Source organism: Dama dama, chromosome 4 (assembly GCF_033118175.1).
Source record: "Dama dama isolate Ldn47 chromosome 4, ASM3311817v1, whole genome shotgun sequence".
Classification (NCBI taxonomy): domain Eukaryota; kingdom Metazoa; phylum Chordata; class Mammalia; order Artiodactyla; family Cervidae; genus Dama; species Dama dama.
Genome location: NC_083684.1, coordinates 56,443,643 through 56,575,187, shown reverse-complemented (window position 1 = coordinate 56,575,187; position 131,545 = coordinate 56,443,643). Strand labels below are relative to the sequence as shown.

Here is a 131,545-nt window from a genome sequence, read left to right as displayed (position 1 = left end):
TCCTCTCCTGCCCACTGCGGAGTCCACATTTTCTTTGGAAGCCTGTAAGAGGGGTTTGGGGGTACCTTATGGTAAGTGTCAGAAACTTTTGTGAGGAGTATGGACCTTTTCGGAAGAGGCAGAACTTTCTCTGCGGGGGGTGAGGGGGGGTCGGGTCAAGACCTGAGAGTATGATCCAGACCACAACATTTCCCAGGCTGACCTTACCATGCGCCTCCACCCCCAACCCTGGGCCTGACTGGGGGCAGCTGTCCAGGGGTGGGGTGGAATGGGTGGGAAGCATTTCCCAGCGTCGGAAATGGGGAGGCGGCTGCCTCCTCCGCTCCTCTAGGGGTAGGGTCTTGGCCTTCCAGATAGCCCCAGTCCCATCTGGGGAGGAAGTGACCAGAGAGAAAGCACGCAAGAGCCGCCCCCCATCCCCAGACTGCAGCTGTCTTGGGAACACGGCTGGCGCCGGAGGTACCCCCACTTCCACCTTCAGGGCAGGGGGGTTCCGGGGGTGGAGCCAGGATGCGAGGGGGTGACCAAAGTCTGAACAAATGTGTTCCCAAGGGACACTAGGGGGTCACCAGGAGACAGGAAGGCAGGGCTTAAGGATGAAGGCCAGTGCGTAGGGATGTGTTAAGTCTGTTCTCTGCAGCTGGGAGGAATGGATGGAGCCTGAGGCTTCGGGAAACAGGAAATCAGCAATGATCAGATGGCCAACAGCAGAGGACAAATAGCAGTTATATTCACAGGCTGATCCTGGAAACAATCTCAGAGAAGACTCTGAGGTACCAAAGGAGAGGAAGGGGGGTGGGGAGGAGATGCTCAAAGAGAGTGAAACCAAGAAGATAGGGAGCAGTGAACAGGCTACAGAGGGGGAAGGCCTGAAGGGTTAGGCTCTGGGTGCTTAGGGCTTTAAGCCCACCCTCTGTTGGTGGGTTCCTAGAGGCCTTAGGGCCGTCCTTAAGTAGTGCCTCAGAGGTCTCAGGCCTCTTCCTTGGGGAGACCAAGGCCTCCCAGGAAGCATCACCCCCTTGGGGAATTATGTAACCTTGCCTACGGACAGTGCAGCTCCCCCACGGATATTGTAACCCTCTGGGAGCAGTGTGGTCCAGCAATAATAACCATCATCGTTGTTATCATAACAGCTCCTGAATTGCTAGTTCTCATGATGTGCCAGGCGCTGGGCCAAGCGTTGTCAGGACATCTTCTCATTGAAGCCTCACAAATCCCCAAAGAAGGGAATTCCTATTGTTAGCCCCATTTACAGATTAATAAAGCAAGGCTCAGAAATGGTCAGAAACAGGGTTCAAATCCAATCTATCCAATTCAAAATCACCACCCTTAACCAGTATAGTTTATTATGTCTTTTACTGCCCCACCCCTCAGAAAAAGATAATGCCAAGTTTAAAAGACAATAGATCCATACTACAACCTCAGTGACCTCTATACTCCCACCAGAAGACAGAGACCAGGGTGGCAACCCAAACTGCAATTTCCTGTATGTGAGTGAGATTGTATAGAGCAAATGAATTGATCATTTTAAGCCTCAGCTTCATCATCTGTAAAATGGGGATATTAATGATTAGGTTGTTATGAGAAATCAGAGATTTGAGATTAGTAGGCAATAAATACTGGTGATTATTAGCAGAAGTGAGCAGCATAACCTGTGGACAATGTAAGCCTAGAGATTCCAACTGTAGGCAGCAAACACGCAAGCATGGATGGTGAAAAATTGCCTGTTAATGGCAGAATTCTACCCTGACTCAGCTGGATAATTCAATCCCACAGTTTCTGTGAAACACAGTCATGGATGGTGGGCGTGCCTCAGGGGAGACTTTCAACCATCCACAGAGAATGGGAACCGCTGGTGAAAATGATGTGTCCACAGATATTATAACATGACTGCACCATGGAAGTGTGGACCGTGTTGGATAGTTCTGTTGCCTTGTGAACACTGGAAACCACCCCCAGGAATGGTGAATCCCACAATGACTGTGTAAAACACCCAGAGGTTGTGAACTTGTGATGAGAACTCTCAGCACTGGTCAATCCTTGAAGATACCCTATGCAACCAAGACCATGTGAACTCCAGTGGGCAAGAATCTAACCCGCCCCCACTCTCCCCAGAAAGCCTTCACAAATGCTCCTGAGGCTGGTAAAAAGCACAGCCTCTCCCAAACCTCAGAGGTGCCTGGGATGAACAGTGTAATACTCCGTGGAGAAAACACCTCTGTCTGGACAGTGAGGAGAGCCCCCCCTCGTTGCCATGGACTTAGTTGTTCCAGTTTACTGTCCTGACACAGATAAAACAGTTATCCTATTGTTGTCAGGCAAAGGCATGGACAGAACCTACCCCTATAGAAGTCACAACTCGTCACAGAGTCATGCCTAGAAAGGAAACCATGTGGATGGTAAAAATCATAATCATCACCCGCCCATCACCTATATGAACAGCGATGAACCACTACTACTCTATGAACACTGTCGTTCCCTTAGAAATAGTGGGATTTAGAGCAGCGGTCCCCAACCTTTTTGGCACCAGGGACGGGTTTCATGGAAGACAATTTTTTTCCATGGATGGGGGAGAAGGGGGTGGTTTCAGAATGATTCAAGCGCATTACATGGAGAAGGAAATGGCAACCCACTGCAGTATTCTTGCCTGGAAAAGTCCATGGACAGAGGAGCCTGGCGGGCTGCAGACCATGGGGGTACATGACTGAGCATGTGTGCATGAGGGTGGAGGGAGACGGGTTGATAGCAATAAACTGGTAGAACTAAAAAAATAAAAAGCACATTACATTTATTGGGCACTTTATTTCTGTGATTATTACATCAGCTTCTAGATCATCAGGCATTAGACAGATCCCAGAGGTAGGAGACCCCTGATTTAGACAGTGAAGCCACCTAAACTGTATAACCATTGCCAAACAGAAAATGTAACCCCGTTAGATTATCACCCTTGCTGGTCTCTCTGATTTGAAATGCTGAAGGACTCAAGGACTCAGTCCTAGGTCCTCTTCTCTTCTCCATCTACACACATTCCTTTGACAATCTCCACCAGGCCCATAGTTTTATACACCATATACTATGCTGATTACACCCAAATTTCTGTCTCCATCTCAGGACTCTACCCCAAACTCCAATCTCACACATTGAACCACCTCACCGGTGTCTCCATTTAGATTTCTCAAGTTTTCGAAGTCTCTTAGAGCTCCCCCAAAGTGATCCCACCCCAAGTCTTCCCCATCTCTGGAAATTGCAGCTCCATTCTGCTGGTTGCACAAGTAGAATACCTCAGAGTCATCCTTGACTCCTTTCTCTTCTCTGACATCCAGTCTGAAGGGAACTCCTCCCATCAGGTCTTCCTTCAGCTTTTTCAGACTCAGTCACCCTCCCCACACACTATCTCCTCACTGGTCTCCCTGCTGCCTCATCCCCATAGTCTGTGCTCCACTGGCGTAGAAGTGCTCCAGTCAACCAAATGACATCCCTTCACTGCCCCAAACCCTCCATCAGCCCTCCGCTCCCTGGGAGGCTTTAACAACTCCTTGCCTGCGATGCCCTTTTTCCCTCCTGACCTCACTTCCCACCTTCCCCCCTTAATTTTTCCTCCAAGTGCACTCCAGCCTCTTTGCTATTTCTTGAATTTGCCAGACATATTCCTCCCTCAGGGATTTTGCCCATGCTGTTCTATCTGCCTTGAAGGCTTTTCCACCAGAAGTCTGCATAGCTCTGTCCCTCATTCCCTTCAAGTTTCTATGCCAAAACCACCTTCTCAAGAGTTCCCTGGTGGTCCAGTGTTTAGGACTCTGAGCTTTCAATGCTGAGGGCAAGTCAGAGAACTAAGATCCTGCAAGTCACACAGCATGGCCAAAAATTTTAAAATAAAACTAAAAATATTAAAAAACAAACACCATCTTCCCAGTACTATGCCTGACCACTATGTAGATATAGATATATAATTACCTGTGTGTACTCAGTTGTGTCCCACTTTGTGACCCCAGGGACTGTGGCCCACCGGGCTTCTCTGTCCATGGGATTTTTCCAGGCAAGAATACTGAAGTGGGTTGCTACTTCCTACTCCAGAGGATCTTCCTGACCCACGGATTGAATCTGCGCCTCTTGCATCTCCTGCATTGGCAGACAGATTCTTTACCACTAGCGCCACCTGGGAAGCCCAGATATATACCTATATGTATGTCTATATACTTTGGCCACACTGTGTGGCATGCAAGATCCCAGTTCTCCCACAAGGGATTGAACCCACTCCCCCTGCAGTGGAAGCATGGATTCTCAACCACTAGACTGCCAGGGAAGTCCCTGACCACTATTATATTGGAAGCCCCTTTCTAGATCCCGTGGATTCCTTTTATTTTTTTGCTGTGCCATCCGGCATGTGAGATCTTATTTCCCCCACCAGGGATCAACGCGCACACCCCCCTGCATGGGAAGCGCGAAATCTTAACCCAGTGCTTAGACCAGAGTCTGTCATAGAGCTGTTATTAAGTTGCCAAGTCATGTCTAACTCTTTGCGACCTCGTAGACTATAGCAGGTCAGGCTCCTCTGTACTCCACCGTGTCCTGGAGTTTGCTCAAATTCATGTCCATTGAGTTGGTGATGCTGTCTAATCATCTCATCCTCTGCTGTCCCCTTCTCCTCCTGCCTTCAATCTTTCCCAGCATCAGGGTCTTTTCCAATGAGTCAGCTCTTTGCATCAGCTGGCCAAAGTGTTAGAGCCCCAGCTTCAGCATCAGTCCTTCCAATGAATATTCAGAGTTGATTTCCTTTAGAAAGGATTGGTTTGATCTAGCTGTCCAAGGGACTCTCAGGAGTCTTCTCCAACACCGAAATTCAAAAGCATCAAATCTTCGGCACTCAGCCTTCTTTATGATCCAACGCTCACATCTGTACATGACTACTGGAAAAACCATAGCTTTAACTATACAGACCTTTGTCGGCAAAGTGATGTCTCTGCTTTTTAACACCCTGTCTCGGCTTGTCATAGCTCTCCTTCCAAGGAGCGAGCGTCTGTTAATTTCATGGCTGTGGTCACTGTTAAAGAGTAGGCTGTAGCCATAGATGGCGTAGGCTGTAGTCATAGAGTAGGCTGGTAATATGTACTTGCTGAAGTGAATTGAGTTTGAAAACAGCTGGGATAAGGTGACAGTCAGAACCCATACAGAGTGTCTGTGACGGATGTAAAACCCACATACAATATGACTCTTGCGTGGACAGTGTAGAGCCCCAATAAACATTGTAATGCTCAAACACAGTATGATTTCCAGTTTAAACAGCATGGCCCTTATTAGCCTTGTCCAGATATGCTCACCGTCATAAAGTGATCTGAGCACCATTCAAACTTTGTAAACCGGGTGGACCCATATAGCAGAGCAACCCACATAAATGGTATAAACCCCACAGAGACAGTGTAACCCTCATAAACAGTATGAACCCCATACAGATGGTGAGAAAGCAAATAAACCAGGTGCACTCCATACAAATTACTTGTTCCCTCTTCAGTGTGCGCTGCCACAGAGGCAGCATAACTTGCTTAACATTGTGTGAATTCCTCTAGCAGTAGGGTCAGTTCCCAGCCCGGGGTAAACCTCACATCTGTGGTGCAGGTAAGCATGTAAACAGGGTCACCTCAAGCAGCAGTGGGAGTCTTCACGTGAACAGCGCGGCCCCATAATATGTGTAACCCACCATACTACATAGCAGTGTAACCTACCACGTGTCCCCACGTAGACAATGCCATGGCTCAGGCGAACCACTCCGTGGACAGTGTAGCCTCAACCCTGGTGGCTCAGATGGTAAAGAATGTGCCTGCAATGCAGGAGACCCGGGTTCAATCCCTGGGTCGGGAAGACCCCCTGGAGAGGGGAATGGCTGCCCATTCTAGTATTCTTGCCTGAAAAATCCCAAGGACAGAGGAGCCTGGTGGGCTACAGTCCATGGGGTGGGCTACAGTCCATGGGGTGGCAAAGAGTCAGACATGACTGAGTGACTGACACACACAACCAATAGGTGCAGTGAACACCAATGTCACTATCAGGTTTTTAAAACATATTTATGTAAAAAAATAAATAAATGACATATTTATGTATTTGGCTCTGCGGGGTCTTAGTTGTAGCATGTGGAATCTTTGATTTTCATTGAGGTATGTGAGATTTTTAGTTGCAGCATGCAGGATCTAGTGCCCTGGCCAGGGATTGAATATGGTCCCCTGCATTGGGAGCACCAAATCTTAGCCACTGAACCATCAGGGAAGTCCCATCACTGTTGGTCTTACCAAGTCATGGATAATGTAACCCTTTCCCACAGACAGATAGAAACTCCCTATTCCATTCAAACCCTCTGGGCTCAAATAGAAGTGGCCGAATACATCTGGCAAATAAGATATAAGACATATGGATAGAGTGGGGCTTCCACAAAAGCTGTTAAAAGACTCCATGTCAACCCCCTACATCCCATATCCCTGCTTGGAACTCGGAGCCAATGGCAAGAGCTTCAGCAGCCACTGAGGTAAAAGAACTAAGTGTGACTGAAAAGACAACAAGGTGATTCAATCTCTTCAGAGGGAAGAGAAAAACACGTCTCTATTTTGTGTAAGTCACTGTTGTTTGGATTTCTATTGCTTGTGTCTGAACTTAAATCTAGCTGATAATAGTTCTTTAAAAAAATTCGATAAAGTTGAAAGACTATTAACATTTAAAAACCCTCTGAAAAAAAAATAAAAAAAATAAAAACCCCTTTGGGCTTTTGTAATTTTCATGCATGTGCACGTGTGTTCAGTTGCTCGGTTGTGTCTGACTCTTTGCGACTCCAGTGGACTATAGCCACCAGGTTCCTCTGAATGGGATTCTCCAGGCAAGGATATTGGAGTTGCCATTTCCTCTTCCAGGGGATCTTCCCAATCTAGGGATCAAACCCATGTCTCTTGCATCTCCTGCATTAGCAGGTGGAGTCTTTACACCTGTGCCCCCTTGGAAGCTCTTATAATTTTCATACAATTTCACATATCCTCCCAAGCCTGAAAGTCTTAACTCTACAATAAAATTTACCCAACTCCCCTTCAACACAAGGTGTTATGACTTGTGTTGACAGTATGACTCCCTAAGGTGTGGTGTAACTCATCACCGAGAAAAGGCCCCAAATAAAGGCCAAGAAATGATGAATTCTTTTTAAAAAAATTTATTTGGCTGCACCAGTCTTAGCTGCAGCATGTGGGATCTTTTTTTTCGTAACAACCCTATGCCATAGGAATGGAAAAAAAAAAATCCCGTTACAGTTGTAGACAGTGAGGCACAAAGGGATTCATGACTTGTCCAAGGTCATACAGCTGGGAAGAAGCCCAGCTCGGTTCCACCCTGAGCAACCTGGCTAAGCCTGTGTTATCCCACTTCCTGTAGCACCACTCCCCCCAGCTCCACATGACAGTGGAATTTTGATGAACTGTGTAACTAAGTTAACTACATTTTATGTAATTCTTCCGGGGACATTTGAAATAGGCCTTGGACTGTGTGAACTGCCACAGACAGGTCTCCTCTATGCGTGGTGTAACTAGAATAAGCAGTGGGGGTTCCTCTGTGGACATTAAAAACACACCACATTCAGAGACCATCTTGCACAGACAGTTGATGTTGTTATGTAGATGCTGAGTCCTTTCCAACACTTTGTGGCCCCATGGACTGTAGACCACCAGGCTCCTCCGTCCATGGAATTTTCCCAGCAAGAATACTGGAGTGGATTGTCATTTCCTTCTTCTTTCCAGGGGATCTTCCTGACCCAGGGATGGAACATACATCTCCTGCAAGTGGATTCTTCACCACTGAGCCACGTGGGAAGCCTGGGCAGGAGAGAACCTCTGTCACTGTAGCATTGTGCTCCCTAGGCAGGGTGAATTTCTGCATATCTCATTGAGTCTAATTCTCCCTTACACCTGATGCAAACTGACTGTGGAGCATGAAACACCGTCCCAATCAATGAAAATCCTCTCCTCCCCAACACCACATAAGCTCCCATGGGCTATGTGAACTTTGGCCCAATATGCACCTCCCCATGGACAGTATACTTAATCTCTTTCATATCTGTGACAAAGTTAACACAGACAGTGAACATCAGTAAGCATGGGGAACTTTCTGTGGCTGCTGTGAACCCCTGTGGGACAGCATGAACCATTTTCCAAAGGTCTACCTAAATGGGCTGTGGGAACTCTCTGATGAATATAAACTTTGTTCAGACCCACCCATACTCAGATATGTAGATGACACCACCCTTATGGCAGAAAGTGAAGAAAAACTAAAGAGGCTCTTAATGAAAGTGAAAGAGGAGAATGAAAGAGTTGGCTTAAAGCTCAACATTCAGAAAACTAAGATCATGGCATCTGGTCCCATCACTTCATGGCAAATAGATGGGGAAACAGTGGAAACAGTGGCTGACTTTATTTTTTTGGCTCCACAATCACTGCAGATGGTGATTGCAGCCATGAAATTAAAAGATATTTACTCCTTGGACAAAAGTTATGACCAACCTAGACAGCATATTAAAAAACAGAGACATTACTTTGTCAACAAAGGTCCACCTAATCAAGGCTATGGTTTTTCCAGTGGTCATGTATGGATGTGAGAGTTAGACTATAAACAAAGCTGAGCACCAAAGAATTGATGCTTTTGAACTGTGGTGTTGGAGAAGATTCTTGAGAGTCCCTTGGACTGCAAGGAGATCCAACTAGTCCATCCTAAAGGAGATCAGTCCTGGGTGTTCATTGGAAGGACTGATGTTGAAGCTGAAACTCCAATACTTTGGCCACCTCATGCAAAGAGCTGACTCATTTGAAAAGACCCTGATGCTGGGAAAGATTGAGGGCAGGAGAAGGGGATGACAGAGGATGAGAAGGTTGGATGGCCTCATCAACTCAATGGACATGAGTTTGGGTGGACTCCGGGAGTTGGTGATGAACAGGGAGGCCTGGTATGCTGTGGTTCATGGGGTCGCAAAGAGTCGGACACAACTGAGCTATTGAACTGAACTAATGTCTACCCTATGGGCACAGTATAAACAGCTCTGTAAAATTTCCCTCAACTCAGGGCCCACTCAATATGGGCCCACTCAATATGGAAGTGCAAACTCCATTTTATTTTTTCTTCTTAATGTTTTTATTCATTTTTTTCATTTATTTTTATTAGTTGGAGGCTAATTACTTCACAACATTGCAGTGGGTTTTGTCATACATTGACATGAATCAGCTATGGAACAAACTCTCTTTTAGAATTATATTAAAATTGCAGTAATAATATGACGGTATAAAGTAGTATAAGTCATAATATAGTGTGCTCAGTTGCTAAGCTGCCTCTGACTCTTTGCCACCCCATGGACTGTAGCCCACCAGGCTCCTATGTTCATGGGATATTCCAAGAATACTGGAGTGGGTTGCCATTCCCTTCTCCAGGGGATCTTCCTGACCCAGGGACTGAACTCGTATCTCCTGCACTGGCAGGCGGATCCTTTACCACTGAGCTACCTGGGAAGCCCTGTAATATAATAGCATAAGAAATAGTATAAGATTCTTTCCCAGTGTGAACTTCTTGCAGACAGTGAAAATTCTGCCACTCTCAAGGCAAATCTGTGGACAGTTGATAATGTGAACCTCAAGGATAATGTCAATCCCCTTCATACTCAGTGAATCCCACTGGACAACTGATATTTCCTTATAGCTCAAAGTGAACTGACCATGTCACAATATACTCTCTCACTTGTAGTGTGAATGTTAAAGGCATATGGCCCTGCAATAGTCTGGGTGTATTATCTTCACACCTGGTGTGAACTCCGTATCTGGGCAGCAGGAATCTACCACCAACAGGGCATATCCCTCTCCTCCCAACCCCAGTGTGATCCGCTCCCCGCCACCAGGTGTGAACACCTACAAAGTGTAAGCTCTTCACGGAATACAGTGTGATGCTCCATGAAGTGCTGTATTTCCCCATCTCAAGCCTTCCTCTCACCCCACGCCCAGGGGGGCTATCAGAAAACTGAGCCCTAAATGTCAAAGTCTTGGGGAAGGTGGCCTGTCCCCAGGGTCACCAAGCCCCAGGCCACGCGCGGAGACAACTCCGCAGCGCGCGCTACCACACAAGTGCTAGTTCTCTACCCTCCCGATGGCAACAGGGCTTTCCGCGGGGCCGCGCCAGACTTTCTGAGACTGTTGATTGGTTGTAGTTGCGGCCACCCGGCAGCCAATCAAACGGGGGAAAGGTGACATCACTTATTCTCCTCCCCTCCCCCTCCAAACTTCCCTACTCCCAGCTACCGGCAGCAACAACCACGTGGGGGAGGGGTAAGAGAGTAGAACCCGGTGAGGTCATTGCACCGCCCCGACTGCTGCTGATTGGTTACGGGGCTCGAGGGTGGCGGTTGGCTGCTCCTCGCACCTCCCCCTTGTGCCGCTACCGCCGCCACTGAGAGGAGCCAGCAGCGACGCCAGAGCCGGGAATCCGGGTGAGTCGGGGCCCTGGGTCTAACATGCTCCTGGCGTCCAGTGAGACTCACGAGGAACTGCCCTTTCGACTTTTTCTCCTCGCACGGGTTCTTCAGAGCTCCAGGCACTCTGTCACATGGGAGTTGTAGTCTGCCATGTACTGTCGACTATGGGCCAGAGACGTAAGAAGACTACCATTCCCAGCAGGAATTGCGACAAGCCGGTCAACAAACGCTCAGGCCACGCCTTCTAAGCCTGCTCATTGGGGAGCCTGTCCCTTAGCCCCGCCTTCTTTCACTTCACTGGCTACTGTCCTTCATAGAGGCTGGGTTCCGGCATAGAGTGCAAGACGACTGGGTACTGTATTCGTCATTCTAAACTAAGACGGGCTACGATTGGTCGACGTTGATGTCCATCACTTGTTGTAGGGCAGGACCCTAGGCTGGTCGGGCGGTCGTAGGCTCAGGTTGGTGTCGGTCCCAGAGGGAGGCCGATCTTGGACTTTGGCCCCTCCCCCTCGCGCTGCCGGGTGGGCACGATTGGCTGTGGCAAGCGTCGCTCGTCATTGAGAGGCGGAGCCGACCAGGCTCTGAGTATCTATTGGCCTAGGACGGCGCCGGTCAGCGGGGTTGTGGCCGCTGATTGGCTGACTGCTCCAGCTGTTGCAGGTCCATTCACCATTTTGTGTGTTGGAGTAAAAAAAAAAGGGAGAATCGAGAGGGAGAGCCGGAGGGGGGGCGGGGAGGGACCGGACCGGACCGAGCCGGGGCCACGGCCCCCCGCCCCGAAACCCCGCTGAGCCCGAGGTGAGGGGCGGGGCCAGGGCTGACACAGGCAGGGGGGTTTTGGGGTGCTGGGGGCCGAGAGGGGACAGGTGGCAGGGACGGGGAAGGGGTACCGGGGAAAAGGGGTGAGTGGGATGGTGGGAAGGTGGGACAGAGTAGAGGAAGTGGTGGGGAGAAGGAGTGACAGAAAAAGGATGACAAGGAGCGGGTGGTGGGCAGAGAATTGGTAACAGGAATGGAGGGGTGACAGGACTAGATCAGGGTGACAGGGAGAGAGAGGGGACAGAGTTGGAGGGGGTGACAAGGAGAGGTGATGGGGAGAGAAGGTGACAGGGCCAGAGATGGCTGACATGAGAGTGACTGGGAGGAGGGGGTGACAGAGAGAGATGAGGGTGACAAGGAGGGAGTGACAGAGGAGGGGGCCTAGGGCCTGCGAAGAGAGAGGTGGAGATAGAGATGGTGACAGGATGGGAAAGAGAGTGGCAGAGACGCTGGTGTCAGGAGGCCTGATGGGAGCAGAGGACATGAGACCCTGAGAAGCCTGGGCCAGCCTGGGCTTCAGGAGTTACTGCTTAGATTCTGAGGGAGGTGAGGGCCCAAGAGGGCCTTGGGTGGGAGTTATCCTGAGAGGGTGGACAGGAAGAGAGTAGGCCCCAGGGGAAGGAAAGAAGCTTGGTTTTTGGTGTGAAGAACCTGGACCAGGCAGTAGGGTCCAGGGGTGCCAGGCAGTGTGGTTGTAGGCCCTGGGTGGGGTATGCAAAGGTTTGTGTTGGGCCCGGTCTCAGTGCCCAGGATGGTGGTCTAGCAGGTCAGTGGAAGAAGGTGGTGGTGGCTGTCCAACTCCTGGGTACTTGGGTGCCTGCCCCAGTGTGAGAAGCCCCGGGCCCCCCAGCCTCTGCCCGAGAGGACCCCAGGATGGGCTCAGAGAAGGGGCGGCCTGGGACTGCAGGCTCCTAAGCAGCAGCAGGCCCCAAGTGGGAGAGCATGAGGTCGGGGTCCCGTGGGAGCCTGAAGGCTGAGTCAGGGGTGCCTCGGATCTTCTTTGGCTTATGGTCCTGGGTCCCCTAACCCTCCTGGGGGCCCCCTTTTTGGCCTCTCAGGTTCTTTTAGTCACTTCAGAGTAAAGTTTTTTCCCTTCTCTTTTCTCAGGGCAGCCTGAAAGGGGCGGGCAGTAATGACTGTTCAGGAAGTGGGTGAGGTTGGCCTGCTGGGCTTGTCCTGCTGTCTTTGACCTTCTCCCACTTACCCCCACCTGGAGTCCGAGGGCATATTTGGGGACCAGGGGGGCCTAGTCGGCTCAGCCACCCTGCCAGAGCCAGCCCAGGCAGGGCGGGGATGCAAGCAGGCCAGAAGGGGGGTGGCTGGGCTTTCGGGTATCACGCTGGGTGCTGTTGGGGGAGGGGCAGGCTCCCATCCAGAGGGACCGTGAAACCCTGGGGTGTAGCCCTGTGTCCCACTGTGTGGTGTGTGTGTGTGTGTGTGTGTGTGTGTGTGTGTGTGTGTGTGCGTGCGTGCACGCTTAACGTTCAGCCCTGTGGTAGCACTGGGTATGAGCTCTTGCCCCAGACGTGCCCCTGCCTGTTCTCCACCAGGATCTGAGGAGATGGTTGTACCTGGCAGGCCTAGCGTGCAGAACAGAGTGGGCAGCTGTCCCTTGGGACTCGCAGCTGCCCACTCCTTCCCACAATGCCCGGCCATGCCAGGCTGCCCAGGGCCGGGGTGGGGGTGGTAGAGAGAGGCTCACATCGCAGCCCAGTCACCTCCCTTTCTGTGACTGTGTGCTTGTACATTTGTGTGTGTGAGTGTGTGTGTTCTCTGGGCAGTGACAGTGCAAGGTAGCGTGCCCTCTGGATCATGTGACAGGTAGCACACTGAAATGGTTAGGAGCACAGACTCGGGGGCCAGATTACCTGGGTCCAGATCTCAGCTCTGCCATTTCCCAGCCGGATGGATGTGGACGAGTGGCTTGATCTCTCTGTGCCCCAATTTCCTCCCGTGTAAATGCGGCTGATGGTAGCATCCACCTCTTAGGGCTGTGGTGAGGATGCAATGGGTTAATAAAGGCAAGTTTAGCCCAGCGCTCGGCAAGTGCTCCATAGGTGTGAACTGTTACTTTTAGTCATGGTTCCCTTGGGGCAGTCAGAGTGTGTGCCTGCACCTACTGTCCTCTGCAGAGAAAGCAGAGTATGTGAGGGTTCCCAAGGAACCAGAGTGTATAGCTCAGGGCATATGGTGCCAGTCTGTGTCTGGGTGCCGGCCAGGGGCCCAAAGGAGTTGAACATAGCCAGGCAGGAGACCTTGAGGATCATGGAGTTGAGGCAGTAGCCCCAGCAAGTGGGAAGTCTTGGGGGACACTGGGTCTGGGGGGGGGGGTTCCTGAGGTTGCTCCCAATGATCCCTGTCTGTCCTCTCATCCGGCAGGTGGACAAAAGATGAAGTCCATGAAAAAGGCATGCACCAGCCTTCCAGGTTCTGGCAGCGGTGGCAAGTCCCCACCAGCCACCAGGGCCAAGGCCCTGAGGCGGCGAGGGGCTGGGGAGGGGGACAAGCCAGAGGAGGAAGACGATGAGGCGCAGCAGCAACAGCCGGGGCCTGAAGAGGCTGAGGAGGGCGAGGAGGAGGAAGCCGAGCGGGGCCTGGGGGCCGAGGGGCTGCCCCCGGAGCTGCACTCCGACGACCCGGCCCCAGGCCCTGCCGAAGAACCCAAGGTGGAGGGGGAGGCGGGCCGCTGGGAGCCTTCACTCAGCCGAAAGACGGCCACGTTCAAGTCACGCGCGCCCAAGAAGAAGTATGTGGAGGAGCACGGCGCCGGCAGTGGCAGCACTGGGGCGGCGGGTGCCCCTGAAGAGCGGGCTCGGACCCCCGAAGAAGGCGGCGCTCTGGGGGTGCCTCCACGGCCACCCACCTCCACGCGCTCCTCCTCCACTGACACAGCCAGCGAGCACTCAGCCGACCTGGAGGATGAGCCAGCTGAAGCCTGTGGTCTGGGCCCCTGGGCCCCCGGCAGCACCAGCGGGGGCTATGACTTGCGGCAGCTGCGGTCCCAGCGAGTCTTGGCTCGGCGTGGGGATGGCCTCTTCCTGCCGGCTGTGGTGCGCCAGGTGCGCCGAAGCCAGGACCTGGGTGTGCAGTTCCACGGGGACCGGGCCCTGACTTTCTATGAGGGGGTGCCTGGCGGGGGTGTGGATGTGGTTCTGGATGCCACGCCCCCGCCGGGGGCGCTGGTGGTGGGCACAGCGGTCTGTACCTGCGTGGAGCCCGGCGTGGCGGCCTACCGGGAGGGTGTGGTGGTGGAGGTGGCCACCAAGCCTGCCGCCTACAAGGTCCGCTTCGGCCCTGGCCCCAGCTCCCAGCTGGGCCCAGCTGCCCTGCCGCAGCCACCTCAGCCACCACACCGGGAGCCCGAGGAGGCGGTGTGGGTGGCCCGCTCCAGCCTCCGCCTGCTGCGGCCCCCCTGGGAGCCCGAAGCCCTGCCAAGGAAGCCCCCAGCGGGCCCTGAGGAGGAGCAGGCTGAGCCCGGGGCCACGCTTCCCCCCTGCCCTGCTGCCCTGGACCCCAAGCAGCCTGAGGACGCCGAGGTCTCCAAGATCAGCTTCGGTGGCAACCTTGGGGCTTGTGAGGAGGGTGAGGAGAAGCACCCGCCCGCCCTGGGCACCCCGGCTCTGCTCCCACTGCCGCCCCAGCTCCTGTCACCACCGCCCAAGTCCCCGGCCTTCGCAGGCCCAGGCCGCCCGGGTGAGCAGCCCTCCCCGTGCCAGGAAGGGAGCCAGGGTGGCAGCCGGAGCAGCAGCGTGGCCTCGCTGGAGAAGGGGGCTCCGCCGGCCGCCCGGGCCCGCACGCCCCTGACGGCGGCCCAGCAGAAGTACAAGAAGGGCGATGTGGTCTGCACGCCCAACGGAATCCGAAAGAAGTTCAACGGCAAGCAGTGGCGACGGCTGTGCTCGAGAGACGGCTGCATGAAGGAGTCCCAGCGGCGGGGCTACTGCTCCCGTCACCTGTCCATGCGAACCAAGGAGATGGAGGGCCTGGCGGATAGCGGTCCGGGTGGGGCTGGGCGGCCGGCGGGTGTGGCGGCCCGTGAGGGCAGCACCGAGTTCGACTGGGGGGACGAGACGTCGCGGGACAGCGAGGCCAGCAGTGTGGCGGCCCGCGGAGACTCCCGTCCACGCCTGGTGGCCCCCGCCGACCTGTCTCGCTTTGAGTTTGACGAGTGTGAAGCGGCGGTGATGCTGGTGTCCCTGGGCAGCTCTCGCTCGGGCACACCCTCCTTCTCCCCCGTGTCTACACAGTCACCCTTCTCGCCAGCCCCGTCGCCCTCGCCCTCACCGCTCTTCGGCTTCCGCCCTGCCAACTTCAGCCCCATCAACGCCTCGCCCGTCATCCAGCGCACTGCTGTCCGCAGCCGCCACCTGAGCGCCAGCACGCCTAAGGCGGGTGTGCTGACACCACCAGACTTGGGCCCCCACCCGCCGCCACCTGCCCCCCGAGAGCGCCATTCCTCTGGCATCCTCCCCACCTTCCAGACCAACCTGACCTTTACTGTGCCCATCAGTCCTGGGCGACGGAAGACAGAGCTGCTGCCCCACCCGGGGGCGTTGGGGGCCCCCGGCGCAGCGGGCGGAGGAGCCGCCCCGGACTTCCCCAAGAGCGACAGCTTAGACTCTGGCGTGGACTCGGTGTCCCACACACCTACACCCTCCACGCCGGCCGGCTTCCGAGCTGTGTCACCCGCCGTGCCCTTCTCCCGCTCCCGCCAGCCCTCACCGTTGCTGCTGTTGCCCCCACCTGCCGGCCTGACCTCGGACCCTGGGCCCTCCGTGCGCCGGGTGCCTGCCGTGCAGCGGGACTCGCCCGTCATCGTCCGCAACCCGGACGTGCCGTTGCCCTCCAAGTTCCCCGGGGAGGTGGGCACTGGCAGTGAGGCCCGGGCCGGGGGACCCGGGCGGGGCTGCCGAGAGACCCCAGTGCCCCCCGGGGTGGCCAGCGGGAAGCCTGGCCTGCCCCCACCTCTGCCGGCCCCCGTACCCATCACTGTGCCTCCAGCTGCGCCGACTGCCGTGGCCCAGCCAATGCCCACCTTTGGCCTGGCCTCCTCACCCTTTCAGCCGGTGGCCTTCCACCCCTCACCCGCTGCCCTGTTGCCTGTCCTGGTGCCCAGCAGCTATACCAGCCATCCTGCCCCCAAAAAGGAAGTCATCATGGGCCGGCCTGGGACAGGTAAGAGGTTCTGCTGGAGGGGCTGGGTGAGGGCTCATTTTGTACTGGGCGACTGGCAAAGTGGCTCTCGAGAGAGGTGAGCTCCCCTCCCCGGGGGGCATTCAAGGGGGAAGGCTGGCCTCCCCTCTGCACAGAAGTTCCCATGGGAATTCCTGTGTCAGGCTGAGCATGTGGACTTTGAAGGCTCAGTGCTGTTTCCAGAGGCCTCCTGGTTGGGGTCCACCAATCAGCAGACTTTTTCTGAGAGTGCAGGCTCAAAGCCAGCCCCACCCCACCCCCCCAGAGCTGATGGGGTAACAGAGATGGTAATCATGATGACAACTCCCATGGCCTGAGGACTGACAGGGGCATCACTGTGATAAGCACTGTGAGTGGGTTATCTCTCCTAACCTCACACCCACCCCTTAACGTAGCACTCACAGCATACTGATCCTTGCTGTGAGTAGGCTCCTATAGAGGAAACTGGGAATTTCTTGATGATCCAGTAGTTGGGAATCCACGCTTCCACTGCAGGGGCCCCCGGTCTGATCTCCGATCAGGGAGCTAAGATCCTGTAAGCTGCTGCATGGTGCAGCCAAAAAAAAAAAAAAGAGGAAACTGAGGTCGGGTTAGTTACTTGCCCAGGGTCACGTGGCTAGTAAATCCTGGAGCCAGCCTTCAAACCCAGGCTGGCTGGCTCGTGACCATTTGGCCACAGTCCTGGGTTACAGATGGAAAGACTGAGGCTCCAGTGGGTGCTTCTGCCAGGTGGTGGCAGGCCCAGGCCTGGAGACCTCATCTTCGCTGCTGTACCTGGTAAATAGCACAGGTGTGGTCAGTGCCCTGGCAGGGAGCCGGGGGCGTGCCGGGCATGCCTCCAGAGGTGAACCTAGTCTGGCTGCCCTCGGGACAGGGCGTGTAAGCCAGGGGTTGGAGGAGAAGTTGGAACCTGCAACCCTGGGACAGAAGAACCTCCTGGGAGGCTCAAGGGAAGGCTCCGAGGTCAGAAAGAGCACAGCTGAGGACAGCTGGTGTGACTAGAGGGCTGAGGCCAGGGGTGGGGGCAAGGCATTTCTGAGATGGGGCTGCAGAGCCATCTGGCTTGGGCCTTGTCAGAGCAACTTTCATGGAGGGTGACAAACCCATCACTCACCCCTTCCCGAGCATCTTTTTCTTATTTACCTATTCATTCACTGTTGACTGACGGCACCCTCTGTGCCTGGCCCTGTGCTGGTTGATGCTAAGGACACAGCCCCGTCCTCACAGGGCTCATGGTTCCTAGAGTAGACAGACCTGTCCCCAACTAGTGGCTGTCCAGTGTGGTTAGGGCTGGGGTGGTCAGGGAGGACTTCTTGGAGAAGGGGCCGTGAATGCATGCTCAGTCGCTTAGTTGTGTCTGACTCTTAGCGACCCCGTGGACTGTAGCCCGCCAGGCTCCTCTCTGTCCATGGGAATCTCCAGGCAAGAATACTGGAGTGGGTAGCCATTCTCTTCTCCAGGGGATCTTCCCAACCCAGGGATCGAACCCCCAGATCTCCTGCATTGCAGGTGGATTCTTAACCGTCTGAGCCATCAGGGAAGCCCTCTAAAGTGAGGCCTGAAGGGTGTGCAGAAGGGAGCCTGGCAAGGCCGGCAGGAGGGCCGTCAGGCAGAGGGAAGAGTTTGTGTAAAGGCCTTGAGGCAAGAGCCAAAGTTTAAAGGAAGTTGAATCTGCAAAGTCAAGGGCTCTAGACGGTGGGTGAGTGTTGGGATGTGTGGCTGCATAGGTGAGCAGCACATCAAAGTCAGATCATAGAAGGTCCTTCTAAGACTTGGGAACTTTATCCTGAGGGCATTAGGGAACTAGTTGTACTATGGGTTGTACTATGTACTAGTAGTTGTACTATGGTACAACTAGGGTTGTACCATATAGGGTGAGTTCCAGCCCCTGAGACCAGGGAAGGAGGTGTACGTGTGGATCTTGGTAGGAGCCGCTGGTGTCTTGGGCTGGAACAAAGACTAGTGTAGGAAGGAGTCCAGGCCTTGCCCTCACTCAGCTCCAGCCCAGACCCAGGGCAGAGGACACAGAGATGGCACTTGCCTGTTATGCTCAAATACTGAGGTGTTTTTTGCTCCACCCCTAACATTTGTTACATTTGTTATTTTGTAGCTGATATGAGCAAAATTCTACAAAGTGGGCACAGCAGGGATTCCTGTCCTTAGGCAGGTGAAGACACTGAAGCAGAAGGACTCTAAAACCATCCCCTTGAGCCTCCCACCCCCCACATGCCTGCAGCCCCCTGACACTGCCCTCATATATAGCCCCGCTGGGTCCTGACCCTCACTGCTACTGCGTGGGGAGGTGACCTGAGGCCCGCCAGGGTGGTCTGGTAGGGTTCCTGCCACCTTTTTCCAGATGAGGAAAGTGAGGCCCTGACGGAAGCATGAGTCCTGATGGAGGTCACCCAGCCAGGGAGGGGCAGGACTGTGTCTTGAATCGGATCTCTCGATCTAGATCACAGGACCCTTCCCACCAGAAGTAAGAGTAATAATAATTTATTGAGTACCACCCATGCATGTGCCTGGCACACTGCTCAGTAAGTGCTCAGGGCACCTTTACTCACTGAATCGTGATCACACCCCAGGAGCTCCGCAGGACCATTAGTTCCACTGGACAGAGGAGGAAACTGCAGTCCTAGAGGCAGAGTGACTTGCCTGTGGTCACCCAGCTAGGAACAGGGAGAGCGAGGATTTGAACCCAGACTGTTTGGCACCAGAGCCCAGGCTCTTGGGCACTCGCAGTAATGATAACAATAACAGTAATAGTAGCCCGCTTTATTGAGCATATACCACATGCCCAGCCTCAGGGATGGGGCTGTCTCATTGAAACTTCCTGACGCTATGAAACAGGGATTACCAGTGACCAGCCCTGTCGTTGGTTGCGGGAGGGGGACTGAGGTTCAGGGAGGGGAGGCCCCTTGCTGGAAGCCACCGGGTCGTCAGAACTTGTCCAGTGCCTGTCCCGGCGGTTCTGAGCCGCGCCTCCCTGACTACACCCATGCTGAGGTATCCAGGCTGCCCTCAGGTTCCCAGCCAGTGGGCCCTTTTGTTCTTCTCTGAGAGGCCTCCTAAAGCCTTGGGAAGTAGGCACCTTGGGGCCTTCTCTGTCTTGAAGCCCAGACAGGGCAGACCGTGCCCAGGGGCACAGTGAAGCTATCACCCTGGCCCCTTTGGACCGCCCATGCCAGGGCCTGACCCTCCGTCAGGGCAGCAGGTGTGAGGGGGTGGCCCAGGGCAGCCTGCCTGCTTCTGCCCCCCGCCAGGCATTTGCTTCCGCTGGGGGACTTGCTGGAGCAGGCGGGCCGGCATTCTCCGCATTCTGTGCATGGCCGGGCCAGCCAGCTGCCATCGCCACCTCCCTCTGACTCTTCCCGCCTGCTCCCCCGGAGAGGAAGCTGCCCCAGGGCCTACAGCCCTGGCCTAGGAGGCCAGATGTCTCAGCCTCGTGCTTGGCATGGCCTGCCTTCCAACTCCCGGCTTCTGCCTCGGTTCCCCGTATTGACAGGCAGTGCCCCTTCTCCTGGGCCTGTCTGCCCATCTGCCTGTTTGAGCCATTGCGTATCTGTCTCTCCCTTGGGTGCCTATGTCTGTCTCTGCCGAGGTCTCTATTTCTGCGCCTGAGTCTCCCTCTCTGGACTTCTTCTCTCTGGCTTTCCCTGAGTCTGGCTCTCAATGGCTTTCCTGGTTTGTACCTCCTTAGATACCAGTCCTTGTTGGAGCTTTCATTCCACCCTCTTTCTATTTTGTCCCCTCTTTCCCACCCCCCGCCCCGATCTGGGATTCTGTCTCTGGTCCAGCCTTGGCCTACCCTCTGGTCCTCCTCCTTCCATTCTTTAGACAGACCTGCTTCCCCTGTCCTAGCCCTCATTCCCACTCTGTGCACATCAGGAACTCTGTTCCTCTAAGTCACTGGAGAGTTGCTAAGCACCAGGTCTCTTGCTCCCTCTTAGGGGAGTGTTGGGGTAATGTCTAGGCCTGAAGGCCCCTTCTTGGTCCTTGACAAATTAAATGTCCGCTACTGTCCTGAAAGCTGCTGAGAGTTGTCGGGAGCTATCCTACAGACCCATCAACACCCAAGCACCTGTTCCCAAGACAGGCAGGAAGGCGGGGGCTTTGGGGGCCAAGCTAGGAGATCCGGCTGTGGGGGAGCAGCAGGAAAGCTGTTCCTCTGCCCACCCACCTGCTCGAGGGCATGACCCGGATCACCTCTACCACCCCCAACCCCATCACCTTTCAGAAGACACTTTGGTGCCAGCTCCATTTAACTGAGTCCCATGAGTAGTCCATCCCAACAGGCAGGATCTCAGAGACCAAGCAGTATCCACGCACTGTGCTTGGGTGTGTTGGGAAAATGAGGCCCCAAGAGGAGCCAGGGGGGTGGCGGGGGGGGGGGGGGGAGAGAAATCCTCCTAACTCGCAGATCCAGACTCTGCCCAACCAGAATTTCTGTTTTGTCTCAAACAATAACCCCTGCCTCTCCCACCAGAAGTCCCTCCTCACCCCTCTCCCTGGCCCAGGCTGGGGTAAAGTGGGTGGGAAAGGCATATGTGGACACAGGCACAGGCAAGGATGAGCAGAGAGACAGGGGAGGGCAGAGGAGAGAGGCAACTCTGGCTGAATGAATGAGGTGATGAGGGAGGTTCAGGTAGGCTTCTCACTGGAGGTGACATTGGAGCTGAAGCAGGAAGAGAGTGGATTTCAGGGTAGTAGAAGAGAAGGGCCATCCAGGCATAGGCAGCCACAGGAGCAAAGGCCAGGAGGGGTGAAAGTGCATGGCCTTGGAGTGGCCAGTTGAGGCTGGAGCCGATACGGGGCCTAGGCTTGGCAGAAGGGTGCCAAGGAAGACAGTTACAGCAGGGCCACGCTTGAGTGTCAGTCCCGTGAAGAGCCTAGAAACGGTTCAGAGCAGAGGAAAAGGGTTGGATCAGGCTGTCAAAGACCCCTGGATAGGAAGGAGACCTAGCCTAGGAAGAAGAGGGTGAATTACAGGAGAGAGGAGCGAATAGGCTCTTTTGAGGTAGCAGGAGTGAGTCTTGGAGATTTCTTGGAAGAGCCCCGAGCGCCAGGCACTGCAAGGGGTCAGGCTGCCTCCTGGTGGCGGCGGGTGGCTGGTGTGGGGGGGTTGTGGGGGGGAGTTGGTTGCCGGCCTGCGCATGCGCAACGCCGCGGTGGTGTGTGTGGCCCGCAGCCCCCGGCGCCCGGGCATTAATGGCTCCATTAGTGGCAGGGAGGGAGGCGCATTAGCGGCGACGACGGCGTCTGGCTCCCATTACCACCGGCGGCAGCGGCTGCACCGCAGGCGGCTGGACCCTAGCCTGTCGCGCCGCCGCCTCCGCCCGCACCCGGTTCCCTGTTCCTGCTCCGCTTGGGGGCCTGGGCCAGGGAACCCCCGTCTCCCCACTTCGGTGGAAAAGCTAATCGTGAAGCCAGGCAAACCGGGACTCAAATCTTGATCATGCCACCTCCTGACTGCAAGATCCTACCCCCTTCTGAGCCTGTTTCATGCGAAGCAGCCAGGGAAAGAGGGTGCATCGGGGGCTTTGTGGATCCAGACCTGCACCCAGTAAGGGCCGCGCCCATTCCCGCGCCCTAGAGGGTAGGCCCGGGGCGGCTGGCCTCGGGTCTTCCCATTGGCTGCTGTCACTCCCGCCGACGCCAATTGGTCGAGACCTTCTTCCCCCCCCGCCCCCGCCCTTGCGCCATTAACCCTTGCGCGGCCGCGTTCTCGGGCTGGGTGGGGGAACCTGCCCCCCCCAGCAGACAGTTCGGGTGCCAGCTGGCCCGCGCCCCGCCGCGGCCCGCGTGGGTGTCAGGCCGGCCGGGCGCCCGCCCGCCCTCCCAGCACAAAGCGGCTTTGTGGGGCCCGCCAAGGGCTGGCTGGGGGCCAGGCGGCGAGTGGAAAATCTCGTGAGCGCGGGGTTGGGGAGGAGAACGCAGGGCGGCGCCCCCTCCTCCGCCCAGGCAGTGGCGCCTCCCTCAGCCCGCGCGGACCAGCCCTTTCAGCCCCGGCGCTTGTACACTCCCCCTCGACTCCCTTTTCTACCCCCAAATCCACATCCCTCCCTCCATCCTATCCCGCCCATCTCCCAATCCCTGGGGAGCCTCCCCCACACCTCTCGCTTGCCTCTCTTTCCCTTCTGGTCCCCCTGCCTACCCCAGCCCCACTCACACTGACTCACCCCGGCGCTATTTTTAGGCCCCCATCCCTCCGAGCAGCACCAGCCCAATCCTGGGCTCGTTCCCCAGGCAACCCTGGCCGTCGCCGACTCCGCCCGGGGTGGGTGGGTGGGTGTGTATGTGGAGAGCGGGTGAGGGGAGCTGGGGACACCGGGGTGGTGAGCCGAGGCGGGGACCCGGGCCTGGAGAGCAGGGTGGGGAGCCGCAGGCGGCAGGGCGCGGTGCCTTTCGGGCTCAGTAAACGGGGGCCCGCGAGTTCAGGGCATGTCTGCCTGTCCCTCAGTCTGTCAGCATCCCTGGCTGTGCGCCCCAAGGCTCTGGGCAGGCCTCAGCCTGTGCCACCCTGGGTGGCAGTTGCTGTCTCTGTCTGGGCTCCCTGTCCCCAGGCTGGGGTGGGGTGGGGCCCTGGGGATTGTTTGGGGCCGAACCTTTTGTGGAGTTGGTTATGGGGTAGTGCAGGGGTGAGCTGCACTGTAGTTCTGCCTAGTACCTGCTCTGCGTGAAGGGTGGTGGAGCACTCCCTCTTAGATGGGGCTGAGGCCCTGGTTTGGGGAACCTCCTCAGCATTTTCCAACCAGGGAGGCCCCAATTAGAGTTGGGGATGGCTGAAGACATGGAACTGCTCCCTCTTCTCTACTCCTAATCACCCCCACCCAGGGTTCCTCCATTCCAAACAATGGAAACTAAGTATAGGGCTGGCCCAGTGCCCAGGGCAGGGGGGCCCTTCCCGCCCGGATTCCGGCCCCTCCCTGCTAGGCTGGGCCCCCACTTGGCTGTCCCCTACCCTGTAAGGGGCCTCTTCCCATCCCTCCTCTGTGGGCACTGCCTTCTACCAGATGTGCAACCCTCCCAGATGTCTGGGGCCCTCTTTCCCTCCTGTGCCAGGCTTAGCTCCTTTTCTCACGCAGCAGAAGTGGGGGTACTGGGGGCAGGGTTCCTCTGAGCTCAGTCCCTGAGCTGCATTGCAGTGGGGAAGGGGTTAACTTGCCAGGAGGTGACTCACCGGTGGGGAGAGGAGGGGGCAGCCATGGGGAGATAGAGCAGGCCACATTGATTTCAGTCTTGATTTCTGCTTCACATTGCAGTCCCTGGGGCAGTGAGGTAATGGAGGGTCTGAGTCTGGGGCTGCATAGGGAGGAGGGGGTGGTCACCTAATAGTCCCTCAGTTGATCTCTCCAGGCTCACAGCCAAGAGTCTGGCCCTGCAGTCGCTGGAGGTCAGAGGGCTACAGACCTTCCCTTTCCCTCTGGGCTCAGGTTACCTGGTTTTTGCCCCTTCTCCATGCCTTCATCTCTGTAGGTGCAGAAGGCTGGGAAAAGTGTTTGTGCCTGTCACTGACCCTACCTGTGTAGGAGCTCAGTCTTGGTCCATCTGAGCCTGTGCAGTCTTGACCTGCTCAGCTGTGACCCCAGGCCTCTGCCTTCACAGGATGTGACCTCAGGGCCCCTCTTGCGTGATCCAGGGCCACTGCCTCTCTGCCTGGTGGGCCCCAGACCTTGTCTGTGACTCTTTGTGTGCCCTCTGACTTTTCTATAGTTCATCAGTCTCTCTGAATCTTTGAACATATTCCCACACCTTTGGGTTGGGAGTTTCTGCCTATGTCCACCCTGAGGGTGAGTTTTCATAAGCGGAAAGAGCACTTGAGTTGGAGTGCTGGGCTGTTATGTCCCAGCTGCATGATTTTGCACCGTTTATTCAGTTTCTCTGAGCCTCACTTTCTCATCTGAACAATGGGCATAATAAAGTGTACTTTCCTAGTGGTTGTGAGGATTCAACGCACAGGGTCATAGATACAAACTCCCCAAACGAAGCAGCCCCAGTGTTAGTGTCCCTTCTTCCTTCTTCTGAAAAAAGTGACTCCCAATAGAGTGGTGGCCTCCTGCCTTACACTGTGAGGTGGAGGGTCCCAGGTGGCTGCTAAGTGTCAGGTGGGGTTGCTCAATGATGGTGAACAGCCATGGCACTTTGTATACCTGATGAGCCAGGGTACTGAAGTAGTGCTCACTGGGGTAAGTTTATATAGTGTGTGGGGTCAGTATGATGGCACTTGTGAGAGTTACCTGTTGGGAGTGCCAGGAAGGCCACGAATGTTGGTTGTGTTAGAGGGACATAGGGTGTGTGCAGTGGACAAACAGTGGCTGTGATGAGGTGTAGGAGATGATTCTGTCTGTTTAATATATCGTGTGTTTGTATGATGATGCACAGGGATGTGTGAGGAGGATATGCTTTGATGAAGCATGTATGACAGGGCATGTATGAAATGGGTGATGTGAAGAGGATGGGTGAGAACGAGTGTGTGTGACTGTGGGCGGGGCGTGATGGATGGTTAGTGTGGGAGGTAGTACATTTATGTGAGGAAGTGTTCTAGGTGTGTGACTTCGTGTGAGAGTGTAAGAGGGAGGGTCCATGTGACCCTGGGTGTGGATAAGGTAATGGGTGTGGTAGGAAAGTCTGTCTAGGAGTGTGTGTCTGTGTGTGTGAGTTTGTGGCTGCTGTTGTGAGTTGGTGAGGGCTCTGGGGTGGCTGGCCCAACCCTACACGCAGTTCGTCTGCCCTGTGGGGCCGGGCGCGCCCCAGGTGGGCGTGAGGGAAGTGGGCCGAGCCGCGCGTGAGCGTGTTCCTCGCGCGGACTGGACACACACTAGTACCACCCACAGCCCCGGGCCTCTGCAGCACGGCGCCCCGAACCGCCCCCCTGGCTCGGTGCCTTTACTGCAGTGCGCCCTCCCTGCCGCCCTCCTCCCGCGGTCCCGCCCCGGGCCGGCTTGGGTCCAACCGGAGCCCGCCCCGCCCTGCCCTTATTTGCATATGACTGACGTTCCCCCGGGGCGGCCAATGGGGGCGGGCGCGGCGGGGCCTGACCCGCGCGCGGCGGCGGCAGCCAATGGATTTGCGCGCGGTGGGCCGGGCTTGCGCGGAAGGCCGCGGGGGAAGCGGGGAAGGGGCGGGGGGAGGTACGGCGGGGGGAGGGGAGCGCGTAGTAGTGGCGGGGCGGGGAGGCGGCGGTGGTTCGGCGCGGGGCTCGCTCGGAGCGCACGGACGCACGCACGCTCGTCCGTCTGCCCGCCCGGGGCCGGAGGCCGACCCCGCGCTGAGCCGCGGGCCCCAGGCCCGGAAAGGCGGGGCGCGGTGCCGGCAGCCGGGGCGCGCGGGGCCAGAGCCGTTACCCGCCGGAGCTGCGAGGGAGGGAGGGAGCGAGCCAGCGAACGGGGAAGGGAGGGGGCCGCCCCCGCGCACGCGCGCCGCGCCCCGCCCCACCTGCCCCGCCCGCCCGGCTCCGCGCGGGAGGAGGGAGAAGGAGGGGGCGGCGCCGATGGCCCCCGTGCCGCGCGCCCCGTGACGGCCCCCGCGCGCGCCGGGGGGCGGGGCGGGGCCGGCGCGCTCTGACCTCCCCCCGCCCCCCGGGCGGCGGGAGGCAGGCGGCGTTGTGCGCAGGCGCGCCCGGCAGGGACCCCCCCGCGTGGGGCGGCCGGAGGGGGGCGGCGTGCGGGGGGGGGGGGGCATGTGGCAACGGCCTCCAGCTCCCCCCGGGCCCGAGCGGCGGCGGCCGAGGAGCCGGCGGCGGGCGGAACGGCGGCGGCCGCTGAGGAGGCGCGAGCCCCGGCCGGGCCCCCCCGCGCCGGACCATGTACTCAGCCCACAGGCCCTTGGTGCCCGCGTCCGGCGCGGCCTCCCGTGGCCTCGGCATGTTCGGTCAGTAGCGCCTGGGCCCTGGGACTGCAGGGGTCAAGATGTCGGGGTGCTGAGTGCAGAGTAATGGTGATGGGGTTACAGTAAGAGAACGGTGGCGGCAGAGTAGAGGGGAAAGTTACAGAGCTCGGCTGGGCCAAGTGGTTAGTGACGGCAGGTGGGAGTGTAGCAGAGTGATAAGAGTGCAGAGTGGGGCGTAGCTGGGGACAGCTGTGGGGTTTAGGTGCGGGATGGAACAGGTATGTTGTCATAGGAGGTGAAGGGTGCAGAGTACCTGGTTCCGGAGCATGGGTTAGAGTCGTAGCAGCGTGAGACCTGGTCCCAGGTGTGAAATAGTGGGGAGGCGCTGGGGGCTGTGATTGAGAAGGACAGGTCTTGGGACTGTGAGTGAGGCACTGTCTGCTCAAGAGTAGTGTGTTTGTGGTGTGCTCTTAAGGGGAGAGAGAGGGCGAGACCCAGGAACCTGGAGGGTAGTGTGCTGGGGAGGAGTTCAGGAGGGACAGGACCAGAGGACGGTCCTCCCATTGTCTGCTGGGCCCCTTCTTTCTCACCCAGCAGAAGATCAGGAGGCAAGATCTTTCTGAAGAGAGGGACCTGTCCAGGTCTCTAAAGGCTTTTGTGGGTTTGAGGGCCCAGCAGGCTTGTGGGGCTCCAGTGCCCCAGTGGTAGGGATGGGATTTTCATAGTATCTAGAGTCCTCTCCAGTGTTGGCTTCTTTGTCCCTCTCCTGTTGCCTTGATGTCTACTTCTTGATTTGGCAGCATCTCACAGAAGCAGGTCTTGAGGCCAGTGCCTCCCACAGGGGCTCCACCAGGCCAGCCTTCCGAAGGCATTGCTGAGGGGCGGGGTCAGATGAGGTCAAATTGATCTAGATCAGGGGGAGCCTGGAGTGATGGGGACCGGGGCTAGGGCGTTTTCCTCCTGTCTTCATGGTCTTCCCCTAGCAGGGGCCTTTTCTGTGGGTTCCACTTCCCCCAGGGAGCTGGCAGTGAGAAGGAGACCCACTCCCAGCCTGGGCCAGCCCCAGGAGTCCAGCCAGGGGTGGGCCGCAGCCTCAGGCTGGCTCTCTTACCACCCAGCTCCTGGAACAGAAGGTTGGCCCCTGGTGCGGGAGGTACCTTCCTGTGCATATTCTCAAGGAAACACCTGGCGCTGTTGCCTTGCCTGGACAGGGTCTCGTAACAATTCTCTTGTCTGCTCTATTGTCCTTGCCTTTTCTTCTGAGGAGCTTACCACACCCTCCCATCTTTCTGGGCAAGAGGGCTGGCCACTATACTGGAGGGAAGTGCAGGAGTGTCAAGTGAGGGAAGGCAGAGAGGCCCCTTCACAATTAGTAGACTTCTCTCTGAGGAGAAAAGAGAAGGATGCTGGAGCCACCAGTGCCCAGCCCGGGAAGGGCAGGTCTGGGTCCCTGCGGTCTGTGGTAGGGGGAGGGAGGCAAGGAGAAAGGCCTGAGATCCCGTGCCCTGTGGGTAGTGGGGAGAGGAGGGAAGGAGAAGAGTGGGAGTGGAGGTTGGGCCATCTGCCTCAAGAAAAGAGAAAGGGAATGTGAGGCCAAGGTGAGGGGCTCTGTCAGATGAGGCGTGGTGATGGGAATGGGGCACGCCTGGGGGAGGGTCTCCAGCCCCGCCAAGGTCTTCCAAGAGTGAGATGGCAAGCAGTCATGGCCTGGTTTGCGACAGGAGCCAGTCGTTCCTCTGGCCTGGTCCCTGGTGGCAAGGCTGGTGGAGGTGGAGGTGGGGGAAGGCGTGGGGTGTGAGGACTCCTTCCCTGCTTCTGTTTTTGTTCTTATAAATCTAAAAATCTGTCATCGAGGAGTTCTTCCTGAGTGATGTCGCACGCCTGAGCCCAGGGCGCTCTGGGATGGGGGAAGAGGGTGTAAAGAAGAGGGGGCGGCGCCTTGTCCAGGGTGGAAGAGAGCGTGTGTTGGGGTGGGGGGCCCCAGCCCGGCTCTCCTGCCGCCCCGCTCAGCTGACTCCCTCCCACAGTGTGGACAAATGTGGAGCCTCGCTCTGTGGCCGTGTTCCCCTGGCACTCCTTAGTCCCCTTCCTGGCCCCCAGCCAGCCTGACCCCTCTGTCCAGCCAAGTGAGGCCCAGCAACCTGCCAGCCACCCCGTGGCCTCCAACCAGAGCAAAGGTGAGGGGCGGGGGGCCGTGGGGAGGCCCGGGGATGGGGTCGGGATGGCCCCAGAGCCCTCTGACCTGCCTGCTGCTCTGCCCCCAGAACCTGCTGAGTCGGCGGCCATTGCTCACGAGCAGCCATCGGGCGGGACAGGGAATGCTGACCCGGGGCGGCCCCCTGGAGCCACATGCCCTGAGAGCCCAGGGCCCGGACCCCCCCACACTTTGGGGGTGGTGGAACCTGGGAAAGGCCCCCCTCCCACCACGGAGGAGGAGGCCCCTGGACCGCCAGGAGAGCCGCGGCTGGACAGCGAGACAGAGAGTGACCACGACGATGCGTGTGTACCCTGATGCCTGGGACCAGGGAGGAGGGGGCGTGGCCGGAGACTCAGCTCTCCCTGTCCCTGCTGCTCTGTCTCCATCACATCTCATTCCCCACAGCTTCCTCTCCATCATGTCTCCTGAGATCCAGTTGCCCCTGCCGCCTGGGAAACGCCGGACCCAGTCCCTCAGCGCCCTGCCCAAGGAACGAGACTCGTCTTCAGAGAAGGATGGACGCAGCCCCAACAAGGTGCCTCATCTCCACCCATCCCTAGCTCACCCCGAGGACACCCAACCCATCCCCCGGGTTCTAACAATCCCACGCGGGCCGCTGTCTTCTGCAGCGGGAGAAGGACCATATCCGGCGGCCCATGAATGCCTTCATGATCTTCAGCAAGCGGCACCGGGCCCTGGTCCACCAGCGCCACCCCAACCAGGACAACCGGACTGTCAGTAAGATCCTGGGCGAGTGGTGGTATGCCCTGGGGCCCAAGGAGAAGCAGAAGTACCACGACCTGGCCTTCCAGGTAACGCCGCTACCTCTCGGCTCCTCAGCTTCCTCCGGTCGGGCGGATGAGTGAAGGGTCTCCCTGCCCTTTCCTGCTAGGTGAAAGAGGCTCACTTTAAGGCCCACCCAGATTGGAAGTGGTGCAACAAGGACCGGAAGAAGTCCAGCTCAGAGGCCAAGCCCACGAGCCTGGGGCTGGCAGGAGGGCACAAGGAGCCGAGGGAGCGGAGCATGTCGGAGACAGGCACTGCCGCTGCCCCCGGAGGTCAGTGAGCCCCTCTGCCCGCTTCCCTCCAGTGGGCCACCAGCCTCCCCTTTGCTTGCTCAGCCCGCTTTCCCAGCAGCTCCTCTCGGCTTCATTTCTTTTGAGCACCTCACCGCAAAGGCCCTGACACTGAGCTGTGGTGAAGAAGTCAGGGAGGTCCAGGAAGGTCACACATCCGAACAGGAGCCTCATCATCAAGTGCCATTTACTGAGCATTTACTACGTGACAGGCACTTCTTAGAGCATAACGTCTAGCATTCAAAACCAAAGCCCATTTTCTAGATGAGGAAACTGAGGCTCAGAGAAGCAGAATCAGTTCCTTGAAGTCACAAAATACTAGGAAGTGGCCGAGTCTGAATTTAAACCGCAGCTTGTTGACTCTCGAGGCCGCAGTCGGAAGGTCCTTATCGGCTACTGCTGCTGACTGACGGTGTCTATAGAGTGCACCACCCTGAGGGGCTTTTCTGGAGATCCCGTGGGTTCTGGCCCACAGCCCTGCGAGGGATGTTCCTTTTGCTCTGAGACAAGGGAACAGAGGCTCAGACAGTCCAGTGGCTGTTGGTTAAGCAGTGCCGCACATACCTGTCTCCAGGCTTTTCTCCCCTCAGAAAGGCAGCCTCCCAGGGAGCAGTGGGCTCACTCCTCGAAACCCCAGAGGACAGGAAGTTGTGGGAAATGCTGGGCTGGTGGGTGGTGTCTGTCTTCTGCCTGGTGGCCCAAGAAATCCAACCTGCTTCCACCCAGTATCTAGAAGTGTCTGGACATTTTGGCCAGCCTAGGCGCCGGTAGCAGCCTTCCTGACTGTAACCTTGTCTCTCCCGCCCTACAGTGTCTTCAGAGCTCCTGTCTGTCACGGCCCAGACACTCTTGAGCTCAGATACCAAGACTCCAGGGAGCGGCTCCTGTGGGGCAGAGCGTCTGCACGCTGTCGGGGGACCTGGCTCGGCCCGGCCCCGCGCCTTCTCCCACAGTGGGGTCCATAGCCTGGATGGTGGAGAGGTAGACAGCCAGGCGTTGCAGGAACTGACTCAGGTCTGGAGGGCAGGCCGCAGGGGTAGGGGCGACGGGCAGGGAGGGAGGTGACTGCCCTGGCTGAATTCTCCCTGCACTTGCCCTGCAGATGGTGTCTGGCCCCACATCCTACGCTGGTCCAAAGCCCTCCACCCAGTATGGGGCTCCAGGCCCCTTTGCGGCGCCCGGGGAGGGAGGCACCCTGGCAGCCAGTGGACGGCCCCCACTGCTCCCCACCCGGGCTTCCCGCTCCCAGCGTGCAGCCAGTGAGGACATGACCAGTGATGAGGAACGCATGGTCATCTGTGAGGAGGAGGGGGACGATGATGTCATTGGTAAGCTGTCTCAGGACCCAGAGTCCTAGCCGGGGAGCAGCAGGCTCAGGTTGGGAAAGTTAGGTGAAGATTTGGCCCAGGTCCTTCGGCCCCTTTTTCTTCCCTTCCCCGTTTGTTTGTGATCCTGGGCCTGTTCAGTACAGGCCCTACCGAGGTAGTCCAGCCCTGCCCTCGAGAAGCCCCAGGTCAGGGACTTCCCTGGTGGTCCAGTGGTTAAGACTCCGTGCTCCTAATGCAGGGGGTCCAGGTTTGATCCCTGGTTGGGGAACTAGATCTCAGGTGTTGTGACTAAGACCCAGTGCAGCCAAATGAATAAATGTTTAAAAAAAAAACAAAAAGAAGAAGCTGCAGGCCAGACAGGAATCCTGAGGACACCAGCATGGCTGGGCCATTGGGGCGTAGGGTCAGGCGCCATTTCCCGTTGCTCTCAGGGTCTGGCGGCAGGCAGGTGGGCACACCTGGGCTGAGGAACAGCATTCCTGGACAGCACTTAGCCAGCACGGGGCAGAGCTGAGGCCAGAGCCAGGCTCCAGACTCTCTGTTCTGGGCAGCCCTGCGCCCAGCCCTTTGCCAACAGTGTTGCATCTGCTCCCTCAGCTGACGATGGCTTCGGCACCACTGACATCGACCTCAAGTGCAAGGAGCGGGTGACTGACAGCGAGAGTGGAGACAGCTCCGGGGAGGACCCGGAGGGCAGCAAGGTGAGTGCTTGGGACTTGCTGTTGTCTGGCCCACGTGTCCTGGGAGGGGGACTGTTCCTTTGCCTTGTGTCAAGAGAGGCGGAGATGAAGGCTCAGAGAAGGCGCGCTATTTGCCCCATGTTCGTCTCAGCCTGGATGAGTGGAGGCCTTCAACTGGCCTGGCTGCCAGGCAGGACGCGGAATCGGGGATGGCAGGGTGGCAGGCTCCCCTGACATGCTTGTGTCTCCCTTTTCTTTCCACTCAGGGCTTCGGCCAGAAGGTGTTCTCACCTGTGATCCGTTCCTCCTTTACTCACTGCCGTCCGTCGCTGGACCCTGAGCCTCCAGGGCCCCCAGATCCACCTGCAGGCTTCGGCAAAGGCTACGGGCCCACCTCCTCCGCGTCCTCGCCTGCTGCCTCCTCCTCCTCAGCCACCACCTCCTTCCCATTGGGCTCAGGGACCTTCAAGGCCCAGGAGTCAGGTCAGGGCAGCACCACAGGCCCCCTCCGTCCCCCACCCGCTGGAACTGGGGGCTCAACAACACCTTCTAAGGCCACCCGGTTTCTCCCCACGGATCCTGCCACCTTCCGTCGCAAGAGACCTGAAAGCGTGGGCGGCCTGGAGCCACCGGGCCCCTCAGTCATCGCGGCGCCTCCCAGTGGGGGAGGAGGCGTCCTGCAGACACTGGTCCTGCCCTCAAACAAGGAGGAGCGGGAGGGCAGCGGCGCGCGTGTGCCCTCAGCCCCGGCGCCCTCGCTGGCCTACGGGGCCCCGGCAACCCCCCTGTCCCGCCCGGCCGCCACCATGGTCACCAACGTGGTGCGGCCCGTCAGCAGCACTCCTGTGCCCATTGCCTCCAAGCCTTTCCCTGCTCCCGGCCGGGCCGAAGCGTCTCCTGGTGACACAGCTGGTGCCAGGACTGAGCCGGTCACTGGGTCCCGGGCACCGGGGGGCTCCCCACTGGGCGTCAGCTTAGTGTATTCGGACAAGAAGTCAGGAGTGGCCACCTCCACAGCCCCACACCTGGTGGCTGGGCCCCTCCTGGGCACTGTGGGGAAGGCGCCAGCCACCGTCACCAACTTGCTGGTGGGCACCCCAGGCTACGGGGCCCCAGCGCCACCTGCTGTCCAGTTTATTGCCCAGGGGGGCCCTGGCAGTGGGGCAGCTGCGGGCTCGGGGGCCGGTGCTGGGAGTGGCCCCAATGGGCCAATGCCCCTGGGCATCCTGCAGCCGGGTCCCCTGGGCAAGGCTGGGGGCATCACCCAGGTGCAGTACATTCTGCCCACGCTGCCCCAGCAACTGCAAGTGGCACCAGCCCCTGGGACCAAGGCAGCGGCGCCCAGCGGCCCTGCCCCCACCACCAGCATCCGTTTCACCCTCCCGCCGGGCACCTCCACCAACGGCAAAGTCCTGGCTGCCACCGCACCCACTCCTGGCATCCCCATCTTGCAGTCCGTGCCCTCTGCCCCGCCCCCCAAAGGTGAGGCCCGGGCGGGCAGCGCGAGGAGCGGGCCCGGCTGCCTCGGTTGCCTCTGCTCCCGTGTGACCACCTGCCCTCGCGTCTCTCACCTCGCAGCCCAGTCCGTGTCTCCTGTGCAGGCCCCGCCCCCAGGTGGCTCAGCCCAGCTGCTGCCCGGGAAGGTACTCGTGCCCTTGGCCACCCCCAGCATGTCCGTGCGGGGAGGAGGGGCCGGCCAGCCGCTGCCGCTGGTGAGCCCGCCCTTCTCAGTACCTGTGCAGAACGGCGCTCAGCCACCCAGCAAGGTGAGCGCACCTCGGTGCGGCCCTACCTGCCCCTTGCTCCTCCCTTCTGGGTGTCGGTCTCTGTGTCCTGTGGTTTCTGTGCCTGCCTATCGTTCAGTCTCTTCCTTTTCTTCCCTTTGGTGTCTCGGCTTCTGTCTCACTGCCTGGCTTGACGTCCCTGAGCATCTTGATTCTGCCCTCATCGTTCGCCTCTTGTCCCTTTTCTGTGTTTCCAGCCTCTTGCTGTCTTCTTTCCCTTGGTTTCACCCTCCCCAGCCCCAGCCTAATGTCTCCCTTCTGAGTCTCTGCTGAGATCCAGCCTCCAAGGTCTCAGGCCTCCCCTGCCTCGCTCTGGGGCCCCAGCTCAGCCCCACCCGTGGTTCCCTTGCCCGCAGATCATCCAGCTGACTCCGGTGCCTGTGAGCACACCCAGCGGCCTGGTGCCGCCCCTCAGCCCGGCCCCGCTCCCCGGCCCCGCCTCGCAGCCTCAGAAGGTCCTGCTGCCCTCCTCCACGCGGTATGGCAGTTGAGCCCGCACCTGGGAGTCAGCGCAGGGGAGGGTTTTGGGGGAGCCAGCTCTCCTCACACCTTCCCCTTTCCTCTCCCTGTGGCAGGATCACCTACGTGCAGTCAGCAGGTGGGCACGCGCTGCCCCTGGGCACCAGTCCTGCTTCCAGTCAGCCTGGAACAGTCACCTCGTATGGACCCACGAGCTCCGTCGCCCTTGGCTTCACTTCGCTGGGGCCCAGCGGCCCCGCCTTCGTGCAGCCCCTGCTTTCAGGTGAGGGGTGGGCCTGGCTGGCAGCTGGGGACCACGGGTGGGGCTGAGGCAGCCCAGGCCCTCACTTGGTCCCCTGCCTCTGCCGTTTCTCTCTCTACAGGCCAAGCCCCACTGCTGGCTCCTGGCCAGGTGGGCGTGTCGCCCGTGCCCAGCCCCCAGCTGCCTCCCACCTGCGCAGCCGCCAGTGGTCCCGTCATCACAGCGTTTTACCCCGGCAGCCCCGTACCCACCTCCTCAGCACCCCTGGCCCAGCCATCCCAGGCCCCCCCAGGCCTGGTCTACACTGTGGCCACCAGCACCACCCCACCTGCTGCCCCCATCCTGCCCAAGGGCCCACCGGCACCCACTGCTGCCACCCCAGCCCCTGCCAGCCCTTTCCCTAGCGCCACAGGTGGGTGTCAGGCCAGGTGAGGGCGGGCTGAGTGGGTGGACCCAGGGCATGGGTTCCTGTCAAGCCTGGCTCAGCAAATATTCTCTCTACCCGCAGGCTCCATGACATACAGTTTAGTGGCCCCCAAGGCCCAGCGGCCCACCCCTAAGGCCCCCCAGAAAGTGAAGGCGGCCATCGCCAGCATTCCCGTGGGCTCCTTCGAGGCTGGTGCCCCTGGGAGGCCAGGCCCTGCACCCCGGCAACCCTTGGAGCCTGGCCCAGCCCGTGAGCCCCCAGCGTCCGAGTCAGAGCTTGAGGGGCGGCCAGCAACACCAGCCCCTCCACTGCCCCCCGAGACCTGGACTCCCACAGCCCGGAGCAGTCCCCCGCTGCCCCCACCTGCTGAGGAGCAGACCAGCACCAAGGGCCCGGAGACCATGGTGAGTGCCCAGCAGGCCTGGGGGTGAGGAGCACTGCTTGGCTCTGCTCCTGTCCCCTGTCCCCTCTTCTGTCCCACTCCTCTTCCCTCTTCCTGTCTGATCCGCACCCTTGTGGGCTCTCCTCGGGCTTGTCTGTCTGCACGGCTGGGTCCTGCCCACAGTTCTGTATCTCAGCGGTCAGTATCCATCTCTGTGATCCCTCTGTTTCTGGGTCTTGCCCTGGTGAGTCTGACCCCAGTGTTCTCCATCTCCTTCCTCACCCACCCCCCTAGGCCAGCAAATTCCCCAGCTCGTCTTCAGACTGGCGTGTACCCGGGCTGGGCCTGGAGAGCCGAGGGGAGCCCCCCACCCCTCCCAGCCCGGCCCTGGCTCCAGCCCCAGCTCCTGGTAGCAGCAGCGGCAGCAGTGAGGGCGGCAGTGGGAGGGCGGCCGGGGACACCCCTGAGCGTAAGGAGGCGGCTAGTGCCGGCAAGAAGGTGAAGGTGCGGCCCCCGCCCCTGAAGAAGACCTTTGACTCTGTGGACAAGTGAGCATGGGCTGGGGGACCGGGCGGAGTGTGCGGGTTGCTGGGAGAGGGGGCAGCTGCAGGCGGGGGCAGAGGAAGTGACCCTGCCTGCTCTCCAGCAGGGTCCTGTCAGAGGTGGACTTCGAGGAGCGCTTTGCCGAGCTGCCTGAGTTCCGGCCTGAGGAGGTGCTGCCCTCGCCCACTTTGCAGTCTCTGGCCACCTCGCCCCGGGCCATCCTGGGCTCCTACCGCAAGAAGAGGAAGAATTCCACTGGTAGGCAAGCGCCAGATGCCCGGGGGAGGTGGAGGACAGACGGGGGCCATGGCCACTGAGCCTGCTTCCGTCTGAACAGATCTGGACTCGGCCCCCGAGGACCCCACCTCGCCCAAGCGCAAGATGAGGAGGCGCTCCAGCTGCAGCTCGGAGCCCAACACCCCCAAGAGTGCCAAGTGCGAGGGCGACATCTTCACCTTTGAACGCACAGGTGCTGGCGTGGTGGCAGGCAGAGCTGTGGGGGACCCAGGGCCTCCAAGAGGGGTGGGGTCTCAGGAACAGGGTTAAAGGTGGGAGAGTGGGCCCGGTGTCGCTGAGAGGAAGGACAGCAGGCCAAGGGTGGGTTCTGGAGGTGTTGTGTTTTGTTGGCTGTGCTGGGTCTCCATTGCCGCGCGGCCTTTGTCTGGTTGTGGCAGGCGGGGTCTGCTGTCTAGTTGAGGTGCTCGAGCTTCTCACTGCGGTGGCGGCTTCGCTTCTGGCAGAGGACAGACTCTAGGATGCAACGGCTTCAGTAGTTGTGGCTTGAGGGCTTAGTTGCTCCACACGGGGCATGTGGGATCTTCCCCGATCAGGGTTCGAACCCATGTCCCCTGCGTTGGCAGGTGGATTCTTTACTGCTGAGCCACCAGGGATGCCTGGTTCTGGAGTCTCGCAGGCCCCTAAATTGCCATATGACCTTGGGCAGGTTCCCTCTCTGAACCCCAGTGTGAAACAGGATTCAGTGAGGGCCGAGTAGACCCTTGCATGGTGGCGGGAGGCTTGACCGGGCTCCCTGCGCTGCTCACAGGCACAGAAGCTGAGGACGTGCTCGGGGAGCTGGAGTACGAGAAGGTGCCCTACTCGTCGCTGCGGCGCACCCTGGACCAGCGCCGGGCCCTGGTCATGCAGCTCTTCCAGGACCACGGCTTCTTCCCGTCAGGTGAGCGCAGCTGGCAGTCTCGGGGCGGGGGACTTGGAGGGGGCCTACCTACTCATCTCACCCTGCCCTTCTTCCCCTCCCCGCCTGCCCCTGCTGCCCACAGCCCAGGCCACAGCAGCCTTCCAGGCCCGCTACGCGGACATCTTCCCCTCCAAGGTCTGTCTGCAGCTGAAGATCCGTGAGGTGCGCCAGAAGATCATGCAGGCGGCCACTCCCTCAGAACAGCCCCCAGGAGCCGAGGCCCCCCTCCCTGGACCGCCCCCCACTGGCACTGCTGCTGCTCCTGTCCCCACTCCCAGCCCCGCGGGGGGCCCTGACCCCACCTCACCTGGCTCGGACTCTGGCACAGCCCCGGCTGCCCCGCCACTGCCTCCACCCCCAGAGCCGGGGCCTGGACAGCCTGGCTGGGAGGGGCCCCCCCAACCCTCACCACCCCCCTCTGGTCCCTCCACAGCTGCCACAGGCAGGTGAGGGGCTCCTGAGAAGACCCCAGACCCACAGTACCCCCTCAGGACATGGACAGTATGTTAGGTGGCAGGAATGGGGGGGCAGGATGGTTGCCTCCTCCCCAGTAAAGCCATTTCGTCCTTTCCAGTTGGGGGCGAAATGAGGCCTGCTCCCTTGTCTACCCCCTCCCCCCACAGCTCCCTCCCTGTGATAGGGGGGCGACTGAGGGGAAGTGGGGCACAGTCTCTCTCCACCGAGCCCCTGTACATAACCTGGAGTGTGTTACCTTCAGACCTTTTCACTTGTACTTTATGCAAAATGGCTCGTGTGAGGGCTGCCAGCTGGAGGGTAGTATGGGCCTCGGGCCACAGGGAGGTGCCTGTGGAGTAGGGGGAGTTCATGTACCCCTTTTTTCCCCAGAGGGGCTGGACTCAGGTTAGCTTGGGGGTGGGGGCTCCTGCACTTTGCCACAGGCATGGGGAGGGTTCTCTCCCCACCCCCTCTGCCCTCCCAACTTGGGTTGTACTTTCTAAGAAGGTGATTCCCCCACCCTTGTCCCCATCCCCAGAACAAAACATGTTGATCATGTGCAATATTTCTTACTGTGCTGAGAAGACGCAATGATGAGATTAAAGCTGTTTAACACACCTGTGTGGCTGCCAGCTCTCAAGGGAGAAGGGATGTGGGTCATACCAGTCTGGCCCCCAGATGGCCATGCGGTTACAGGCTTTGCCCCTAACCCCTAACCACTGTGAGGAGCGGGATGCCATCCCAGGACCATCCCCTACATCAGCGGGACCTGGTGGGCAGAGTCATGCCTACTCAGCCGTTCCGCAGGCATAGTTGGGGAAGGCGTGTGACGTGGTGCTGTGAGAAGGGCAGTTCACCCTTAATGTTCCAGTTGAACTCAAGGTCTGAACCAGGGCAGGCACTGGGTGGGGAGGCCAGTCGGACCAAAGCACCGCCCTGTCCCCAGTGACCCCTGCTGCCCCTGTGTGGCCCAAGCCAGCACTGCAGCCGAGGCAGAGGAATCCTCTCCTGGTTTCCGACTCTATCACACAGCCTTGGACAGTGCTTCTCTGGGGAGATAAATACCCATACACTGGGTAGAGGGCTGACTGCCAGGGGTGGGAAGGTCAGAAAGCTTTCACAGAAGTCACAGGTAAGCTCAGACAGATTGGAGTGCAGCAGTGGGTGGGCTTTGATTGCTGGGTCACCCAGAATTTTCACTTGACCTTGATGCTACAGGGTCATGTTAGCAAACCAGTTTCACCTAGTGGGTTGACTGGCAGTGCCTGCTTGGAGCACTACTGTGATGGCAGAAATCTGCCTGACTACACGAACCAGAATATCTTGATGGATTGGTGAGGCCTCCCTTGGGCAGAGCTGGAGGGTCAGAGACGTCGGAGTTAGATACCCACATGGGCTTGGCCGTAAAGCAGAAAATGGGAGACTGAAAAATGAAAATTTAATGTTGTAGGAAGGCAGATGCTTACGGGCTGGGTTCTGGCAGGGGTGCACCACCCTGTCCCTGGTCTTGGGTTAGCAGACGCAGAAGCAAGGAGTGCAAGGCCCGGCAAACAGGTGTGTACCCCAGACGGCTCAGGTGCAGGTAATCGTACATGTCATGGTGGCTGATGGTACCATCTGAGTGCACAAAGCCAGGGTCTGCGTCCAGGAAGTGGGCCCGAGGGTGCCCGGCCAGTGCTGCCCGTACCAGCTCATTCACCCGTCGGTTTTTCTCTCGAAGTGGGTTGGGGTGCTGGCCCCGAGGAAGCAGGCCCTGAGGAAGGCACAAGGAGTTGTGAGGAGGCGTCCTACCAGCATCTGGGTGTCCTGTTCCCCTGTGCCAGACTTCTCTGTCCCCCATCAGGAAGTCCTAAGCTCCAGAATACACTAGGGATGGGAAAATGGGGGTTTTGGAAACATAGATTCCAAACTATAGTCCTGACACCTCCTTCTAGGAGTGGAACCTTCTAGAAGTAATGGAAGCTAGCTTCACCTTGGGAATGTCTGACCACTCTTGGCTATTTAAGTGTTTTGAGTTTTTCAACACCCTGACAGCTCAGTTGGTAAAGAATACTCCTGCAATGCAGGAGACCCCGGTTCAATTCCTGGGTTGGGAAGATCCCCTGGAGAAGGGAAAGGCTACCCACTCCAGTATTTTGGCCTGGAGAATTCCATGGACTGTATAGTCCATGGGGTCGCAAAGAGTCAGGCACAACTGAGCGATTGTTTCACTTTCAAAGTGTCCAGCAGTCCCTTGGGCAAAAGGGGCTATTTGCCCCCAAATATGTCCTTCACCACAGCCCTTCTGATGGGCACAGCAAGCTTCAACATGAGATTTTGCCTGAAAGCCACTGCTCTGAGCTGAACTGCCCAGAACCGTGCAGCTGTGGCTACACCCGAAGGGGTCCCAGACCACTGCCGTTCTTCCTCCCACTGCCCTCCCCACTCTCTCACCAGCACCACGACCCGCGCCTGGGGCTGCCGCTCGTTCACCAGTTGCACTATGGCCTTGATGCCCCCAGTCACCTGCTCTGCGGTGTGCCCGTGGTTGTTGGTACCCACCCAGACCACCACAATCTGTGGAAAGAGAGGATGGAGCAGTGGTGAGGGGGCAGGCTGAGGGGGCTCTGGCTGCCCACCCAAGCCCTGCTCACCTTGGGCCGGATGTGTTCCAGCTCCCCATTCTCCAGACGCCACAGTACATGCTGTGTGCTGTCACCGCCAATGCCAAAGTTAAGTGCGTGCAGAGGGGAAAAGAGCTCCCGCCAGATCTGTGGGCAAGAAGTGGTGTGGGCACGGGGGCATCGTCAGCATGGACCACCACTCTCTATCCAAAGGTTAACCAAATGTCATCATGTTAGAGCTTTGCTTTATGAAAGCAGTCTGGTTAAATCTCACCTTAAGCAAACCCCAATATGGTCAAACCTCACTTTACGCAAACCCATCATAGTCTCACTTTTATGAATCCCCATAGAAACAAGACTCCTTTTACGAAAACTCATTCTGCTTGAGCCAGGCATCAAACCAACAGCATTCCAGTTGAGCCTCACTTTGAGGAAAGCCATGGTTTAACATCTCTTAGTGAATAGGTAGCATAATTGAGCTCCCTTAGCAGAGACCTACTGACCTTCACTTTGTGGAAACAACTATAGCTTTGTGGAAATCCATTAGGGCTGTGCGCTGATTTAAGCAAACAAAGAGCCTAATGGTAGGCAATTTTCTTGCAAGAAGCCTCATTTTAAGTCTCGCTATACACAAACTCAATATGACAAAAAGCCAGGACACTTCCTTCTCAGGAGAACGTGGCACATTATACAGAAATTCTGGGTGCCTGGTGCTACCTGAGGGTATTTTGAGTACCCCACACACCGCCTGGCCCAGGCTCTGGTCCAGGAGAGTCAGTGAGGGCACAGGCCTGGGTGGGGAAGGAGGAGAGGGACGGGCCTCACCTCGCACTGGTGCATCAGCTGGACCAAGGAGTCACCGATGAAGACGACTTCAGGTTCCTTATCTTTGCTGTCGGCTACGAACCGATGGTGCTTTGGGGACGCAAAGGAGGGGAGTCAATGGCATGCATGCTGCGGGGCCCGCCCCACCCCGCTTCCTTAGGCAGCACCACCCGAACTGCCCTCAGTTTCCCAATGTCTTAGCGAGAGCGGCGCGAACCAGCAGCTCTCCCAAGAGCCTCCCCCCGCCTCCCCGTTTTCAGCCCCGGACTCCGGAGTATCGCGGGCGGGGTCGCTCACCAGGGACATCCAGCGCCCGTCGCCCTGCACGTCCTGTACCGGCGTGGGCTTGCTGGCTGGGTTCTCGTCTCCACTCATCTTGGCGCCTCCGCTCCTGCAGGACGAGCGAGCGCGGTCGGCGGGAGAGTGTTCCGGGAGGAGGTGGCGCCGCCACGCCCACCCCTACCCCTCAGGCAACAATGGACGGTCCGAAGCCCGCACTCCCGCGGAGGGCGCGACGGATTCCCGGGCACCGCCCCCTCTCCCGGGGCGGAAACCTTCATTTAGGAGGGGAGATGGAATTGGGAACCCTCGCTTCCCCCACGGCGGCCGCGCAGTGGGCTCGTCCGGCGCTTCCTGCTCCGGCCGCTCACTCGGGCCTCAGCGGCTGCGGCTGGCGCACCCGGGCACCGGCGGGGGGGGGGGCAGGCGAGACCATCCAGCCTATCGGGGGAGGGGAGAAACCACCCTACCGGCGTCACGGGGAGGAGCGAAATACCTGAAAGGCCGAGAGTAGGCGGGGAAAATCTAGCGCCAGTCCTGGGGGAAGAAACCATTTGCTGTAGAGCGAGAAGTGTAGGGAGGGGCCGGGGTGGGGGTGGGGATGTATGTGTGTCCCTCATTCACGTGGTGGAGGGGGAGTGAGTGGACGAGTCCATTCCTGGATCCCTTGAGGGGGTGGCTCGTACGCACCTGGCTAGGAAGGGACGCACCCATTTTCTTCAGACGTAGGGGAGAGAAAAGGAGGATGGCAAAATGTGAAAATTAGAGGTTCAGCTGTAAGGCGACACTTTAAGACAGTGCCGGGACTTCAGTGAGCCTCTGTGCTCATGGCCCTCCCCTGCTCAAAACCACCAGTTTTTGTGACATAATAGCTAAACTATATGTCTTAGCATTATAGACATCACTGACCCTGCAGAGAGGGTAGTAGAAGATGCAGAAAGATAAGGGAAATTAGAGATGCTGCAAGGGCCAAGTCTAGCCCGGCGCCCCTCCCGCGCAGCTCACCTTACAGATCTGTGGCCTCCGCTCCCCTCCCTAAACCTATGGCTGACCGACTTCAGTTGGGTGTGTCTGGGCTCTGAAACCTATATCTATAGCCAAGGTCGCCTAAAGTCGCTGCCCCCCATCTCCTGCCCCAAATTAATCTCAGACCTCAAGTCTTACCAGATCTCCTTGTTCTGGGGGACCAGGTGGCGGGGTTCCACCCCCTAAAAATCCTGAGCATGTTTCTGTAGCTCCATTCCCAAATGAGACCTTCATAGTTATTCATAGTTATTCTAGGAAGGTTGATGCTGAGATACAAAGATGCATTTTATTTTATTATCTCTATGTTTTGCCTCAATTCACTTGCCTGGAACAGGGCCTGACTCAGAGTACCAAGTACTATCTGTGGCTGTTCACAAGTACTTGCTGAATGAGTATTAAATGAATGGGTCTGATTCTGACCTTCTTCTAGCCATGTTGGAGGAGGCAGACTCCAGACACACAATTGAGGGAAGGATCAAGGTTGTGATTAAGAAATGTATAGGGGACCTTTGTGGGAGAAGAAAGAGATGGACTCTGAGGGTGAAGGATTTCTTAGAAGTAGTACCTAAGGCTTTTGGCTTTGTAAGATTGTGAAGGTTGGACAAGCAATAGTACCAGGTAATACACAATATAGCTTATTAGGGTATGGGGAAAACCCTGGTATAGCTCGATTTGAGAGTCTGAGGGGGGACTTCCCTGGTGGACTAGTGGTTAGGACTCCAGGCTTTCACAACTGGGGCTGGGGTTTAGTCTCTGGTCAGGGAACTGAGATCCCGCAAGCCGCGGGGCAGCGTGCGGAGCGGGGGGGGGGGGGGGGGGGGGGGGGGGGGGGGAGCTGTTGCGGGGAGGGGAGGGTGGGTACTGAGGGTAAGTGTAGTGGGAAAGTTTAGAGGCACCCATTCAAAAAGCGCTGTTTCAAATTGGATGCTGGCACACCTCATACTTACAGCAGTATAAGGAGAAGATATCAACTCCATTTTACAGATTAGGAAACTGAAGCTCTGAACAGTTGCATACTTTCCCAAGGTCACAGAGTTCAGCCAGTCTGGGCATAGGAACCTAGGTAGTGTGGCTCTGAAGCCTAGCTCCAAATGACGACACTATATTGTTTCCCTAGGGATAAACCCTGTTGACTGCGTGGGGGCTGGCTGTATATACAGGCTCCTACAGCCCTTCTCCCCCTTGGCTTCGCCGCCCCTTGCCGCTCTACAGAGAAAGTCCGCCAACAGATGTCTAAACCAACCAGCATTGAGGAAGGGGGCGGGCCTAGTGGACCTAGGCCAATTGGTAGATAGAAGGTGGATAGAAGGTGCTTAGGACAAATGAAAGAGATTTCTGAAAGTGAGGCTGGGAGGGGCGGGACTATAACCGGCACCGCGGGCAGCTGGCACGTGCCTCTGGGCCTGTGACTCTCCGGAACTGGATGCCAAAGGGCGTGGGAGGGGCTCGCGCATGCGTGCCTGCGTGCGTGCAGGAGGCCTTGTGTGAGGCCCGGAAGAGCGTCAGGCGGGCGCATCGAGAGAGCTGGGGTCACCGCGGAAAAGAAGCCATTGTCCCCCACGGCCACGTGGGGTGGGCAGGGAGGGGCGGGGTTCGTTGGGGATAGGAGAAGGTGAGCTGCCCTTCCTCCGCCCTACCCTCACCAACTCTACCCCCATCCCTACCTCACCTGCCTCACCCAGCCTTGAGGTCTACGCCCCTTCCATGACCAGGCCCCGGGCCCTGATGGCTCCTCTGCTGCCCTTTCTGTCCTTCCGATTTGCTGTCTCTCCAACTTCTGTCCTCTTTCCTGCCTTTCTCTTGCTACCATCTCTCTCCACTTTATGCGTTCTCCAGTATCTCCTCTCCTCCTGGATTTCTCCTCTGTCCAAAGTCCCTATCTGGTTCACCAGATCCCTCTGGTATCATGATCCCTTTCCCATCCCTCATTTTTAAGGATTTCCTCACATTCTCGTTCCATTTTATCCTTTATCTTCTGACAGATCTTCCCATTCAGCGTGACTCCCTTGACCCCATCCTGCCCCTATGCCTCTGCCTTTTCCCTCATCTTTCCCTGACCAAACCTTTTCCGGTTGCTCTCTACCAATCCATTGCTCTCATTTTGAGTCTCTAAATAGTACTCCAACTTCACCCCAAACCATCTCTTCTCATATGACTACCCTGTCTTTATCTTCCAGGGCACCATGGATCCCGGGGAGCCAGCCCCCAAGCCTTTCCAGCAGCCTGAGAAGCCTGGTCGTGTCCGCCGTCGGAAGACCAGGCGGGAGCGTAACGAGGCCCTGGTGGGCAGTCGGCGGCCATTGGCCTATCAGCATCCTCCTATGGCCGGTCGGGATCCACATATGGTATTGCGGAATTCTGTGGCCCCTACTGCTGCCAAGCTCGTGGTCATAACCCAGGGCCGCCTGAGCCGGGACCACCGGGGTCTCTTTAACCATGAGGTGAAATCTCTGGATGTGGCCCGGCTGCTTAGCAGTGGGTCTCTGGAGTCAGGCACCCCTGCACTCACCACCAAGTCCTCCCCAAGCCCAGGCAGGGGCCAAAAACCATCCCTACAGTCAAGGGGCAAGGAAAACCAGGTGCCTGGAGGCTCGGGCCCAGGCCCCCCCAGCCCCCCACCACTCCCTGACTTGGAGCAGCTGCTGGGAGAGCTGCAATGCCGGCTGATTCTGCCACAAGCCTTCCCTAGAAGGAACCTAGTTCAAGAGGCCAGGGATGCTATCGTGGGCACTTTACAGGCCTGCCATGGCCGTGTGCCAGACCTTACCCTGGTGCTCCAGGGCTGCCAGCCACACCTGCCAGGTGAGCATACCTCCTGCTTCCTAAGCTCCCTTTTCCTTTGTCTGCTCTTGTTCAGCTGTCCCTCATGCTTCTTTCCTCTGTGCCAGGGACCGAGCCTGGGGCCCCTAAGAAACAAAGAATGACACCTTCCTGCATCAACAGTCCTGAGCAGGCCCCAGAGGAGGGGAGGCAGAGGAGACGGCAAGGGACAAAGGAGCTCACCTTTGCCGTGCCTCCTACCTCCAGCACTCCTGCTGCGCACCGAGTGAGCCTGGCACCACCGAAAGGTCCCTGGCCACCCCCATTATCCTCGTTGCCTTCGCCATCTGGGGCAGCCTGGGGCCCCCCAACAGCCTTTGATCTACTGAAAAGCATCTGGCTGGTAGCCACACCTCCCCCTCCCCGACCTTGGGGGGTTGGCCCACCACAACTCCTGCCCCAGCCACCGTCCCCCTTGTTGCCCCGAAGTTCTGCCTTGGACTGGAGCCCCAGCCCCCCAGCCCCACTGCCCAGCCTCTCCTGGGTGGTGGCTCAGAGCAGCCCAGAGGCCTGGTCCTTTCCACCCATGAGACTGTACTGAGCAGGCTGAGGCTAGGTTGGGGGCAGGAATCTCCAACTCTGATCACCTCAATAAAGTGTCTTCTTCACAGTCTTCTTGAATTTTAGTGGCTGGCCCAGGGCAGCAGCTTTCCCTAGCTCTGAGTTCTGGGTCCAAAGTGGAAGGGAAGGTACTGTCATTTGTCACCGTCCTCGGCCCAGAGGCCTCCAGTCAGTCTAACAGATCCACCCACTAAGGCCAACTTTGTGCTTGACTCTGGTGATGCTGGGGCTCCAGAGTGAGTGAGACTGAGGTTGTGTCTCCAGGGAACTCCCAGTACAGTGGTGAACACAGTTTCAGCCCTTGTGGCATCTGAAAGAGAAGGAAGTCCAGGGGCTGGGGAGTCCAAGGAAGGAGGGATGACTCTGCTCTGTTGACAAGGAGTTGACAAAAGACCCTTGTATTTTTCAAGTTTGGTAGAAATTTGCTAGTAGAGGAGAAAAAGAACATTCCAGGCAGTCTAGAAATGCTCCTCTGTGGAACAGCACGTGTAAGGCCCATTCAGCCTGTATCCCTAGACCATGCTGGGACTTAGCATGAGTCAGATCTGGGCTCTGCTTATGAGAGGCTTCTGGTCTGGTGGGCACAAGAACAGTGTGTGGGCAGGATCAGGGCAGGAATGGCAGATGAAGCCTGGATATAGTGACAGACTTTTTTTTTGGTCTACAATATATTTAACATTTTTGAATCAATTATCTACTGTTACAAATCGGTTTGCTTTTTTTAAAAAAAAATTCTGGCTTCTCTCTCTCAAAAAAAAAAAAAAAAAAAAGGAAAGAAGGAAAGCAGAGAAACTGGCATATCAGACTTACTCTCCTTCCTGTCAAAAACTGGCTGACGCTAAGTTGCAGAGGCTCCTTTTTTGTGGGGTCAACACTCTCCATTTCACCCGCTTATGTTTCCTGCTTGGCCTCTTGACTTGGAAAGTTTTTTAAAATGATAGTTTGAGGAGCAGCAAATTTTCTGCAGTGGAGGCGGAGGGATGAAGCTAAACATGTGTTGGAATCTGATTGGGAAAATGAAGCGGAGGGGCTTGGACTGTACTCTGTAAAGCTTTTCCAGGGTTCCCTATTGCCCACAGGGAAACTGTAAAGTCAGTAGCAGGGTGTAGGGGACTGGCTGGGAGATCACACAGGTGTGACTCAGCTGAGGTCTTTTAGGAAGGTTATGGCAATGCTCGGATTTGAACCCAAGCAATTGATTTCAGAGTCTGTGGGTTTCTTGTAACACCACCCCCTCTGCCTCAGGGCAACTGATTTTCACACCCTGGTAAGCAGTGACAGAACAGGGTCAGGCAGCAGGTGTAGCGGTTGTGGCTGAGGGCTCTCTACCACCTTGGAGTTGTGTGACCCATAACAGGTGGTTTACCCACTCTGCCTCTGTGTTTCTGTAGGAACTTCACAGGGTGCATGGGATCTGGAGTGGCCACAGCTGGTGATGGCTGTCATGGGGGCGGGGATGGGTAATCAAAGAGCAATTTGGGAGCCAAACTGAGGGGAGGTCAGAACAGAGCTGGGGACAGGGGGTTGTGGGTCATCCTGAGATGGCAGCCTGGAGGAGGATGCTCGAACTGGGGGAATGCATTGGAGTTCATTTTAGGACACCGGGAGCCTGAGGTATCAAGGAGACACCCCAAGGGGAGTACTGGGGCTGGAGAGGGGTGGTTCGGATGGGAAAGGGGCGGCCCCTCCCACGGCGATTGGGAAGGGACCTGGCCGGGTCATCCCGGAGGAGAAGGCAGGGAGCGCGGTGCCCAGCGGCCCCTTTAATCGGGGCCGCGCGCCAGCCGGCCCGCGCGCTCTCGCCGCCGTCGCCGGGCCGGAGTGGGAGCGGGAGCGGAACCCGGGCCGGGGCCGGGGCCGGGGCCGGTGGAATGGAGCCCCCGCGCGCGCCCGCTCTGCGCCGCCTGCTGCCGCCGCTGCTGCTCCTGCTGCTGCCGCTGCCCCCCCGCGCCCGGGCCAAGTACGTGCGGGGCAACCTCAGCTCCAAGGAGGTGAGCGCGCCCGGCCCTCCCCTGCCACCCGCCGGGCCCCGGAGGGACCGGAGGGAGAGGAGGGGGAGGTGCCGCCCCGCCCCCTGCCGCCCCTCCCGGAAGGTTCCTGAGAGCCTGGGGGCGTGGGGCCAGGGGCGATGAGGGACTGGGTCTGGGTTGAGGCTGCGGGGGCCCCGGGGGTAGAGAGGAGCCTCGGGAATTGTAGGAGGGACATTGAGGTCAGAGTTGGGCAAGGAGGGGGGCGGGGTTGGGAGAGTCCGAGTTTGGGGTGGGGGTGGGGGACGCCGAGGTGGTGCTGAAGGGACAGCACTTTTCACTGCAAGAGAGCCTGAGTTCACATTCCTGCTCAGGTCCCGGAGGGGGCCGTTTGGAATACTCCCCAGCATCTGATGGGCTCTGGGACCACTGTGTGTGTGTGTGTCTTTGTGTGTCTGTGACAAAAGATGTCCAGTGTGTGTGTGTCTGTGTGTATGTATGTATGTATGTCTGTGACAAAAGATGTCCAGGATGGGGATCTGGCCCTCCAGGCTTTCTCTGGTACCTGGGAAATGGGAGAAGTGTTTGAAAGTAGGGGAAGAAACTTGGGGGACATCCGAAGCAGGAATCCTGGAACCAAGGTGAAAGGATAACAGAAGAATTTTGGAAGTGACCTGGTCCCCTTTATGCTTCTTAGGAAACCAGGAACTCCAGGGTAGGGAGGAAAAGTTGAGGGGTGGACTATGGAATCAAGGAGAGTTCTCAAGGGGCTCAGAAGAAGGTCTGAGTGGGCCCCTTTTCCAGGACTGGGTGTTCCTGACGAGATTTTGCTTCCTCTCGGATTACGGCCGACTAGACTTCCGTTTCCGATACCCTGAGGTGAGCCTTCCCCAACCACTCACCATGCTGAGGCTGGACACCCCCTTGGCCTCCCAAGGCAAGGGCTACCCCAGCTCCCCAACCCCGCCCATCTCTGGGTCTGCAGGCGAAGTGCTGTCAGAACATCCTCCTCTATTTCGATGACCCATCCCAGTGGCCAGCCGTGTACAAGGCAGGGGACAAGGTGAAGTCTGTGAGGAAGGTGGAGGGGAGGGGGGAGAAGGTTGAAGCTGGCCAAGGAGTGACCGCATCCCTGCTCTCGCCTAGGACTGCCTGGCCAAGGAGTCAGTGATCAGGCCAGAGAACAACCAGGTCATCAACCTCACTACCCAGTATGCCTGGTCAGGCTGTCAGGTATGGGCCTGGCCTGGGGGAATGGGCAGGTGCTGAAGGTCAAGGTCCAGGCAGGCTTCAGCCTTTGCGTTTCTCCTCAGGTGGTGTCAGAGGAGGGAACTCGCTACCTGAGCTGCTCCAGTGGCCGCAGCTTCCGCTCGGTGCGTGAAAGATGGTGGTACATTGCGCTCAGCAAGTGTGGCGTAAGTGACTGGGGCCTTCTCCTCCTTGCCTTCCTGCCAACCCCCTCCCTGCCCAGGGCTGCGCCCGCCCCCCTTCCTCAGGCCTCCACACTCCCCATAGGGAGATGGCCTGCAGCTGGAGTATGAGATGGTCCTCACCAACGGCAAGTCCTTCTGGACACGGCATTTCTCTGCTGATGAGTTTGGTGAGCCCACGGGGACCCAGTATCTCGGTGGGAACCTAGAACTGGGAGCCTGTTGAGGGAAGACCCCTCCTGACTGCAGGATTTCCTCCTTCCGCCAAATTGGCAGGGATCCTGGAGACCGATGTGACTTTCCTCCTCATTTTCATCCTCATCTTCCTCCTCTCCTGTTACTTTGGATGTGAGTCTGGCCCATGGTGGGGGCGGAGCGAGGGGGGAGAGGGAAGATGGGGGAGGGGGGACAGGGTGGAGGACAGCCAACCTGTCTGTGTACAGCCTTCCTTTACCCTCCTCCTAGATTTGCTGAAAGGTCGTCAGCTGCTTCACACGACTTATAAAATGTTCATGGCTGCAGCAGGAGTGGAGGGTGAGGTTTAGAGTATCTTAACTTTTAAGTTCTATGAGAGGAGGAGCTTAGGGCTCAGATACCTAGGCCTAAGAAAGGAAGGGCTGGGTGCTTGGATTCTTAGGTCTGAGGGAGGAGGAGCTGGGGACTGGATTCCTGGGTCTCAGAGAGGAGGGTCTGGGAGTCTGGATTCCTGGGTCTGAGGGAGGAGGGGCTGGGGGTTGGACCCCTGGGTCTGAGGGAGGAGGGGCTGGGGGCCTGGACTCCTGGGTCTGAGGGAGGAGGGGCTGGGGGTTGGACCCCTGGGTCTGAGGGAGGAGGGGCTGGGGGCCTGGACTTCAGAGTATCCCAGGAGGTCAGCACGAGTAGAGAGTCTAAATCCTAATGGGGATGAGCAAAGGGCTCTGGTCATCTGGATCACAGTGCTGGGGAAGAGTGATGCTCTAAAGCCGGGGTCTGTCCTTTCCTCTCGCTGCCTGTCCTCCCCTCAGTCCTGAGCCTCCTATTTTTCTGCATCTACTGGGGCCAGTATGCCACGGATGGCATTGGCAACGAGAGCCTGAAGATCCTGGGTGAGAAAAAAGTGGGCCCGGGAGGGTGTGGGGCTCCTCCCCCGGCCCGAACCCTGCATCTGAGCTGCCCTCTCCTCCTTCTACCAGCCAAGCTGCTCTTCTCCTCCAGCTTCCTCATCTTCCTGCTGATGCTGATCCTTCTGGGGAAGGGATTCACGGTGACACGGTGCCCAAGCTGGGGCGGGAGGGAGCACGGCGGGGATGGGGTGGCTGGGCAGGGGGGCAGGGCAGAGATTGGGTTGGGGGAGGGGGTGGCTACCCCCTCCTCTCTGACGGCCCCCACCCCTGCTGTCTCCCCTCATGGCCTGCCGCCAGGGGCCGCATCAGCCACTCGGGCTCGGTGAAGTTGTCTGTCTACATGACCCTGTACACCCTCACCCACGTGGCGCTGCTCATCTATGAGGCCGAGGTGCGTCCCCCTAAAAGCTCAGGCTTTGCTCCGTCCTCCCCATGCCCCAAAGCTTTTAGTGGCCTCTTCCACCTGTCTGCTAGTCTTCTTCCTGGCTCTCTCTCCCCCACTCTGTGGTTTTCCGCCTTCCCATCTGTCTCCCTAAGTGCATTCCCGTCTTTCTACGTGGCTCTCTTCCTCCTCCTTCTGTCTCTCACTGTCTGTCACATTTTATGCTCAGTGTCATGACTAAGTTCAGGAGTCACACAGACCTGGAGTCCACTCTGGCTTTCCCATTTCCCAGCTGGTTGACCTTGACTGATGCCCACCCCACCCCCAGATCTGCTGCTGCTTCTGTAAAATGAGGAGGGTCTTACCTACCCTAGGGAACTTCTCTAAGGCTTTATAGATCACCTTGACTTTAGCCGAAAGGCTTCCTGCTTAGCCTCAGTTTTCCCCTTCTGTAAAATGGGGTGAAAATAAGACCTGCTTCATCAACTTGGTGCAAACAGAAAAACTTATACTTGGTGGTGTTCAGCTCTGTGCTGAGCCATGGTAGCAGAGATAATTTCTATCTTTTCACTTTCTCTGTGTCTATCCTTTCATCTCCATCTCTCATTCTCCTACTGCTTCTGTCCTGATCAAGTACCTCTGTGCCCTTAAGGGTGTTTGAGGGTGGGTTCTGGGGTCCCTGTGAGGAGGGCCAAAGGCCAGGGCTGTGACTGACCCTCTCCCTTGGGTCCAGTTCTTTGACCCGGGCCAGGTCCTGTACACCTATGAGTCGCCAGCGGGCTACGGGCTCATTGGGCTGCAGGTGGCGGCCTACGTGTGGTTCTCCTATGCTGTGCTCGTCTCCTTGCGCCACTTCCCGGAGAAGCAGCCCTTTTACGTGCCCTTCTTTGCTGCCTACACCCTCTGGTGAGATGTGCTGGGCCCTCAACCTGTCCATGCCTTCCCTGGCTCCCCAGAAATGGCTGTCTTCAACTCAGACCCTCTTCTGGGAGGCAGATGGACTTTAAGTTAGGCAGCTGTCACCAGAGTCTGCCACTTACTCACTGTGTAACCTGGAAACGATTCCTTTCCCAAAATGAAAAAAATATAAAAGCCTCAGGTTGCCTACTCAGAAAGAGGGATTGTCCAGAGTATCTCCTGCAAATGGGTGTCTTGAGAGTGTGTAGGACAACAGATGAGGGCTTTGAGTGTGGCACAAAGTAAATGTCCAACAAAAAGTAGTTATGATTCTTTTCATTTAATATAGTATAGCAGTAAAGTTAAGGGCTTCCCAGGCGGCGCAAGTGGTAAAGAACCCGCCTGCCAGCGCAGGAGATATAAGAGACATGGGTGTGATCCCTGGGTTGGGAAGATTCCCCTGGAGGAGGAAATGGCAGCCCACTCCAGTATTCTTGCCTGGAGAATCCCATGGACAGAGGAGCCTAGTGAGCTACACAGTCCAGAAGGTCGCAGAGTCGGACGCGACTGAAACAACTTAGCACACACACAAAGCAGTAAAGTAGGTGGATTCTTTTAAATGACTTTATTTTCTCATATATGCATTTTAAATATTTATTTACTTATTTGGTTGCACTGGGTCTTAGTTTAGGCATGTGGGATCATTGTTGCAGCATGTGAACTCTTAATTGCATGTGGGACCTAGTTCCCTGACCAGGGATCAAACTCAGGATTGGGAGTGTGGAGTCTTAGCCACCGGACTACCAGGGAAGTCCCAAGTAGGTGGATTCTAAGCCAGATTACCTGGATTTAGATCCCAGTTCTAAAGCTTGTGGGGCTTCCCTGGTGGCTCAGATGGTAAAGAATCTGCCTGCAATGCAGCAGGAGACCTGGGTTTGATCCCTGGTTTGGGAAGACTCCCCCGGAGAAGGGAATGGAAACCCACTCCAATATTCTTTTTTTTTTTTCCACTCCAGTATTCTTGCCTGGCAGGCTACAGTCCATGCAAAGAGTCAGACATGACTGAGTGACTAACAGTTTTACTTCACTTTCTAAAGCTTGTAAACTGTGTGACATTACACACATCAATTAAATTCTGTCGAACTCAGTTTCCGCACCTGTTTAATAGGGACAGACATTGTACTTGCCTCATAGAGTCACTGTGAGAGTTATATGAGTGTGTATTCATGAAATGCTTAGTAACAGGTCTGGCATGCAATAAGTCCTTAATTGTTATTATCATATGTTAATTCAGTCATCAAACATCTGTTGATTTCCTCTCAGGTGCCAGAATTTGTGGTGGGGGTAGAACTGAGTTAAATTCAACCTACTGCTTGCCCACCCCCCTCACCACATTTCCCAGGCCAGTGGGATTCCTGTCTCCTTTTAACCTCTGGCTTCTGAAGGTCACACTGGCTTCCCTCCAGTTTGGGACCCACTTGGGGCCTGTGTGTGTGTGTGCATTGCAGGGGATTTTAGGGCCATGGGGTGGGGTGGAAGGCAGGGATGGTGTCTCTACAGATCCACTGCCTCCCCTTCAGGTTCTTTGCAGTTCCGGTCATGGCCCTGATCGCCAACTTTGGGATCCCCAAGTGGGCCCGGGAGAAGATTGTCAATGGAATCCAGTTGGGGATCCATCTGTATGCCCACGGCGTGTTCCTGGTGAGGCTGGGCCTCCGGGGTGGGAGGGGGTGGGAAACCAGCGGGTGGAGGATGCATGAGGCCGTCCATCCTTGAGCTGCCTGAGCTTCTGTTCTGAGTGCTTGATCCATTTCCTTCAATTCATCCTTTAGGCATTCAACACAAGCTTACTGAGAGCCTGCTGGGTCCTTGCAGGCTGTTCCACTGTATCCCCCAGAGTCCACCCTCTTCTATTCCTCTCTCCTACTTTTGTGTCCTGGGCTCTTCCCCCAGCCCTACTCTATTTGCCCCATCCCCATTTCCATCCTGACCCTGGGTCCCCAGACTCTCACTTTCCCCTTCTGTATCCCCACTGCCTTCCCTAAGCCCCTTGGTCTCTACTCCCCCGCAGCCCCCTCACATCCTCCCATCTCTGGCACTCCATCACAGGAAGAAGCCACTGGGTTGGGTCAAGCTGGGGCTCCAGGGGGCCTAGATATGAATGGCAGCAGGGGTTACCAGCACCAAATCTCTTCTTTGCGCTGGTTTACATCCTATCTGGCTTTCTGGGAGACAGTCCAGTCCTTCTGTTCATTCATTCTTCCATCCATCCATCAACCATTCAGTGGGCACCTTTCTCAAACCAGCCTCTGTTTCATGCTGGGAACACCCATATGCCTTTATTTCTGCTGTCTTGTTTACTTGGCAGAGCAACCCCAGGGCAGGATGGATAATAGTCATTGAAACCACTATACAGAGAGGGGAAGCTAAAGCCCAGAGAGGGGAGGTGACCTGTCAGGCTCTGTGGCCATTGGTGGGAGTGGTGGGGTTCTCTAGCAGACTGAAGATCTGGCATAAGTGGGAACCAGACAGGAAAATAGGCATTGCTGAGGGTCCCAACTCCTGACTTGAGGGGTCCACCATGTATTCTTTGTTGGGAATATACTCAGCCCCTGAGGGAGGGGGCCAGGTTCCCCATGGTCTACCCTGGAACCCGACTTAGTTACAGACTCACTTTCCTGGGATGGTTCCTCTTGAGGCTCTGCAGGAAGTCACAGAGAGACAGAGAGAGGCGAAATGCTGAGAACCCACCATGTGCCAGGGCTTCCCAGGTGGTGCTAGCAGTAAAGAGCCTGCGTGCCAATGCAGGAAACCTAAGAGATGCAGGTTTGATCCCTGGGTTGGGAAGATCCCCTGGGGGAGGACATGGCAACCCACTCCAGTACTCTTGCCTGGAGAATCCCACGGATAGAGACTGGCAGGCTGCAGTCCATAGAGTCGCACAGAGTCAGACACGACTGAAGCGATTTAGTGCACACGCACACACCATGTGCTAGGGTCTGCGCCAGCGGTTTTCATTTCCACCCTCTCTTCATCTTTTCATGTAGGCACTGCAACTCCTTTTGTACAGTGAGGTTCTGGGAGTGTATTTATTTATTTGGTTCTGGGAGTTTAATCAGTGTGCCCCAGAACCCATACTCAGTGAACTGTGGGGCCAGGAGGTGGGGTGCGGGCTCAGAACACCGGACACAGTGCCCTTTCTGCTATATTTCACTTTTGACCAGTTTCCTTCCTAAAAATGCTCACATTAGCTCAGCACAGCTCTGCCACGGGCAGGCATTCCACTGCTCTGGTTTCAGCTCCTTGTTCACTTACTCAGCAACAACCTTGGAGGGACTGAGCTGGGCTCCCGCGTGCAGTGCTAGGGTCACCCCAGTCCCTGCCCTTGTGGCCAGCCAGCTAATTCCGGAGACATCTCTACATTCAACCATTATGTATTGAGAGCTATAAGCTACGTGTCAGGCACTGTTCGAGAAGATGTTGGGGATTCAGCAGGGAAAAGAGCCATCAAGTACCTGCCCTCAAGGAGTTAACGTTCTAGAGTCTGTCAGTTGCTCTTCAATTAAATTTTCTGTTTATGAAAATATTCTACCACCTGTGCTGTCTCATACAATAGCTACTAACGCTGTGTGGCTACTGAACACTTAAATGTGGCCAGTGTGACTGAGAAATAAAAGTTTTAGTTTAATTTTGGTTATTTTAAATTAGCCACATATAGCTAGTAACGATTGTACTAGATGGGCTTCCTAGGTGGTACTAGTGGTAAAGAAACTGCCTGCCAGTGCAGGAGACCTGAGACCCAGGTTCAATTCTCTGAGTGGGGAAGATCGCCTGGAGGAGGTCACAGCAACACACTCCAGTAGTCTTGCCTGGAGAATCCCATGGAGAGAGGGGCCTGGCCGGCTAAGTCCATGGGGTCGAAAAGAGCTGGACACGACTGAAGCGATTTAGCACACCCACATCCTACTAGATATCGTAGGATGCTGCAGCTTAATCATTCAGTGATAACTGGGAGCGCAGGGCTTTGACTGAGGAAGCACCTGCAGAGTAGTAAAGAGTGGTGACGGACTGAAAGTTAGAGCCCAGGACATCGTGAGAGCCCAGAGGAGGTGCCAAATCCAGTTCAAGGGTTCAGAGAAGCGGGGGTATCAAGTGAACGGGGGAGTCCTTAGGGCTCCTGTTTATGAAGGCAGCCTGGGGCCTGGACAGCCCTTCTCCAACCTGCGCCTGCCCTTCATCCCAGATCATGACACGCCCCTCGGCGGCCAACAAGAACTTCCCGTACCACGTGCGCACGTCGCAGATCGCCTCGGCCGGAGCCCCGGGCCCTGGAGGCAGCCAATCCGCAGACAAGGCCTTCCCGCAGCACGTCTATGGGAACGTGACGTTCATCAGCGACTCGGTGCCCAACTTCACGGAGCTCTTCTCCATACCCCCGCCCGCCTCCTGCGTAAGCCCCGCGCCCCCGGCGCCCGAGGAGCTGCTGGCGCCGCCCCTGGAGTACCTGACCCCGCTCCCTGCCCCTCCACCGCCCTCCACGCCCAGGCGCCTGAGCCCACCCCCTGCCTTTCGCAACCCCCGCGCCCCCACGCCACGCCGCGACCGTCCCCCGGCGCCCGCGCCCACCTTGCCAGACTGGGTTCTGGCGCTGTTGCGTACGCCCCCTCAGACACCCCGCGCGGTGCCCCCGCCGCCGCTGGCCTTCCGCGGTTCTCCCCCACCTCCCCGGCCACCGCCGGAGTTCGCCCGGCGCACCCCGACGCCCCCGCTTGAGTACCTGGCCCCACTGCCCAGGCGCCCCTAACTGACCCCTGCGCCCACACCTCGGGAGGGGGGATCATCGCGGGGAGGGGGACGGGCCTTCGGGGCCGCATTTGCCCCTCCTTGGGTCCAGGACGGCCTCTGATCCTGACCCCCCTCCCAGGCCGGGAAGCAGGTGGAGGAGACAGCGGTGGCGGCGGCGGCGGCCCCGAGGGGCCGCGTGGTGACCATGGCCGAGCCGGGCGCGGCCTCCCCGCCCCCTTCCTCTCGGTTCCCCAAGGCGGCCGACCCAAGCTGGGATGGCCCGACGCCGCCCTACCAGCCGCTCGTGCCCCAGACAGCGGCGCCGCACACCGGCTTCACCGAGTACTTCAGCATGCACACGGCCGGGGGCACCGCACCCCCGGTCTGAGCACCCCTGCCCGCCCCTGCCCCATGGGCCGCGCGCCGGGCCCCGGCCGGGCTCCAGATCCCCTCTCTCACCCGGCCCCAGGGCTCTGTCATCCCCGGCCTTGCCAAACCTCCCCACCCCGCGCGCCCAGGTAGGGGTGCGTAGTGTCCTGCTCCCGCCCAGTCCCCCTTTGACTCGTGCCAAACGGTCCCGCGGGAGCCGCTCTCCCCGTCCCCTCCCTCAGCCCCTGCCCCGAGCGGCACCGGATTCTGGGCTCCCGCTGTTCCGTGACCTCCGGCCCCCTGGCCCCCTCCGAGACCTCTGACCCCGCCGGACCCCGGAACACCAGTGACGATCGCCGGGACCCTGCCTGAGGTTCTCCAGGAATCCGCGACCCCGAGCCACTCACTGCTCCCAGGACAGATACTGTGAAGCTACTCTCGACTCTGAAACCTTCCCCTGGATCTCTGTGACCTCGGACCCGTACTCTGCCCCCCTATCTCCATCCCGGAGGCCCTCCCTCAGGTCCTTGGCAGAAAGACTTTTTCCCCTTCTTGCCAAAATAAAGAGGATTCGTTGAGTTTTTATCTTTAAGATGGGCTCTTTTACATCTTGATAGTGCTCAGAGACCGGGCTGAACACAAGCCATTCCAGGCTCGGGACCTCGGTGTGCCCAACTGTGAAATGGTATCTTGTGAGGGACCTGCATAACTTGACCTTTTGTTGACCCATAATCGGAGAGCCCTGAAGGTATGAATCATCATCTAGCAGAGTCCTCTTACTGTACAGCTTTATTTTTACCTTCTCTGCCCCAGTTATAGGTAGAAGCGCCCTCCAGTGGCCGTTGCTTTGCTCAGCCACCTGCACGGGGAGTTTGGGTTAAGATTTTAGCACTGCGCATGTGTAATTCTCACTTCACAGGCCGAGGCGGTCACAGCTGCGCCTGCGTCTAGGAACAAATGGGCGGGGACGTTTCCGGAAGTCTCCCTTTGTGGAGGGGTGGGGTTGGGTGCTCTGCAGTCCTCCCAGGGCCGCTCTGACCTGCGTCTCTGCAACTTCTCGGCTCCTCTCTATTTTCCTTTCCACAGCAGCCGCTAGGCCCCCGCCCTCTCGCCCTCCCAGTGGGTCTTCCCTTGGCCGCTCTGGCCCTAGCGTCCCCTCGTCTCTCTGATCTGGCTCATCCGGCTCGGACGGGAGTCGCGGGTGGGTGAGCAAGCGAGTTCGTCTGTGGGGTCCAGGCCTGAGCCCCTGAAGACTGACTCTGCCCCGGGCACCCGCTCGCGCCCCGCCCCTGACTGGAGGGTTCTCTCCCGGAGGACCCTCCGGTCCGGGACGTCCGCATCCTTGATGTAGGCCCCCGCAGAACTGTACACCCCTTCGCCCACCGGGGACCCCAGTGGTCTATAAGGTCCGTTTCGGCCTGCAGCGGCCCTCGACTGTAACTGCTGGACATCGTTTATGGGGTCAGCTAGCCTATGGGGGCCCATGTCTACAAGGGACTCCCATGGCCCCTAAGGGTCTGCCCCGTCCATAACGACCCTCATTATAGGGTTTTCCATGGGTCTGTAAGGCCCACTCCTCCATCTCCAGAGCCCGGCGACAGCGGCTGTCCCAGCGGCTCCTGGACCCCGCTGGTCTACAAGGCCATGTCCCATCCATAGAGGTCTGCAGGGCTTCAAACGGGGTGGAAGGCCCTCTCCGGGGCTTTACGACCCGTCAGTACGGGAGGAGGCGGCGATGGCCCTGGGTCGGGCTCTGGCTGCGGCGCTGGCTATATCATTGGCCGTGCTGGGGCCACTGTCCCCTGGAGCCCAGGCAGGGGACTGCAAGGGCCAGCGGCAAGTGCTGCGGGAGGCTCCAGGCTTCGTGACAGATGGTGCGGGCAACTACAGCGTCAATGGCAATTGCGAATGGCTCATCGAGGGTGAGTGGGGCCGCGTGGGTCACACACCCGCTGGTGCGCTAATTCATTCATTTGTGCCCTCGTTCATCCACTGACCACGTTCCCAGAACCCATTCTGGTCCAGGCCCTTTGCTCTGAAATGCAGCCAACTTGGGCCCTGCCTTGGAAGGCCTTGAAGTCTGGTCTGGGAATTGCACCCAGACCAGATGGACAATTACAAGCCACAGCATCAGTGCGGACTGTTTTGAGTAATCCTTAGATACTTAGGGACTACTCTGGTGGTCCAGCAATTAAGACTCAGTGCTTCAACTGCAGGGGACATGAGAGTTCCATCTCTGGTGGTGACTAGGATCCTGCATGCCGCTTGATGTGATTAAAAAAGTAAAAATAAATTTAAAAATTTTTTTAAAGCTTCATTTAAAAAGAAGTTGTTGGAAACTCAGGCTTTGAGCCCAGCCACCTGGCTTCAAACTTGGGTTCCGCCTCTTCCTAGCTTTGTGATTTTGGGCAGGTGGCTTCCTTTCTCTAAGGTTTGGCTTTCCCTCCCTGCTTGTGGTGATAGTAATAGTACTCACCTCATAGGGCTATTGCAATTAAATGAGAACAGGTATACTGTGCCTGGTACATAGTAAATACCCAATAAATGGTCTTAGGATTATTAGTGTTGTTCTTTTTAAAGTACTTCAATGAAAGCAGTTTTTCAGTCATTCATGTACCAGGTATTGTCTTTGCCACTGGGATTCAGCAGAGAGACCCACAAGCCTCAGCACTCTGTGATGACTTGGGGCTTGGAATCTAGTGGGGGAGACAAACACGTTAGTAGTCCATCCTGGTGTGGTCGGGGCTGTGATGGAGGAACCCCACGGATCTGGGGGTGCCCAGAGGAGGTACCTGATTCTGTGGGGTGAGTAGGAGCAGAGAAGACTTCCTGGAGGAGGAGATGTCTGAGCTGAGGACTAAAGACCTGTGGGAATCAGCCAGGAGGAGGAGAAAAGCATTCAGGAAGAGGAAATAGCCTGTGCAAAGGCCCCATCTTTACCGTTCTGGGTTCCCAGTCTAGTGGGGGAAACAAACCCACTCCTAGGGAGTGAGAACCTCAGAGATGGCATCTGACTTAGCCTGGGCTATGCTTGAGACCAGAGGCGTATGTAGGAGAGAGCAAAAGGACATTCCAGGTAAGGAGAATAGCCCATGCAAAAGCCTGGAAATAAGAGTGTATGATGCTTTTGTGTGTGTGAGTCCCACTCTCTGGGACCCCATGGACTGTAGCCCGCCAGGCTCATCTGTCCGTGGAATTCTCCAGGCAAGACTACTGCAGTGGGTATTCCCTTCTCCAGGGGAACCTTCCCGACCTAGGGATTGAACCCAGGTCTCCTGCATTGCAGGCAGATTCTTTAAGATATCTGTGTGTTAGGACACAGAATCCAAGAAGACAGTGAGCCAGAGGCTGGAGGGTTGGGAGGAACCAAAAGGTGTAGGATGTGGTGATTTTGAGCTGTGCCCTGAGGATCATAAGGAGGTGGAGGAGCTAGAGAAGTCTAGGAAGGCCTCCCTTGGCAGCAAATGAGGAGCTGGCCTTTGCGGAGAGGTGGGAGTCCCCCAGAGGAGATCCTGGGCGAAGACCAGAGGTGTGACAGGGCCTGGGTTGTGCCAGACCTCCTTTTGCAGGCTTTGGAGCTTGGTCTTTATCTGGGGACACAGGGCATCCATGGAAGGTTTTAAACAAGGAAAGTCATGATCCAGTTTATGGTTTAGAAGATATCTGGCTGTTGTGTGGGGTATGAGTGAAGCATGTTTCTTGGGGTTGAGTGTGTCTGTCCCTAATGTGGGGGCCGTCCTCATCTAGGGGTTGAGAAGAGAATGGGAAGTGTGTGTATGCATTGGGGATGTAAATTGTTCTCTGGCCTTGAAGAGCTCCAGCCTGCTTGGGGATGGTAAGGCCAGACACAGACATTCAGCCTCCAGTGTGCCCAGGGCTGAGACGGAAAGAGGTGCCTGGTTGGGTAGACGGGCCTAGAGGAGTGAAGCGACTCTGCTGGGAGTCACAGCGGGGCAGCCACTGAGCAGGGTTCTGAAACATGCACTAGAGTGTTGTTCCGTCGCTAAGTCTGGTCTGACTCTCTGCGACCCATGGACTGCAGCACACCAGGCTTCCCTGTCTTTCACTATCTCCTGAAGTGTGCTCAAACTCATGTCCATCTAGTCGGTGATGCCATCCAACCATCTCATCCTCTGTCACCCTCATATCCTCCTGCCCTGAAGCTTTCCCAGCATCATCAGGGTCTTTTTCAGTGAGTCAGCTCTTCGGACTTGGTGGCCAAAGTATTGGAGCTTCAACTTCAGCATCAATCCTTCCAATGAATATTCAGGGTTAGGAGTGTACCGGGTGAGAAAAGGGAATAGCCCTATGAAGACAAAACAGGGGCTTGTGGTCCAGAGGTTAAGTCTCCACTGCAGGGGACATGGGTTTGATTCCTAGTTGGGAAACTAAGATCCCATGTGCCGCCAGCAAAATAAAAGGGAGGACTGGTGGGTCTCAAAACCCTGTCTCAGCTCATCTGATCTGGCCGAACTGTTGGCTGGGAAGAGCAAAGCAGGCCAGAAACAGGGAAAGAAAGGCGCTGAATGTCACACTGAACAGCTTGACTTTTCTCTGGGGATTGGTGGGGAGCCAGAGGGGGATTTTGAGCAGGAGTGGGTTGTCGCTGTCAGGCTGGGTAAGGGGCAGACTGGAGACTTGGTGTGCTTGTCTTGTGGGAAAGGATGAGTTCTGAATTGGGGCAGGAACTAAGTGGGTGGAGAGGCACGGAGAATGCTGAGAGACGTGTGACGTTTCATACATGAGACCTGGGGACCAGTTGGCTGGATGTTGCGGTAAGGAGGTGTCTGGGAGACTTCTGGATTCCTCCTTGAGGTCCTATCCTTCCCAGTGTCTGTCACCTCTAAGAACCAACATGTTCCCCCATCTATTAAAAAAATAAGCAAATGACGCACTTACTTTTTTTTTTTAAACCACGTTCACACTTCATTGGGCCCAGTGCTCATAAGGATTCATAACATCCTTATGAATAAGAGGCATTAAGCCTTTGAAAAGCAGGGGCATTTGGGCTCAGATCTCTGTCCAGCATGGTCTGGGGATTAGGCCCCTGTTGGACGGAAACAGAAGGACTTGGACTCAGGGAGGAACTTCAGGAAGGCAGATGGTGAGCCGGCGGCCTCTGGCAGACACTTGACAAAGATGTGTTTGTTGTGATTCTAAGGACAGAGCTTTAAAGTGTGGTTGAGGCTGGTAAGATTCTGGGAGGTCTGGTTGCCCGGCCTGGCTGAATGGTTCTTCTGCGTTCTCCTGACCACAGCTCGAGGTCTCTGTGTGATGTTCTTGGGGGCTCTGGCCAGAGCCAGAAGGGGAGGTGCCAGCTTCAGTATTCTGTCTGGTGCATTTCTTCCTTCCTTCATCCAGTGTTTCCTGAGCCTTTGCTCAGCACCAGGCCCTGTGCTGGGCAGAATCGGGGAGGGACCCACAAGATGAGTAGGCCCAGGCCCTGTCCTGTGGGCCGCCTCAGTTGCAGGGGAGACAGAGGTGGACACAGATGGTCCTGGACCAGAGAAATGGAGGTTGTATTGGAAAGTGAGAACCTGGAGGGACCCCTCACCCAGCCAGGGGGCATCAGGGAAGGCTTCCTGGAGAAGGTGGGGAAGTGTGCTGGCAGGAAGGGAGAACGTGCTCAAGACAGAGGAGCTTGTGCAAAGGCCCAGCTCCTGATTGAACTGTAAGCCATGGGGAGATGTGGGGCAGGTTGAGACTCCAAACCCCCAGTTAGGGAGCTGAACTTTTTCCTGGAGATGGTGGGGAATCACTGAGGGCTTTTGAGCAGGGGAGGGCAAGGACCAGAGGTCGAGCCAGGGGGATCCTTCAGGGAGCCATGTCAGGGGAAAACAGGAGGCCAGGAAGGAGGCCTGCGCTGGCATGTTGGAGTCATCATCTGGGATCGTCACACCAGCCTTGGTGGGTGAGAGTCATCCCCAAATTACATCAAGGAAACTGAGGCCCCGAGAGCCCCAGGAACTAGTGAAGAGTGGATGAGCACCTCCAGTGCGCAGACAGGTGTAGTGAGGAGCATGGGAAAGGGGCTGGTCCTCCAGCAGGTCCGAGCAGAGCTGGAACCTAGGTTTCCTAGTTGCCCCAGCCCACAAGACCTCCCTGAGCCCCTAGTGAGAGACATGGGGTGAGAGAACCTTCTGGAACCAGACAGAGAGCAAGAATGGTGACAGTGCCAGGAGTAGTGGCATTATGAAGTGTGAGGCCCCATCACAAGTCAGCACTTAAGGTGCCTTATCCGTTATGGCCGGTGTGGTCAGTCATCTGAACAGTCTGGGCCAGGCACCCAGGATGCTCCCTCACGGGCGGGCAGTTGATGGCAGCTGGCGGCTCAGCTGGGACTGACAGCTGGGATACCCACACATGGCCCCTCCACGTGATGCTGGCTTTTCATAGCATGACAGCTGGGTTCTGAGAAGGCATATTCTACGAGGCCCAGGTAAAAGTGGCAGGCTTCCTCTGATCTCGCCTTGAGAGTCCCAGAGCCTCACATCTGCTGTTGTGTATTGGCCAAGCTAGTCTCTTCCCAGATACGAGGGGTCAGGAATCAGCCCTTATCTCTCTCTCTTTTTTTTAATTTTTAAAAATTTACTTATTTATTGGTTGCACTGGGTGTTCATTGCTGTGCATGGGCTTTCTCTAGTTGTGGCAAGTGGTGCTCCTCTAGTTATGAAGTGTGGGCTTCTCATTCCGGTGACTTGTTGTGGAGCATGGGCTCCGGAGTGCAGGCTCAGTTGCTCCGCAGCATGTGGAATCTTCCCAGACCAGGGATTGAACTTGTGTCCCCTGCATTGGCAGGTGGATACGTATCCACTGTACCACTGGCGAAGTCCAGCCCTCATCCCTTGATGGGAGGAGTGACCAAGAAGTTTGCATCGACCACAGTGATTATATCCCCATTTTACGGATGAGGAAACAGATCTAGAGAGGTCTGGTGACTTGCCCAATGTCACACAACTTACTAGTGGCTAGTAAGTGGCAGAGCCAAGATTTGAGCCCAGGCAGTCTGGCTCCAGAAGCTGTGCCCTTAGCTAGTACAGTACACAGAGAGAAGAGACCCTAGGTCAGGGCAGAGAGGAGCTGTGGTGCTCCAGGATTTGGTCTTTGCCCAGGGGAAAGAAACAGGCCTCTTCCCTTAGAGCTCCTTGAGCCTGGAACTCAGGACACCCACAGAGGCCCTTTTCCATCTGGGAGTTTCCCTTCTGCTCGGGCATGAACCCTGACCTTCAGGCTTAGGCGTGGCCAAGGCTCAAGAATAAATGGGAACAGTTCTTTGTGACCACTGGGATGGGGTTCCTCTCTGCAGTCCAATTTTCCCATCTGAATGATAGGGGGTGTTCGGCCTGATCTCAGGAGCCCTTCTCAGGGCTGATACTGTCCTTTCTTTGAGCTTCTGTCCCTCTTGCTATTGCAGCCCCATCCTCCCTGGGTTGGGAGCCTGGGAGTCCCTTGAAGGCAAAGCCCAGGCCTGACTCATCTTTGGGCCCAGCATCGTGAGGAGCAGGGCTTGGTGTTTGTGGGTGGGCTGCGTGGAGGCAGGAAGGGGAGGGTCCATGTCTGAGCCCGGCCTCCCTGTTCTCACCGCTCAGCCCCGAGCTCCCAGCACCGGATCCTACTGGACTTCCTTTTCCTGGACACAGAATGCACTTACGACTACCTGTTTGTGTATGACGGTGACTCCCCCCGCGGGCCCCTGCTGGCCAGTCTGAGTGGGAGCACACGGCCTCCGCCCATCGAGGCTTCCTCGGGCAAGGTTGGTGGGGCTGGGCTGCGGGGCCGTGGCTCGAGGAGCCAAGCGAAGTGTGTAGGACATGGGGGTAGACACACAGAGGGAAACACGAGGCTAGGGCACTCGGCACCCATCGGAAGGATACAGGGGCAAAGAAAGGTGGAGAGAGACAAAGACAGGAGATGGGGCGCCCCAGGGTGGGGGGTGCAGGAGCAGACCCCCATCCGTGCCGCCCCAGAGCCCCGTACCCCATGCCTGCAGATGCTGCTGCACCTCTTCAGTGATGCCAACTACAACCTGCTGGGCTTCAACGCCTCCTTCCGCTTCTCTCTGTGCCCGGGCGGCTGCCGCAGCCACGGGCAGTGCCAGCCTCCGGGGGTGTGTGTCTGCGAGCCGGGCTGGGGGGGCCCCGACTGCGGCCTGCAGGAGTGCTCAGCCTACTGCGGCAGCCACGGCACCTGCGCCTCGGTGAGCCTGTCCCCCTGGACCCCGGCCTGTGGCCACACCTTCCACCCCCACCTCCTGGCTCTGACTCTGCTCCTGCCTGAGACAGCCTCTGCCAGCCTGCCCTCTCCCAGGATGCTGACCCCACCCCGGGACCCTGCTCCCTCCTGCAGAACTCCCCACTCCCCCACCTATGACTCCATCCCACTCCACCGGGGGCCCCTCCTTGGCCTGAACCCACTCCCAGCCTCACCTGTAACCCACCTGTCACATGTGAACTTGCCTTCCTTCCTCTTGCCAGGCCCAACTCCACCCTCCCACTCCCACCCCTCCACTCTGTCTGGCTTGGGCCCCCAGCTGTGACTTCTGACTTTTTTTTTCCCCAAGTCTTTATTGAATTTGTTACAATATTGCTTGTTTCATGTTTTGGTTTTTTGGCTGGGAGGCACCCCTGCATTGGAAGGTGAAATCTTAACCACTAGGCTGCCAGGGAAATCCCATGACTTCTGACCTTTGACCACTGACCCAGGGCCTGAGCCATGCATGTCCAGCTCTGGGACTGGATCAGCTTCGAGCCCTCCCTGCCTTGACCTCCCCGGACCTGAGTTCTTGCAGCCCAGGCCGACCCTGACCTCACCACTGTTTTTTTTTCTCCAACCTGTCTCTCTGTCTGTCCTCGTTTTTCTTTCCGGGTCTTTTTCCTTTTCCTTTCTCTGCTGGTCTGGCTTCTTTTCTCCACTGCTCCGCCTCCCTCTGGGTGTGTCTCTGTGTCCATCTCTTTTTCCGTCTCCTTCCCGTCTCTCTCCTTGCCTCTCTGTTTTTCCATCTTCTCCTTTCGTGTTCATCTCTCTCTTCACTTTCTGCTCCGCCTGTCTCACTCTGGCTGTTGTCTCTGGTGCCTGTCTCTGTCTGTCTGTCCCTGCCTGTGTGTCCCCTTCCCCCCAGCCCCTGGGACCGTGCCGCTGTGAGCCTGGTTTCCTGGGACGCGCCTGTGACCTGCACCTGTGGGAGAACCAGGGGGCTGGCTGGTGGCACAACGTGAGTGCCGGGGACCCCGCCTTCTCTGCCCGTATCGGGGCAGCCGGGGCCTTCCTGTCCCCACCGGGGCTGCTGGCTGTTTTCGGAGGTGAGCAGATGGCATATGATCTGAGTCTGGGGTCTGGAGGCCTGGCAGCCTGGGCCAGGGCCTGACACTGTCCTCCTCTCCACAGGCCAGGACCTCAACCGCGCCCTGGGCGACCTCGTCCTGTACAACTTCTCTACCAACACCTGGGAGCGCTGGGACCTGAGCCCTGCCCCGGTATGGCCCCCACCTCTGCCCCGCCTGGGGGAGCCTGTCCACTCTGGGAGCCAGCCAGGGCATCCCAGTTGCTGTTCAGTCGCTCGGTCGTGTCTGACTCTTTGCGACCCCATGGACTGCAGCACACCAGGCTTCCCCGTCCTTCATTATCTCCCCAAATTTGCTCAAACTTACGTCCACTGAGTCGATGCCGCCCCAGAGTGACCCTGTTACCCCGCACACCCCCAGCCCCTGCAGCTTTATGCAGGGTTACCGACCCCTCCCACTCGTGCTTTTCTTTCTTCTTCCTTTGTCTTCCTTTCTGCTTCTTCCCCTTCTGTTTTTGTCTCTGACTCTGCATCTCTGCTGTTTGGGTCTCTGCACCTCCTGCCCTCTGGGTTGCATCTGACTCTCCTGGTCTCTGTCATTTCTCGCTGATAGTTCCTCCCCTTCCTGTGTTTCTCTGCCACCCCCTCTTTGTATTCGCACGTGTCCATCTCTTGGGGTCTCTCTTCTTTTCTCCCCTGGCGTGTGTCTGTCTGTCTCTCCGTCCTGCCCTGTCTCGGCATCTCTGTCTGGCTGGCCGTCCCTGTCCTTCTGGGTGGCACCGCCTGTTTCCCTCTCCATCTCTGCATCCTGGTCTCTTCCTCACAGGCTGCCCGTCACTCCCACGTGGCTGTGGCCTGGGCGGGCTCCCTGGTGCTGATGGGCGGTGAGCTGGCTGATGGCACCCTCACCAGCGACATCTGGGCCTTTAACCCGATGGGCGGTGGCCGCTGGGAGCTTCTGGCACCACCTGCCTCCAGTCCCTCAGGGCCGCCCGGCCTGGCAGGTCATGCAGCAGTCCTCGTGGACAACACCTGGCTCTATGTGTCTGGTGGCCGCACCCAGCACGACCTCTTCTCCTCCGGCCTCTTCCGTTTCCGCCTCGATGGCACCAGTGGGGGCTATTGGGAGCAGGTGATGCCAGCAGGTGGGCGGCCCCCTGCCGCCACCGGCCATTCCATGGTGTTCCACGCCCCCTCCCGTGCCCTGCTGGTTCACGGTGGACACCGGCCATCCACTGCCCGGTGAGTGACCTGCCCTCCACCCCCGCTTTGCAGAGCCGGGCCTGGCCCAACACCCTGGGCCTTTAGGCTTTAGAGGTCTTTGCCCACTGATAGACTCCTGCGGTCACTCAGCCTCCCCTTCCTTTCTTCCTTCACTCATTCATTTGCTCACCCACTCACCCATTCTCTACTCTGTCATCCAATCTCTTGGTCACATGCTTCCCCACGCACGCCCACTCGCCGATCCATCCCCCTCACCTCTGCTTGGTGTCCAGCCCTGGCTAGATTATGCAGGGAACCCAGAGATGTGTCAGACTTGGGTCCTGCCTGTGAGTTGTTGCTAGTTCCAAGAGGATAAATATCTAGTAAAGCCAGTCTCAACCCTGGGGGATCACGACTCCTAAGAGCCCAGAGGAGGGAGAGAGGCCCTTCCTGCCCTGAGCCCCTCTCCCACCCCTCCCCGGCAGATTCTCTGTGCGGGTGAACTCCACCGAGCTCTTCCACGTGGATCGGCGCGTGTGGACCACCCTGAAGGGCCGGGATGGACTTCAGGGCCCACGGGAGCGAGCCTTTCACACGGCCAGTGTCCTGGGCAACTACATGGTGGTCTATGGTGAGGAGGCTGCCCGTGCCCACCTGCCCACCTGCCTGCCTGCCAGGGGCCCACGTCTGAGCTGAGACCCCCTGCATGGATGCCCTCACCTCCCCCAGGCTGGCCAGCTGTGCCCCTCTCCTCCTTCCCCAGGGGGCAATGTGCATACCCACTACCAGGAGGAAAAGTGCTATGAAGATGGCATCTTCTTCTACCACCTGGGCTGCCATCAGTGGGTGTCAGGGGCTGAGCTGGCCCCTCCAGGAACTCCTGAGGGTGAGTGGCCCCTCTGTTTCTGTCAGGGGCTCCTGAGGGTCACATGTGCCCCCATAGTGATGTGGGGCTTTGGGCAGAAACCACCCGGTCCTGTTTGGAGCTGGCCTCAGGAGGCAGGACCTGGGCATTGTTGCTGTGCAGATGGGAGACACGTTCAGTAGCATCAGATCTGGGTTGCAGTTGAGGTTTTGCCAGTTTTCAGTCGTCCCAGGGAACTGCCTCCAAAGAAGCGCCTTTCTCAAGGTCCGACAGTGGGCAGATGCTGAAGTGGAATGGCCGTTCCTCAACAGCTTTTTGTGTAAAAGCCACCATTTAATCTCTCTGTACCTCAGCTTCCCCCTCTGAAAACTGTAATAACACTTAAACCTCTGGGCTGTGGTGAGAATAAATTGATAAAGCGAAGAAGAAGTGAGCATCGTCCAGGAGGGGCCCAACACACCGTCCTAAGAGCGCAGGGCCAGAGAGCTCACCTGGAGGGCGCGTGGAGAAGCCTTTCAAGCTCAGGAGATCAGGGACAGCTTTGCAAATGGGAAGAAAATCACAGGACCTCTCCTCAGAAAGATACTTGTGTGCACAAGCCGGGCATATCCTTTCAGCGGGCTCTGGACTTCCCAGAGGTCCATCTGTTCTCCCCACCCTACTGAATAGAAGGGTGAGGACAAAGGACAAGTGTAAGAGAAGGGACAGTAACATTTAAGGGGTGGGCAGGAGGAGGGATCCATAAGGAACTCTGTTTGACCGTCAGAAATAAAGCCTTGGCCTAGCGTTGGAGGCCTCCAATCCCAGCCCACCTTTAGGCTCCCTCACTGGATAGACCAGAGTGTGAGGCTTCTGGAGGCCTCTTCTTTCTTTGTAGATTTTGATCCCTGGGCCAGGTCCCCTGCACTTACAGAGCATATAGGTACTCATCAGTCAGGACTCTTGGTTGTAAGTGACAGAAAGCCTACTGCTTAAGCAAAAAGAAGAATGTCTTGACTCCCTTGAGTAAAAACTGGCTGCAGGCTGGCCTGGATCCAGGTGCTCATGTGATGGCCTCGGCCATGTCTCTCTCCAGTTCTCAGCCTGGTTTCCTTCAGTCTCTGGCAGGTTTGCTTTTGTAGATGGTCACCAGCAGCTCTGCGATTATATTCACCCCTTTTAAAATGCCCGGAGAGGGGACAGATATATACCTATGACTGATTCATATTGATTTATGGCAGAAACCAACACAATATTGTAAAGCAATTATCCTTTAATTTAAAATAATTTTTTTAAAATGCCTGGGAAGAAGACCGTATCTTTCCCCCAAGAATAGTAGAAATTATGTTCCCTCCCTGAACTAGTCACTGACTCTGATCAGCCTGGGCTCAAGCCCCACTGCTGCCAGAGTCCAGGCCAGCTTGACTTGAGCCTTGGGGAATGTGAGTGGGAGGAGTGGTTTCCCAGAGGAAACGCAGAGGCTGTCCCTGGAGGAAGGTGGGTATCGGGCAGATGAGAGCCAGGTAGCCCACCTCAGCTCCCCAAGGGCAAGGTTTCATTTACAGAGGAGGAAAGCAGGACTCAGAGAAATCCAGTCTCTCACCCAAGGTCGCACAACTAGTCAGCAGTTGATTTGTGATTTGAAGTCAAGGAAGTGGTTCAGTTCAGTCGCTCAGTCATGTCTGACTCTTTGCGACCCCATGAACCGCAGCTCGCCAGGCCTCCCTGTCCATCACCAACTCCCGGAGTCCACCCAAACCCATGTAAGGAAGTGGTAGACCCAGGATTTGAACCCAAGTCCTTCTGATCCCAGAGAGCATGCTCTGTCTGAAAGATGACTTGAGCAGTGGTGTGGGAGCTCCAGGAGATGAGAGAACTAGGGCCGGAGCAGGGCCAGGCAGGCTGGGAGCACCTCGTTGGACGAGTGGGGTTGAAGCATGGGGGGCTCAGGGGTGGTCCTCTACGTGGGTAACCATGAAGGTGAGGGGGAGTTGTGGGGCAGCGGTCTCATGTCCTTGAGGGGTCTATGTTCTCCTAGGCCGAGCAGCGCCTCCCAGTGGCCGGTACTCACACGTGGCGGCTGTGCTTGGCGGCAGTGTCCTGTTGGTGGCCGGGGGGTACAGTGGCCGGCCCCGTGGGGACTTGATGGCCTACAAGGTGCCCCCCTTTGTGTTCCAGGCACCTGCTCCAGATGTGAGCACTGGGGTGACAGGGAGAGGGTGGCTGGGGAGGAGGTGATCTGGTTCCCATGGTTAAGGGAAATTGTGTGGGGGTGGGTCCCAGGGAGAAGGGGAAGAGATCCCGAGGGCTGTAATAGGAGGGAGGTCAGACCCCAGGTCCGGGGGAGGAGGAATGGTGGTCCCTGGGGCTGAGGGCAGAGGTCCTCAATGTTCTGAGCAGTTGGGGTCCCCTGGGACCATCAGGGTGAGCGGGGGCGTGGGAGGAGGTGCTAGGTCTGAGTGCCCCCTCCTCCCTACCCACCTCTCTGCAGTACCACTTGGACTATTGCTCCATGTACACGGACCACAGCGTCTGCTCCCGAGACCCTGAATGCAGTTGGTGTCAGGGGGCCTGCCAAGCCGCCCCGCCTCCTGGGACTCCCTCGGGGGCTGTGAGTGACTGTCCTCGTTCTCTGTGCCCTAGCACAAGACCTGGGCCTCAGTGTCTTTTTCTGCCTAAACCAAGTCGAGACGGACTTTGCTGCGCGTGGGAGACTCGTTTTCACACTTGAGATGGGCATTCCTGACCCTTGACCCTTTGACCCTCTTCTCCATCCTTTTGTGCTTCTGACTCTGTCCCTAGATTCCCCGCCTGTGTCCTCTTGATCTTTCTGGTTCCAGCTCGGCTCTCAGTTCCTTTCTTCAATTTCCTGACCTTTTTCTGCCCCAAGACTCCTGAATCCCCGGTCCCTTAAGCTCCCGTGGGTGGTGACTGCCATGTATCCCTTCTCTGCAGTGTCCGGCTGCCAGCTGCCTGGGCCTGGGCCGTCTCCTGGGTGACTGCCAGGCCTGCCTGGCGTTCAGCAGCAGCGCGGCTCCCCCCCGGGGGCCCGGCGCCCTGGGCTGGTGCGTGCACAATGAGAGCTGCCTCCCTCGGCCTGGTGAGTGTCCAGTGGCAGCGTGGGGAGGGTGGTGGGGGGGGGCGGCCCAGCACCCCACACCGACTCCCCTCTCCCGACCCTCCTGTCCCCACAGAGCAGGCCCGTTGCCGCGGGGAGCAGATCTCCGGCACCGTGGGCTGGTGGGGGCCCGCTCCTGTCTTTGTGACCTCCCTGGAGGCCTGTGTCACCCAGAGCTTCCTGCCTGGCCTGCACCTGCTCACCTTCCAGCAGCCGCCCAACGCCTCCCAGCCTGACAAGGTGGGGAAGCCGGGGTGAGGAGCCCAGCATGGAGTCTCGAAGGGCCTGGTCTTAAGAGTTCTCATTTTTTCAAATGGATCTTTTTTAAAAAATTGTTTTTATTTGTTTATTTATCTTTGGCTTTGGCTGTGCTGGGTCTTCATTGCTGCGTAGGCTTTTCTCTAGCTGCGGAGGGCAGAGGCCGCTCTTGAGTTACGGTGCACAGGCTTCTCACTGTGCTGACTTCTCTTGTTGAGGAGCACGGGCTCTAGGGCGCATGCGCTTCAGTAGTCGCAGCATGCAGGCTCAGTAATTGCAGCTCTCAGGGTCTAGAGCACAAGCTCAATAGTTGTGGCACAGGGGCTTATTTGCTCCATGGAATGTGGGGTCTTCCCGGACCAGGGATTGAACCTGTGTCTCCTGCATTGGCAGGTGGATTCTTTACCACTGAGCCACCAGGGAAACCCTCAAATGGACCTTTATCACTCTTGTGTTTACCCCTTAAGTCTTCACAGTCAAGGATCTGATTTTCCTTATTGACTTAACTTTTTTTTTTTTTCTTTTCAAAAACCTGTGGTGAGATAACACACAACATAAAATTTACCATTAGTGATATTTAGCACATGCACGATATTGTGCAACTGTCACCACTCTGTAGTTCGAAAATATTTTTATAACCCTGAGGGGAAGCCCCAGATCCATTAAGGCATCACTCTCCACTCCTCCCTCCCTTTGGCCTCTGGCAACCACTAACCTTTTTCTGTATCTGGATTTGTTAACCCTGGATAGGTCGTACAATGGAAGCATATAATGCATGGCCTTTTGTGTGTGGCTTCATCCACTCAGCAAACGTTTTCAAGGCTCATCCGTGTTGTGGCACGTGTCAGACCTTTGTTCCTTTTCTAAAAAATTGTTTGTTTAGTTTTGGTTGTGCTGGGTCTTCATTGCTGTGGGCGGGCTTTCTCTAGTTGCAGTGAGGGGGATAGTCTTTATTGCAGTGCGTGGGCGTCTCATTGCAGCGCCTTCTCTTGTTGCAGAGCACAGGCTCGAGGTGCATGGGCCTCAGTAGTTGCCTCATGCAGGCTCAGCAGTTTTGGCGTGTTTGTATTTCTTATCTATCCTTCCACAGTTTACCTATTCAAATATGAGTAAATTGATATTTAATTATTTTTTGTTTCTTGCGGAAAAAGTAACATGTCATCTACACTGTACTGCCACTTTCCTTTTTTTCTTGGTGTATCCTGGCAAGTGTCCCATAGCAGAAGTTAGGAAACACTCTCTCTCTTTTTAACAGCTTCATAATAATCCATTTACATTCTAATGCCATAGTGTTCTAGTTTATTTAAACAGTCTCCCATGGGCTTCCCAGGTGACCTAGTGATAAAGAATCTGCCTGCCAGTGCAGGAGACATAAGAGATACTGGTTTGATCCCTGGATTGGGAAGATCCCCTGGAGGAGGGCATGGCAACCCACTCCAGTATCCTTGCCTAAAGAACCCCATGGACAGAAGAGCCTGTTGGGCTATAGTTCATAGGGTTGCAAAGAGTCAGGCACGACTGAAGCAACTTAGCGTGCATGTACCCATGGTGAATACTTGGGTTGTTCCCCCCTTTCACAGTTATAAAAACACATACTCGCAATAAATCATGTAATATGTCCATTGCTTTGACTGTTGGATCTGGACTCCTTTTTTTATCTTTTTAAATTATAACTTACATACTGGTTCATTTTACAACAAAGAACAGGATACATAGGGTGAGGTCCTGAAGGGTTCTGATCTTCTGTCCCCACGGAGTTGGGATGAGACATCTTCCTGGAACATGAATGTGTTCACTAACCTGTAACCTGGGAAGTTCTCCAAACCCCCTAGTTAAGGGAGCTGGACTCTGAAGGGCTTCAGTGGAAAGATAGGATGTTGAGATAGGGCCCTGGAGCTTAATGAGAGGTGGAGATGAGCAGGGGCTAGGAGCCCGCTGTCTGCTGTCCGAGTTGGAGCCCAGCTCCCTTCCTAGAGTAATGATGGGTGAGCTGTCTGTCTCCCCTGCACCCCTGATCCTGGCCTCAGTCTCCCATTAAGTAAAACAGAAGAGGAGATTGGGTTGCCTGGTCTCTCCGGCTCAGATGTGGCTGGAGAGGCCTGAGGCTCCTGGGGCCGGGCAGAGAGGCCCTCATGCTCGCCTCCCGCCTTCACCGGCACAGGTCTTGATCGTCCGCAGCACGACCATCACCCTGACGCCGAGCTCAGAGACCGACGTGTCCCTGGTCTACCGTGGCTTCATCCACCCGCTGCTGCCAGGAGGCCCTGGGGGCTCTGGGGCTGAGGATGTGGCCGTGTGGGCCCGGGCCCAGCGCCTGCATGTGCTGGCCCGGATGGCCCGGGGCCCGGACACAGAAAACATGGTGAGAATGCCTGGGATACTCAGCGGGCTCTTTATGATAAACACAGGGGGCGTAGGTGTGTGGCGGGGAGTAGGACTAGGGAGAAACTGGAGGCCTGGGATATATCCTTAGTGGAGGGAGGGCTGGAGAGGGTGTCTTCATTTGAACAGAATTGGAGGGGAATTTTAAAAAAGTGGAAGCTCTCAGTTACCGGGTCAGACGCCCCTGAGGAGAAGGTGGGTCGCTGGGAGGTTTGGGGATGCTGGGAGGTTCTTAGGGTCTAAGGAACTCTGAGGCCCTCCTCTTCCCTGGAAGGGACGGGTGCTCAGTGGCTTTGGGGCTCTTGGGGTTTTCAGGAGCCAGAGTGTGGGTGGCACGTTCAGGGGCCCCGTCTGTCCCCCAGGAGGAGGTGGGGCGCTGGGTGGCACAGCAGGAGAAGGAGACGAGGCGGCTGCAGCGCCCAGGGTCAGCTCGCCTCTTCCCACTGCCCGGCCGGGGCCACAAGTACGCAGTAGAGATCCGGGGCCAGCTCAATGGCTCAGCAGGCCCTGGGCACAGCGAGCTCACTCTGCTGTGGGACCGGACTGGCGTGCCAGGTGGCAGCGTGAGTACCCAGAGGCCCTGGACTTTCTGAACCCAGGGCCACAAGCTAGCTCCCTTGACCCTGACCTCTTACTTGTTGACTCCTGAACTCTGGGTCTTACCTTGAACCTCCCAGACCCCAGCATCTGACCTCCGGAGTCTGCTCTGGTCTCATATTCTGACCCCCGTCCATGTCTCTGACACCTCCCACCCTGACCTCACTGACCCTGACTTCTGCCCTCCCTACTTTGACCTCTGATCTCTAGATTCTCTCAAACCCCAATCCCATTTCGTCTGCCAGTGTCCTAGATCCTGACTTTCTGCATGCCCAAATTCTCAACCTTGTCTCCAAACCCTTAAGTCTTTAGCTTCAAACACTGATCCCTATCCCAAACCTTGACCTGGAGCATGGAGCCCTGACCTTCCTCTGACACCCCCACCCCCAGGAGATCTCCTTCTTCTTCCTGGAGCCCTACCGCTCGTCGGCCTGCGCCTCCTACTCCTCTTGCCTGGGCTGCCTGGCAGACCAGGGCTGCGGCTGGTGCCTAGCCAGTGCCACCTGCCACCTGCGCCAGAGCGGGGCCCACTGTGGGGACGCTGGGGCCGGCGGGTCCCTGCTCGTGCTGGTGCCTGCCCTCTGCCCGCTCTGCGAGGAGCATCGCGACTGCCACGCCTGCACCCAGGTGCCCACCAGGCCGCAGTGGGGAGGTCTCGGCATGGTCAGCCAGAGCAGGCGACTCAGCCCCGGGGGGAGGGACCCCAGGGCTGGCCAAGGGACCCTGTGGGTAGTGGTAAGGGTAGACATCTGGGGCCCTTGTTAGGAGGTGAGAGTCGGGTGGGAGAGGGGCTGGAGAGTGAGCTTGACATAGTCATGACTCTGCATGTGGCAGGGGCTGGAGAACCCAGCTTGACATCTCTGCACCAGAGGGGCCTTATCCGCTTGGACGCCAGAGCCCAAGAGCAGGTCTTCAGGCCTGCTGGCTCCAGAAGTTCAAGCCATGTATCAGCCATTCACCTCCTTCCATTCCACATCATCATTTTCCCTGGAAGTTCATTCCTTGGGAGGGTTAATGGAGCCTCAAGGCTCCAGACTTTCATCCCCCACCCCTACCCTGGGCACTCGAGTCCCAAGAGGAAGGAGAACACCTTCCTGTCCCCACCGCACTCTCACCCCTCAGCTCAACAGAGGTCACTGAAGGGCCTTTTCTGTGCTCTTCTGAGCTGGTGCCAGCTCCTGGACCAGTGAGACTGGGAGGAGGGAGGGTGACCCCCCGCCCATCTCTGGATCCGGGAGATTGGGTCAGCCCCACCTGGACCACACAAAGTGGCACTACTGCCCCCAAAGCAAGCAGTGCGGGTCAGGCAGAACCCGTGGATCTCCCTGGCTGTGGGAGGGAGGCGGGCTTGGACCAGGGATCTGTGAGCCGGTGCTGGGGGGCTGGTGCCAGGAGGCCCAGGGGAAGGTTCAGCTGGGCTCTTCTTCCTCCATCCTCCCAGGACCCCTTCTGTGAGTGGCATCAGAGCACCAGCCGCAAGGGGGACGCGGCTTGCAGCCGTCGCGGCCGGGGTCGGGGTGCCCTGAAGAGTCCGGAAGAGTGTCCCCTACTCTGCAGCCAGTGAGCCCCGCTGGGCCCAGGGAGAGGGCGTGTGAGGGTGTGTGTGGGGGCCGGGCAGTGCCCTGACCCGGTCCCCCCCACCGTTCCCTGCCTGCCCCCAGGCGCCTGACCTGTGACGACTGCCTGGCCAACTCGAGCCAGTGCGCGTGGTGCCAGTCCACCCATACCTGCTTCATGTTCGCCGCCTACCTGGCTCGGTACCCGCACGGGGGCTGCCGAGGCTGGGACGACAGGTGCGGCCTGGGCGGCAGGGCTCCCGAAGGGGAGGGTGGAGGTGGACGGGGTGGCGGAGACTCGGGCAGCCTCACACCCGCCTTCCTGCAGCGTGCACTCAGAGCCTCGGTGCCGGAGCTGTGACCGCTTCCTGACCTGCCACGAGTGTCTGCAGAGCCACGAATGTGGCTGGTGTGGAAACGAGGACAACCCCACGCTGGGCCGGTGAGGGTCGGGGGCTGGGGGCGGGGCCGGTGGGGGGGCTCTCTGCCCACCCTGATTCTAACGGCCTCTTTGTTTCTCTGCCCCTTGGCCTTTTTCTCTGTTCTTCTCCCCCTTTTCTCTCTCTCTCTCTCTCTCTCTCTCTCTCCTCCCTCCCAACTCTTTCCCTATTTCTGTGACTTGTTTTCTCTCATCTTCCCTTCTGTTTTCTTTCTTTTGACCTTTGTGTTTCTCTTCTGTCTCCCTTTGTCCGTATCCCCCTCTCTCTTTCCTGTCTTTTAAAATCATTTTTGCCTGGCTTTCCTGGTTTTTTCTCTGCCTCTCTTCCATTTCTCCTTCTCTCTCCATATTCATCTTTCTGTCTCTCTGATTTATCTCCTCTCCCTGTCCCTGTTTCTCTGTCTCTCTCTCCTTACTATGCCCCTCCACCCCAACTGCCTTCTTCAATCCCCCTGTCCGCAGTTGCCTCCAGGGTGACTTCTCAGGGCCTCTGAGTGGGGGGAACTGCTCCCTGTGGGTCGGGGAGGGCCTGGGGCTGTCTGTGGCCCTCCCCGCCCGCTGGGCGTATGCCCGCTGTCCGGATGTGGATGAGTGTCGCCTGGGCCTGGCGCGGTGCCACCTGCGGGCAACCTGCCTAAACACCCCCCTCAGCTACGAGTGTCACTGCCAGAGGGGCTACCAGGGCGATGGCGTCACTTACTGCAATCGCACGTGAGTGGGGCCTGGGTTTCCATGGAGATGTTGGCCCAGGGCGGGTACGGGCAGGGAGGCTGGGAGGAAGTGATCCTGGTGTCAGGCTGCCTTCCCTGGAGCCAGCCTCCCCAGTGAGCCTTGGGTTTTTACCTGGCAAAACAGGCCTTCATTAGAGCGACAGGGTCCTCACTGTTACACGGTTACTGTGGAGACGGGTCACCCTTGGACTGGAGGCCACAGTTGCCATAGAGATGGAGGAGGACCAAGTTGAAAGGGGTTTTCACAGAGAACAGATCACCAGTGGTGATATTTGGTTTCTATAGAGACAGGAGTTACTACACGTGATGGGGTTACCTTGGAGACAGGGCCACCCACGGAGTCCAGGATCCTGGAACAGGCAGTAGCTTCTGATGGTGTTGCCATGGAGATACTGGGGTGGAGCGGGGAGAGGGGTGGATGCCTTGGGGGCTCCAGGCCTGCCCATCCTTCCCCCACCCCCACCACACCCCCTCAGGTGCTTGGAGGACTGTGGCCACGGTGTGTGCAGCGGCCCCCCAGACTTCACCTGCGTGTGTGACCTGGGCTGGACTTCGGACCTGCCCCCTCCCACGCCTGCCCCCGGCCCCCCCGCACCCCGCTGTTCCCGGGACTGTGGCTGCAACTTCCACAGCCACTGCCACAAGCGGGGGCCCGGCTTCTGCGACGAGTGCCAGGGTGAGCAGCCAGCTGCTAGCCTCAGGCACCTCCCCGGGGTTCCTGAGTCCCCACCCCCAGCTCCAGGTCCCTCGGTCCCACTGCCTGTTCAGCGCCCGCCCTCCCTCCGGGATCTGCACTTCCTCCTTAGTCTGGGTACCAGTTGCCCCGCTTTGAGCCAGCTGGGGTCAGAGAGGGTCGGGCTCCTTCCTGCCTTGGCCCCTGACCCTGCCTCCTGCCCACTGGGCCCTCCACAGACTGGACGTGGGGGGACCACTGTGAGCGGTGCCGACCTGGCAGCTTCGGGAACGCCACGGGCTCCGGCGGCTGTCGGCCCTGCCAGTGCAATGGGCATGGGGACCCTCGCCGAGGCCACTGCGACAACCTCAGCGGGCTCTGCTTCTGCCAGGACCACACCGAGGGTGCCCACTGCCAGCTCTGCTCCCCTGGCTACTATGGGGACCCTCGGTGAGCCAGGGGCCAGCCAGGCCGGGGTGGGGGCAGGGTGGGGTTAAGCACGTGCTGGGCCTGGGCGGGACTGATCTGACGATGCCTCTCCTCTCTCCCCCCAGGGCAGGTGGCTCCTGCTTCCGGGAGTGTGGGGGTCGTGCCCTCCTCACCAACGTGTCCTCAGTGGCACTGGGCTCACGCCGGTTTGGGGGGCTCCTGCCTGCAGGTGGTGGGGCAGCAAGAGCGGGGCCAGGCCTGTCCTATTGTGTGTGGGTTGTCTCAGCCACTGAGGTGCTGCAGCCCTGTGCCCCCGGGACCCTCTGTCCCCCGCTTACCCTCACCTTCTCCCCCGACAGCAGCACCCCATGCACGGTGAGCACCAGGGGCGCTCATGACAGGCCCATGTTCCCCCACCCAGTGGGAATCTTCAGACAGACCCTGGCCCCCATGTCCCTGCTTTTTCATCCATCAAACTCCCAACTCTATTCCTCAGGCCCCTAGCCCTCTGTTCCTCAGCCCACAGACCCTCCCACTTCCCAGGCTGCCTCCTGTTTCCTGGACCCCAGTTTTCCATTCCCCAGTCCAGTCATGGTAAACGTTTGTACCTTGAGTGCCAACTCTGATGGATTGGTAGTGGCTGCCAGGATCTGTGCATTGAGAAAGAGCCTCCATGCATGAGTGCCTGATTGATTAACCATGTCTGCTGTCAACACAGGTGTAGGAATGGTGGCCTCCATGCTACAGCGTGACAGTCAAACTAGGTGGTTCAAGCAGCTTTTGCCCCCGTCTCAGATTGCCCTCTCTTTTTGAGCTCCTCTCCTCTCAGACCCCAAGCATCGCTCTGTCTCTTCCTGATCATCTACTGATCCTCGACTCCTTACCTCTCCAGCTGAGCTATGTCCTGGCCTTTGATGGGTTCCCACGCTTCCTGGACACTGGTGTCGTCCAGTCGGATCGTAGCCTCATCGCTGCATTCTGCGGCCAGCGGCGGGACCGGCCCCTCACTGTGCAGGCCCTGTCTGGTATGGGCACTGGGGGAATGGGACTGCTGTCCTGGACTGTCCTTTGTCCGTGTACCTTGCTGCCTGAGGTGGGCTCAGGACCCAGCCTGACTGTCCCAGTCACTGACTTTCTGGGTGACGCAATTCCTTGCCACCTCTGGGTCGCAGTTTCTTCAGCTGAAGATTGTACTGGCTGGGTTGTGTCTCTGGAAAGAAGGTCCAAGTGGGGGACACAGAATGTAGCTGGTGTGGGGGCCCCCGAGCATCTCTCTGCTCAGCCTAGTGGTTCTCAACCAGGAGTGACTTTGCCCCTTGGGGTATTTGGCTGTGTCTGGAGATGTTCTGATTGTCATGATTGGAGGTACTACTGGTATCCAGTGGGTAGGAGTATCCCATGTACTTTGCAGTGAAAGGGCCTGTGTTTGGAAATGCTTCTCTTCATATTGTAAAACCGAGTGGCTGCAAGGCTGTGAGAGGGCAGAGTTGGGAGTTGTTCCTGCTGGTGATGGCACGCGAGCCCAGACACTGCACAGCGAGCTGCTAGAGCTGAGCGGTTGTCTCTGTCGTTTCACCCAGCGAGTGTTTACTGAGCACCCAGCTGTCAAGCTGGGCCTGCCTGGGCTCCATGCTGGGCGTGTCGAAGGGGACCAGGGACACAGGCGCTGCCTTCATGGACTCACAGCAGAAGGGGACGTGACAAACAGCAGTGAACAAATTATAGTCAGAATAGTCACACTTTTTTGAGAAGGGACGAGAGGAAATGGAAAGGACTGGGGACCTGCCCTGTCTGGGGAGGTGAGGAGGGATTCTTTGCAGAAGTGAAATTTCACTTGAGGCCTGAAGGGGGCAGTGTGGGCAAGGACGACTACTGAAGGAGGCATAGCAGATGCCCAGGCTCTGAGATTTGGTGGTAAAGAATCGGCCTGCCAATGCAGGAGATGCGGGTTCGATCCCTGGGTCAGGACGATCCCCTGGAGAAGGAAATGGCAACCCACTCCAGAATTCTTGCCTGGAAAATCCAGTGGACAGAGGAACCCTGCAGGCTACAGTCCATGGGATCGCAGAGTCAGACACGACTTAGTGACTAAACAACAGCGCCAAAAAACAACTTCCTATTCTGAGAATAAGAAGCTGGTCAGTGGTGCTGGAGTGCAAAGAGCTGGGAGGGTGGGAGGTGATGAGGTTAGAGAGCCTGTAGGCCTACTGACTCTTTATTTTTAAAAAATATTTATTTATTTATTTGGCTGCACTGGGTCTTAGTTGTGGCGCGAGCTTCGTTGCAGCATGTGAGCTCTTACTTGGCAGCCTGCAGTTAGTTGTGGCATGTGGGATCTAGTTCCCTGATCAGGGATCGAACCCATGTCCCCTGCATGGGGAGCATGGAGTCTCAACCACTGGACCACCAGGGAAGCCCCTGTCTCTTTAAATATCACTTTGTTACGACCTTGTGACGAACCTCTGGACTGTCTCCTTCAACAGGGCTGCTGGTACTGCACTGGGAGGCCAACGGCTCCTCGTCCTGGGGCTTTAATGCCTCCGTGGGCTCTGCCCGCTGTGGGTCAGGGGGCCCCGGGAGCTGCCCTGTCCCCCAGGAGTGTGTGCCCCAGGATGGGGTCCCAGGTGCTGGACTCTGCCGGTGTCCCCAGGGCTGGGCTGGCCCACACTGCCGCATGGCTGTGTGTCCTGAGAACTGTAATGCCCACAACGGTGCGGGGACTTGTAACCAGGTACGGGTAGAAGAGAGCCAGCCAGGTGGGACGGGGCAGGGGTGGGGGTGGTAATCAGGGCAACCCCCCCCCCAGCTGCTTCTGCTGCCCCCCAGAGCCTGGGCTTGTGCGTCTGTGCTGAAGGCTTTGGGGGTCCTGACTGTGCCACGAAGCTGGATGGCGGGCAGCTGGTCTGGGAGACCCTCATGGACAGCCGCCTCTCAGCCGTGAGTTATGGGCGCCACTCCCCAGGGAGGTGCCGTGCAGCCCACCTCCTGGATCCTTCTCCCCGCTCCACTCCCCAGACTACCCCCAGAGACCCTGTACCCAGCCTGTCACTTGACAATGACCTCACCTGAGCCCTCCTGTCCGCACCCCACCCCCAGGACACCGCCAGCCGCTTCCTGCACCGCCTGGGGCACACGATGGTGGAGGGACCTGATGCCACCTTGTGGATGTTTGGGGGCCTGGGCCTGCCCCAGGGGCTGCTGGGAAACCTGTATAGGTGAGGATGGCCCTGGGGAGGTGGGACACCTGAATGACAAAAGGTCACCTCAGGGGACGCTGAGATGCCTGTCAATAAGAGTCCTGTGGCGGCGGGGGGGAGGTGTGCAGAAAAATCTCCACGAGTGCAGGATACCCCAAACGATGCTGGGATGCTTGTCACAGGAGGCTTACCTCAGGGGCTGGGGTGCTTACTGGTGTATTACTGGTGGTGATACCCCAGAGGATGGTACAGTGATTGGGGTACCTACCAAGGTGGGGGGTGATGCCAGGGGATGCTGGGGTACCAGTGGGGGGACATCACCCCAGGGGTTTATGGGCTGACTGCCACATAGTGAGGCTGCCTTTTTGCATCTTGGCCCCAGGTACTCAGCGAGTGAACGGCGGTGGACACAGATGTTGGCAGGAGCCGAGGATGGGGGCCCAGGCCCCTCCCCTCGCTCTTTCCACGCTGCTGCCTACGTGCCTGCTGGCCGTGGGGCCATGTACCTACTGGGGGGGCTCACAGCTGGGGGCGTCGCCCGGGACTTCTGGGTCCTCAACCTCACCACCCTGCAGTGGCGGCAGGAGAAGGTGAGCATCTCAATCCCCAGGTCCCCACAGCCAGGCTCCAGCAGAGATGGCAAGAGCAGCTCCAGCCATCCTTGCCCCCAGAGGAGGACGCTTCTTCCTGGGGCCCCAGCACAAGTCCCAGAAGTTGAATTTCCTTGGCCGTCCTGGGTCACACTTAATTCCTGAGCCAGTCCCCAGCCTGGGGGATGTGACCCTCTGGGTGGCCAGGCCGGGACACAGTCCCCTTGTTGAGCTGGTACACTCAGCCCTGTGCAGCCAGAGTAAGAGTCAGGGAGCAAGGGCTTCCCGAAGGAACCCCGGGCTATTCCCACCTGAAGAAGTGACACCAAGCAGGCAGAAATAGTGACAGGTCTGCTGCTCGCCTGCCGGGACCATGACTGGTGGGAAGGCCTGGGGTCTGACCCCCTTAGCGGTTCAAGGGGAGAATGGGGAGCTCTGAGCCTTGCTTCTACCCACAAAATGATCCCTGACCTCTGCCCCTCTCCCTGGTGACCTCCACCCTTCATCCCCCAGGCCCCTCAGACTGTGGAGCTGCCAGCCGTTGCTGGTCACACGCTTACTGCCCGCCGAGGCCTATCTCTGCTCCTGGTGGGTGGTTACTCCCCGGAAAATGGCTTCAACCAGCAGCTGCTTGAGTACCAGCTGGCGACTGGCACCTGGGTGTCCGGGGCTCAGAGCGGGACGCCCCCCACAGGTGGGCCTGGGGACAGGGCTCGGCGTGGGGTCTGGGCACAGCGCTTTTGACTCTCGACCGTCCGCTTTACCCCCTCCTGTACTGTGTGGTCACCGCCCCCTACACCTGTTGTCTCCCTGTGTACCGTCACCCACCCCGCTTCTCGGGATGCTGTCTTTTGAGAAGTTCAGTTTCTCTACTTACCCCTCAGACTTCATGAGAAGCTGCCCACCTCCTGTCTAGTAGCAGTGGGACACTTTCCCTCTCCCAGGCCCTAGAACACTGCCCCTCAGGTATTTTCCTTCCTCTCCCTCTCTGCTGTAGCACATGGGACCTTTCTATGTGGCGCATGGACTCAGTAGTTGCAGCTGAGGGCTCTAGTTCCATGGCCTGTGGGATCTTTGTTCCCCAACCAGGGATCAAACTCTCATCCCCTGCTTTACAAGGTGGATTCCTAGCCACTGGACCAGCAGGGAAGTCCCTCTCCTTCTGCATTCTTTGATCTCTGTCCCCAAGGTCCCTCTGGCCACCCTGGCTCCCTCTTCCCTTTTCCAGAGTCTCAATGGCTGTCCTTTAGCACCGAAGGGAGAAGGAGGGGTTGAGAAAGGCTCCCCGGTCTCCAGCGTCAGGGCCTGGTTGGGTGGTGTCATGGTCATGAGGAGGGGAGCCCAGGGGGCCTTCTTGATCCCCAGCCCTTCCCCCAGCCTCTGTGCTCGCTCTCCCCGCACCCCTAGGTCTCTACGGTCACTCCGCTGTGTATCACGAGGCCACCGACTCCCTCTACGTGTTTGGGGGTTTCCGCTTCCACGTGGAGCTGGCAGCCCCATCCCCTGAGCTCTACTCCCTGCACTGCCCTGACCGCACCTGGAGCCTGCTGGCCCCTTCTCAGGGAGCAAAGGTCAGAAAAAAGGGCGAGACAGATGAGTCAGCAGGGGCAGGGGGAGGGCCCCCTCCTTTCCCAGCGCCCCAGGGAGTGGCTCAATCTCGGATTCCTACTCCGCCTCCTTTCCAGTCCCCCCCCTCCCCCAAGTCTCCCCTTCTTCTGTCTGACCTGGAGGTCAGAATCAACCACCAGGAGGTCAGAGGCCTGGGTTCTGACCTGGTGCTCCCACTTCTGGGTGTGGCCCACCCAGGCTCCTCCCCTTCCTGGCGCCCCCAGCTATGAAACAGGGAGCTGAGGTTTCTTGTGCCTCTGCCTCCAAGGCCAAGGGAGTCAGTGTGAGTGAGAGCAGGAAACCTGGGTGCCTAGAGACAGCCGCATTTTCCATCCATGAACAAGTTTCCAAGCCCTTCTTGGGGCTAGACTGCAAGGGAGATGGAAGTATGAGCCCCAGCAGGAGAACCCCAGTCCAGCTGGCGAGGTCACACAAGAAACCAGGGGTTCATCTCAAGCCATCCAGGCTGGCTTTCTGGGGAGCAGCATGGAGCATGAGGGTTCTGGGGGTTCACGAAAAGGAGATGGCTCTCGAGGCGGCTCTGAGGAACAAGGGAGATTTCCTGGAGGAAGGAGTGAGATTTGAGGAAGGTTAGGGTTGGGGTGGGCTGTCAGGGGCTGGGGTGTAGGGAGATTTGGGATGGTGGGTGGGCTGAGAGGGAGCAGAGGACTGTGGGCCCTCACAGGCCACCCTGCCGCGTGTCCCCGCAACAGCCCCGGCCCCGACTCTTCCACGCCTCGGCCTTGCTAGGGGACACCATGGTGGTCCTCGGGGGGCGCTCTGAACCCGACGAGTTCAGCAGCGACGTGCTGCTTTACCTGGTCAACTGCAACACCTGGCTCCTGCCCGACCTCATCGGTGAGTCCGCTGCCCTCCCGGGAGGCCCCTAGACAACCAGGGGGCGCTCTGGCCTGGCCGGAGACCCCCACTCGTTGGCAGTCACGTGGACCCCTTCAGACCAACAGGCAAAGCTCCGGTCTTCTCCACATTATCTCAACACCCACGGAAGCACCCTCCTTCCTTTTTTTTTTTTTTTTTTTAAGGAATGTTTTAAATTCTGATTATGAAGTCGTGGTAGATAATTCATAAAATAGGAAGAAAAGCATCCCCCATAATCCCATTCTCTAGAGATGGCTGTCATATGTGAGGGTGTTTCCTTTCAGTTCATAGGCTGGCAAGGGGCTGTATCTTGCCTTTGTATTTCACTTGACCATTGTAAGTGATTGACTGGGTTTCTGGGTCTGTCTCCTTTTCATTTTGTTTCTCTCTCTGTTCCTCTGTCTGTAGTTCTCTTTTGCTTTTAATCTATCTTTTCCACCACTGTGACTATTTTTTTCTGTTTTTTTTTAGGATTTAAAAAAGTGTAGGTGCTCTGTGATGACCTAGATGGGTGGGAGGGAGGTCCGAGAGGGAGGGGATGTATGTATACGTGTAGCTGCTTCACTTCGTTGTACAGCAGAAACAAACACAACATTGTAAAGCAGTTACACTCCAATAAAAATGCATTTAAAAAATAAAAATTTAGGGGAAATCACATAATGAAATTAGCCACTGTAAGATGAACCGTTAAGTGACATTCAGTACCTTCACAGTATTGTTCACCCACCACCGTGGTCTGGTTCCAGAAAATTTGCCTATTTTTATTCCACTCTTTCTGTTCCTTTTTCCTGTTGATGTGTCTCTTTCCCTCTTTCCGTCCTGCTGTGTGTGTCTGGTTCTCTTGTTCCGTTTGGCCTTGTCTATCTTCTCCCTGCCTTTTCTTGTCCGTCTCTGCTCTTCTTAGACCATCTCTCTGCCCAGCATCCCTCTCTGACTGGCTCCTGTGTGTGAATCTCTGCCTCCAGTCACCTGTTCTCTCTCTCTAAACTTTCTGTCTTTCCCCAGGCCCAGCCTCCGTGGGACCGCCAATGGAAGAGTCTGTGGCCCATGCTGTGGCCGCGGTAGGGGGTCGCCTGTATATCTCAGGAGGCTTTGGGGGAGTGGCCCTGGGCCGCCTGCTGGCCCTGACCCTGCCCCCTGACCCCTGCCGCCTGCTGCCCTCGCCCGAAGCTTGTAACCAGACTGGGGCCTGTACCTGGTGCCACGGGGCCTGCCTGTCCGGGGACCAGGCCCACAGGTAACCATGGAGACTGACAGCACCTGGGTGGGTGGTACTGGTGCCGTCCAAAGGGGGTTCTGTGCTGGGCCAGGCTTGTTGGGGAGTCCTCAGTAAGGTACTGTCTGGTTGGGACACCAGCTACCCTGGGAGAAGGGCCAGCTCATCATAGGTGGGGCAGGCTTGGGGAGCGCCCGAGTGGGACCTGTTAGTGGGCTGGGGCAGCTGAGTCTGAACTGGGCCCCAAATGACCAGTTTGGGGTCATTTAGACCACAAAGATTCAAAGTAGGGCTGTGTCTAGTGGCTTTTAGAAACACCTGAGTTGGGGAAGACTGAGACTGGAGAGGTGGGTGGGCCTGCTTAGAGAGGGCTCCCAGGGCCCAGCTGCCCTGGGCTCTGTCCAGCTCCGGAGACACCTTGTTTGTAGTTTGGGAATCCAGGCATCTCAGGAGGCTGAAAGTGCTTTGCTGGCTTTAGCACAAACTGTATTGGCCACAGTGACCCTCTGCTGACGTGAGGCTACTAACGGGCTTCATTTTGTCCCATTTTATGTGTCACCGTGTTTACTACAGAATATTATAGGCTCTGATTTTTAGGGTGCTCCCCTAGACTTTGCTAGGGGTGTTACATAACAGTGGGTACACCCACTGCTTTTCTAAAACCTAGAAAATTCTGAAACGTGTATGCCTTCAAGGATTTTAAGTCAGGGATTGCGAGCCTCCACGTGGGTGATGGGGAGTCACCGAAGGGGTGAGCAGGAGAGGGCAGGGGTGGGCTCGTGGAGGAGGGGATGGGGAGGGGAGGCTGCAAGTGTAGGCCTGAGAGGAGGAGCCTTGAGCTGGGCGGGGGGCTGCAGGGGTCGGTTAGGAGGGGGTGGTCAGGGAAGAATTTAGGAGGAAGAGGCCTCCATGGGTGGAGGGCCAAGGAGGACATGGGGTGTTGTCCAGTGTCTCTGGCCTGGGATGACAGGTGGCCGTGGGATCATCACCAAGTGAGCTCAGGAGGGGCCGGTCTGGGAGGCCTGTGCTGAGACCAGTTGGAATGGACCTGCAGGGCCTTTAGACCAGTGTCCAGGAGGCACCAGGGAGGGGCGCCGGGTGCGGGGAGGATGGAGCCTGGCTGAGCATGATGGGCCAGGCCTCCCACCTCCCCAGGCTGGGCTGTGGCGGCGCCCCCTGCTCCCCTATGCCCCACTCCCCCGAGGAATGTCGGCGTCTGCGTACCTGCGGCGAGTGCCTGGCCCGCCACCCCCGGACCCTGCAGCCTGGAGATGGAGAGGTGAGTGATGGGGGAGGGGGGAAAGCGTTTCAGGCACCACGGGGCTCTCCACCTGGGATCAGGTGGCAGGAACTGAGACTGGAGGGGTGCCGGGGGCCCTGACAACCCTTCTGAGCCAGTACCTCCCCCCCAGGCCTCTGCCCCCCGCTGTAAGTGGTGTACCAACTGCCCCGAGGGTGCCTGCATTGGGCGCAACGGGTCCTGCACCTCAGAGAACGACTGTCGCATCAACCAGCGCGAGGTCTTCTGGGCTGGGAACTGCTCGGAGGCCGTGTGTGGGGCGGCCGACTGCGAGCAGTGCACCAGGGAGGGCAAGTGCATGTGGACGCGGCAGTTCAAGAGGACGGGTAAGCGCCGAGGCCTGGTCCCCGCGGAGAGAGTCCGGGGGGCCTGGACTCCTGCTCCAGGGATGCCAGGGGCTCGGGGGCCTGGTCTGAGGGAGGAGGTGGGGGGCAGGCAAGGGACCCAGACCCACTCCTTGATCCCTGCGCCCCCCAACCTCAGGGGAGACCCGCCGCATCCTTTCGGTGCAGCCCACCTACGACTGGACGTGCTTCAGCCACTCGCTGCTGAACGTGTCCCCGATGCCGGTGGAGTCCTCACCCCCACTGCCCTGCCCCACACCCTGCCACCTCCTGCCCAACTGCACCTCCTGCCTGGACTCCAAGGGTGCTGACGGGGGCTGGCAGCACTGTGTCTGGAGCAGCAGCCTCCAGCAGGTACCATACCCGGGCGGGGGTGTGTGGGTGGCCCTCCCCTCCCCCCCACATTCACCTTTCTCCCCACCGCCGCCTCTGCCCCACGTCCTCCTCCATCTCCTTAGGTCTGCTCCCACCATCACACTTCTTCTTCCTTCCCACTTTCTCTCCCCACATCTCTTTCTTCCTTCTTTGCCTTTTTTTTTTTTTTTTGGCCACGCCACGGGGCTTGTGGGGTCTTAGTTCCCCAACTAGGGATTGAACTTGTGCCCACAGCCGTGAAAGCACAGAGTCCTAACCACTGGACCACCAGGGAAGTCCCTGAATCTCATTGTTCAAGTGTTTTTAGAGACCTCAGTCTCTGCCCTGAATCCTGGTGACTGGTAACTCCCCTAAGTCACCCCATTAACATAAATTCAGGTGTAAAGAGGTTCCTTGTGAATAACAAAAGATGTCCCCATCACTCAGGAACCCCTGTGCCTTTTAGTAGCTCAGTACCAGGGACCCTGGACAAAGACCAAATATATCTGGCGTCATACCACTCCATCCCATAGGAGGGTCATCCACATTAGAATATGTGCTGCCAAAGCGAGCACAAGGGTCATCCACATTAGATGGGAGAATTATTTAGAGCCTGGGGCAGTGCCTGCTCTTCAGTAGAAACTCAGTAATGCCCCCCGCCCCCCCATGCCCCACCGCCTGGGAAAATCTCCATTCTCTGCTGTCTGGGCCACAGGGAGAATGTCAGTGCAGCGGCTGGGGGCGCTCCGTGTGGCTTCAAGGGCAGAGGCCCCCTGCGGTGCCTCCTCTAACAAACAGAGGCCTCTCTCATCCTCAAGCCTGGGTTCCTGCTGGTGATGCAAGGTCTCCCTAAGTATTTTTGAGATTGGTATTATTTGTCTTTACTGGGATTCCAGGGACTGGAAGACAACACCCGTAGAGAGCCCGCAGGCAGCTGAGGAGCTGGGAAGTGGGAGGGAGTGGTGGGGCGGCTGAGTGGATCGCGTGGAGCTGGTGCTGCCTGGGAGTGTCAGAAGGCCGCTGCCACATCTGAGTTCTGGGAGGATCAGCTAAAAACTAAAGTGTGTTGGCTCAGGGTTTTTTTTAAAAACACAGGTCAAGGGGACTTCCCTGGCGATCCAGTGGTTGAGACTTCACCTTCCAGTGCTGGGCTGTGAGTTTGATCCCTGGTAGGGAACTAACATCCCACATGCCTCGTGGCCAAAAGAAAAAAAACAACTAAAAACATAAAAAAATGCCACTGCCCATCCCCCCACAACAGATCAAATGTAACAGGTTTGCAGACAAGACCTGTTGTGCTGTGGCTCAAGGGCAGCCATACTGTAATTGTCAGACTTTGTTCTTCTGAATGACTTTGGCCTCAGAGCCTGGGGCAGGCAACGGTGCTGTCTTCCCCACTGACTCACTGGCTTCTTCCTTCCTTCCCTTTCTCCTTTCACCAAATTCATCACCGAGCACCTTCCTCGTGCTGGGCACTTTGCCAGGCGGTGGGCATAGGTCAGCAGACAAGCTGGGATCCTGCGTCTCTTCCAGGAAACGCAGTTAATGGTGTTGGGCAGCATTGCATTGGGCCACTACAGTGGTCCCAGAAGAGAGTGCTCAGCCGACTGGAGCCTTGGGCTTCTAAGCCCCCTTCCCAATGGCCCTGCTGTTTGCCAAGGGGGGCACTAAATTTAGATCTGGAAGCCTGACCTGGAGGAGAATTTGGCTCCGGCTGTTCAGCCAGGCTCAGCTCATCACCGGCGTAGCCCGCAGTGGGTTCAGAGCTCCGGCCACAGCAATCAGGGTTTTCTATTTCAGGATTGCACAATTGCTTTGTTTCTTCCTGAGTGCATCCAGACAGACAGCCTAGACTAATCCCTTTCCCCTTGTACTTTACTTAAGGCCAGAGCTGTAAATAAAATGCTTTCATACAGTGAGGTAAGTTCCTGACCTCACTGCATACCCTGTCTGAGTGCCCGGACACAATAAGTGATGGTGCGTGAGCTGCAGTGCAGCCCCTGACACAGGCCCCAAATCCTCCCAGCCAAGGGCAGGAGGGCCCTGTTGCCCCAGTGGCAGGGTCCACGTTCTTTTTTTTTTTTAATTAGTAGTTTAATTAAAAGTTTTTTTGGACACTCTGTGCCTCATGAGGGATCTCAGTTCCCCAACCAGAGATTGAACCTGCAACCCCTGCAAAGAAAGTTCAAGGTGCTAACCACTGGACCGCCAGGGAAGTCCCTTCCATGTTCTTTCTAAGAGACTGTGGCTGGCCTCCCCGCTCCTGAATCTTGTTTCTGTGTCTACCTGGGACCATTGCCTTTCTCTGACTGTAAGAAATGGCTGTATCCCAAGCCAGGTGGTAGAGAGGGCTCACCATACCAACACAGTGGCGCCTCGGGTAAGGCAAATGGACAGCGCAGCCAGGCACCGGAGCCGGAGCCGGAAGGCTGCCTCTCCGCTCGTCCTCAGCGCGTGTGGGTCTCATCTCTGCTGCCTTCTGCCCTGGCTCTTTCCCCGCCCCTCCCCACTCTCTTCCTTTGCTGTCACTTGTTCATCCTAACGGCCCTGCCAGCCCTGGTCCACACAGTCTAGTTTCAAGGCTGTCCCTAGCCTGACTTCCGGTCTGCACTTCCAGTTACAAAGGCTGAGGAGGGAGGATGCAGTGGCCCCAGGTGATGGCTGTTTTGGCCCACCTGGTTGTGGCCAGCAGGGGTGAGATCTCTGAGAAGAGGGTGCGGCCCAGGGAGCCCCCAGGACATGTGTGCCTGATGGTCTTCCTCCGCCGTTTCCGCTCCCCGCAGTGTCTGAGCCCCTCCTACCTGCCCCTGCGGTGTATGGCCGGAGGCTGCGGGCGGCTGCTCCGTGGACCCGAGAGCTGCTCCCTGGGCTGTGCTCAGGCAACCCAGTGCGCCCTGTGCCTGCGGCGCCCCCACTGTGGCTGGTGTACCTGGGGGGGCCAAGATGGGGGCGGCCGCTGCCTGGAGGGTGGACTCAGTGGCCCCCGTGACGGTGAGACCGGCGGCTTTGGGGATGGGGTGCGGGGGGCCGGCCCCTGTCTGGGTTCCGACAAGGGGTTTGGTGCGGAGAATGAACGTGGGGGCCCTCGCAGGTGGTGTTTGGGGAAAGTAGGAGCAAGGGCCAGGGGGGCTGGGTGGGAGGTACAGAGGCTTGCCCTCCAGCAAAGCCTGGTGTCCCCATGTCAGGGCTGACGTGTGGGCGACCTGGGGCCTCCTGGGCCTTCCTGTCCTGCCCCCCGGAGGATGAGTGTGCCAATGGGCACCATGACTGCAACGAGACCCAGAACTGCCACGACCGGCCCCACGGTTACGAGTGCAGCTGCAAGGCGGGCTACACCATGGACAAGTGAGGCTCTGGCTGGACCAGGACTCTGGTGGGGTTGAGGGGAGTGGGCCAGACTGACCGTGGGGTGGAAGAGCCTGTGAGGAGCAGTAAAGGATGGGACGTGGACCCAAGCAAGCTGCAAGGAAACACAGTCCAAGGTGTGGAGGAGGGTGTGAGGTAGGCGCTCGGTCCAGGGAGGGCAGGTTGGTGCATTGGTTTGATAGGGTGCCCTGGAGTGGGGGGTCATTGCTCCCGCAGGAGGTTCTGGGCTGGACCCAGGAGCGGGACAGTGATGGAACAGACCTGGGGGCAGGGTGGACTAGCGGAGAAGAGGGTGGGTGGTCGGGGGTGGGCTCTGAGAAGCTGTGAGGACCCTGATGCCAGCCAGGTCTGCCCTGGGGAGGGGGCGGCTGCTGCCCTGCCCTGACCCCCACCCCCTCCCTGCAGTGTGACGGGGCTGTGCCGCCCGGTGTGCGCCCAGGGTTGCGTGAACGGCTCATGTGTGGAGCCTGACCACTGCCGCTGCCACTTTGGCTTCGTCGGCCGCAACTGCTCCACGGAGTGTCGCTGCAACCGCCACAGCGACTGCGCCGGCGTGGGGGCCCGCGACCACTGCCTGCTCTGCCACAACCACACCAAGGTGGCCGTCCGGGATCTCCAGGCCTGCCCCTGGGCCCTGCTGGCCTTCCGCCTGCAGTCAGGCATCTTGAGCCTCATTCCAAGCCCCAGTGAACTAGATGCAGGGAGGAGGTGGCATAGCCCCATCTCAGGGAGGATGAGAGGACAGTGGGGACACCTTATGGGGCTGTGTCACAGTGGGGTGTGCCTGGGAGTAGTGTGACAGAGTTAGTGCTGGGCCCGGGAGGGTGAGCATGTGGAACAGCATCTGGGATCAGGTAGGGAAGGGCTTTCCGAGCTCAGCACCCTGGACTGAAGGGGACTGAGACCCCTGCCACTGGAGGTGTGCAAGTAAAGGTGGAGGGCTAAATGGTAGAGGGGCTGGGGTAGTTAGTAGTAGTTAAGTTGCTAAGTTGTGTCTGACTTGCGACCCCATGGGACTGTAGCCTGCCAGGCTCCTCTGTCCATGTGATTCTCCAGGCAAGAATACTGGAGTGGGTTGCCATTTCCTTTTCCAGGGGATCTTCCCGACCCAGGAATCAAACCCAAGTCTGCATTGCAGGCAGGTTCTTTACCGACTGAGCTATGAGGGAAGCCCGTAGAGGGGCTGGGGTGGCCCAAGCCAAATGCCGGAGCCACTGCTGCCTTCCCAGGGTGCTCTCAAAGTGAAAAGTGTTAGTCGCTCAGTTGTGTCCGACTCTTTGCGACCCTATGGACTGTTGCCTGCCAGGCTCCTCTGGCCATGGAATTCTCTAGGCAAAAATACTGGAGTGGGTAGCCACTCTCTTCTCCAGGCCAGGGATCAAACCCGGGCCTCCTGCATTGCGGGCAGGTTCTTTACTATCTGAGCCATCCCACCAGGACCCTTCACTCCCTCTGACCACTCTGTCCTTGGTTTCCAGGGCAGCCACTGTGAGCAGTGCCTCCCACTGTTCGTGGGTTCAGCCGTTGGGGGAGGGACCTGCCGGCCCTGCCACGCCTTTTGTCGTGGCAACAGCCACGTCTGCGTCTCCAGGAAGGAGCTTGAGATAGCCAGGAGGGAGCCGGAGAAGTACTCGCTGGATCCAGATGAGGTGAAAGGCTGGGGTCCTGAGCTCCTGGGTCTGAAGGAGGAGGGGTCTGGTCCAAGTCAGTTTGTGATCACCCTGTCCTCCCTTGGCCAGATTGAACACTGGGTGACAGAGGGTCCCAGTGAAGATGAGGCTGTGTGTGTGAACTGCCAAAATAACAGCTACGGGGATAAGTGTGAGAGCTGCCTCCATGGCTACTTCCTCCTCGACGGGAAATGCACCAAGTAAGTGGAGGGGGGCCAGGGACCTCCGCCTTGCCCAATAGGAACAGCTCTGAGAGCCAGACTCCTCTCCCCAGTCCTCAGCCCTCAGGCAATGATGGGATCCCCTGAGGCTAGGGTTGGGGGCAATAAATACTCAGGTGGGAGACCTTCCGCCTCAGAGGCTGGTGCTGAAATGCAGGCTATTGAGCAGCCCTGGTGGAGACTGTTGGGCAGAGAGACAGCCCTGGGATGTCTCTGGTGGGCCAGTGGTTAAGAATCCACCTTTCGATTCAGGGGACGTGAGTTCTATCCCTGGTCCAAGAACTAAGATCCCACATGCTGGGGAGCAACTAAGCCTGTGCACTGCAACCTGAGAGCCCACGTGCCACACGAAGACCCAGCACAGCCAAAAATTTAAAAAAATGTTTTTAATTTAAAAATAAGAAAAAATAGAGAGGACCTTGAGGGGAAGCCTCAAGCCAGTCTCCCCATTCCATCCCCTTCCTTCTGACCCTGGAGTCCATCCAACCTGGGTTCTAATCCTAACTCGGCCACTGAATAGCTCTGTGGCCTTGGGGTAAACGGCTTGACCTCTGTGAGCCTCAGCTTCCTCTTCTGGCCTCACGGATTGGAGCTTGTGTTTACAGCATCCAGCCTGGCCCCTGTAGGTCATGGGAGCTCTATAACCCGCATCTTCCCTCTCTTCAGATGCCAGTGTAATGGCCACGCGGACACGTGTAACGAGCAGGATGGGACAGGCTGCCCATGTCAGAACAACACAGAGACAGGCACATGCCAGGGCAGCTCCCCCAGTGACCGCCGAGACTGCTACAAATACCAGGTACGCCTGGAGATGCGAGTTATGGGTCAAGGGCCCTGTGCCCAGAAGAGGTCCGCGCTGGGATGAGGTAGCCTGGCTCAGGCAGGACTGACAACATGGGTCCAGTATCTGTGGTCCTGGGGATCAAGGTCAGCTTGATAAACTGATCCCTAGTCAGTGTCAGGCCCTCAGCATGATGCTGGGAACCCAGAAATGAGCCTCTTGGGGGGGTTTCAGGGTGGTAAGGAGACAGACTCCGTTACAGGTAGTCACAACTTAGAGATGGCAAATGCTGGAAAACTCGTATCATAGTAGCTTGAGCAAAAAAGAAAATGTGGCTCTCAGAACTGAGTTCTGGAGTTGCCTTCAGGGCTGGCGAGATCCAGGTGCTCACACTTGGGATTGACCAGGGTCAGTCCAAGCTCCAAACCCAACCAGCTGTTTGGCCTGGGACAGGTGTCACCCAGGACCAGTTTTGCTTTCTTGATGTTTAATCAAAAGGCCTGTTGGTCTTTGTCTGAACAGACAGCTTTGGAGATGAGTTCAGACCTTCTCCTCCAGCAGCTCTGTTTGGGGGCTCTGATAAAGCAGTTTCTTTCACTTCTAATGATAGCAGTTGTTGCTGTTTAGTTGCTCAGTCATGTCTGACTCTTTGCCACCCCATGGACTGTAGCCCACCAGGCTCCTCTGTCCATGGGATTCTCCAGGCAAGAATACTAGAGTGAGTTGCCATTTCCTTCTTCAGGGGATCTTCCTGATCTAGGGATCAAGTCTGTGTCTCTTGCATTGGTAGGCGGATTCTTGACCACTGAGCCACCTGGGAGACACCCAGTGATAGCAATGGTAGTTGCTGTATAGGGAGTGCTCGCCGCTGAGCTGGAGCTATGCCATAGATACAGTGGAGACAGCGCACACGTGGAAGGCGCAGGAAGGCTGTGCTGGGGCCTCAGTGAGCTGTGGGCAGAAGAGGCTCAGAGACCTGTCCTGGGTCAAACAGCTGCTTGGGTTTGGAGCTTGGACTGGCCCTGGTCAACCTCAGAGACTGAGTGATTTCTACTGGACTGCAGGAATCAAGTGAGCTGTTATCCATCCACTCATTCATTCTGCACCTATTTACTGAGCACCTAGTTATGCCAGGTACTATGCAGAGCGCTGGGACACAGTAGGGAACAAAACAGGCAAAATGTTCTGTCCTTCCCCGGTGGCTCAGACGGTAGAGAATGTGCCTGCAGTGCAGGAGACCTGGGTTTGATCTCTGGGTCAGGAAGATCCCCTGGAGAAGGAAATGACAACCTACTCCAGTATTCTTGCCTGGAGAATTCCATGATCAGAGGAACCTGGTGGGCTTAAGGTCGTAAAGAGTCAAACATGACTGAGTGACTTAATGCTTTCACTTTCTGGGGAACTCGTGGAGAAGTCCAGCAATAAACAGAAAAATAAGTCTGACACCCAGGGTGTTAGTGATGAGCAGTAAGGAGGAAAATGAAGCAGAGAGGAGGGCTCGGGGGTGTGGGGGAGTGGAAATGGTAGATACAGTGGCCAAGAAAGGCTTGAGTGAGAAGGTAACACTTGAGTAAAGACCTGATGGACGTGAGGACACTGGACATTCAGACTTGGGGAAGCAGGGAAGCGATCCAGGCAGAGGCTCAACCAGTACAAAGGCCCCAGGGCAGGACCTACCTACTACAGTCAGAAACAGCAAGGCTAGCAGGCCAGGCAAGCCCACTCATGCGGAGCCTATGATTTCAGCAGTGTTTGCTACCGGGGTACAGAGGAAGAGTCTCCAGTTCAGCAAAGGTAGGTCACTAGTCCAAGGCCACAAAGCTAGGGAGGTGGTCAAGTCAGGATTCAACAGAGCTCTGCATCGCTGCATCTCAGAGTTCCAGAGGCCTTGCCATCAGGGTGCTGTGGTTGCTGGGGTGACACCAGGAACCGGAGTGTGGGGTGCTGTTAGTGTCCACACTGTGTCAGGGAAGTTTGGGGGAGGTGGTCACAGGGAGGCTGCTGGGACATGGGGGCAACTAATCAGTAGGTACAAAGTAGAGGACCCACTATAGTGGCAGAGGCTACTTACCAGTAGGTCCAAAATGCAGCCCGTCTCCTTGGAGGACTGGACACTGAGCTGTCCCACCCTGCCCCGCCCACAGTGTGCCAAGTGCCGAGAGTCATTCCACGGGAGCCCGCTAGGGGGCCAGCAGTGCTACCGCCTCATCTCCGTGGAGCAGGAATACTGCCTGGACCCCACGTCCCAGACCAACTGTTTCCACGAGCCCAAGCGCCGGGCTCTGGGCCCTGGCCGCACCGTCCTCTTCGGCGTGCAGCCCAAGTTCACCAACGTGGACATCCGCCTGACTCTGGACGTGACCTTTGGCGCCGTGGACCTCTACGTCTCCACCTCCTATGACACCTTCGTGGTCCGCGTGGCTCCCGACACTGGTGTCCACACTGTGCATATCCAGCCGCCACCGCCTCCCCCACCCCCCCCACCCCCTGCTGACGGCGGGCCCCGGGGACCTGGGGACCTGGGGGGACCTGGGGCTGGAGGTGGGCCGGTTACCCCAGCAGAGCCACGAGTGCGGGAGGTCTGGCCACGGGGCCTGATCACCTACGTGACAGTGACAGAGCCGTCGGCGGTACTGGTGGTCCGTGGCGTGAGGGACCGGCTGGTCATCACCTACCCGCACGAGCACCACACCCTCAAGTCCAGCCGCTTCTACCTGCTCCTGCTGGGTGTGGGAGACCCAAGTGGGCCCAGTGCCAACGGCACAGCTGACTCGCAGGGCTTGCTCTTCTTCCGGCAGGACCAGGCCCACATTGACCTGTTTGTCTTCTTCTCCGTCTTCTTCTCCTGCTTCTTCCTCTTCCTCTCGCTCTGTGTGCTCCTCTGGAAGGCCAAGCAGGCCCTGGACCACCGGCAGGAACAGCGCCGGCACCTGCAGGAGATGACCAAGATGGCCAGCCGCCCCTTCGCCAAGGTCACCGTCTGCTTCCCGCCAGACCCTGCTGCCCTAGCCCCCGCATGGAAGCCGGCCGGGCTCCCGCCACCCGCCTTCCGCCGCTCCGAGCCCTTCTTGGCACCCTTGCTGCTGACGGGGGCCGGCGGACCCTGGGGACCTGTAGGAGGGGGCTGCTGCCCACCGGCCATCCCCACCACCACTGCCGGCCTGCGAGCCGGGCCCATCACCCTTGAGCCCACCGAGGATGGCATGGCCGGCGTGGCCACACTGCTGCTCCAACTGCCTGGCGGGCCCCACGCACCCAACGGCGCCTGCCTGGGGTCAGCGCTCGTCACGCTGCGGCACCGGCTACACGAGTACTGCGGCGGCGGCGGGGGCGCTGGGGGCAGTGGGCACGGGGCTGGTGCCGGCCGGAAGGGGCTGTTGAGCCAGGACAACCTCACCAGCATGTCCCTCTGACCCTCGGCCACAGCAGTCGAGTCCCCTTAGGGTGGCCGCCCTGGACTTGGGTGCCCTTCCAACTGGGACACTTGTGTCCTCAGAGACTTCTGGTTTCTTTCCCCTGGGGGGAGGGTCCCCAGACAGAGCCTTCTTTGTTCTGCGTACTTTACCAAATACGTACTATGCGCCAGGCACTGTTGAAGGCACTGGGCGTGAGTGGGAACCAAAACATTTAAGGTCCCTGTTGTCGCGGGATTTTAGGTCCCAGTGCCGGGACACTGTCGACGTGCGCATGCGCGCACAGGTAGACGAGGAAAAGCATGTCTGAACCAGGCGAGTGGTGTGAGTTAGCAACGGGATGCGCCTGTGAGGGACCTTGGGGTCGTCAGTTGTTCACTGTGGGAAGCTTGACTTTAAGAAGGAAACCGACTGTGGGAGGAGCTGTGGGGAGTGGGTACCAGGCAGGAGGAACTGCAAGGACAGAGGCGCAGAGGCGGGATGTGGCTGATGTTACTGAAAAGGGCTGGAAAGCTGGCCAGTGTGGCCCTGACCAAATGTGCAGAGGCGGTGGGGTCAGGGTTGGGCAGGGGATGGGTCACCCAGGGCCCACCGACCCCAGATAGGGCTTGGGGTTTTATTCTCAGGGCATTGGGAAGCCATTAGACAGTCTTCTGAGGGAGAATGACAGGATCTGAGGTATTTAAGAGGTCACTCAGCTGTGTGGAGAATAGACTGGAGGTGCCGAGAGAAGCTGCAGGGGGACAGGACACGAGATGGGCCAGGTCAGGGTGGAGGCCATGAGAGGAGTCTGGGACGGAAGCAGGGGGTGAGTGGAAGGATATTATGATGGCATACACAGACATTGGAGTGGGGGGGGGAAGGAGGCCAGGTTGGCACCAGCTTTGTGGCCCAAACTGTGGGCCAAGGTGGGGTTGTTGGTGAAGGTGGGACAGACTGGGGCTGTGGGGGACGATTAGGAGTCAAGCTTTAGACCTGAGATGCCTTTCAGCGACATCTCCTCGGTCAGGTCCCACCAGGGACACAGCTGCTGCCCTGAGGATCTCAGCAGAGGGAGCTGAGTGTGGGGCTTGGCTCAGTGGTAAATGAGGGGTGCTGCTGTGAGGAGACTGGAAGTGGGGCCACCCAGCGAGCCAGAGCAGGATGTTGTTTCTGCCACCACAGGCTTCAGGGACAAGATCAGGTTACGCCCAGGCCAGGGTCACTGCACTGCCAGGGCACATGAGGAGACAAAGCCCCTGCCTGAGATGCCGGCCTGGGTGAGGTTGTCGGGGAGGGGAATACCCAGGTTGGGAATAGAAATGACAGTTTTCAACGTACAACTCTCTTCCCAAATGACACTGCCTTGAAGCAGCATCTGGCCTTTCCCCAGGGCCTCCCCTCACCCCAGCTGCCACCTTGGACTTCTGAGTCTTTCTGTCCCTTGAGGACTGCCCTGCCTCCCTCAGTCCTAACCATCTTGAACTTCAGACTCCTTCTTTCCCAAGACTCCACCCCCAGCTGTTTTTTGGACCTTGGGAAGCGGGGACCCTGTGTCTTCCTGTCTGCTGGGGGCCTTCGTCTAAGAGGCTGATCCCTGTGTGCCATCAGAGGCTGCAGGGAAATTGGGGGGAGCAGTAAAAGCAACAAATAAAAGAGTGTGTGGAAGACCCGGTGTCCAGTGCTGTCTGTAGGAGATGGGCTGGCTTGGCCCTCTGACCCAGCACCTGAGAGCTGGTTATGTTGGATAGACATCCTTATCTTGGTGCCCCCACCCCCCAAGCCATGTGGCCAGGGCCTGATTCCTCACCATCTCTTCTGGTGGGCATGGGGGTGGTACCACTACAGAAGCTCGTTTCCCAGACGGCATGAACTGAGGGGACCTGAGGGCAGTGAGACCTTTGACCCTTGCCCAGATCCCTATCAAAAGGAGACCCCTACTCAGCTCAGGAAGGAAAACGGCCTGCCTTGGTCCCAAGTTTGGGTTTTATTCTGGCTCCTGACATTAGGAGAACTCAGGCAGCACAAAGACTGAAATGAGGCCTTGGCACAGTGAGCGTTCTCCACTTAAGTAGATTCTCGCAACCCAAATGGAAAGCATCATGAGAACTTCTATTTGCCAGTCCCGTGGGTGAGCAAGAGCCCTCTTGTGAGGGAAGGTGGGGACAGGAGACCCCATCCCTTCAGTGTGGCTGGGAGTATTCAACAGTGTACTTTTGGGGGGCATCCCTGGTGGTTCAGTGATAAAAAATCCACCTGCCAATGCAGGATAGAGGGGTTCGATCCCTGATCTCAGAAGATCCCACATGCCACGGAGCAGCTAAGCCCTGGTGCCACAGCTACTGAGCCTGTGCTCTTAACATCTGGGAGCCAAAACCTCTGAGGCCCGACAAGCCCATGCTCCCCAACAAGAGAAGCCACTGCAAAAACCTTCACCCTGCAACTAGAGAGTGGGCTTGTAGCAAGGAAGACCCAGCACAGCCAAAAATAAATAAAAAATTTTTTAAAAGTTACTTTCTGCAAACCCAGCCCCTAGGCACAGGCTGGCCACCTCTGATAATTAGCCAAGAACACAGCAATGTGTTGCATCAAGGGGGCCAGTGAGCCTTCAGTGCAGCCTGTGAGTATCACGATATTTTCAGACTTGGTGGGCAGTTTAAGGAATTTTTGGGGATTACTCTACCCACACACATTTTGCCTTTATGAGATGATAGTTGCACCTAACCTCCAAGACGTGACTGTGACCTTATATTGCTAAGTATCAATGCTAGATGGCTCGCTTGATCTTTTCATTTGATCTTTCCAACAACCAATTGTATGAGGTAGGTACCCTGTAGTCTCCATCTTGCAGATGAAAAAACAGTACTTCATAGGCATTATGGAGAAGGAAATGGCAACCCACTCCAGTACTTGTGCCTGGAAAATCCCATGGACCAAGGAGCCTGGTAGGTTAGAGTCCATGGGGTCACAAAGACTTGGACACGAGTGAGCGACTTCACTTTCTTTTTCTTTGAGTGACAGCTGCCATATGAACCTGAACCTTCTGACTCTCTCACCCATGTTCCTGACCACCAGGCTCTTCCACCTCCCAAGGAAGGACGGCATTACTCAGCCCAGATTGACCTCACTGAAAGCTCTCTCAGCGCAGAGCAGACGCTAGGAGTCAGTGTTCAAAATGGCCAGTTTGTGCTCAGGATAAGGCAGAATTGCCCAACTGGGGAGCTAAGTAGTAATGGGACATGCTGCCTCAGGAGTCCCAGAGCCAGTGGTCATCACGCATAACCAGAAAGGAGCTGAGGTTCTCCCAGACTCCTACATGTTGTGCTCAGACCCTTTGGTAAGGTCTCTGCCTAACACTCGTGCTGTGACTTTGCCTTCCTAAGCAGAACATTTGCTCTCAGACTGGATTTTTCTCTGGGACAGAGCTACCCTCCCTCCAACCCCTGTCACTGCTATGTAGATGTCCCTGTACAGTTGCCCCACAGCGTGTTCCTCCTTCCTCCGTGTCAGCCGCTTGCCTGGCACCTCTCCTGGTATCCACACACCTGAATTCAAGAGGCTCATAGTGAAGTGAGAGAAAGCCTGGACACGGGAGGCTAGGGGCCTGGATTCTAGCCTGTGTGTGTGGCCACTGACATCCTCGGGACTTCAGGAGAAATTTTATTGAGGGCCTACAGCACTCCAGCACTGCTCAGTGCTTGGCATGAGTCTTTATTTTATATTATTTATTTATTTGGTGGTGCTGGGTCCTAGTTGTAGCATGTGGGATCCTTAGTTGTGGCATGCAGGATCTTGTTCCCCATCCAGGGATCAAACCTGGGCCCCTACACTGGACGTACAGAGTCTTGGCCACTGGACCACCAGGGAAGTCCCAGGGAGAGCCTCGCTCTTAAGATGACATGTGAGCAGCAGTGAAGGAATTAGCCGTAAGGACATCTGAGGAAAGAATTCTGAGTTGCAGGAACAGCCAGCGCAAAGATCCTAACGTGGGAGCGCATCTAACATTTCAGAGAAACAACAAAGAGCCTCCTGTAGAATAAAGAGGGAAGGTCACAGGGGGAATAAGAGGCAGATTGTGCAGGTCCCTAAGTTGCTGTGAGAACTTTTTTTTTTTTAATACTTATTTTTATCTGTGTCAGATCTTATCTGTGGCTTGTTGTGGCTCACAGGCTTAGTCGCTCTCCAGCATGTGTGATCTTAGTTCCCCGACCAACGCTTGAACACATGTCCCTTGCATTGGAAGGCAGATTCTTAACCACTGGACCACCAGGGAAGTCCCAAGACTCTGGCTTTTTCCTCCACACAGGAGGTGCCATCAGGGAGTTCTGAGCCCAGGAGGCATGTGATCTACTTCCCCACGTGTGTCTACAGGGCTCCTTTGTGGGGGAGAAACTAAAAACAGGCTGGCGGTAAGGCAGGAAGCTCAGTGGGGGAGCCACTGTGGTTGGAACAAGTCTTGCAGTAGAGTGGGGAGAAGGGAGACTCCGGATATGTTCTGAAAGTAGAACCAACAGAATTTGTTGCGGCAAGAGGCTCAGAAAGGTTTGTTAATTTACTAACATAACACAGCTAGGAAATGGCAAGAGTCAAGGCTGAGCTCCAGGTCTGTCCAGTTTTGAAACCTGAACAGTTTTTAATCTGCTAGTTGCTTTTGCAAGAAAGAGGGTGGATTGAATCAGATGATCCTTGAGTGTTCCTTTCAGCTCTAGAGTTTTAAACCTGACTGTTCTGTGCTTTGAAGACAGAGCCCTCAAATCTGTTAGCATTGTATGTAGACCAAGAGTCCATAGGCAATGTATGAGCAAGGGGACTTCTAAATTTATTCTTTGAAGGGTTAGTGCCTGCATGGTTCCCAGACAGCCTTTCTGTGTTTGCTTCTTTTCAGGATCTGGTCAAGAGCTTTAGGTTGGCAGCTAAGGAGTTAGTGGTTTTACTTTGTTAGCAAGGACTCCCTGACTGAGTGAGGGAAGAGACTTGCCAAGGTCGTACACAGCAGATGCAGGTCAAGCATCCGCCTCTGGAACTCCATCCATACCTAGGCATCTCCCCTGTGTCCCCGCCTCCCTCCTCAAACCTCCTTCTCCACCCAGATTCCTTCCCTGGGAGAAAAAGGAAGTAGGCGGAGTTGGTTTTCAGGTTTTTATTGTGGACGCATTTTTGGTGAGGGATGGGGCGGAGGGGCAGGCCTTCCCAGGAGAGGGCAGAGGAGGGCAGGCGTCACGGGGCGGGGGCGCTGAGAGGAGAAGGGTGGGGGAAACTTCTTTACTCTCGGATCTTCAGTTCCCGCGCCATCTGACAGAGGGCGCAGGGCAAACAAAAGGTGAGGGCTGCCCAGTCCTTCCCGACAGAGCCCTAGAGGGTGGGAGAGAGAGGTTAGCAGCCCTAACCTGGCATCTGAGGAGGCCAGTCCCCCAGCCCTCGGCTCCCACGGGCCCCGGGCGCGCACGCACCTGGATGCGGTAGCGCTCGCGCATGCCGGTGCGGAGGGAGTGCAGGCCTCCGGGCAGGTAGGGCGTGCAGCAGCACTCGCCGAAGTCGTCGGAGATGCGGCAGGCGAGGCACAGCGGGGCGAAGGTGCCGCACAGACCTGGGGCGGACACGGGGCGCTAAGGGCGGGGGCCTCCGGCCGGCTCCGCCTCGGGGAGGGGCGAGGCGGGGTCCGCGGGGCGCGGGGTGCGGGTCCCAGAGGCAGCTAAGCTTTGGAAGAAGTGAAAGTCCCAGAGGAAATGAGGGGTCCGAAGAGTAGGGGTTTCGAGAGCGGGAAAGAGGGTTTAAAGAAGGAGTTGGAGCCACAAGGAAAACAGTCGAGGGTGCAAGGGGGACGAGGAGGGTCCCCGTGAGAGTTGGAAGGTGTGATGAAGCCAGGATCCTAGGGAGTGTCGGGCGTCGGAGAAAGGCGGGAGGGTTAGAGACCGGGATTCAGGGCCCACGGAAGGGACCGGGGAGTGGGGTGAGGAGGGCGAGGAGGGCGAGGCTGAGGGTGACCCTCCGTCCCCTCCCTCTCCTTCCCGGGTCTGGAGAGGGAGCGACAGGGCACTCACAGACGGGCATGTCGTTGCAGCAGTCCGTGAGGCTGGTGTGCCAGTCACTGAGCTGGGTCTGGTAGCAGGTGCTGGCGCTTTGGGGCTGACTGGTCACTGGGTAGGACATGGCTGCGGAGGGAGGGGGCGGGGGTCAGCGGGCAGCCCCGCAGCACCTCCCTGGCCCTGGCACCTCTGCCGCCCCTCCCTCTGCCGGGCAGTCCGGGCAAGGCCACCAGGCCGCCCACGGAGGGGACACCACTGCGTCTTCCCCGTCCCTGCCGCCACTTTTCGGGCATCGCCACCCCATTCTGTCCCCGGAGTTGCTGCCTCCTGCTTGTCTGGTTCAGCTGGGCGTGGGGCGTGGGGGGCATCCTGCGGGTCTAGGGGAGGTTGGCGCCACATGTGGGCGGGGCCGAGACGTGCCGCCGCCTCCTCCACGTCTGGGCTTGGGGTGCTGGGTTCCCGCGTTTCAGGGCTTCTGGGGTGCAAGCAGGCGCCGTCTGTCTTCGAAGCCAGAGTGCCCAGGGGAAGGAAGTGGCCATGTTCCAGGGACTGGAAGGTTTGGGGGTCCATCCAGCGATCCCACCTTTGCCTTTCACGTTGTCGTGCATCTCAAACTGCATCTTGCTGGCCCTGAGGAGGTGGCGTTGGGGACCGCAGAGGTGGCGGCGGTGACAGCGTCAGAGTCTGCCCAGGGGGTGCTGGATACTGAGGGAGGTCAGGGCAAGGGGCGGGGCAGTGGGGACTGAGTTCTCAGGGGTAAAGTGCTGGGGAGAAAGAGGCCAAGTCAGCTTGCCTGCTAGGAAAGAATGGGACAGGGATGTATGGGGTTGGGGGCGAGAGACTCGCCCATCTCTGTACAGCTGCCCGACAGACCCCAGAGGACCCTCTTATACCAGAGGCAGTGCTGGAGAGAATGACCAAGAGACAGGCAGGCAGAGTCAGAGACAAGGGGAGAGAGAGATCAGAGCTGGGTGCCTGTAGAGACGCTGCCAGCAGCACTCACACCTGCCCGGTACCTTTTTTTCCTGCAAGCCCCTTTCACGGACAGAACACTTGAGGCTCAGGGAGCTGAAGAAAAATAGCTCACATCTGATGGCCCAGCCAAGAGGGTTAGCAGAGGCGGAAGCAAGTCCCAGAACTTCCAAATTCAACCCAGTGTCAACAGGTTGAGAAGGGAGGAGGGTCACAGGGTGCAAGAGAAAGATAAGGATGTCCAGAGAGGTAAGCAGTCAGAGGAATGTAAGGAGACAGAAGTGGAGTTGGCTGGAGGAAGGAGCGAGCAGAGGCACCAACCTCTAAGCAGAGAGCTGTGGGCAGATGCGCTTACCTGCAGGACTGCTGCGGCAATGATGGAGACAGAGGTATGGGTGACACCTGGGCACTGAGTGGCTTATAAATGGGCGGGCTGTGTGGTGCTGGGCGGGGCTCTGACAAAGATGCCCAGGGAGCCAAGCCGGTCTGGCTGACCCTCTTCTCCCCACTGGGACTTCCCCTCCCTCCCTCTCCATCCTTCATCCCGCTTCTGCTCAGCCTCAGAGGACCTAGGAGATAGTGGGGGAGGGAGTCCAAGGGTGAGGAGCTGGGAGTAGAGGTCTAAAATGAAGGGGGCAGAAAGAGAGATGGAGACAGAGGGCAGAGGGGAGGTGCAAGGGGCCTAGCTGCCCAGAGACCAAAGAGAGGGAAAGACACAGAGATGGGGAGGGACTGGGAGACAGAGAAGGAGAGGACCAGAGGGGAGAGAGAGACAAGGAGATTCAGAGAGATGGAGAGAGACAAGAAGACAGAGAGAGAGAGAGAGATGCTGAGACAGAGGGGCACAGACATCTGGGGAGAAATAACAAGAAAGGGGGAACCAGAGATTCAGAAAAGAGAAAAAAGGTCAGGTGAGTGGGGGTGCCAGCCACTGGCTGACCCACGCCCCACAGCTTCAGAGGAAGGGAAAGGGCGAGACGAGAAAGACCGGTGGTGCTCCCACCACCCTTAGTGAGGCCCCAACTTCCCTGGGAGTGGGAGCTTCGGGTCCTCCCAATCAGGCCTACCAGGCACATGGGGGGACAGTGTGTTTGGGGGGTGACCCATGCTGGAACCAAAGTAAATAAACACACCTCACCCAACTCCAACTTGGGAAGGGAGGAGGCTGGGAACTGAGAAACCTGTGGTTCCTGAAGGAGGAAGATGTGGTCCAGGATGCTTGAGTCCAAGCAGAGCAGAGGACTGGGGGCTGGGACTCCCGGGTTTGAGGGCGGAGGGGGCTGAGAGTCAGACTCTCAGGGGTAAGCTAGGCTGTGTCCCTGAGTCGGGTAGGGGTCCTGGGATACCCAGACTGCTGGCTTCCTGGGAAATGAAAGAGCTGGGGGCCTGGGTGCCTGAGTCACCCAGAAGTCTCCCCTCAACAGGTCTGGCGGGGTTGGAGGTGACTCAGTGAAGGAAGCGGCATTCGAGCCAGGTGGGTGAGGTTCCCAGCACGGGTGTCACTCCAAAAATGTAGGAGGCACTGGAAAATCGGGGTGTTAGCTGCAGAGGGAGTGGTGTCGTCACGCGCTGGGCATCACCTTACTGACCTGGCGTCCCGTTTTCCCCCAAGCCTTGGTCTCCTGGCACTGCCCCAAAGAGGCTTGCTGTCCTTGTCCCAGACCTAAGGGCAGCACCCAGCCTCTTGCCTGTTGTCGCCATCACTTGGTCTGGGAGCCTGAATGTCTGGGAAACATCTCCCCGCTCTGTACCCCATCTCTGCATTATTGTCTCTCTGGCTCTGAATCTCTCCTTTCTTTCTTTCCCCGTCTCTGCAGATCTGTCTCCCAGTTTCTCCTGGTTCTCTGTCTCCTCATCTCTGAGGCCCTCATCTCAAGTTCTGTGTCTCAGTGCCCTTATCCGGGAGTCTCTGCACCCCATCTTGGCATCTCTCCCCACCTTGAGGCCTGCTCTGTGGAGGTAGCCACAGGAACCCCCCGACCCAGCAGACCAGACCACGGGCTGCAGGTGACTCAGTCAGGGTCAGATTCTAGGGCTCCCAAGATGACAACCTGAGTCATCCTCAGATTTCCTCTTCCAACTCTGACATAGCCCGGGGGCCCCAATTAGATATAGCAACTCATGTAGATGAGGAAATCAGGACTGGAGAAGCTGAGGTGGCCTGCTCCGGGGTGAGGAGGAGGGCAGAGGGCAGGACGAGGAGAGCTGGGGGCTGAGGGGTGACCATGGCAGAGTCCCCAGGCACCTGGCCTACATCCCCCTCAAATGGGGTTGCTAGATAAAATACCGGATGTCCAGTTAAATTAGAATTTCAGATAAACAATACCTTTTTTACTATAAGTACGTCCCATATGGGGCTTGCCAGGTGGTGGCTCAGTGGTAAAACATTCGCCTGTCAAACAGGAGACTTGGGTTTGATCCCTGGGTTGGGAAGATCCCCTGGAGAAGGAAATGGCAACCCACTCCAGTATTCTTGACTGGGAAATCCCATGGACAGAGGACCCTGGTGGGCTGCAGTCCATGGGGTTGCAAAGAGTCAGACATGACTGAGCATCTAAACAGTAACAGCAGCAGTGTCCCATAAGTTGGAGGGAATACACTTACTCTTAAAAAAGTATTGGGTTGGCCAACAAGTTCGTTCAAGCTTTTCTGTACCATCTCTGTACCATCTTCTGTACCACTTATGAAAAAACCCGATCGAACTTTCAGGCCAACCCAGTATTTGCTGTTTACCTGAAATTCCAATTTAACTTGGTGTCCAGTATTTTTATTTGGTAAATCTGGAAACTCACTTTCAAAGAAGGGAATTCATAAAAGAGGAAATAATAGCAATCCTCTCCAGTATTCTTGCCTGAAAAATTCCATGGACAGAAGAGCCTGGCACGCTGTAGTCCATGAAGTCACACAACTGAGCATGCACGCATGAGGGGAGAGGAGGGAGATGGATTGGTAGCAATAAACAGAACTAAAATAAAGCGGGTGGGAGGATCCAAGTGTCTGTGCCCCTCTTCCCCCAGAACACAGGAATCCTTCCTCAGAGTTCAGGTCCTACTCACCCTCCTTGCCTCCCTTAGAACCCAGTCCCTACTCCAGAACCCAGGCTCCTAGTCTCTTTCTCCCCAGAATTCAGGTGTCCAGGCCAGGTCAGGGTCCAGTTGCCCAATGTGGGTTTCACAAGGAGGGTGGTGCCATCCATGACCCTGGTGGAACCAGTCCGGCTGAGCAGACAAGTGAGGTGGCCCCCATCCCATCCTGAGCCTGCTGCTTCCTCGAGGGCCAGCCCAGCGGGGCTGGGCGCAGAACAGGACGGACTCAGGGCGCTCTGGGTGCGTCAGAGTCTGGGTTTGGGTGTGTTGTATCTCTGCTGTGTGGTGTGTGTGCCTCTCTAGGTGCTGCTGCTTCTGTGTGGGGATTGTCATGATGTGTCTCTCTCTGAGTGTCCCTGTGTCCTGGGGTGTGACACGTGAGAAGGTCTTTTCTATTTACGTGTCTGGATTGCCCTCCTGTCATTCTCCCTCCTGTGCACCTGTGTTTGGATGCGGTCTCAGTTGTCAATTTCCGTAATTCTGACTAGATTAAGGCAGGAATTATTATTTTTTAGCATTTTATTTATTTATTTTTGGCCCTGCTCCGTTCCTGTTGCTGCACGGTCTTTTCTCTAGTTGTGGCGAGCGGGAGCTAATCTCTAGCTGTGGGGTGTGGACTGCTTGTTTTTGTGGCTTCTCTTGTTGCAGAGCACGGGCTCTAGGGCATGTGGGTTTCAGTAGTTGTGGCGCATGGGCTTAGTTGCTCTATGGCATGTGGGGTCTTCCTGGATCAGGAACTGAACTCATGTCCCCTGCAATGGCAGGTGGATTCTTTACCACTGAACCACCAGGGAAGCCAAGGAATTAGTTTTTGAGTGGTAGCTTTGTATTCTGGACTCTATAGCCAGAAAACCTTAGTTCAAATCTTGATGGCCTCTGAATGGCTGTGAAACCTTGGGCAAACCACTCAACTTCCCTGGACCTCAGTTTTCCCATATACAAAATGGGTTTTTGCCAATAGAGTTGCTGAGAGGATTAAATGAGTTAATTCATGTAAAGAAACTGCACCTGGCCCATAGGAAACATTTTGCATTTATGAGGATAGTGGGGATGATGTTCTAGTTGCTGGTGATGCAATAGTGAATAAAACCAAGTCTTTGCTCATGGTCCTAATAGGGATTGGATAAATGGCCTGTCTGTGGCTGGGCATATAACCACATAACTGGGGTGTCTCTTTTGCATGTGGAATGGGATATTTCTGTGTGGTGTCAGTGCAAGTGATTTCACAATTGTGCACCTCTGTGTGTTTGTAGGTAACTTCACATGCTGTGTGTGGGTTCTCTGCTTCTGTGGGTATAAATGCAAGATCACACCAAGCAGGTGTTGGGGGACACATGTTTGTTCTGATCTTGCATTCCTGACTCTGAGGTGCCAGGGGTGTGCCTATATTTGGGGTCTTGAGAACTGCTTTCTCCATCATATTAAAAAAAATTTGTATTTATTTTAAAATTTATTTTTGGCTGTTCTGAGCCTTCGTTGTTATGAGCGCTTTTCTCTAGTTGCAGAGAGTGGGGGCTACTCTCTAGTGATGGTGCGTGGGCTTCTCTTATTGTAGAGCACAGGTTCTAGGGCTCTCGGGCTTCAGTAGTTGTAGTGCCCGGGTTCAGCTGCCCCGCCACATGTGGGATCTTCTTGGACCAGGGATCAAACCCATGGCTCAGGGTAAAGAATCTGTCTGCCAATGCAGCTGGCTGTAGTTTCTCCCTAATGGGAGTGGTGGGCCCAGCGGCTTTAGGAGAAACACCAGGGTGAAAGGGAAGATGAGAGGAGACAGGTGAGGCCTGGGCGGGGATGAGAAAGAACATGATGGGAAAGCAGGGAGAGATGGCAGATGGGGAACAGGAAGAGCTGCACGAAGAGATGTGGATGTTCGTCCACCCATTCCATAAGCATTTGGTGAGCCCTTGCAATGTGCCAGGACCTCTGGCAGGCATTGGTTCAAGGCTTGGGGGAAAGTAGAGAGACCCAGAGGGATGAAGACCCACCAGGAAAGCTTTTGGTGCACCACCTGTGTCCAGAGTGGGCCTCAGTGACAGTTCTGGGTGATGGGGATCCAGCGATGGGGAAGGACAGAGAGGGACCTGCCCTTCTCCAATCCTCCCTGAGGCTGATCTGGGCAGATCAAAGAACACAGGCCGGGGGGCCAGGGGGCCAGGGGAGGGGGAGGATTCTCCCAGACCAGGGACATGCCAGGAATCATTTTTGCCATCTCCTAATAGGATAATGATACACGACACACCCATATCGTCCTAATCTGTATTTTCGACCCCAATCAGGCCCAACACCCATAGTGAGAGGCCTGGTATCTGTGAGTTGAGGAGGAAATACCTGGGAGTCCCCATCCCTCATCTTTCCTCCTCCAGACCCCAGGAGTCCCAGGCCCCAAACCCCCACCCTCACCCCCTGGGAGTCCCAGTTCTGTCTCTCTTCTTTTTTCACTGTGTCCCTTTCCCTCGCTCTCTGGGCCTGTTATTATCTGTTTGTCATCTTTATCCCCTGTTTCCCCTTCCCTCTCTTGGGGCCTGTCCGTCATTATCTGTCTCCATCGGTGCTTTGTGTCTCTCCTGTCTCTTCACATCTGGATCTTGATTCTCTCTCGCTGGGCCTCGATTTTCTCACCTGTCAAGTGGGAATAATAATAATCCGATCACTTAGAGCTGTTAAGAGGAAGACATGAGATAATTATGTAAAATGCTTAGCACAGAACCTGGGCCACAGTAAATTTCATACAAGTGAGCTCTATTGCGGTTATTGTTTTCAGTATTTTAATCTCTCAGTTGCTATCTATGTTTTTCTCTTGGTTTCCACATGAGTCTCAAGTCTCCTGTTCTGGATTTTTTCTGCACACAGCAGCCGCCCCTGGCTTCCCTTTCAGGGATGAAGTAAAGGGCAGTATCGAGGCCAAAGCTTCCCCTAAGCCTTTTTCCTATTCATCTTTAGTCTAAGCCCCACCTCAGGAACTCAGAACTCTGGCTCCAATACAATACGTAGCCACAAAAACCTCTGAACCCCAAATCTGTGATCCTTGGGCAGGCCAGTGACCCTTGGGATCCAGAAGTCCCCGAATCTGGAGCATGATTCTTCAGGGTCCCAATTCCCCTCTTCCTCAAGATCCAGGAATCCGGACGCTCAGCCTCTTCCTCCGTCAGACTCAGAAGTCTAGGCCCCTCAGTTTGTCCTTCTCAGGAGCAAGAAGTTCGGACTCTCATCCTCTCTCAAGACAGGATCAGGCGGTCGAGCGGTCCAGCTCTACCTGAAGCCCAATACCTCACCCAAGATCCTTCTGCAGTCGCGCACGCGCTCAGCAAGCTCCCGAGTCTGTCTTTTTTAGAGCCTTGTCTGACACCGGAGCGCGCCTCCGAAATCGAGCTGTGATAAGCTACCCGTGACGTCAGTCACCAGTTTCCAGCCAATAGACACTCCGCCCCTAACTCCCTGGGCCACTCAGGACAGGGCGCATTCCCTAGTAGGCGGGGTCCACAGCCCAAGGAGGACCGAGATAGAGCGGTCTCGGCAGGTCCAGCCAGGCAGCCAAAAGTCTAGGTGTTTGCCGATTGGCGTGTGTGTGTGGGGTCTGCTTCGTAGATGCTGGAGCGGCTCTTGAACGGACAGGTTCTGCGAGTCTGGCCTGGTAAGCCCTTCACAGCATATCCAGTATTGGGATTCTGGACACAGCTCGGACGGGAAACGGTGAGATTTTGTTGAGGCTGGAGGCGGAGCGGGGAGCTGGATGCACCATCTCAGAAATTCCTCCATCCCTTCCCTTCACCAGCTGCTAAACTCACCCGTGCGTTCAGTCCTTCCTGCCCTCATTAAGTACCTCACTCACTGATTTCCTCATATGGCGACTCACTCGCACTCGCTCATTCACACACTCATCCACGCAGTACTTAGATTTCCTGAGGCTTCCAGTGTGCTAAGCCACCTGCTGGGCAATGGTGATGACCAAGATGAGTCAGGCCTGGGCCCTGCCCTTAAGGAGCCCAGGTCAGATGGGAGGACAGACCCATATATTGACGTGCAGGGGTGTGCAGAGTCAGGGGAGTCCAAGAGAGTCCTTTCTGAGTTTAGTGGGAAACTCACTCAGGAAAGGATTTCCAGAGGAGGGAACCTCCCTCTCCTGACTCCTCCCGCCTCTTGGATTGTCTCATGAAGGCTTCTTTTTTAATTGATGAATAGTTGATTTACAATGTTGTGTTAATTTCTGCTCTACAGCAAACTGATTCAGTTACATATATATATATTATTTTCCACTTTGGTTTATCATAGCATACTGAATATAGCTCTCTGTTATACCGCAGCAGTCCCCAACATTTTTGGCACCAGAGATTGGTTTCATGGGAGACACTTTTCCCACGGAATGGGGGACAGGGGATGATTTCAGGATGAGTCAAGCCCATTATATTTATTGTGCACTTTATTTCACTTACTGTTACATCAGCTTCACCTCAGATCATCAGGCATTAGCTCCCAGAGGTTGGGGACCCCTGCTGTATAGGAGGACCTTGTTGTTTATCCATTCCATATATAATAGCTTACTTATTATATATTATAATAATATAATCTGCTGACCCCAACCACCCACTCCATTCCTCCCCCAAACTCCTCTCGATCGGCAACCCCAAGTCTGTTCTATATGTCTGTGAGTCTGTCTCTGTTGATGAAGACCTTTTGATCTGTATGCAAAACCACCCTCACTACCTCACCTACCTCACACACCCCTGAGCCTCCTCCCAGTAGAAAGTCTCACTGTCCACCTGCTCCCCTGTCCAGGATGATGTCCTCTTCATCCCCTTGCTCACCTGTAACCTCTGCTCCACCCTCAATAAGTCCTCTTTATCCAACCTCAGTAATGGCTCTGGGAGCTGCTCCACCCCGACTTCTGCTCCCCACCTTCATTGTTTCTGCCCCAGCTCAGGGCTTGTCATCCCTGTCCCCAGCCTCCTCTCTCGCCTCCAGGGCTCTAGTCTTGCCTTCAGTCCACCCCCGTTGCCCAGTAGACTCTTTCAGTGCCTGCGCTGATCCTGTCCCTCCCTTGCTCAAAGCCCTTCTGTGGCTCCCGCTGCCCTTCATTTATAGTCCAAATTGCATTCCAGCTCCTTCAGGATCTCTTGATGACCAGTCTAGGCCCCTCAGACCACTCCCTACTTTGCATCTGAACTTCTGGTCAGGCAGAAGCCTTGACCACTGACTCTCTCATCCTTGCCTATTTCTTCTTTTTTGCTCTTTCTTGGATCTCCTCCTCTGTGAAGGACTCCCTGGCTACCACAGATAGAACCGGTGGGGACTGTGACAGCCTGTGTCTGGGTCTCTCCCCACATTCTCTGAGTGTGGAAATTTGAAGGCTAGCCCTGGAAGGAAATCTGCTCCAAACCCAGGGCCTACAGAGGGTGAGGGCTTGAGTGGCTGTCACAGCTGGGCAGAGCTTGGGTCCCAATTTTTGAGTGATCAGTTTGTTTCTTATTTCCTGTTAGCTTTGCTCCACTTCTCTAGGGACTTTGGGTTTTCTTTTCCTGGTTGGTGCTGGGGCTAGGTTTGTAAAGAGGAGTAGCTGAGATGCCTGCTTCTGGCACTGTACCTGGATTAGGTCTGAGGAGGGGGTGGGTCTGTGTTAGTAGGGGGGCTCCTGCCCTTCCACACTCAAGAATCCAAGCCTGCACACCCCTTCTTTCTCAGGACCCAGGTGTTGGGCTCCCAGCCTTCTGTCGGCTCACCAGTGCCGAGTTCTCCGGCTTCTGATGCTGCCCCCTGGTGGGCAACCCCCGTCCCCACTCTATTTGTCTGTTGTTTAATTGCTAGGTCCTGACTCCTTTGCGACGCTATGGGCTACAGCCCGCCAGACTCCTCTGTCTATGGGATTCTCCAGGCAAGAATACTGGAGTGGGTTGCCGTTTCCTTCTCCAGGGGATCTTCCCAAACCAGGGGTCGAACCCGAGTCCCTTGTGTCTCTTGCATTGGCAGGAGGATTCTTTACCACTGAGCCACCAGGGAAGCCTGTCTATTTGCCAGAGGCCAAACTAATTAAATACTTTTATTTACAAAAAACAAACAAAGCAAATCGATCTGCAAGGTCGGGCCAGGCCCGTCCCTGCAGCGGTCACAACAGCAATAGAAGGCAGTGATCCCGTGCAAGTCCGGCTATCTCTGAGACTGGTTTGTGTGCGCCCTCCTCCCCCAGGCCAGGGTCTTAGCTTTGGCGAGGGGGCCCCCCGCCCGACTCCCCCCATGCCGTTCCCCCCACTTAAGGCACAGCCTGCCCCCTTCCACCCAGCCCGAGGGCCTGGATGGGCCGGGGAGCCCCGGGCCCGGGGTCCCCGCTGCTCTTCCCGAGGCGCGTTCACCACGGAGCCCTGCGCAGATGGGTACAAGCGGCCTTTAGTGTGGTCCCCCGCGACCCCCCTCTCCCCGCGGGGCCTGGCTCCGTGCCCGGCTCAGACCGGCGGGCCGGGCAGATTGAGGACGAGGCGGATGCGCTCCACGCACAGCGCGGCGGCCTGCCGCGTCTCCTGGCACAGCGCCGCCAGGCTCAGGAAGCCGTGCGGCAGGTCCTCCACCACGCGCAGCGTCACGGGCTGGCCCAGGCCGCGGAGCCGCCGCGCGAACATGACCGAGTCGTCCAGCATGGGGTCCAGCGCGCAGGCCTGCGGGGGCGGGGCAGGGAAATGCGCGGAGGCGGGGGTGGGGGGCAGGACAGAGGCAGGAGACGCGGGGATGGGGGCGGAGAATCGGGAATGAGTCTGACTGGCCTCTGCCTGGCTTCTCCCTGCCGCCAGAGACCCACTCTCTCTTTGCCCCTTCCCCGACTCTCCAAGCCCAGCGCCTGCCCCGCGATCTCAACAGGATTGCAAAAGCAAACTGGTAACTCTGACCCCCTCAATCCACTGTTGCCAGGCCTCCCCTCCTGCTGGCACCCCCTCCCTGCTGCGGCGCTTTCTCCCTTTCCCCCCACTGGGCTCCCCGGGAGCTCCTTTCCCCAGGCGCTCCAGGCCCCCACCCGTCCCCCTCCTCGCCTGCTCCACCTCCCTGGCCTGGCGCTCACCACGATGTGTACCGGTGGCAGGGTCTGCAGCATGCTGTCGGGTGCCAGCAGAGGTGACATGAAGGGATTCTTGACGATGGGGGCCGAGTAGAGGGGCATCCACATGGCACCCTGGCTGCAGCGCCGTGGGTGGAAGCCCTCGGGGAAGGCCGCGCCCACACCTCGAACTCGGTCCTTGTTGCTCAGCTCCTCTGGAGCCTCAGACACTTCAGATCTATCCTCAGACCCAAGTAAGAAGTTGACGGTTGAGGGTGTGGAGGTGCGGAGTGTCTCCGCTGACAGTGACAGCTCCGGGGTGTCTGGTGTCTCGCAGCTGTTCCTGAGGCTCAGGTCATGCAGCTTCAGCCCCTTGAGGGAGTCCGTTCCCAGTGGGCCCTCCGGCTGGGTCAGGGCTGCTTCAGACACACTGCGCCGCATTGGCTCTGCGAGAGGAGCAAGGTGAGGGGACCGGCTAGGCCTGCAGCTGAGCCTGGCTCTGTGGGTCGGGTGTGTGGGTGGCTGGCAGGGAAGTCCACCTCAGGAGCAGAGGCCGGTGGGGGAATTGAACCCTAGGGCTGTAGAGGCCCAGACTACAGGGTGCCCCAGGCTGCATTTCCAAGGGGGCAGTGGAAGGAGTCCCCTGTCTTGGAGGTGAGGCTGTGTCCTAATGGAGGAGTGTGTGGGTGACTGGGAACATGAAATGCCAGTCAGTTTACCTCTGGGAGCCCGTTTCCTCTTCTGAACAAAGGGGATAAAAATAGTCCTTACCTCATAGGAGGTGGTGGGAACTCAGTGGGATTGATAAGATTTGGGATTAGGTACTGCTACCCCTGGGGAGGCTTCCCAGGTGGTGCTAGTAAAGAATCCGCCTGTCAATGCAGGAGGCGTGGTGTTCATCCCAGGGTTGGGAATATCTCCTGGAGTAGGAAATGGCAGCCCACTCCAGTATTCTTGCATGGAAAATTCCATGGACAGAGGAGCCTGGAGGGCTGTGGTCCATGGGGCCACAGAGAGTCAGACATGTCTGAGCAATTGAGCACAGAACACATCCCTGGGAGGTCATAATATATCTATATCTATATATTTATTTTTTAAATTCTAAACTTATTTTTAATTGAAGGATAATTGCTTTACAGACTTGTGTTGGTTTCTACCAAACACCTTGTAATGTTTTATTACCGGGTGCCTTGTTTTAGCTGCCTCCTTAGCCCCCAGCATGGGGCTGTCAGCTTTTCCTGGTCACCTGAGACACAGTATGAACAAAGTGGAATGGTGAGCAGGCCCACATGGCTTGAAAGGAGGCTCTGTTCACAGGGTGTTAAAAAGAATCTTGAGGACATATCAAGACTTCTAGAGACACCCACAGCTTTAGCTATGTAGATCTGCTCCCCGAAATTCCTTCCTGTTTTTTACTTCATTCTGTCCCTTTGTTTTGTTTTTTGGCTGAGCTGTGAAGCATGTGGGATCTTAGTTCCCTGACCAAGGATCGAACTCAGGCCCCCTGCACTGGGAGCATGGAGTCTTAGCCACTGGACCACCAGGGAAGTCCCCATCCCTTCCCTTTGAATGACCAGACAAGCTAGTGCCCACTGATGCTAAAGGTGCACTTCAGGCCTGCCTGGTGGGCCCACTGTGGCTTCAGCTCCCCTGATTTGATCAGGACCATTCTGCTTACCACTACTGCCAGGACCTTACATTTTTCAGTTTTTCTTTTTTTTTCTTTCACTTGCCTTTATAAATCCATGAAGGCAAAATGCAGGATGATACAAAAATAACTGCTTAGGTGCCCTGTGGCCCAGAGGGTCAGTGGAACCAAGCTGTTGACTAGAGTCACAGACACAGCCAATCAGGGTGCTAGCATCTTCTAAGTGCACCTACTGTGTTTTAGGTACAAGGCACAAAACAGCACCTACTGTGCACCTATTGTGCTCGACGCAAATAGGTAGGCAGTCCTTACAGCAACAGAATGAGGTAGGTATTCTTACTGTTCCCGTTTCCCCCAGAGGGGCAAAGCTAGGCTCACAGATACTGCAACTTGCCTGGTATAGTACCCGGTACTGTGGGGAGCTCGACTGGCGTGTGTGCCTCTAGGGTCTGCTCTTGTCACCTTTCTCCTACAAGGAAAGCCCCAGTGCCAAATGGTCCATGTGTCTAAAATTCAAATCCTTTTTAATTGCTTTTGCATGTATGTGCTTAGTTGAGTCCTACTTTTGCCACCCCATGGACTGTGGCCCATCAGGCTCCTCTGTCCATGGCATTTCCCAGACAAGAATACTGGAATGGGTTGCCATTTCCTTCTCCAGGGGATTTTCCCCACCCAGGGATCGAAACTGAGTCTCTTGAGCCTCCTGCATATGCAGGCAGATTCTTTAGCAACTGTGCCACCTGTTTTCGGGTGTATTTATTTGTGTTGGTTGGAATATCCTAATATTAAAAATTGAATTTAAAATAAAGCATATTCAATTGGAATAATTTTCTGAATAACAGGAACTGTATCTCCTTTTTCTCTTGGCCCATGGCTTGTGGGATCCTAGTTCCCTGACCAGGGATTGAACCTATGTTCTCAGCTGTGAAAGCGCTGAGTCCTAACCACTGGACTGCCAAGGAAGTCCCTGGGAATGGTATCTACTTTTGAAAATGCAATTTCTATTACCCAGAAAATACTGTTGATTTATTAGAGATAGAAAGTAATTTGAGGTGGCTGTGCTTTAAAAATCCTTAAAATGTTAGGAAATGGGAAACAATGGATCCCTGGATGGAAGTGACTTTTGGCAGCCTGAGGGTCTTCCCACCTACCCAGGATGGGAATTTCCTCCACGTACTGATGTCTCTCCCACTTTCTGATCTCCCTGCGTGCCTCTGTTAAAAGTCAGGAAAGAATCTAGGAGGGCTGGACTTCCACCTGAGGGCCCAGGGAATTTCGGTGGACTGGATTCTTGGGACTGAAAATCAGGACACACAGCTGGCCTTCTGAGTCATTCCCTAGGGTGCCTTTCTGGGAGATGGTATTTGGAAAGCTAAATCTTCTAGTTCCTGGGATTCTGAGCTGACCTGTGTGATCATAAGTTCTGGAATTTCTAGAATGTGGACTAAGGCTTTATGGCAGGGAGCCAGGAAGGTGATCTACGCTTCCCTGAGTGCCCAGGGCCCAGCCCCTTGCCTTCCCCAGGACTTCTGGTGCCAGGCTGTCCCTCGTGGCCACGCTGGATGGGTGTGTGAGGGAAGGGTGCCACTCACCGGTCTTGGACACCGATTTCAGGTGGGACTTTTGCCCGCCCAGCTCCAAGAAGGCGTTGAGCCATGAGGAGGCGCCCAGGCGGAGGTCTCGGAAGAGCAGGGCTGTGTCCCGCTGCATGAGCCCCATCATGCCCAGCGCCTTCTGGTTTGAGTCAGGGTGGTCCTCAGTCTCCTCACCTGTGAGTGGATGTGTGTGTGGAGGGGGTGAGTAGGTCTCCTCTCTTTATGGGCCCAGTCTCAACACACACACCCTCAGGCATCTCTGCCCTCAGGGACCCAGACTGTCTGACTGCTTCAGCAGGAACAGGGAGTCTCAGATTCCTCCCCTTTGTACCCAACGAGACAGGGCTCTAGTCTCTGCCTCCAAAGGAGCCAGGGCCCCAGTTGTGTGCGGATGGAACTAACCGGCATAGGCGCTGACGCACTTGGAGAGCACGCTGAGAGGCAGCAGGGGGTCCATGAGGCTCAGCAGGCGGGAAGGAGAGGCGGTGGACTGCAGCATGGTGGCCGGGTAGGCCGCCATGATGCCATCTGGCACCCGCACCCCGTAGGCTGCTGCCCGAAGGGACACGGTGAGGCAGAGGTTCCCGCCGGCGCTGTCTCCGGCGAGGCATATCCGCTCACCTGTTGAGCCTGGTGTGGAGGGGGCTTGGTCAAGCCTGGCAGGGAGGAGCTGGAGCTCTGGGGTCTCGGAGGTTGGGTGTGGGGGTCTGGCCCACTGCCATTTTAGAGACTGGGGAACTAAGGCAGGGATCTGGACCCATTTGGGGGATACTGGGCAGAGGATCAGGCAGGCTGAGGACACGGAGAGGTCTGGAGATCAGGAAGCTGTGGGGAAGCTTGGGGGTCTGGGGGTCAGGAGCAAGGAGGAAGGGTGCTGAGAGAGGGGAGACCCAGCGCCCATGTCAGGAGGGAGGGGCAGCAAGGCCAGAAGATGGCAGCCCTGTGCCCCGAGGCATGACCTCATCCTGCTCTGTGCCTCCCGGGCAGTGTAGGGAGCAGGAGGGCGGAGGAGCTGGAAGAATGGGCTGGAGCCCGGCCGGCCGCCAGCAAGGGACAGCAGTGGGTAGAGAAACAGGAGGAGGGAAGGAAAGGTCAGAGGTCAGGGGGCAGTGGGGGATGGAGCATCAGGGCCAGAGTCGGGGGAAGCAGGAAGAGAAAATGGTTGAGTGGAGGGTGGGAGCCCGGGGGCAACAGAGGCAGAGCTGGAGGAGGGGGTGGGGGGCACAATGGGCAGGTGGCAGAGGCTGGGTGGTGGGAGGTGGACGGGGAGGCAGGGTGTCAAGACTGAGGCTCCAGCGCCTCGTGGCTCTTTGCCCCTGCTGTGCCGGGCACGGGCTGAGGCAGGCTGGGAAGGGGGCTCACCCAGGAGGGCACAGTGCTTGACGGCCCAGCAGTAGGCGTAGAAGCACTCTTCAAGCGCCCGGGGGAAGGGGGCCTCGGGGGCCAGGGAGTAGTCAATGGAGAGGATGGGGGCACCCAGCTCCTGGGCCCAGCTCTTGAGGTAAGGCTCGTGGGACTTGGAGGTCTGGGCCACGAAGCCGCCACCGTGGATGTGCACCACCAGGGCCCTGGAGCGGGGTGCCTGCTGGGGGCGCAGCCGCAGCTCCAGGCTCCTGGGGCCCTCGGAACTGATGAAGCCGCTGAGCTCCTTGCTGTCCTGGGGGGAGAGGAAGAAGGAGGTGGTGGGTCACGGGGCGGGGGTGGCCTGCCTGGGCCTCACTCCTCTGAGAGGACGTGCTCCGAGAGACGGGAGAGGGGGCAGGTGTGAGCTGTGAGGCGGGAGGTGGGGAAGGCGCTCCCGCTGTGCTCCTAGCTCTGTGCCTGTTCTGGCAGAGCCAGGGCCCTACCTGTCCTTCCCGCAGGTCATAGGAGATGAGCCTCACGAAGACGGGCCCGGGGCCTGTGTGGGCCAGCGGGGGTGAGATGGTGACCGTGAGCTCCGGGTCCGAGGTCAGAGGCATTTCAAAGGCGATGGGTGGCAGGCTGAGCAGGCGGCTTACCCTCACGGTGGTCGAGGCCATGTTTGCTAGAGACTGGGCCGGGGGTAACAGGAGGAGCTGCAGGGTTCCCCCTCACGCCTCCCCTCTGACCTCCCCGCCCGTCTCTTCCCTCCTGTGCCCTCCCTGGGCCTGGGACGTGTCTCTGGGTCCCATCACGCCCCCATCGCTGGACCCCAGGCTCACCGATAGCACCTGGATCTCGGTGATATTCCAGAAGGCTTTCCAGAAGTGCACGTCCAGGTTCTGAATGATCCGCTCAAACTCGGCCCCACGCAGCTCAGGGTCGATGGCAAAGCGGCCGCCAGTGAAGAGGGAGCTGGCGGTCACACCTGGAGGTCGGGAGGGGTGTCAGGGAGCCCCCCGGTGGCCTTGCTGGGGCCCTGGTGTGGTGGAGGGACAGGAAGGGTGGGGGCGGCTGTGGGCAGGGCCCTGCAGGGACTCACTGATGCCGGTCTCGTTGCGTTTGTAGTGCTCCCCGAAGGACACCAGTCCGATGGAGATGGTCTGCAGGAACGGCCGGATGGCGGGCGTGAACTGTGGGGAGAGGCCTCCGAGTCAGGAAGCAGGGGCGGGCAGGGGAGTCCGGGGGAGACAAGGCAGGTAGAGGCGGTCACTCAGCAAATGTCTAGTGAGCTCTGACTGTGCGCTAGGCACTGCGCTAGGCACCTCACGGAGCTTCTGTTGTTGAAAAGACAGACAATACTCAAATGAAGACATGCCGTACAATGTCAAGGAATGACCAGTGTCTGAAAGGACGGACGGTGGAGGGACAGAGTGTTGATGAAGAGTCCGACTCTGTTTATGGGCCTCCCCGAGGGACTCAAGGAGGGATGACTGGGCCCCGAGGAGAATAGGACACAGGCAGAGGCCTTGAGGGGCGTCCTCGCTTGGCGTGGATGGTGAGTGTGGTGGGAACAGAGAGGCCAGGAGAGGGGGCGGGGGTGGGGTGAGATCCAAGGGGCAGCGGGGGGCTCATGTGGGGCCTGAGGACTTGGGTTTGTTCTAGACGTGATGGAGCCACAGAGGGTTGTGAGCTGGGAGAGGGATGGTGCGGGGGACCCTGAAACTCAGTGAGGACCGAGATGGGGGGATACAGGCCGTGGGGCAGCGGGGAGAGATAAACAGGAGAGCTCAGGGATCCTGAGGCAGAGAGAGTCAAACAGGGAGGCAGAGACCCAGCATCTGAGAGAGGAGCCAGGCGACTGAGAAAAGACAATAGAGACACCAGATTGGTGGGGAAAAATCCAAGCCACAGGAGGCTGGGCAAGGGGCCAGCAGGGTTCTTCTGTTCATTCAGCAAGTCCTGGCCCGGGTCCTCCGGCGTGCCAGGCACTGGGCTGGAGCGGAGGCTGAGTGAGACCTGGAAATCAGGGACATCTGCCGCCAGGGGCTGACATTTTTCACGGGGAGGCTGTCCTGCAATGTGGCCTAGCTGGGCCAGCAGAGAGTAGCTGTCAGGCATGGCCCTGCCCCTGGCTGGGGCCCAGTGGGCCAGAGAGCACAGCGGTGCCTGACCTTCGGGACTGGAATGCAGCTTGGGTGTCCCCAGGTTCTTACTCCCGAGCTTTGCGGGCATGGCCGGGACCCAGGGAGGAGCCGGCTGGCCCAGCTGGGCTGATCAATATTTGTGGGTTCAGTTTAGATGAGGAGAAGTTCCCAGGAACACCTGGGCTGGGCTGGTGAGGACAGGCTGCCCCACGTGGAAGCAGAGATGGGATGGAGGCCGGGACAGTTTCCACGCCCCACTACCTGGGGGAAGCCCAGAGAGGGGCTCACACGGCTCCAGATACTCCTGCTGGGGTTCCCAGGTGTGGGTGGGGATGGGTGGGCCCAGCACGGACCCCGGACGGGGGCAGACTGTGCCTCAGCTCTGAGCTTGGTGCCCTACAGACTTCCTAATTCTCTGAGTCCCCAGACTACTCTTCCTGGGAGTCTGAAGGCCTCGGGGCTGCCTCCCCTTCCAGTGCTGAAATGAGCTGTGTTCCTGTGATGGTAATTTCAGGGTGGGGGCAGAGGATAGGAGAAGGCCTGCAGCTGGGGTTCAGAGAGAACCTCCCTGGTTCAGGGAGGAGAGGGGCCATGACCAGGTCTTCCTTGTGGTCATCAACGTGGATGTGCTTGCTGGTTCTCTCTGCAGCCTGAAAATCCAGATTCTACTGTGCCTTAGGGGAGTCGATATGTCCCGGTTGATCTGGTTCCAGCTGAGCAGCTGGGGGCCCCTCCCCTGAACCCCTGTAAATTGGGGCCGGCACCTGTCCTCCCTGCCTGCCAAGCCTCTGGTGGGGGTGACTAAGTGGGGCTGTTACAAACAGGCCTTGATGCTCTTACAAACAACACTGGCTACCATCCTAGGGGCCCTCAAATGAATTCAGGGGCCAGACAGCTCACGTAAGAAAGTAAATGAAGCTCCTGAGTGCAGGGTGATGGGGAGCAGTGGGGATCCTGATGTAGGGGGCTATGCCCAGTTGAATATTCCTTCCTCCACAGGGGAGTTGGCCAAGGGGCCACAAGTATGAGACCCTCGCTCTGTGCAGTATGAGCCCCGCCCAGCTTCCCCTTCCTGCATCTGCTGTTTGCTCAGTCAAGCACCACACCACACCACTGTGCTTCCTCTGTATGCTACTAGGGCTTCCCTGGTGGCCTAGTGGTAAAGAATGTGCCTGCCAATGCAGGCGGTGTGGGTTCGATCCCTGAGTCTGGAAGGTCCCTTGGAGAAGGGAGTAGCAACCCACTCCAGTATTCTTGCCTGGGGAAATCCCACGGACAGAGAAGCCTGGCGGGCTACAGCCCATGGGGTCACAAAAGAGTCGGACACGACTGACTGACTGCGCACGCATATGCGACTGAGCCTGGTTGGGCCCACCATGTGCCTTTGCCATGGGCCCCAGGGGGCAGGCGGGGGGTGGGGGGCTCACCTGGAAACCCAGGCAGCGGCCATAGAAGCAGCCTTTGTGCAGCGTGACGTACTCTCGTAGGAAGTCGGCAATGACCCTCTCGTCGCCCTCAAAGAAGAGCCTCCCGGGCTGGTTGGTGGTCAGCAGGCGCTGGGCATAGTAAGCCAGAGCGCGGAGCTGGGTGACGGCGGCCAGGTAGGCCTCGAGTTCGGCCAGGTTGTGGCCGGTGCGAAAGAAGATACTGCGGCGATTGGAGGCCACGTAGCGCGATTTGTGCAGCAGGTGCGCCAGGCAGCAGCGGGCCGTGTGCACCAGGCTTCGGTACCCGTTGGCTGGCGTCTCTGTGTCCAGGTCAAAGAGGTGCGCCACGCTCAGCAGGCGGCCCAGGATCGGCTCCAGCCCCAGGGCCTGCTCCCGAATGCCCGCAAAGACGCCCGTCAGCCGCCGGGCGGTCTCCCCGGGGCCCTGGCTGGAGAAGAAGGCCATGTTGTCCTCAGCCAGGGTCACCAGCGACTGTGTCATGGTGCGCAGGTCCATCCTCTGCAAGAGCCGTGAGGCTGCGGGCAGGTTGGGAGTCACATTAAGGTAGGGCTGGGTCACCCCTGGCTCCACTGGGCCCCAGGGTCCCAGAGTCCAGGCTATATCCCCTCCTCCCCCTGACTCATGTCAGACCACAGTCTGCTCCTTCAGACTGGAGGATGGAGTCCAGGGCTCCAGTTCCTTGCTTCCTTGGGACCCATGAGTCCAGTACCCAGACCCTTTCTTCCTCCTCAGGAGCTGAGTTTGATCCCTCAGCCCCTACCTTCCCGAGACCCAGGAGTCCAGGCCCCCGCGCCCTCTTCTTCAGGCTGCAGGTCCCTGTTCCCTCTTCCTTGGAATGCTGACTGACTCCTTAGCTCCAGCATCTGTCCTACAGCCCAAGAGTCTACGTAACTCTTTCTCCTTTCTTGGGGCCCACGTTCAGGCATCTGTCTCCATTTTCTCTCCCGGAGCCTGGGACTCCTTCCAGGTTCTGAGCAGCCTGGCCCTCTAGCTGGTCCCCTCTCTCAAGACCAGGAGTTTCAGCCCCCATCTTACCTCCTTCTCAGGCCCCAAGTTTCACCTACGGGCCCTTGCCCTCTGCAGTATTTGGGAGACTTCTGCCCTCAATCCACCGATTCCCATCCACCTGGTGGTATCCCAAGATCCTGGTCCCAAGCCTAATTCTTTTCCTGAACCCAGGAGTTCATAATTCTAGCCTTCCCTGCAACCAAGGGTTCACTCCTGCCCCCTCCTGGTCCCTCCAGTCTGGCTGTGGAATCCCCTCTAACCCCCTCTCTCTTCCCAACCTTGGTCCCACTCCTCCCCCAGCTGGGTCCCTGGCCTTCAGGCCTGTCCACTTAGCTTAGCTTTGCATGGGTCGGCCTTGCTCCCTGCCTGCGGTGGTATTCATCCCTGTTGTTAACCTTGAACTCACTGCGCCGTACCCAGTGCTAAGAGCTTTCTCAATTTGCTCCTTTAGGTTCTCACTAACCCTCTGAGGTCCAGACTGCCTCGGTGCCTGTTGCAGCTGTTATTCGGAGCATTCCCATTTTACAGGAGAGGAAACGCAGGCTCAGAGGTGTTAAGTAAGGCATTGACAGTTGCATTGAAAAGCAGAGCAGAAATCAGATCCAGGTCTCTGGGTCCAGAGCTGTTAGTTTTGCTGGTCTCCGTCCCAGGGCCCTGGAGACTGGGCCTCTAGCCCTGGCCCCGCAAAAATTTGCCCTGGACTTGGCCTCACTCCCCACACTTCAGGGTCCCTGGTTAATCTTCCCTTCCAGACCACTGTCCTGTCAGCCAGGTCCTGGACAAGCTGTTCTTGTCCCCCCTTGGTGGGGACACTGCCCTCTGTTTTAGAGACGTTTACCTCCTGAAGCCCACCCAGCAACTTGCCTGCCTCCCAAGTGGATGGTTCCCTGATCCTCCAGAAAAAGGTGTCTCTTTTCCCCTTCCGGGCCTGGGGGTTTGGCAGCGGCCATTCCTGTCTGTCAGTTGGTCGTGAACTCACCCCTTCCAAGCCTCTTCAGAGCTCCCCAGGGCTGCTGACTGTGGCTACTGCCAGTTGCAGCCTGGGGTGACAATCCCAGGGAGGGGCCCAGCCTGCCCAGGGTGTGGTCACCGGCTCCACCTCCTACCCTGATAGGACGGTGAGAATCCAGCGCAGGAAACGGAGCCTGGGGCTCAACTCACTGCTCCCAGTCCCCGTGCCAGCCTCCTGTGCCTTTGAACCCTGGAGTTTGGGCCCCCAAGACCCTCCTCCTTCAGTTCCAGGAGTCTGGACTCCTAGTTCCCTCAGCAATTAGAAATGGAGGCATCCAGGTCTCCTCTCCCCTCCTCCCTTAGGCCCAGGAGGCTCACCCTAGTCCTGAACAAAGTGTTCCCTCTCACTCAGCCTGGCTGCCCTCCTCCTTCACTGGAGGGATTCAGGGAGGAAAACACAGGGGGTTGATGGCAGCTCCTGCCTGCCCAGGCTGGCCATGGCACAGCTGGCCTCGGCTTGTGGGGAGAGAGAGGAGAACCAGCCTTGTTTGTCCCTGCCAGGAGGATAAAAGCTGATCAAGGGCAGGGCCAAGCCCAGCCAGGGCCCACGGCACAGGTCCTACTGTGTGGTGCTCCCATACTGGGCACCCTGCAACTGGCCTTCCAAGCCATCATCCTGCAGTGACTGTCACTTCCACCTCACAGACAGAGCAATGGAAGCTCAGGGACACCTCACCTGTGTTATTCCACGTGCCCCTGGCCTGGCCAGATCACCCTCGCCCTCAGCTTCCCCCCTCCTCCAGGAGGTGGTCCCTAAGGGTGCCTCCCCATCTAAGATGCACCCCTCCCACTGCTTTCTGTCATCATATTTTAAGTTCTTCTTCGTCCTAGGATTTTCCACCTTGGCAGTTTTCCATTTATCTGTTTACATGTTTTTTGTTTGTCTCCCCCAGGGGCAGAACCAGGCTTCATGGAGCTTCGAAGCTTTTCCAAGTGGAGGTGGGGTTCTTTAGGAAAAAGGAGAGACAATCACAAGTGCTGAATTAGGTACAGGGCTTGGGAAGGGGCCTGTGCAAATGAGGGTGTTCTTTGCTTGGCTGCAGGTGAGTCCGCCTCTGGCCCTCTGCCTGGAATGGCATCCCCCTGGGGGCATGGGGTGGCACATAGCAGGTGCTCAGCAAAGATTTGAAGAAGGAAGGAAAGGGAAGAGTCAGAGTGGAGGCAGGCAGGACTGGGTGGGAGTCCAGAGGACCACCCCTCCTCAGGGGGAACAAACAGATGGACAGACAGAGGCCTCTGAAGACAGCTCGAAGCTTTGTGAATGGCCTAAGCCACTGGCCAGGTGGATTTCTTCGTCTTGAAAAGTGCACTTGGCCATCCTGCCCAGGGGGCTGGAAATGATCTTTGTACGGGACCCCATGGCAGCGTTTCTGCTTGTGGCTTGCTATGTGGTTCTCATTGGCCTCACTGAGATTGGGTCCTTCTCCACCTAACGTGCTGTCCAGTTTACTGCGTGTGCTCTTTGCTTTCTCTGTCTGACACTAGAGTATAGACTCCCTGTGGGCAAGGGCTTTGTTTAGTTCACTGCTGTAGCCCTGGCCCTTGCACAGAATTAGCGAGGTATTTATTGCATGGCATGTGCATGGCATGTTCCGTAAAACAGCTGTCCTTTACTTCCTGTCTCTGGGGCAGGGCTCCTGATTGAAGATGAGGGCACAGAAGCCCTGGACAGAAGAAGCAGCTTGCACACAGCAGTGAGGAAGAGCCTGATCCCAGGCGCTGCCCTTTGCCCTGTTCCAGGCGGCTCCCTGGGGACTGGTGTGGGCGAAGCAGGGAGCGAAGGATACTGAGCTGAGGTTGCCAGAGTCATGCCAAGAATCTGATGCAGAGGGCACTGGGGCAGGGGCAGGCAGGCCCCCCAGGGCCTTGGGTGAGGACTGGGCCAGAGGGAGGGGTAAGTGTCTTACTGCCTGGGCACCAGCCCTTTGCCCTAAAGAGTGATAGGACAAGTGGACCCAGCCTGGATTTTGGTCCCTGGGGACTGAGCAGGCGAGAGAAGGGCAGTGGGGAAGTAAGTGGGGGGAAGATGGAGGAAGGGCCAGGTCGGGGGCCTGGGAGGGGGAAGGCCTTTTGAAGGGGAGAGGCCTGGGGCCAAATGCAGGCCAGGGGGCTGTGATTACAGCCTGAGCCCCAAGTGTGTCTGCATGGCAGAGCAGACGCTGCTCTGTGACAGCCGTGTGCCGGATACTGCCCTCTTCCTGGGTTTTATGTAACGTAACTCAGGTAAATGCTTTCAGCCTCTCCATAGCCCACGAGGCAGGGACCATTAGGACCCCTTTTGGCAGATGAGAGAACTGAGAGACAGAGAGGTGACATACCGCCCAGGGTCACTGAGCCAGCAAAGATGGCACAGCTCCTCTGCTGCGATTCTCTGTGTGTCTGCGTTCTTCCTTCTCTCATGTCTCAGCTGTGCCTTCTGGGCAGGCGGGTATGAGTATGTCTTTGAGGTTCACCTGGATGTACATGGATGTGTAGGTTCCTGTCATGCTTAGCGTTGGTCTGTGTGTGCAGGGCTGAGTGCATTCAGTCCACAGTTTTTCTCAGTGTCTGTGTTTCTGTTTCTCAGGATGTCTGAAGGCATGTTTGTATGCATGTGTCACAGCCTATCTGATAGGGACAGAATAAAGGGACAAGGTAGGTGATTAAATAGTTAACGAGGAGATTGTAAGTAGAAAAATATGAGAGACCCCTGTAAGTTAATTACTCAAGAAAGCAGGTTTGCTTAACCATAAAACCAGGCAGGCTTGCTTAACGGCAAAACCATTGCAACAGAAGCACGAGACATGCCCCCAGATAGTAAAATGACGGTGGCATGAGACCCACAGCCTGTCCAGCGAGCTCAGTAAGTTAATGATTCCTAGGACACGCTGTCTGCACACGTAAAAAACAGTAATTAGTGGACCCAACTTGACCCGAAGGGACAAGAAAACTCCCCTGCCCAACCTGGAGGGGGAGCTGATGATAGAAGAATGACGTTGACTCAAGAATGACAAAGAAGTCTCCCCCTCCCCACTTTTTCTTTGCCTACAAAACTGTAGCCCAGTGAGTTCTCAGGGTGCAGCATTTCTCACCCTCCAGCTTGTAAACCTCACAAGCATTCTATTACAATACATCACTTCTTTTTTTTTTTTTTCAGTGGGTTTTGTCATACATTGATATGAATCAGCCATAGATTTACACAATACATCACTTCTTATCTACCACTTTGCCTCTGGCTGAGTTCTTTTCTACGCTGAGACCTAAAAGACTGTGGTACTGGAGCTCTTCAGTGTCTGAAATGACACTAGATGGTTTCATATCTGTATCGCTCAGCCCCTGAAGGCTCTGTGTCTCTGTTCTTCTTGGCCTGTGAGATTGTGCAGGCATGTTGTTTGTATGTATGTGTATGGACATGTATCTTGGGGGTGTGTGTGAGATTGTGCGGGCATGTTGTTTGTATGTGTATGGATGTGTATCTTGCAGGGGGGTGTGTGTGTATGGTACCCCTCTCATCCCATTTTTTCCAGTTGGAACCCAGGGCATCATCATGGGCATCTCCCAGTCTTGTCTAACCCATCAGGAAGTCCTGTTGCCCCTGTCTTGCCTAGAAATCCCTGGAACGTGGCCTTTCTCCTACCTCCACTGCCCACTTCTCTAGATGACTGTAACAACTCTTTCTGTATCTCTGTTTTTGCCCCCTCCATGCCTTTCCTACAGAGTGGCCAGAAGGTCTTTCTAAAACTTAAATCTGGTCACTCACTCCCAACCTTTGAACACCCCACCCTTGCTCTCAGAATAAAGCCCCAAATCCTGGACACGGCATCCCAAACCACGTACCACGTGGGCCCTCTGGGTGCCTGGCCCTTCCCTCGCTGAGCTCCCTTCGTGCTGTGAGCTGCCTCTTCCTTGGGCCTCAGGGTTCTGCCTGTGCTGTCCTCACCACCCTGTGTCCCTCCTGCCCAGCAGTCCATACTCGCTCATCTTTGAGTCCAATGTCACGTGCTTGGGGAGCCTCCCTCTTATATGTTCTCTCTTCATCAGTTTGGCAGATGGGGAAACTGAGATAATTGGATAATCAGATAATTATATCTGATTTGTAGGGTTATTTATTAATGTCTGTGTTCCCGGCTTAGATGGTGTCTTATCCTCCGCACTGAGGACCCAGGCCTGGCACAGGGAAGGGTTCATTGTCTTTGCTTAACAAAAATGTGCGCCTGGAGCCTTTTGGGTCCAGAATCAAGGTTGAGGCACAGAGCAGTTTTGAGTGTACACAGTCACTGTCCTTAGGAGCCTGGGGGTGGCCATCTCCTTGCCTTTACTGGCCAGGTGAGGAAGACCAGGTGCCCTCACTCCCTCAGAGCCTCAGTGTCGTCATCTGAAAAATGAGGTGATCATGACATTAGTGTCATCTGTTACTGGCAAGATCCAAAGGATGAGTAGGAGTGCTCTAGCCCACCTGGATGCCCTTGGGGTCTGATTCACTCAGGGGAGGCCTGCACCAGGGCAGGGCCTCAGGAAATGATAGGGAAATCCAGGGGCCTGGAGGAATGAGCCTTTGTGAGTAGGTGGGCCTGTGGGTTTGTGGGGAGGACTGGCTCAGCCCTGTGCGGGAGGCCCTATGCAAGAGGATTCTAACTCCTCACAACTCCCTAAGGGCAGCATGATAATTATCCCCATGTTACAGTTCATGCATGCCTTCACTTATTAAGTGAACATTTGAGTGCCCATGTGTCTGGCATACCAGGCTCTGCAACTGTGGGGTAAACAGGACTGACATAGCCTGCCCTCAGGGAACTCACAGTCTAGCTGGGGTGACTCCTGTCATTATGCCCATTTTATAGCTCAGAAAGTTGAGGCAGGGAGGGAGGGAGCCTCTGTCCAGTGTACCACCCCCTCACAGCTGAGGCACCAGGTCTCCAAGGCCCGTTTCCTGATCACTGTCTTGCCTCTGGGCACTCTGTCCTGTCTGTGAAGCTGTGTCCTGCAGTGACAAGGAATGCTCTCGGGCCCCAGTGTGAGCTCTGAGCCTTCCTGTGTGTGTCTAGAGCCAGCTCCACTTCTACCCTTGGCTACTAATGATGTCTATGGCAGGGAGGGTGATGAGTCTCGGGTCTCTGGACTAAGTCAGGGCTAAGTCAGCTTCTTTCCTGCAGAGGAAATTCCCATAGGTCTTCACTTGGGTTGACACTCCTAATCCAGCAAGGACTTCATATGGTGGCAGCATGTCTTGTCTGTCAGTGTTTCTCCAGCCTGCTGAGACTTGTAAATAATGTGACACCCTAGGGAACCCAGGTGGCAGCTCTCCTTTCTCCCAAGTGAAGGTCAGGCTGTCCCAAGCCAACCCAGGGCCTCTTAGTCCTCGGAGTAGGAGTCAAGAAGTTAGATACTAGGGCAGCCAGCCTGAGGATGGTGGACTGACAACAAATGAATGAGCAGATTGAATGAAAGATGGTGGGACAAGGCTGTTGGGAGCAGTACTGCACCCCCTCCTCCAAGTATGCCCCACTGTGGGGCACCACTTCCTCCTACCTTTCACTCCAAAACTTCCTCTTTGGGCAACAACTTCTAAATCTCTTCCCTATTAGTCTTAAGAGTGTCAGAGACCTGAAAACCAGGGCTTGAACCATTTCCCACGATGGAATCACAAGGCAAGAGCTGCCACAGCCACATAGCGAGAACGGAGTCAGAGTGGGAACGCTAGTTTGGGACACTAACATTCTGGACTTTTCCCCCTAACACGGTACTGGGGCGTCCGAGAGTCTCTGCTGGAGATGATACCTCCCTCTCACGTCACCCGCTTCTCACAATGGATTATCTCCACACCCCCGCCCTGCAGGGCGGCAATGAGCCAGTCCACGAGCGTCCCCCACTTCTCGTGGCAGTAGGTCAGTCCACTCGGTCACCAGTTTCCCGCAGGATGTCTAAGGTTCCTTCCGTGCTGCTGCCGGCCCCTGCCCACTCACCTTTGGCTCTGGCTTTTCGCCACCACCGGCGCCTTTGACTTTTGGACCCCTCTTGAACCTTCTTCGAGGCCGGAGCCTCAGAGGCCACCCAGGGCCTCGTTTCCCAGGCCGATTCCATCAATTTTCCGCGGTCCCGTTCCCGCGGCCAATTACACACCCGCCTGAGCCAATTCCACTCGCCAGTCTCCGCCCCGAGGACCGATCCTCACACGCACCACCGCCGAGCCTCCACACCACCCAATCCCGGACTTGCTCCTCACTGGGTCCCGCCCCCTGAGCGAGGTGGGCCGCCCTCGACACTCGGGTCCCGCCCCTCTTCACTAAGGCCTACGGTCTGGCCCCGCCCCTTCGCGTGCTTTAAAGGGCCCGCGACCAACAAAAATGCAGCCCCGGAGGCGGCTAAAACCGTATTCCCGCAGAACTAGCGGGGAGTCCCTAATGGTCACTCCAGCAAGGAAACCCCGATGTAGTCATGTGTTGGCTGTCACCTTCGTCGTCCCACTCACCTGCCCACGTAGGGATCGTCTAGAACGCACTGTGCCTGCCCGCTTAGAAGTGAGCAGGATGCCACTTCGCCTCCGCCTGAGGGCGGGGAGCCAGCCAGGTCCTCAGGCAATTCAAAGCCAAGGCGGGGCTGCAGCGCAGGAGGCGTGACTCTGCCTGGGAGCCTTCCGAGGAGGAAGGCCCGCCTTTCCCTCCCCCCCCCCGCCCCGCCCTCTGTCTTCTAGTTCTCCTATTGCTCCGTTTCTTGGGGTTCTTCGTCTCCCTGTAATGTTCTTCCCTGCGAGAATGGAAGGCCGGGGGGCAGCCGGGGGGTGGGGGTAGGGGTGTGTGTGTGTGTGTGGGGGGTGGGGGTAGGGGTGTGTGTGTGTGGGGGGGGCGGCGGGGGGGTGGGGGTAGGGGTGTGTGTGTGTGTGTGTGTGTGTGTGTGTGTGTGTGTGTGTGTGTGTGTGTGTGTGTGTGTGTGTGTGTGTGTGTGTGTGTGTGTGTAGGGTGCTCGGCGCCTGCGCACTAGCTCCAAGCCGCGCACCCGCCCGCAGGGTGGAGAGGAGGCTGCGGGTACCGCGCTGTCCTGGGAAAAGGCGGGAAACAGAGGAACCTCGAGGCTCGTGCATGCGCACACACTCTGGCGCGGGGTGGGGGTGGGGAGGGAGTGGAGAGGCTTTGGTTGTGGCAGAGCTGTGATGAGGGCATCCCTTGTGACTGGATTCGGGAGGCCCAGAGAAACACCAGAAATACCATCCCGTCTCTCCTCCCCACCCTTCCGAAACACACAATGAGCCCTGGCACTGAGAGACACCATGACACTCTTCTCCTCAGTCCTGAGAGAGACGACTCAGCGCTTCCAGGGGATACAGGCCCCTGGGCTGAGACCCGTCATTCGCCAGCCTTCGGACTAACGGCTTCCTAACGCCTTCAGCTCCTGGATTGGGGCTGCATTGTTTTCTCCCCCTCTGGCTGTGTCGCCACATGTTCCCTGGAGAGAACTTGCGGCCGTTCTCTTGCAGAGCAGGGCTTCTGAGCCCAGAGAAGGAGTTCAGGGCTGAGCCTGCTCCCCGGGGGCACCCACCATCGTTAGCTTTGGAGGAGGAGGAGAAGGGGCAGGGTGCTGTCTCCAGCGGAGTCTCATGCCCACGACCCACCCACACCGCCGCCCGAGTCTCCCTCTGTGCCCGCAGCCAAGACCTGGCCTGGGATTTAGCGGAGCCCAAGCACCTCTCCTGA

At 57.2% G+C, this 131,545-nt stretch overlaps 7 protein-coding genes across 18 annotated transcripts; 4 read left to right on the top strand and 3 right to left on the bottom strand.

The window, feature by feature from the left end:
* The first annotated feature begins 10,364 nt into the window (after window positions 1-10,364).
* Window positions 10,365-37,723, top strand: CIC (capicua transcriptional repressor). 5 transcript variants are annotated; one of them, XM_061139415.1, is made up of 21 exons: window positions 10,365-10,486; window positions 13,673-16,468; window positions 28,342-28,491; window positions 28,579-28,813; window positions 28,917-29,046; window positions 29,141-29,323; window positions 29,404-29,569; window positions 30,399-30,601; window positions 30,690-30,915; window positions 31,513-31,616; window positions 31,862-33,077; window positions 33,174-33,361; window positions 33,736-33,857; window positions 33,955-34,121; window positions 34,222-34,512; window positions 34,609-34,931; window positions 35,204-35,457; window positions 35,559-35,710; window positions 35,790-35,921; window positions 36,498-36,629; window positions 36,733-37,723. In XM_061139415.1, the coding sequence occupies exons 2-21, from the start codon at window positions 13,684-13,686 to the stop codon at window positions 37,098-37,100; spliced, it is 7,527 nt and encodes a 2,508-aa protein (XP_060995398.1). In that variant the 5' UTR covers window positions 10,365-10,486; window positions 13,673-13,683; the 3' UTR covers window positions 37,101-37,723. The 5 variants fall into 5 exon arrangements, with proteins under 5 accessions (XP_060995398.1, XP_060995396.1, XP_060995397.1 ...); XM_061139413.1 differs by having other exon boundaries at window positions 35,556-35,710; XM_061139414.1 differs by lacking the exon at window positions 10,365-10,486 and adding an exon at window positions 11,142-11,272 and having other exon boundaries at window positions 35,556-35,710.
* An 804-nt stretch (window positions 37,724-38,527) lies between these two features.
* On the bottom strand, window positions 38,528-41,407 carry PAFAH1B3 (platelet activating factor acetylhydrolase 1b catalytic subunit 3). 2 transcript variants are annotated; one of them, XM_061139420.1, is made up of 6 exons: window positions 41,310-41,407; window positions 40,832-40,925; window positions 40,535-40,624; window positions 39,740-39,856; window positions 39,540-39,662; window positions 38,528-38,859 (listed from the first exon to the last, which is right to left on the bottom strand). In XM_061139420.1, exons 2-6 carry the CDS (start codon window positions 40,907-40,909, stop codon window positions 38,569-38,571), a joined length of 699 nt encoding a protein of 232 aa, XP_060995403.1. In that variant the 5' UTR covers window positions 40,910-40,925; window positions 41,310-41,407; the 3' UTR covers window positions 38,528-38,568. The 2 variants fall into 2 exon arrangements, with proteins under 2 accessions (XP_060995403.1, XP_060995402.1); XM_061139419.1 differs by lacking the exon at window positions 41,310-41,407 and adding an exon at window positions 41,089-41,245.
* A 1,890-nt stretch (window positions 41,408-43,297) lies between these two features.
* On the top strand, window positions 43,298-45,262 carry PRR19 (proline rich 19). Its single transcript, XM_061135777.1, has 3 exons — window positions 43,298-43,451; window positions 44,017-44,641; window positions 44,728-45,262. Exons 2-3 carry the CDS (start codon window positions 44,023-44,025, stop codon window positions 45,198-45,200), a joined length of 1,092 nt encoding a protein of 363 aa, XP_060991760.1. The 5' UTR covers window positions 43,298-43,451; window positions 44,017-44,022; the 3' UTR covers window positions 45,201-45,262.
* A 1,775-nt stretch (window positions 45,263-47,037) lies between these two features.
* Window positions 47,038-56,731, top strand: TMEM145 (transmembrane protein 145). Of its 3 annotated transcripts, none has more exons than XM_061135762.1 (15): window positions 47,038-47,211; window positions 47,992-48,066; window positions 48,173-48,250; window positions 48,334-48,420; window positions 48,501-48,602; window positions 48,703-48,787; window positions 48,894-48,965; window positions 49,083-49,151; window positions 49,622-49,702; window positions 49,790-49,868; window positions 50,018-50,111; window positions 50,836-51,008; window positions 52,580-52,700; window positions 55,243-55,449; window positions 56,396-56,731. In XM_061135762.1, the coding sequence occupies exons 1-15, from the start codon at window positions 47,092-47,094 to the stop codon at window positions 56,474-56,476; spliced, it is 1,524 nt and encodes a 507-aa protein (XP_060991745.1). In that variant the 5' UTR covers window positions 47,038-47,091; the 3' UTR covers window positions 56,477-56,731. The 3 variants fall into 3 exon arrangements, with proteins under 3 accessions (XP_060991745.1, XP_060991731.1, XP_060991739.1); XM_061135748.1 differs by lacking the exon at window positions 56,396-56,731 and adding an exon at window positions 55,924-56,314; XM_061135756.1 differs by lacking the exon at window positions 50,836-51,008 and having other exon boundaries at window positions 55,924-56,731.
* Window positions 56,732-57,179: 448 nt separating this feature from the next.
* MEGF8 (multiple EGF like domains 8) lies at window positions 57,180-98,251 on the top strand. 3 transcript variants are annotated; one of them, XM_061139411.1, is made up of 41 exons: window positions 57,180-57,559; window positions 63,743-63,906; window positions 64,144-64,350; window positions 65,272-65,452; window positions 65,538-65,626; window positions 66,260-66,675; window positions 67,122-67,267; window positions 67,400-67,522; window positions 69,519-69,673; window positions 69,972-70,091; window positions 70,436-70,580; window positions 70,675-70,838; window positions 73,018-73,218; window positions 73,601-73,801; window positions 74,226-74,462; window positions 75,277-75,395; window positions 75,497-75,628; window positions 75,720-75,833; window positions 76,293-76,541; window positions 77,038-77,237; window positions 77,474-77,684; window positions 77,789-78,038; window positions 78,556-78,688; window positions 80,147-80,394; window positions 80,490-80,600; window positions 80,760-80,878; window positions 81,243-81,450; window positions 81,964-82,144; window positions 82,858-83,021; window positions 83,772-83,916; window positions 84,943-85,174; window positions 86,309-86,432; window positions 86,566-86,779; window positions 86,937-87,151; window positions 89,935-90,142; window positions 90,337-90,496; window positions 90,923-91,115; window positions 91,996-92,166; window positions 92,257-92,387; window positions 93,075-93,207; window positions 95,334-98,251. In XM_061139411.1, exons 3-41 carry the CDS (start codon window positions 64,144-64,146, stop codon window positions 96,600-96,602), a joined length of 8,019 nt encoding a protein of 2,672 aa, XP_060995394.1. In that variant the 5' UTR covers window positions 57,180-57,559; window positions 63,743-63,906; the 3' UTR covers window positions 96,603-98,251. The 3 variants fall into 3 exon arrangements, with proteins under 3 accessions (XP_060995394.1, XP_060995393.1, XP_060995395.1); XM_061139410.1 differs by having other exon boundaries at window positions 57,180-58,075; XM_061139412.1 differs by lacking the exons at window positions 89,935-90,142; window positions 90,337-90,496; window positions 90,923-91,115 and having other exon boundaries at window positions 57,180-58,075.
* A 3,455-nt stretch (window positions 98,252-101,706) lies between these two features.
* CNFN (cornifelin) lies at window positions 101,707-103,950 on the bottom strand. Of its 2 annotated transcripts, none has more exons than XM_061139409.1 (4): window positions 103,935-103,950; window positions 102,623-102,733; window positions 102,032-102,168; window positions 101,707-101,933 (listed from the first exon to the last, which is right to left on the bottom strand). In XM_061139409.1, the coding sequence occupies exons 2-4, from the start codon at window positions 102,729-102,731 to the stop codon at window positions 101,844-101,846; spliced, it is 336 nt and encodes a 111-aa protein (XP_060995392.1). In that variant the 5' UTR covers window positions 102,732-102,733; window positions 103,935-103,950; the 3' UTR covers window positions 101,707-101,843. The 2 variants fall into 2 exon arrangements, with proteins under 2 accessions (XP_060995392.1, XP_060995391.1); XM_061139408.1 differs by lacking the exon at window positions 103,935-103,950 and adding an exon at window positions 102,907-102,941.
* An 8,967-nt stretch (window positions 103,951-112,917) lies between these two features.
* LIPE (lipase E, hormone sensitive type) lies at window positions 112,918-130,434 on the bottom strand. Of its 2 annotated transcripts, none has more exons than XM_061139407.1 (10): window positions 130,327-130,434; window positions 121,839-122,374; window positions 119,367-119,457; window positions 119,107-119,252; window positions 118,771-118,956; window positions 118,286-118,580; window positions 117,326-117,553; window positions 116,921-117,097; window positions 113,705-114,126; window positions 112,918-113,306 (listed from the first exon to the last, which is right to left on the bottom strand). In XM_061139407.1, the coding sequence occupies exons 2-10, from the start codon at window positions 122,352-122,354 to the stop codon at window positions 113,097-113,099; spliced, it is 2,271 nt and encodes a 756-aa protein (XP_060995390.1). In that variant the 5' UTR covers window positions 122,355-122,374; window positions 130,327-130,434; the 3' UTR covers window positions 112,918-113,096. The 2 variants fall into 2 exon arrangements, with proteins under 2 accessions (XP_060995390.1, XP_060995389.1); XM_061139406.1 differs by lacking the exon at window positions 130,327-130,434 and adding an exon at window positions 129,821-130,026.
* Between the last annotated feature and the right edge of the window lie 1,111 nt (window positions 130,435-131,545).

Coding starts and splice junctions, on each gene's coding strand:
- PAFAH1B3 (XM_061139420.1), bottom strand. CDS start 40,909: ATGAGTGGAGACGAGAACCCAGCCAGCAAGCCCACGCCGGTACAGGAC. Junction 40,625..40,831: donor ACGGGCGCTGGATGTCCCTG/GTGAGCGACCCC, acceptor GCGTCCCCAAAG/CACCATCGGTTCGTAGCCGA. Junction 39,857..40,534: donor AGCTGATGCACCAGTGCGAG/GTGAGGCCCGTC, acceptor TCTTGCCCACAG/ATCTGGCGGGAGCTCTTTTC.
- PRR19 (XM_061135777.1), top strand. CDS start 44,023: ATGGATCCCGGGGAGCCAGCCCCCAAGCCTTTCCAGCAGCCTGAGAAG. Junction 44,642..44,727: donor CTGCCAGCCACACCTGCCAG/GTGAGCATACCT, acceptor CCTCTGTGCCAG/GGACCGAGCCTGGGGCCCCT.
- CNFN (XM_061139409.1), bottom strand. CDS start 102,731: ATGTCCTACCCAGTGACCAGTCAGCCCCAAAGCGCCAGCACCTGCTAC. Junction 102,169..102,622: donor CTGCAACGACATGCCCGTCT/GTGAGTGCCCTG, acceptor TGTCCGCCCCAG/GTCTGTGCGGCACCTTCGCC. Junction 101,934..102,031: donor GCGAGCGCTACCGCATCCAG/GTGCGTGCGCGC, acceptor CCCACCCTCTAG/GGCTCTGTCGGGAAGGACTG.
- LIPE (XM_061139406.1), bottom strand. CDS start 129,938: ATGGAATCGGCCTGGGAAACGAGGCCCTGGGTGGCCTCTGAGGCTCCG. Junction 122,375..129,820: donor GCGAAAAGCCAGAGCCAAAG/GTGAGTGGGCAG, acceptor ACCTGCCCGCAG/CCTCACGGCTCTTGCAGAGG. Junction 118,957..119,106: donor CCGAGATCCAGGTGCTATCG/GTGAGCCTGGGG, acceptor CCCCCGGCCCAG/TCTCTAGCAAACATGGCCTC.
- MEGF8 (XM_061139410.1), top strand. CDS start 57,889: ATGGCCCTGGGTCGGGCTCTGGCTGCGGCGCTGGCTATATCATTGGCC. Junction 83,022..83,771: donor CCCCTTCTCAGGGAGCAAAG/GTCAGAAAAAAG, acceptor TCCCCGCAACAG/CCCCGGCCCCGACTCTTCCA. Junction 85,175..86,308: donor TCCGGGGACCAGGCCCACAG/GTAACCATGGAG, acceptor CCACCTCCCCAG/GCTGGGCTGTGGCGGCGCCC.
- CIC (XM_061139413.1), top strand. CDS start 13,684: ATGAAGTCCATGAAAAAGGCATGCACCAGCCTTCCAGGTTCTGGCAGC. Junction 30,916..31,512: donor GGGGGACGATGATGTCATTG/GTAAGCTGTCTC, acceptor CTGCTCCCTCAG/CTGACGATGGCTTCGGCACC. Junction 33,858..33,954: donor CTGCTGCCCTCCTCCACGCG/GTATGGCAGTTG, acceptor TCCCTGTGGCAG/GATCACCTACGTGCAGTCAG.
- TMEM145 (XM_061135748.1), top strand. CDS start 47,092: ATGGAGCCCCCGCGCGCGCCCGCTCTGCGCCGCCTGCTGCCGCCGCTG. Junction 48,251..48,333: donor TGTACAAGGCAGGGGACAAG/GTGAAGTCTGTG, acceptor GCTCTCGCCTAG/GACTGCCTGGCCAAGGAGTC. Junction 55,450..55,923: donor TACCCCCGCCCGCCTCCTGC/GTAAGCCCCGCG, acceptor CCCCCCTCCCAG/GCCGGGAAGCAGGTGGAGGA.